The sequence below is a fragment of the Castor canadensis genome, chromosome 2 (genome assembly GCF_047511655.1).
Source record: "Castor canadensis chromosome 2, mCasCan1.hap1v2, whole genome shotgun sequence".
Lineage (NCBI taxonomy): Eukaryota > Metazoa > Chordata > Mammalia > Rodentia > Castoridae > Castor > Castor canadensis.
In genome coordinates this window covers 80,423,878-80,544,508 of record NC_133387.1, presented here as the reverse complement: position 1 = coordinate 80,544,508, position 120,631 = coordinate 80,423,878, and the positions used below count along the sequence as shown (strand labels likewise).

Sequence of the window (120,631 nt, the reverse complement as noted above, 5' to 3'; positions counted from 1 at the left end):
TGATAGAACAATAATGTCGCCATTTTGTGAATCAGCCAAAATGGCAGCTCCGCCCTTAAACAAATTCCTGTGCTCTAAAACAGCATGCGCTAACTTCCTTAACTTTCCCCTTCTATAAAAGTCACTGCTTGCCCAGACTCGGGTCTGCACCATCTTTTCCCCAGCCAGCCTGGCAGTTTGGGCCTGCCATTAAACTTTGCTCTATGGATGTGAGACTTTTTTCATGAGCTTTTTTTGTGAGTGGTGTTTTTCCTAACATTTGGTGGCCTGACTCAGATCAGGTTGAGTTTCTGGCACTGACCTTGCTCTCCCAGCCTCCCCCACCCCATCCCACTCTCTCTCTCTCTCTCAATTCCCATTCCCCTCCTCTGGGATCTGAGCTGTTTTACCAGGACCCCTGATCCTAGAAAACGCCACTCTCTCACTAGTTCACAGGGAAATTCCTCCACGTCAGCACGCCTCCAACCACCATCCACCACCAGCCAATCTTCGCTCAAGGTCTTCTCTCCCTCGGTGAGTCCTCCTCGTATGCTGAGCTGTGGTCTCTCTCTCATTTCCTTGAAAACCCTAGCACTAGGTTGCAGCTCGCTCTGTCTCTGGGAACTGGGTTCCCCACTTGGGACTGTGGACAACCCCGTGGTGAAGACGTTCCCTCTGGGCATTGTGTTCCACATTTCTCTCTCTCTCCTGAGGACCTGATATTTCAGGGATGCCTGCCATATCTCTCCTCAGGTCAGGCCTTCACCATGGGAGTTGGACCATCCCAAATCCCTTCAGACTCCCCACTGACATGTCTCCTGGCCAACCTTGGGCTCCTCTGCCTAATGCCTGATCTTAAGCCACAAAAGCTCATTTTTCTCTGCAATCAGGCCTAGAACCAATACCCATTAGACAATGTCTCCAAATGGCCATTTAATGGCACTTTCAATCCCAATATTTTAAGGAATTTATACATCTCTGTGAGCGTGCTGGTAAATGGAAGGAACTTTCCTACAGCCAATCCTTTTCCTATCTCTGCATGAAACCCTCCCTCTGTACTTTCTGTTCCTCTGTGCAGATTCTATTAGCCTGTAAACCAGTTTCTAAATCAACCACTTTCTCTTCCAAACCTCCTCCTTCCCCATGTAAACAGACTTCTTGCATTGCTTACCATACCCAACTCCTCCTATCTTCCTGAAAAACTTTCCCTGTCATGGAGTTAAGCAAACCACTCCTTGCCAACTCTGGCCTCAAGGCGATTCCAGCTCTGGAAGAGCTCATGCTCCCTTCTTGTGGGCTGAGACCAAGACCCAGATTTATTCAGGTATGCTTCATGCTACATTAGCAGAGTCCTGTTTGATTACGTCATATGATGACTGCTTCTCTTCACCCCCATCTAATGTCCATTTTTCCTGAGACAGCGACTTGAGAGTGGAGGTTTTGTTTTGCTGAAAATGTGCCAGTACCAGTCAATGGGAGTGACCTAGAGGCACAGGTGATGGCTAATCCCTTAAGCATGTGTCATGCCTCCAGGCTCTGCCTTCCCCTCCCTTACCTAAGATGTCAGCACACCTTTTCTGCTTCCTCCACTGTCTCACCACATGTCCTTTGTCTCTGTCTGCCTTCCCCTCCCTGGGCTTACTGGGACCCTGCCTCCCATGAAAAACTTGTAGCAGGGTACCTTATGACTTAAGTTGTTCCAACTAGTTTGCCAGGCTTCTCAGTCTAAAATAACTTTAAGTCAGCTGCTTTACAGAAAGCGCTTACAAAACCTGCGGCTGCCATGTTCATGCCATAACTCCGCCCCCACAAGGGGAGGAGGGAAAGCAAACAGACGTGCTCGTGTAAAGGATGCTGGCTCTTGGACACAGCAAAAACGCCTGCCATAGCTAAGAAAATCCATAGAGAGGACCCAGTACATCCTGGGCCGCCAGCCACTTGTGGCGATGGCTGCAGCCCACCACCACTTCCCCTAGAATAAATGCGCGCAGAGTACACAGGAAGGGGGGAGGGGTGATGGGCTGCAGGATCAGGCCTAGGCAGTCAGGGTCATTTGTCCCAGGTGTGTGTGGAGGAAGTGGCACCTTGCAGAAGTTCTGCTCCTAGACCCACCTCACACCTCAGGGCATCAGACCCAGCCCTTGTAAGCCAATTGTTAGCTCAAGGTTATAGATCCAGAAATGACAAAATAGACATTACTGTGGTCTCTAAACTTCTGATTTAGAATTTTCTATACCTTTGGCCCCAACATAAATTTTTCCCTCCAAATATTAACACTAGTTGTCCCATATGGTACCGTTATTGGCCTGAAATGCCCTCTGAATGTCCTTCTCTAACTTTACAAATGATTTCTTTGTTAAAAAGGTAGACTTTATTAAAGAGGCTGCCTGCTGTTATCTAAAAGACAGGATCCTAATGTTTTGTTCTTTCTAGATGGGACCTACACCTTCCAGTCTTCTGGCTGGTAGATGTTGGAAGCTTTGTACTGAGGGCTAGCCTCAGTATGACTGGGTGACCATGAGAAGTGGCCTTCACAGGGTTCCTTAAATTACAATACCATACTCCAATTAGACCTTTTCTATAAAAGGAAAAAAAAATATATATGTATATATTTGGGATAAAGATGTAGCCCGATGAAAAAATAAGTCTGCCCAGCATGTACAAAGCCCTGGGTTCAATTTCCCAGCATTACTAAATAAAAAAAATGGTAAGGAAGATAAGTGGTATTAATGTCACTTCAGCCATCTCATAGTAGAAAAACATAGCTTAACTTAGACCAGATCCCTCATTCTTCAAGTGAGGAAACAGGCCCAGAACAGTTCAGAGACCTGCTCTCCAGAGTGTCAGGTGTCAATGTAAAATAAAAACTTTGCTTTACAGCAATGCTCTAAAAAAAGAAAATCCCCCTACCTTTCTACAGCATCTTAAGGATGCTATCAGATAGCATACCATGATGGACCCAGAGTCACAGGTGAGAGAGGTTCTCCTCAAAGATAAATTTCTAACAGTCAGCCCCAGATATTCTTAAAAAGCTCAGACTGTGGCTGAAGGGAAAAGTCACTGAACCAAGTAATACAGCTAGCCATGTCTGTATTTATAGCTATGTCTGTATGTCCAGGACCTTACTAAAAGGAGAGAAAAAGATAAGAGACACCATGGCCTCATTGCTGCTCTCAGAGAGGGCCCCACCCGACTGGGGCCTGAATCCTGAACTTGCTACCGTGGTGGACAGGAGGGGCACTTCTGCAGAAAATGCTTAAGGGGGGACAGCCCAGGAGACAGCCCTGCCCCCAACTGGGACCCTGCCCTCTCTGCAAGGGTAACCACTGGAAGTCCAAGTGCCTCCACCTCCAGATGGAAGGCGAGGTGTCACCTCTTATGGATTGATGGGTCCCAGCCTCCTGTCCACACTCCACTTCTTGGTGTCAATGTTGAGGAGCCATAATGGCAGAAAAACAAAAGGTCATTTTCCTCCTAGACAGTGGTGCCTGTTTCTCTGTTTTACCTTTTTCTCCTGGTCCCTGTTCCAATGACAATAATTATCATTTGGGGCAAATCTGGCAAGCCCGTAGAGCACTAGTTTACCTGGCCTCTGGCTGCTCTTGGGGAGACCTCCTCTTCTGTCACTCTGTCCTCATAGTAACTAAAACTCCATTGTCCCTGCTGGGATGGGATTTACCATCTCAATTAAAGTCTCAAATTCTCCTCCCCCCAGGCAGCTATCTCTGCTGCCCTCTCCTTCAGGAACAAATAGATTCCACAATGTGGACAGATGAGATGAGTGTAGGGTCAGCCTGGAAGTCCCTCCCTATTCAAATAAAACTCTAAAATCCCTCACAGTTTCCACACCCAAAACAATATCCCCCAATGAGACCTTATGCCTATCATAAACTCCTTAAAACAACAAGGGTTACTAATAAGTTGCTTCAGTCCCTATAATAAATTTAAAATTCTTATAAAAGTTAATTTTAAAATACAAGTTACAAAATAAACAACTGGAAAGGATATAAATAGGTAGTAAATGTATTTTTTGAGAAGTTAAAGGAAAAAGAAATGTTTTTGGATGAGAAAGGATTTTGTAAAAAAGGGTTTATCCCAAAGATTGTTTCAAATTGGAGGGATAAAGACAAGCCATCAAAGGGTTTAGTATGTTATATAAAGGTCTAAGTAAGTTTTAAAAGTGTATAATAAAAAGCTTCGGTGTGTGATAAAGTTAAAGTTGAGTATAATCTAAGAGTTGCCTAAAAGATTTTTAGGGTCATGTCAAACTAAAATCAAATTCTCTATGTCTATAAAATAACAAAGTTATCTTAATATTGTTTTGCTCTGAGTAACATCTACAGAGAGAGAGATTTTATCAAAGAAATTATTTGTGTTTTTTGCTGATCTTGTCAAGCTTTAAGTACTACTAAATCAGAGTTCATTTACATATTTGCTTATGTGTCTTAAATGACCACCTTGTAACATTGTTATGTTATATTTTAAATATGGTACAAACATTTACAAAGTTAAAAGTGTCAATTTATATAAAATAATGAGCTAAAGCTCTCTTTTATCCAAGAGTGTTACATTTAAATACTGACAGCCCCTGCCTCCCACAGGTCACCTACCTAGGTGTGGCCTTAAAGGGACAGACTCACTCCCTGAGCCATAAATGCATCAACCCAATCTTCCATTTCCCAACCCTCATACCATAAGACAATTTACAACTTCTCTGGCAGTTATAGGATTTTGCAGAATATAGATCCCTAGGTATGCAGTCCCTGAACAGACACCTTTTTATGCTCCTCCTAATATTCCTATTTGGGTCTTAAATAATGTATGGCCACCCATTTCTCTTAGAAAACTTGCCTCCAACACACTCTGCTCCTCTGGTTGACTACCTGCCTTCTCAGGGAACTTCTCAGAGATCATGCAAACCAGATCCTGCCCCACCCTATAACAATTTCTGTTAAACCAGGGCATCTTGTTCTCCAAAAAGGATCTTCTACCCTCTCCATTGGGACTTCGATGGACTAGCCCTCATCTGGTCATTCTCATGACACCCACTGCTGTCAAGCTCAATGAGTCCCCCCAATGGTGGCACCTCTCAAGAAACAATTAGAAAAATGGAGAAGGGAATTGGAAGACTCTTGAAATTGTCTAGGGAAGAACATTTCACAGTGGTTCTCCTGGCCAATGCCCATCTTAATGCCTATGTTCTTGCTGTCTTATTCTTTTTTTTTTTTCATTTTTATTTTATTATTCATATGTGCATACAAGGCTTGGTTCATTTCTCCCCCCTGCCCCCACCCCCTCCCTTACCACCCACTCCACCCCCTCCCCCTCCCACCCCTCAATACCCAGCAGAAACTATTTTGCCCTTATCTCTAATTTTGTTGTAGAGAGAGTATCAGCAATAATAGGAAGGAACAAGGGGTTTTGGTGGTTGAGATAAGGATAGCTATACAGGGCATTGACTCACATTGATTTCCTGTGCGTGGGTGTTACCTTCTAGGTTAATTCTTTTTGATCTAACCTTTTCTCTAGTTCCTGGTCCCCTTTTCCTATTGGCCTCAGTTGCTTTAAGGTATCTGCTTTAGTTTCTCTGCATTAAAGGCAACAAATGCTAGCGAGTTTTTTAGGTGTCTTACCTATCCTCACCCCTCCCTTGTGTGCTCTCGCTTTTATCATGTGCTCATAGTCCAATCCACTTGTTGTGTTTGCCCTTGATCTAATGTCCACATATGAGGGAGAACATACAATTTTGGGTCTTTTGAGCCAGGCTAACCTCACTCAGAATGATGTTCTCCAATTCCATCCATTTACCAGCAAATGATAACATTTCGTTCTTCTTCATGGCTGCATAAAATTCCATTGTGTATAGATACCACATTTTCTTAATCCATTCGTCAGTGGTGGGGCATCTTGGCTGTTTCCATAACTTGGCTATTGTGAATAGTGCCGCAATAAACATGGATGTGCAGGTGCCTCTGGAGTAACAGTCTTTTGGGTATATCCCCAAGACTGGTATTGCTGGATCAAATGGTAGATCGATGTCCAGCTTTTTAAGTAGCCTCCAAATTTTTTTCCAGAGTGGTTGTACTAGTCTACATTCCCACCAACAGTGTAAGAGGGTTCCTTTTTCCCCGCATCCTCACCAACACCTGTTGTTGGTGGTGTTGCTGATGATGGCTATTCTAACAGGGGTGAGGTGGAATCTTAGTGTGGTTTTAATTTGCATTTCCTTTATTGCTAGAGATGGTGAGCATTTTTTCATGTGTTTTCTGGCCATTTGAATTTCTTCTTTTGAGAAAGTTCTGTTTAGTTCACTTGCCCATTTCTTTATTGGTTCATTAGTTTTGGGAGAATTTAGTTTTTTAAGTTCCCTGTATATTCTGGTTATCAGTCCTTTGTCTGATGTATAATTGGCAAATATTTTCTCCCACTCTGTGGGTGTTCTCTTCAGTTTAGAGACCATTTCTTTTGATGAACAGAAGCTTTTTAGTTTTATGAGGTCCCATTTATCTATGCTATCTCTTAGTTGCTGTGCTGCTGGGGTTTCATTGAGAAAGTTCTTACCTATATCTACTAACTCCAGAGTATTTCCTACTCTTTCTTGTATCAACTTAAGAGTTTGGGGTCTGATATTAAGATCCTTGATCCATTTTGAGTTAATATTGGTATAGGGTGATATACATGGATCTAGTTTCAGTTTTTTGCAGACTGCTAACCAGTTTTCCCAGGAGGTTTTGTTGAAGAGGCTGCTATTTCTCCATTGTATATTTTTAGCTCCTTTGTCAAAGATAAGTTGCTCATAGTTGTATGGCTTCATATCTGGATCCTCTATTCTGTTCCACTGGTCTTCACGTCTGTTTTTGTGCCAGTACCATGCTGTTTTTATTGTTATTGCTTTGTAATATAGTTTGAAGTCAGGTATTGTGATACCTCCTGCATTGTTCTTTTGACTGAGTATTGCCTTGGCTATTCGTGGCCTCTTGTGTTTCCATATAAATTTCACAGTAGATTTTTCAATCTCTTTAATGAACGTCATTGGAATTTTGATGGGAATTGCATTAAACATGTAGATTACTTTGGGGAGTATCGACATTTTCACTATGTTGATTCTACCAATCCATGAGCATGGGAGATCTCTCCACTTTCTATAGTCTTCCTCAATCTCTTTCTTCAGAAGTGTATAGTTTTCTTTGTAGAGGTCTTTCACATCTTTTGTTAGGTTTACACCTAGGTATTTGATTTTTTTTGAGGCTATTGTAAATGGAATTGTTTTCATACATTCTTTTTCCGTTTGCTCATTGTTAGTGTATAGAAATGCTAATGATTTTTCTATGTTGATTTTATATCTTGCTACCTTGCTATAGCTATTGATGATGTCTAGAAGCTTCTGAGTAGAGTTTTTTGGGTCTTTAAGGTATAGGATCATGTCGTCTGCAAATAGGGATATTTTGACAGTTTCTTTACCTATTTGTATTCCTTTTATTCCTTCTTCTTGCCTAATTGCTCTGGCTAGGAATTCCAGTACTATGTTGAATAGGAGTGGAGATAGTGGGCATCCTTGTCTGGTTCCTGATTTTAGAGGGAATGGTTTTAATTTTTCTCCGTTAAGTATAATGCTGGCTGTAGGTTTGTCATATATAGCTTTTATAATGTTGAGGAACTTTCCTTCTATTCCTAGTTTTCTTAGAGCTTTTATCATGAAATGATGTTGGATCTTATCAAAGGCTTTTTCTGCATCTATTGAGATGATCAAGTGGTTTTTGTCTTTGCTTCTGTTAATGTGGTTTATTACGTTTATTGATTTTCGTATGTTGAACCACCCCTGCATCCCTGGGATGAAGCCTACCTGGTCGTGGTGAATAATCTTTTTGATGTGTTGCTGAATTCGATTTGCCATTATTTTGTTGAGGATTTTTGCATCACTGTTCATTAAGGAGATTGGCCTATAGTTCTCCTTTTTGGAGATGTCTTTGCCTGATTTGAGGATAAGTGTAATACTGGCTTCATAAAATGTGTTAGGCAGTTTTCCTTCCCTTTCTATTTTGTGGAACAGTTTAAGGAGGGTTGGTATCAGTTCTTCTTTAAAGGTCTGATAGAATTCAGCAGAGAATCCATCAGGTCCTGGACTTTTCTTTTTGGGGAGACTCTTGATTGCTGCTTCAATTTCATTTTGTGTTATAGGTCTATTCAGGTGATTAATTTCCTCTTGGTTCAGTTTTGGATGATCATATGTATCTAGAAATCTGTCCATTTCTTTTAGATTTTCAAATTTATTTGAATATAGATTCTCAAAGTAGTCTCTGATAATTTCCTGGACTTCCATGGTGTTTGTTGTTATCTCCCCTTTTGCATTCCTAATTCTACTAATTTGGGTTTTTTCTCTCCTCATTTTAGTCAGGTTTGCCAGGGGTCTGTCGATCTTGTTCATTTTTTCAAAGAACCAACTTTTTGTTTCATTAATTCTTTGTATGGTTTTTTGGTTTCTATTTCGTTGATTTCAGCTCTTATTTTTATTATTTCTCTCCTATTTGTTTTGGGATTTGCTTGTTCTTGTTTTTCTAGGAGTTTGAGATGTATCATTAGGTCATTGATTTGGGATCTTTCAATCTTTTTAATATATGCACTCATGGCTATAAACTTTCCTCTCAAGACTGCCTTAGCTGTGTCCCATAGGTTCCGGTAGGTTGTGTTTTCATTTTCATTGACTTCTAGGAACTTTTTAATTTCCTCTTTTATTGCATCGATGATCCATTCTTCATTAAGTAATGAGTTATTTAGTTTCCAGCTGTTTGCATGTTTTTTGTCTTTACTTTTGTTGTTGAGTTCTACTTTTACTGCATTGTGGTCAGATAGTATGCATGGTATTATTTCTATTTTCTTGTATTTGCTGAGGCTTGCTTTGTGCCCTAGGATATGATCTATTTTGGAGAAGGTTCCATGGGCTGCTGAGAAGAATGTATATTGTGTAGAGGTTGGATGAAATGTTCTGTAGACATCTACTAGGTCCACTTGATCTATTGCATATTTTAGATCTTGGATTTCTTTATTGAGTTTTTGTTTGGATGACCTATCTATTGATGATAATGGAGTGTTAAAATCTCCCACAACCACTGTGTTGGCGTTTATATATGCTTTTAGGTCTTTCAGGGTATGTTTGATGAAATTGGGTGCGTTGACATTGGGTGCGTACAGATTGATGATTATTATTTCCTTTTGGTCTATTTCCCCTTTTATTAGTATGGAATGTCCTTCTTTATCTCGTTTGATCAATGTAGGTTTGAAGTCTACTTTGTCAGAGATAAGTATTGCTACTCCTGCTTGTTTTCGGGGGCCATTGGCTTGGTAAATCTTCTTCCAGCCTTTCATCCTAAGCATATGCTTATTTCTGTCGGTGAGATGAGTCTCCTGTAAGCAACAAATTGTTGGATCTTCTTTTTTAATCCATTTTGTCAAACGGTGTCTTTTGATGGGTGAATTAAGTCCATTAACATTAAGTGTTAGTACTGATAGGTATGTGGTGATTCCTGCCATTTAGTTATCTTAGTTGTTTGAAGGTTTGATTGTGTGTACCTAACTTGATGTTACTCTCTACTGTTTTGCTTTTTCTTATCCTGTGGTTTGGTGCTGCCTGCCTTTTCATGGTTAAGTTGGGTGTCACTTTCTGTGTGCAGGATCCCTTGCAGAATCTTTTGTAATGGTGGCTTTGTGGTCACATATTGTTTTAGTTTCTGCTTATCATGGAAGACTTTTATTGCTCCATCTATTTTGAATGATAGCTTTGCTGGGTAGAGTATCCTGGGGTTGCAGTTATTTTCATTCAGTGCCCGGAAGATCTCACCCCAAGCTCTTCTTGCTTTTAATGTTTCCGTTGAGAAGTCTGCTGTGATTTTGATATGTTTACCTTTGTATGTTACTTGTTTTTTCTCTCTTACAGCCTTCAATATTCTTTCCTTAGTTTCTGAACTTGTTGTTTTAATGATGATATGTCATGGAGTAGTTCTATTTTGATCTGGTCTGTTTGGTGTCCTGGAGGCCTCTTGCATTTGTATGGGAATATCTTTCTCTAGATTTGGAAAATTTTCCGTTATTATTTTGTTGAATATATTACGCATTCCCTTCGCTTGCACCTCTTCTCCTTCTTCGATGCCCATGATTCTTAAGTTTGGTCTTTTGATGGAGTCAGTGAGTTCTTGCATTTTCTTTTCACAGGTCTTGAGTTGTTTAATTAATAGTTCTTCAGTTTTTCCTTTAATTACCATTTCATCTTCAAGTTCTGAGATTCTGTCTTCTGTTTGTTCTATTCTGCTGGATTGGCCTTTCGTTTTGTTTTGCAGTTCTGTTTCGTTCTTTTTTCTGAGGTTTTCCATATCCTGGCTGTTTTCTTCTTTATTGTTGTCTATTTTTGTCCTGAGTTCATTTATCCATTTATTCATTGTGTTCTCTCTTTCACTTTGGTGTTTATACAGTGCTTCTATGGTTTCCTTTATTTCTTCTTTTGCTTTTTCAAATTCTCTATTTTTATTGTCTTGGAATTTCTTGAGTGTCTCCTGTACATTTTGGTTGACCCTATCCAGTATCATCTCTATAAAATTCTCATTGAGTACTTGTAGTATGTCTTCTTTTAAATTATTCTTGTGGGCTTCATTGGGTCTTTTGGCATAGTTTATCTTCATTTTGTTGGAGTCTGGATCTGAGTTTCTGTTCTCTTCATTCCCCTCTGGTTCCTGTACTAATTTTTTGCTGTGGGGAAACTGGTTTCCTTGTTTTTTCTGTCTTCCTGTCATTGTGCTTGGTGTTGTTACTGTCTCTGTACTGTGTGTAAGTAAGTATTTTCTAGCTTGTAATAATACCAATGGTAATATTGAGAATGGAAGAGTGAGCTGAGATGGAAAGCAAGAAGTTAAAGAAAAGTGGAAAACAAATATACAGACAAGAGGGAGAAAGCAGAACAAGGTATCAGACAAGAGAGTTTCAAAGGTATAAACAGGGAGTGTTAGTGTACTAATCGACAGTAAGCTGAACAGAAAATAGAGAGACAGAGAGAGGATTGAAAGTCAAAGATAAAAAAATAAAAAATAAGTATATGAAAGTAATATCTATTTATAAAAATGAATTAAAATAAAATGGAAAATAGAAAATTAAAAAAAAAAAAAACCAAAAAACTTCCAAGTTTATATGCAATGCAATTTCAGTCTTAATAATTTGGATGTCCATCTCAATCTCCAGTCCTGGAGTTGGTGCCTCAGATGTTGTTCTGTAGTTGTCTCATCAAAGGGGATGCATAAAGTAGAACAAAACTACACTCACACACATACAGAAGATAAAAAAAAAAAAAAAAAGCCCCACCAAGTGTCCCCAGTTCAAATGCAATACAGTTTCAGTAAGTTTTTCGGCTTGCAGGTGTAATTCTGTTGTTCTCTCATCAAAGGTAGGGAGAAAAAGAAAAAAAAGCATCTGGAGGCAGTTCTGAGAGTGGTATCTGCAACTGTGGCTTGCCTGCCTGCTGCTCTCAGCCTGTAGCTGGCGGCGTTATTTATGCAGATCTCTGGGGTGAGCTAGCGCTCACCTGGTCCCACAGGCTTTGTTTGCTCAGAGTTGTCCCACAGGCTTTGTTTGCTCAGAGTTCTCCTGTGCGGGGGGCCTCTGCTACAGGCTTTTCCCTTTCCAAGCACTGGGAAAGGTGACACTGCCCCGCGTTGTCAGGCCTATGTGTTTATTTACAGTTCACGTGGGAAGTGGGTCTTCCCTCCTCTCACAAGCTTCCCCGCTCCTGGTTGCTGGGCTCGCCCTGCTCCCGCCAGAGCCTCTCCTGCCCGCCCGGCTTGTTTATTTACAGTCCCGGGAAGGAGTCCCTTCCCCCAATCTTCAGCGCTCAGGGCACCCCACCCTCTTTCCAGCATGTCTTAACTGTTCTTATTGCTTAGTGCTCAGTTTCTCTTTTTTTCCCGGGTGGAGGTCAGTCTGTCCAGGGGGCTATGCTGCTCTGGCCCAGGCTTGTCTGTGGGGCTACCGCGGTACCGCGAAGCTCACCTGGTCCACGTCTTCCCAAGTCGTATGGGCGCCGGCCACTGGCGGCCCCGGGGGCCCTCCTCGGTTCTCCGTTTAACGTGGAGTGGAGATTCTCTGCACTGGCTGAAGATGTGGAGGGGTCAAAGTTATGCCTTTTCTCAGTGATTATGCCTGCAAAGTGTGTCTCCAGCGTCTCTCCAAGATTTCACTATAGGAGGCTCGCTTTCTGCTTCCTACCTCTAGCCGCCATCTTGGAATCTCCCATTGCTGTCTTATTCTTAAGCTTCCTCCCTTGTATCATACTACATGTCTGCTATTGCTAATCAAAAGTTTAACCATTTGTACCTCCAGGGATACCAACCTCTCCAAAACCATCAAGAGGACTACTATGAGGGCCCCCAGCAGGACACGGGAGCCTGAGGATCCTGTCCCTTACAATGCTCCCTGCCAGCAGGAAGCAGCTAAAGAGACCTATGCTTCACCCCAACTCCTGATCCTCAGCCCCTATCCTCATCATTATTAAAGAAAAAATGGGGGAATGATAGAACAATAATGTCACCATTTGTGAATCAGCCAAAATGGCAGCCCCGCCCTTAAACAAATTCCCATGCTCTAAGACAGCCCCACCCCTACCAGAGACTACTGCACCTGTACTAACTTCCTTACCCTCCCCCTTCTATAAAAGCCACTCCTTGCCCAGACTCGGGGCTGTGCCATCTTTTCCCCAGTCAGCCTGGCAGTTTGGGCCTGCCATTAAACTTTGCTCTATGGACGTGAGACTTTTCTCGTGAGCTTTCTTTGTGAGCGGTGTTTTCCCTAACAGATAGTAATATTGGAAAAATCTTTAGTTTTTTGAGATGCAAACACAATATTCACAAACAGTGCATAGCTCATTGTCTCCTCATCATGAGTGCACTCAAACCAATCCAGAGATAGAGACTAAAGTTTTGCTTTGGCATTTAAAATATAAATTTTGCTTATTGATTTGCCCTAGATTTTTTGTTGTTGTTTGGGCTATTTTGTTTGCATTTGTGCTGGGAATTGAATCCAGAGGCCTTCTAGAATTTAAGATACTTGTTTTCAAGTTGCTTTCCCAATATAGTTTTAGGATAATTAGGGCTCACTCTGTTAAAATTTGATTTCTTCCAAATTTCACAAATAGTGATTAAGTAATTTCAAATGTTCTGCAGAGAAAAATGAGATTTAAAAATTAATTCAAATATATAATCTATATAAAAACAAAATGGGAAAGTAATAATATATATTTGCTATATAGGTCAACTTATGTTGTCAAAGATTGGTTCCATTAAGAATCATCAAATTAAACTATTCCTCTACTGTCCTTGAGAATTTGAATTCTTAAGGTATGAGCTACTTGATTTAAGGGCTTATTGTCTTAAGGACACAATATCTCTTACATTTGTTTGGCAGTTGTTTTGAGGAAGAGGGGAGAAGGGAGAGAGAGAGAGAAGAGAGAAGAGATCTTTTAACAGAGAAAAATGGGGGGTATGAACAAATATATGTATATACATATGTACATGGAAATATCACAAGGAAACTCCCTATAGCTATCTTAAACAAACAAAAATGTCTTCTTTTTCAAAAATGGAGGACAAGCCCAGGTCCTGTCTTGGCTTGGTACCAGGGGAGGGGGAAGAATATAAGGAAAGGTAGAATATAGTGGAAATATGTATTCATGTATTAAAATGAAAAAAAGAGACCTGTTGAAACTATTCTAAGAATGGGAGGGGGGATAAAGAAGAATGATGGAGAGGGTGAATTTAACCAAGATATATTGTAAGCACTGTTGTAAGTGTCACAAGATACCCCCAGTACAATAATGTGATAATAAAAATAAAAATAAAAAAGGAATATATTTCTGGGCACAGCCCAGTTGTCTTCTACCTTGTTTCCCACTGTCTTCATGTCTTCCATTGGGTTTTGGCTCAAGACCTTCTAATCACAGGGATGACCTGAAAATATTCTCCAGGTCCCCTAGATCCTGCCTTTGCTTTCTTTCTCTCATTCTGAACTCACCTTTAGCTCTTCTTGGGGTTTCCACCTTTTTTCAAGACTCAGCTGCTCTGGTGACTGGCCAGGTTAGGCACATCTGAATACTCTGACAAGTTGAATGTAGAAATGTCAATATAGAAACAGTTTACTTACTACTTATACCTAGTATTTCATTTTTATTATTGTAATAAACTTTTTTTAATCTCAATTATAAGTATACCCATTGCTAGAAATTTTAGAAAATACATTTAACCTCAAAGCAAATAAACTACTGTAAATCTATATGTCATGAGAAAAACTACTGCTGAAGACAATTAAAAACATATTTTTACAGTGTAAGCATAATGTTTTAAATAGAATGGGACAACCCTATATGTATTTTTTTACTTAAAATATAATGACCTTTGCCCCATGCTACTATATTTTCCAACAACATCATTTTTCAATAGCGGAAGAACAATCCATTGTGAATGTATCTCATCAATCAACACTTTAAATAAATGTAAGTTTTAAAATTTTTTTCTATTTAAAAATATTATATGAACATCTTTTTATATGTAGATTTAATGGGCTCATGGTATTTCTTTATGATTTACTCTTAAATTTTAGTTATATCTTTTTGATGCATGCATTCACAGGTGGATACATATCTTTATAATATTTTCAAAGTGTAGTTATATTCATAGTTAAGAGTAAACTTAGGGGTTTTGAATCTTTTGGAAGAAAGACCACTTGTTTTTACAAACAAACTTTGGTTAAACAGGAATGAGCAGAAAACTCATTACATGGTTTCATTTTTAGATTAACATCCAAGTCATGGTTCTAATTTTTACAACTTTATGCTTTCTTTTTTGATTTTGTCTCTGTTTATTTTTGTTTGTTTATGGTCCAGAAAACAAAAATTCTTAAATCAGTATCTTTGCCAAAATCTGGTATAAAATTGATGATATATAAAACAAAAGATCATGTTTAATATCATGACACTCTTGTATGGAAAAGCTAGTTTGCTTCATTTGAACATTTTCCTGTGAAAAAATTTCTTAAGCGCCTCCCAAGCACATCTGAAATTGAAAACAATCACCTCAGCATGTAGAGTGAATGTGTAGACTTGTTCAAGTCTTCCTAAAGTTCCCAGATAAAATCCAGCTTATAAAGCAAGGTTACTGTTAAAATTATTCCATAGCAAATGTACTGAGCTAGCTGTTCTGTGCCAACTCATAAATATTTCCATCTGCATACAATTTCCAAAGGACAGTGTTCCAGTTGCAATTAAACTCTGAGTTGTTGCATATTTTGTGGCTTCAGTAACTTTGTCTATTCACAATTAACATTTTGAAAATGGTATCCTTAGTCTATTATGAATATACATTTTTTTCCTATAGAAATGTACTTGCAGATCTTAACTATTACAGGATAGTGTTCCAAATCTTCAGACCTGCACATAAGTGGAGGGCAGAGGATTGTGCATTCCTCCATAGATGAACCCTTATGGGAAGGCTTCAGGCACAATGGAAATAGGAAAAAAACCCAACAAATACATCGAAACTAAAGATTAGCATAATGATTTCAACCTTGACATCATAAAAGCTTAAAAAATCTACTTTAAAAAAATTTAAAGAATTGGCTCTAAAGAAATGCAAACACTTTGACTTCCCAAATTTTATGTAGCAATTAACTCCATATTATTTTATGCTTGAAACAACTAGACATTCTGTGATGATACCCTGCCAATCTTCCTTTGTAATTCAACTTGATTTTTATTGTTCTTTACTTTATAAGAACATTCACAGTGTGATAAAAGTTTTTAATTGTCGAACTGCCTTTTTTTTTTAGCATTAGTCCTAGATGATTACTTAATTTGATCCCCATCGGAACGCTATGAGGGAGTTGTTGCTATTAATGTATTACACATAAGAAAGTGGGGGGCAGAGAGGTTGAGCAGTATCCCCATGTTACACAGCTGAGAAGCAGCAGAGCCAGGGCCCAGATCTTGGTCTGGATGAAATCAGTGCAGTGAATTAGATTCCTGAGAGTGGGTTTATTGCCTCAATGAAATAAACTACAAAATGACATATAATAGATATCATTTTATATAATTTTTGCTTCCTTTTTTTGTCTACAAGACAGCTGCAAGTGGAAGCACAAACTGCAAGTGAAAATTGGCAAAACACATCATAAATATATATTGAAACAGCACTGAGGCTGCTGTTCTTATATTTTCTGTTGGTGCTAATGAAATCTAAATTTGGAAACAAGAATCAGAACTATAAAATTATGAAAAGGTTAAAGATCCTTTCTGGCGAAGCCAATAGTCATTTCAAGTAAGTATTTCACATTACTTCAACAATGTTTAATGACATACCATTCTACCCTCTGCTTCCCATTAGAAAATCATTTTAAATTAAGGGCCCCTTTAAGACTAAAAGTCAGTCTGTAGGCTATAAGAAGTTAGTAAATCAAGAAAATATTCTTTTGCATTTCACCAAGGATTTATATCCATAAAGATTAGGGCATAAATGACCCAACTTTTTCATTTCCTTCCTGTCCTCTTCCAGAGCACAACTATAACCCAGTGTGGAGAACATATTCTTTTAGCCACTTCCAAAGCACTTTTGTCTCCTGAAGCGTGTCCAAAAATAGAACATACTTTACTTGTATTTGAAGCCAAAGCAAAAGCTGCTCAGGCCAGGATGAATCAAGCACATTTAAGGAACCAGAGAGAAAGTAGCTCTCTCTGACAAAGCTCAGGTGAGTTCTTGTTGCCTGGAATGTGGTACCTGATAAACTGTTAAGTGTTGAATTTCTATCTTCATTCTATTCATTCAAATGGCATTATTGCCTGAAGAAGGCTCCAAATGACAAAACAAATTGGTGCCAATGGAAAATTCAACTAGTGAAGAGTATAAGACCCATCATCAAGGAAATGAATAGCCTGGTTTGATGCATAGGAATTTAAAAAGATAGGCAGAACTTTTGAGCTGCAGCATATTGAGCAGGTGGCATGTTGCTTTTTCTTAGCTGTAGTGTGAGAAATAAAAAGAAAATGGAATTTGGAGTGTGAAGATCAGTGTCTTTAAAAAAGGGTGTGTGCAGTGGTGGTGTGGATGTTTCTTAAGGGCTTTGTTAAGTGACAGATAGAATTAAGGGCTTTCACATTTGATCTCATCAATTCCTCACAACACTGGGGCTGGTAGATCATTAAGAGATTTGTCCTGAGTTAGAGCTAGAGAGAGGCAGACGTAGAAAAGTGTTATACTTTCATCCAAACCTAGCGCTTATGTTCTTGACACCCTGATCATTTAAACCTGATTGTAATAACATTTAGCTTATCGTGAAGGTTAAAATTCAGTTCTGTTTCTCAAATTGTCATCTGAATATCGCTGTCATCAGAATCATTTGGAAAACATTTCTATTGATCCAGAATGGTCTGGGATTCAGCAATTAAACAAGCCTATGTAATGAAGGTGTGCTTCATTACACACCTTAAAATTTAGGAGCTCCTGCTCTAAAAACATAAATTGAATACAAGGCTTATGCTATTTCATCTTTTAATGTTATTCACAATGTAGTGTGTTCTGAGAATGGGAAGCTCTGAAAATGAAGCAAGAACCCCAGCTCCATAAAAGAAGCCTGAAGAAAAACATGGATCTTCACTAGCAAACACAGAGGCCAAAAGTAGGGCAATGAATCTCTTGTCCAAGGTCAACACAATTCCTGTTTTATTCTAGAGAATAAAAAACTGTCAAGGGTATATTACCATATATACATTATTGTGCATATACATACCTATTTCAATTCTTTTTGGTAGCTAGCTAATCAATAAAAAGAAACAAATGAAGTCATGGAATGGATTTTTGAGTATTACAGACCTGGGATTGAATATTTACTGGGTATATTGCATTGGGTTCATTAAGGTTTTTATTTTAAGATTTTATATTTTTAAATGTAATAACAATGGTGATAAGAGTGATAACAATGATATTAGCAACTACTTTGCTGTGTTGCCATGAGGATTACAGATTGAGTATGTAAAGGACATGACACAGATCATGACACAAAGAAAATAAATAGCTCATCAGTGATAGTCTATATCATCCTTATCATGTGATATTCATTACATAGAAAAAATAGAAGGCATGTGCTCATTACATGTATGGCATATATTATAGTAAGCCATTGAGTAGACAGATGTACCTTTCCTTGAGAATTATTCAGAGGAAACTAAGACTTTCTATAAATAATGCTGTCCTTCATTGTATGTCTTGAAATGCTACTGAGAATTTTGAAACAGTAGCTTAATTTGTTGAATCTTAGATTTTATGGAACAAAAAGCCTAGCACTCTCCATCACTAAGGTTTCTTTCTTTCTTTCTTCTTTTTTTTTTTTCTTCAGACAGGGTCTCACACAGTATGTGGCTCAGGCTAGTCTTGAACTTGAGATCCTCCTGCCTCATCCTCTGGCTGAGGGCCACCATGGCTGGCCCATTACTGCAGTTTTTGCATCTAGCTTTTAAGCTTTGTTATAAATGTCAAAAAGATAATTAATACTCCAGAAATTTTAGTTTGGTAGCTAAAGGAGTTGTATCAATTGGATACATGATTAGTATAATTTAAGCCATTACTGTTACTCTAAAAATAGTGTTACTTGAAAGTCATGTCTATATAATCCAAACAAAATAGAGTATTTTAATTTGGCAGTATTCCTAGCTTTCTGCACGTTAGCTTTGTACAACTTTTCCTGGATGCAGCATATCATTTTTTTCCAAAGAAAAAATCTGTTTTAAGCTGGATCAGTAAAACACCTACAGCATTTACACAATTATCACCCAAAGCCCCAAGAAATAAAAATATGGTATGTTTTTGTTTGTTAAAGTTATGATGTTGTTTCCAGGGAGCCTATTAAAATAGATGTACTTAACCTTTGATTAATTTGGGAAGGGAAAGGAATACCTTAGTCAAAAAAAATCTCATAAAGCCTTGTTTTTTCAGGCTCTTCATATCTGAAAATCCTGTTGGTTGGAATGAATGTTTCTGAGAGAACAACCACAAAAATAAGAAACTCTCCAACGTTTCCTGTATAAACACATATTGGGACTTCTGCCTTTATAGGAGAAGAGTTAAGAAAGTCTAGCTTTGGGAGATATGAGGATAGGTAAGACACCCAAAAAACTAGATAGCATTTGTTGCCCTCAACACAGAGAAACTAATGCAGATACTTTAAAGTGACAGAGGCCAATAAGAGAAGGGGACCAGGAACTAGAGAAAAGGTTAGTTTGAGAAGAATTAATTTAGAAGGTAACACACATGTACAGGAAAGCAATGTGAGTCACCTCCCTGTATAGCTATCCTTATCTCAACTAGCAAAAACCCTTGGTCCTTCCTATTTTTGCTTATACTCTCTCTTCAACAAAATTAGAGATAAGGGCAAAATAGTTTCTGCCTGGAAGTGAGGGGGTAGCGGGGGAGAGGGAGGGAGTGGGGTGGTAAAGGGAGGGGGAGGGGGGAAGGGGGGAGAAATGATCCAAACATTGTATATACATACGAATAAAATAAAAAAAATATTATCTTTATTTTATGAAAAAAAAGAAAGTCTGGCTTTGTTAGCTTATTATACAAACATTCATTTATAATTTCCCAACAATATCCAGATATTTGTGTACAGATGAGTAGTTTCTTCTGCTCATCAGCCTGAAATTTCTTCTTATCCAGAGCTTTGGTATCAACACTTCCAAGTGTCTTTCAGAAACTGTAAGATTTCAGTGTACTTACATATAGAATTTATTTTATCATATTATAGATAGTATTTATACATTATCACATTTCAGATTTCTTAAAAATGGATTAAGTATATGAAAATATTTTTAAAAATTTATTTTGATTTCCTGTTTTACTTGTGTATTAGTGTCTAAATATACAGGATTAAAGATTCTTTTCATTATTAATTTCTAATTTAATTGCATTGTGGTCACATAATGGGTTTTTGTGTGACTTATTTTTGCTTTAGGGACTTATGCATGATTGATTTTGTAAATGTTTCATGTATATTTCAGAAGAGCATCTAACTGTAGTTTTGGAGCTAATTCATTTAGCATATTTTAATTATATTGAATTTTTCTGTAGTTGGCTAATTTTTTTATTTTCATAATCTATCAATAACTGAAAGAGACATGTTGAAACCTTTCATTATGATGGAGAGCGCCATATTTTGTTTATCTATTTGTCCATTGGTGAACATTTGGACTGTGAACACCTTTTAACTGTTCACAGTTAAATGTGAATAATGTTTATAACATTTGTATGCAATTTTTTGTGTGAATTTATTTTCAAATATTTTGCATATATACCTGGGAATGAAATTGTTGGGTCATACAGTAACCTTGTTTAATCATTTGAAGAACTGCAAAATTATTTTCCAACAAGGCTGTTGCTCCATTTTCCATTCCCACCATCAGAGCATCGGTGCTCTGATTTCTCCACATATTTGCTGACATTGGTGCTTGTACAACTTACTGATTCTATCCACCCTAGTGGGTATAAAGTGGTCTTACATTTTGGTTTTGTTTTTCACTTTCTTTATAATTAGTGATGTCAGCATCTTTTCTTGTGCTCATTGGTCATTTGAATTTTCCTTAGAGACATGTTTATTCAGAGGCTTGCCATTTTTAAAACTTGATTTAATAAAATTGTCTTTTTATTTTTAAGTTGTAAGAGTTTTAAAATGTATTCTAGGAACAAGTCCCTCCTCAGATATATGATCTGACAACACACACACACACACACACACACACACATACACACACACGGACTTCCCTTCTATTTTTCTTTCTATCATGAATGCCACCTATAGTATGGATAATACAGATAATCATTTTTAACTCTTTTTATACTTTTTTAAAATTATTTTTGTACTCAGGGTACATTGTGACATTTACAAAGTTTCTTACAATATATGGTAGTTGACTTCAACCCCTCCATCATGCTCCTTTATTCCTCCCTCTCCCCATTACTGGAATAGTTTCAACAGGTTGCTTTATGGTTTCATATAAATCTTTTATAGTGATAACTTTTATTTAGATGTTTGATCCATTTTTAGCTAATTTTTGTAAATGTAGGGGATAAGGGTTACACTATATTGTTTATATGTTGCTATTCAGTTGTCCCAACATCATTTGTTGAAAAGATGTTCTTTTGCCAGTGAATGGTCTTGGCACTCTTATCAACAATCAGTTGACTAGAGATATGAGTTTATTTTATTTTAGTACTGTCTAGTACTTTCCATTGACCTGTATGTCTATACTTGTGATGGTACCACACTATATTGATTATCATTGCTTTGTGGTTAAGATACAAAATTAGAAAGTGTTAGTCCTTCTGTTTTGTTTGGTGTACTTAGAATTCCTTATGCATTTTAGAATCAGTTGGTCAATTTGTACAAAGAAGTTAACTGCTGGGATTTTGACAAGGATTGTATTGAGTGTGTAGTTCACAATGCTAGAATTTATAATCCATGAATGTGGGATGTTTTTCTATTTTGTTTGCTCTTCTTTCATTTCTTTTAAAAATGTTTATAGTTTTCAGAGTATTCTTAAATCAGTTTTAGTAGTTTGTATCCTAGAAATTTGTCCATTTCATCAATGTTATCTAATTTATTATCATATAATGTTCATAATATTCTTTTGTAATCCTTTTTATCTTTATAAGCCTCTTTAGTTATTAATTCCATCCTTTTGAATATTCTCTTTTTTCATGCTTATTCAAACTTTGTCAAGATTTTTGATATTTTGTAATAACCTCCTTTGGGTTTCACTGATTTTCTATATTTTTATAAATTCTCAATTTTATTAGTTATGCTCAAATCTATATAATTTCCTTCCTTTGTCTTGCTTTAGGTTTATTTTGCTGTTGTTTTTCAGTGTCTTAGGAGGGAAGCTAAATTACGGATTTTTTAGTCTTTATCATTAATTTTCTTCTTTTTCCCTTTCTTCCTTCTTTCCTTCCTTCCTCTCTCCCTCCTTGCTTTTTTATCTTTCTTTCTTTCTTTTTTCTTTCTTCCCTCCCTCCCTTCTTCCTCTTTTTTCCCTCCCTCCCTCCCTCTCTCCCTCCCTCTTTCTCTTTCTTTCTTTCTTTCTCTCTTTTTTCTTCTCTCTCTGTCTCTCTCTCTTTCCTCCTCTCTCTTGACAGGGTCTTGTTTTGTAGCCCAGACTGGCCACAATCTCACAGTCCCCTTGTCTCAACCTCCCAAATTGGGATTACAGATGTGCACCACCACACCTAGCTTATTATTTATTACTATCAGCATTTACAGCTATATATTTCCTTCTAAGCACTTTCTTAGCTGCATTCTATAAATTTTGTGTGCAGTGTTTTCATTTTTTCCATTTCAATGTTCATCTGATTTTCTTTTTCATTTCTTTTGACTCATTGGTTATTTAGGAGTATGTTATTTAATTTTCTCATATTTGTGATTTTTCCAAATATTTTTCTGCTATTAAGTTCTAATATCATTCTATTGTAATCAGAGAGCATATTTTGTATCATTTCTACTTTTCAAAGTTAGTTGAGGTTCATTCACTTTTTGGCCCAACATATGGTCCATTCTAGAGAATATTCCATGTATACTTGAAAATAATTCATATTCTGTTGTATTAAATGTTCAATAGATGTCTCTTAGGTTTAGCTGTTTCTTGTCCATATTTTTTCTAGCTGTTTTAGTTTTCATGGTGAGGCATTGATATCTTCAGGTATAAATGTCGGTCATTTGCATCCTTCAATACTATGAATTTTGTTTTGTAATATTTTGAAGCTCTGTTATTAGGTGTATATAGAGAGAATAATAAGGGCTCTGTATAATTAGCCAACATATGACATTAAACCAATCACTGTCCAAAGGATTTCTGAAAAAAAAAGTATTAATGGAACTTCACTTATTTTATTTTAAGAGGTCATTAATTAAAAGGAAAATATAATATTAAATGTTTATGTAGATTTTTATAAGACATACAATTTCTTTTAAAAAGTCAAAATAATAGTAATATTGCTTTTACCCAATAGAATTAATTAGACTTTTAGTCAGTTAGAATGCTCATTTCTCAGTAATGATAGATGTTGGAGAATTTCCTTTGACTAGGTTGTATTTGGTGTGTACTGGACATGTTTATCAAGAAATGAGATATGTCCACTTTATTTCTGAACTCTCTTAAAACCTCAAGAAAACAATGGTGGCAGGTGAATAATGTACTTCTGGATCTTTGAAGTTAATTGAATATAATGAACCAACTTGGTCTTTGTCATCAGATATTATTAACATCTACCTATTCCATTGTGACAAATCACTCTGGTCAAATTTCTATCTTTAACAGCACTTATTTTTTTCAGACAAATATGAATAAGTCTCTGAAGGTCAAGTTCTTTTAAAAGATGTGGCTTAAATATTTTTAAACCAAGTAAAATCAGCATAATATTAATTTCTTATCTCAAAAATACTGCTCTACTATGTTTTAGTGTCATGGTTGGTAGGAAAATCCTCCATATAAAACTGTAAACAAATGAACTATCAACCTTTTTGAAAAAGCTAACTGCTCACTTGACTTCCTACCAATTTTACAATGTTCTTTCTTTTTGAAATGTGTATGGTTTGAACTGATTGTTTTTGGCATAAACAATCACAAAATTAAAATAGCTGCCAATGAGTAAGGGCCAAATCTCTCTGAGCCTGTCATCTTTTTGACAGAAATTGCAGAGAACTGCTGAACTTACTTAGGAATAATTGAAGTCAAGTCATGCTTACAGATGGTTCCCTCTTTGATCTTCATGTAGCCTCTTAACCCAGTTCAGAAGGGCCAGTCCTTTACTACAAATGCCAAAACTTCTTTGGAAATAAACAATATGGCTAAATTGTGAGTTTCTACAAGTGCCTTTTCATTTAGTGTGGTACATACAGTTAAGAAATATATAATCAATTAAATATTTTAAGAAGGAAGAGGTTAACAAAAAATGTATTGCTTTGCTCAAAACAACTAAATATGATTCAGGAAAGGAAGCATCAACTCCTTTCACATTCTGATTCTAGTATGTACATCTGTTATCTGTTTCATCACTGTCCAGAGGAGTTTTTTTTTAATGATTCCATGTTTTTCATGTTCAAAACTATAGTCCCAAACTGTATATAATACAGGATGCATGCTAATTATTCTAATAAAAGTTTAATGGTCAGATAGGTTTGTGAAATTCTGGTTTGATAGAATTAAAGTTATTTTAAAAGCTTTACTGGCAAGGATTCTCAGGGTTTTTTATATATTTGTGTAAACCATGAGTCCCTAAAGATGCAATAGTGAGTTCAACATCTTCCAAATCCATGTGATCATGGAAACCTTCTAATGAGGAGCATCTATGAAGCTAGTGCTCCAAGAGGACTGCTTTGAGAAACTTTGTGTATTCAGATATACATTGAATGTCTCATTTTGAAGGTTTACACTTTGTTTATGCTTATTGGATAGCAATAAGACCAAACTATCTCTCCTTAAGGGATGCAGATTCAAGCTTTCCCAGCTCCCCTCTCATCATTTTCTTCCCATTTTTGTTGTTTGTGGTGAGCAGTGATTGACTAAATTGTGCTTTGGAGATTCTTGCTTTAAATATAAGGTCTCTTGAGAAGCAGCCTCTGAACTTAGGAGAGCTCTGCAAATTGTGTCCTTAGCATAAGACCATACAGAACCAAGCATTGCTCTGGAATCAAGTCCCTAAGTGTGTGTAGGTCTTTCTTATGACAACAGGGTAGTGATACAAGGGATCTCTAAGTGGTAATTTCATTTTATGTTTCACATCTGACTTTAGGATACATTGATCTGGAAGAGTGCCACCTTAAGTGGATGGGTACATAGCCTAATTTCAATAACTTATATTCCTGAGTCACCTTGGAACTAGTAAAAAGGAAAAGAAGTGTCTTGGATAGGATGACTGTCTTTATTTCACAATACATTTTCCTAATCCATTTTAAAGAAAACTAAAGCCATCCCAGGAGTTGGAAGAGCATATGTTTGAAAGCACTGAGGTGTAAGATTTTAGTAAACACAGATGTATTAGTTTGCTAAGGCTTACATAAAACAGTAGCACAGACTGAATAACTTAAATAGCAGAATTCTTTTCCTCACAGTTATGGATGCTAGAAGTCTGGAATTTAAGTGTCTGCAGGGTTAGTTTCCTTTGAGGCCTTCCTTTTTAGTTTATAGATGGCTATATTCTCCTGTCTTTACTTTATCCTCTCTCTCTCTTCTTAAAGCCACCAATTATATCAGACTAGGGCCCACACAAATTAAACCTTATCTACCTCTTTAAAGACTCTATTTCCCAATGCAGTCACATCCTGTGGTATAGGAGATTAGGACTTCTAAATAAAAGTTTGGGGGATGTCACAACTCAGCCTATAGCAATGGGTAATCCTTATTCAAAAATGTTCTGCTTGTAGTCAACGAGGCATATTAGAAATGCTTCAGAGATAAGTGAATATTACAAAATTTCATGGCTCACAAGTTTGTGTAATGGCATTTAAGCCTCCCTTTACTTTTTATGAACTTATCTAAGTTTTTGCAAATCTGATGATCTTTGAACAAGGAAACTGAGCTGTGCTATAATATACTTTAAAAAAAATCAGATGTAAGAGTTGCTTATGCACATCTCATTGTGTTTCTTAACTATTTCCAGATCAAAGCATGTATAGGAAATAGTAATATTGGTCTTTCACACAAGGGCCAATGTACATGTTGCTTGTGGTTTCCCTTGGCTATGCTGAGGCCTAAGGGAATCATTGTTTCAACATGCCTGTAACTTTTCCCTCAGCAAACCATAGGTTATGACATGTGAACTTACCTGCTAATGACTTTCCCCAAACTGAGAACTTGAGGAAAGTCAGATCCATGTGATAGAATTTTGATATAAAAGGTACCTTAAGAATAATATTTCAGTCATTTGCAAATGTTATTATAATTGTTTTTTGCCTTATCACTGAAATTCAGTACTGTTGCTATTGATTAACAGCTCTTTATATTAATTACCTTATTAGAAAAACCTTTAGATGTAACTGCTTTTTAATAAAAAAATAACTTGAATTAGAATACAAAATATGTTGGAAACATACCCTGGCTCCTAAAAAATATGTACAACATTCCACACTTGCTCTCTTTTATCCCTCAACAATGGGATCCAGAGGAGACAGTGGAGAACTTTGGGAACTGGGGGAGGGTGGAGACACTAATTGGAAGAAACCTGGTTTCTGAGTGACTACAAAGGATTGTGATATGAAGATTTATTTAATCTTGTGTTAAGTCTGAGGTACTGCTACTGTTGGTTATAATAGTTACCAACAATAGCTGGTTACAATTGTTGCTGTTGGTTACTCTGACTTAGAGTCAACTTTGTAAGCCTTTCAATATTTCAGTCCTCAGTGATCTTTTCATGCATTTAAATGGTAAAACTTCTGTTCATTGTTTATTCCCCAAAGAGTTTTCCTTATGTTAGTGCTTTTATCAAGCCACTAGAATTGTTTATCAGTTGAGAATCCTATAGTAAAGATAGTATTGAAATAAGTATATTACTCAATCTCAGCTTTTTTTAGTATATTTTGTTTAATATCCCATCTACACATTTAAGTTGATTTCTTTATTCAGAAATTTATTACTTAGACGGCGAAAAGGCAAGGGTAGTCATATATATGGATAGTGTAAGTTAGAATTGCTCTTACTCTGCATAGAAATCCTAGGATTCTATTTTTGGATGAATTCTCAATACCTCAAGGCTCTCAGAGTAAATGCCTACTACCCAGAATTTTGGAATAGATAAGAATTATTCATCAAGAAGGATTTAAGCCATTTTGAGATCACTATTAGAGGGGAAAAGTACAATGCAAATGTTTACATACATATCTACATGATACAAAGGATTCATTAACTTGAAAAACCAGGTTCCTTCTATTTTTTTATTAGCAGTATTTTAAAATGGCTTTTAAATTTTAGTTTCTTTATTTGTCTTGGACTTCGGCAGTGCTATTTTGGGAAGGGGAGGGTTATGATGAGGTGGTTGTATTTGTTTCCAGGCAACATTTGTGGTGAATACCAGATATAGACACCATGGGGATGGGAAAAGCAGTAATAAATATGGACCAATATAAACAATCTAAGTTTTAAAGTAAATACAGTGATGGAATAGTAAAGTTGAAGTGGAATAGATTCATTCAATAATATTATTGGATGTCAGTGGGATAGCAGCCACCGCAGTAGGTTTCTGTGACTTAAGGGTGTGTACCAAAAAGCATCATAACCCCTCCTTCCTGGGGCCTGCAGACCGCATGGAAAAACAAACAACAGAGATAATGCACAGCTCACTCAAAGCCTGATTTTGTTAGAGCAGCCTGTGCTCCACAGGCCAGTGTGCTCCCCTCAAGAAATCACTTGTGCCTCCCTCAACACCCACAGAGAAGTTTCTCTCCAGCCAGCCTCCCTGCCTTTCCTGATTCCTAACTGCTTCAACATGACCTTACCCTACTGATCTCTCCCTTTGCCCAGAGCTGTATTTCCCTCATTTGTTGGTTCAGAGCCCCAGTGACTTCCTTAAGAGCTGAGAATCTTTACTTGCTAGGTTGTCACAATTGGCTTATCCTGAAAACTTTGTGTTAAATAAACCCTAAATGTCAGTTATAAATGCAAAGCATTTTGAAATGTGTTTTGGTGGAGGAAATCTATGTAATTCCCTAAAAAGTCTAATTAAATCAAAAATAAAAGTTTAATCAAATCAAATAGCAAAATCACACTTTATTACACAAAAGAAAAGTTAACATTAAAATATTGTAAGAATACCTACATAAAAGTCACAAAATAATAACAAACTCCAAACCAGGGTATGAAGGAGTTTTAGTGGTAGAGACAAAGATTTCAATAAGGGAAATATGTAAGTTAGAATAATGGTTTAATTATAAGCAAGTGACTCTGGAAAAAGAAAATTAACTCTAGCAAGAATTTCCAGTAGATATAAGCCGTGGATTATAAGTCACCCTAATTTATAAGTTCCTAGGAAATTTAACTCCATTTGTTAAAAAACTTTACTCAATTCTTTTTATTTTTTTGAATTAGCATGCACTAGTAATATGAGGGGATTTTATTGTGATATTTCCATGCATGTGCACAATGTACCTTGAGTGAGTTCACCCCTCCATTATGTTTCTGTCCCCTCTCTCTCCCCCACTTTTTCAGTGTTTGGTGTCTTCATGTTTATATATGTAGTATACTTCCATTGTCTTCACCCCTCAGTTTCCTTTATATTCCACCTTACCCCTCCCACTGACACTCCCAGACAGTCCTTCATACATATTTATGTTCCATTATTATTATCATCATCCTCATCACCATCATTTTAGGTTTAGATTCCACAAATGAATGAGAATATGCAATTTTTGGCTTTTTGAGCTTGACTTATCTCAGTCAGCAGATAATCTCCAGATCTATCCATTTTCCTGTAAATGACACGATTTCATTTTTCTTTATAACTGAATAATATTCTATGGTGTGTATATATAGATATTTTTGTATAACATTTTCTTTATCTATTCATCTGTAGTTGGATAACTTACTGATTCCATAGTTTGGCTATTGTGAAGAGAGCTGCAATAAACAGGGGTGTAGTGATTTACACTCCTTTGGATATATTTCCAAGAGTGGTAGGGTAATGAGGTAAGTGTATTTTTAGTTTTTTATTGTTGTGCTGGGTGGAGTACATTGTAGCATTTATAAAAATTTTTACAAATATCAAATCTATCATTCTTGAATTTATCCCCTTCACCATTCTCCTTTATCCCTCCTTCCCCATTCCTGGAATAATTTCAGCAGGTATCATTTTTCCATTTATATACATGTATATATAGTATTTGCACTATCTTCATCCTCCTACACCCTTTCCCTACCTCCTTCCCATTTTCAATGGTATCAGCCCCCTTCATCAGGCAGGACATTTTCTACCCTCCCTCAATTTTGTAAAATAAAAGAAGATGACATCTTTGCTTATTTAAGGTAGCTACAAAGGCAGTTTTCTTGGGGCATTTCCATGTATATATGAATTATAGCCAAAATTGTTTCATCTCTATTTTTCTTCTTTCTCCCTTTGTCCCTTTCTTATGGTGGTTTCAAGAAGTTTAAAAATTCTATATTCGTGCTTGTATAGAGAGTACATCAACCATATTCAACTTCTTAACTTATTTTTTTACCCTCCTCCTCTCATGTGTGAGCTCCCCTTAGTGTGACCTGTTTTTTTTAATAATATTGCTTATATGTGTATAAACTGTGTATTTCACATATGAGAGAAAACATGTGGATTTGCCCTCAACCTGGATCACTTCACTTATGATAATGCTCTCCAGTTCCATCCATTTACCTGCAAAGGACAAAATTTCATTCTTCTTTGTGGCTGAATAAAATTCCTTTGCATACAAATACCACATTTTCTTTTCTTTTTTTTTATGTTTTATTATTCATATGTGCATACAAGGCTTGGGTCATTTCTCCACCCTGCCAACACCCCCTCCCTTACCCCCGACTCTGCCCCTTCCCTCTCCCCCCCACCCCCTCAATACCAGCAGAAACTATTTTGCCCTTATTTCTAATTTTGTTGTAGAGAGAGTATAAGCAATAATAGGAAGGAACAAGGGTTTTTGCTGGTTGAGATAAGGATAGCTATACAGGGAGTTGATTCACATTCATTTCCTGTGAATGTGAGTAACCTTCTAGGTTAATTCTTTTTGATCTAACCTTTTCTCTAGTTCCTGGTCCCCTTTTCCTATTGGCCTCAATTGCTTTTAAGGTATCTGCTTTAGTTTCTCTGCGTTAAGGGCAACAAATGCTAGCTAACTTTTTAGGTGTCTTACCTATCCTCATCCCTCCCTTGTGTGCTCTTGCTTTTATCATGTGCTCAAAGTCCAATCCCCTTGTTGTGTTTGCCCTTGATCTAATGTCCACATATGAGGGAGAACATACGATTTTTGGTCTTTTGAGCCAGGCTAACCTCACTCAGAATGATGTTCTCCAATTCCATCCATTTACCTGCGAATGATAACATTTCGTTCTTCTTCATGGCTGCATAAAATTCCATTGTGTATAGATACCACATTTTCTTAATCCATTTGTCAGTGGTGGGGCATCTTGGCTGTTTCCATAACTTGGCTATTGTGAATAGTGCTGCAATAAACATGGATGTGCAGGTGCCTCTGGAGTAACCTGTGTCACAGTCTTTTGGGTATATCCCCAAGAGTGGTATTGCTGGATCAAATGGTAGATCAATGTTTAGCTTTTTAAGTAGCCTCCAAATTTTTGTACTAGTTGTTGTACTAGTTTACATTCCCACCAACAGTGTAAGAGGGTTCCTTTTTCCCCGCATCCTCACCAACACCTGTTGTTGGTGGTGTTGCTAATGATGGCTATTCTAACAGGGATGAGGTGGAATTTTAGTGTGGTTTTAATTTGCATTTCCTTTATTGATAGAGATGGTGAGCATTTTTTCATGTGTTTTTTGGCCATTTGAATTTCTTCTTTTGAGAAAGTTCTGTTTAGTTCACTTGCCCATTTCTTTATTGGTTCATTAGTTTTGGGAGAATTTAGTTTTTTAAGTTCCCTATATATTCTGGTTATCAGTCCTTTGTCTGATGTGTAGCTGGCAAATATTTTCTCCCACTCTGTGGGTGGTCTCTTCAGTTTAGAGACCATTTCTTTTGTTAAGCAGAAGCTTTATAGTTTTATGAAGTCTCATTTATCTATGCTCTCTTAGTTGCTGAGCTACTGGGGTTCCATTGAGAAAGTTCTTACCTATATCTACTAATTTCAGAGTATTTCCTACTCTTTCCTGTATCAACTTAAGAGTTTGTGGTCTGATATTAAGATCCTTAATCCATTTTGAGTTAATCTTGGTATAGGGTGATATACATGGATCTAGTTTCAGTTTTTTGCAGACTGCTAACCAGTTTCCCCAGCAGTTTTTGTTGAAGAGGCTGCTTTTTCTCCATCGTATATTTTTAGTGCCTTTGTCAAAGACAAGTTGGTTATAGTTGTGTGGCTTCATATCTGGGTCCTCTATTCTGTTCCACTGGTCTTCATGTCTGTTTTTGTGCCAGTACCATGCTGTTTTTATTGTTATTGCTTTGTAATATAGTTTGAAGTCAGGTACCGTGATACCTCCAGCATTGACCTTTGGACTGAGTATTGCCATGGCTATACATGGCCTCTTATGTTTCCATATAAATTTAACAGTAGATTTTTCAATGTCTTTATTTGAAGATAGATTCTTGAAGTACTCTCTGATGATTTCCTGGACTTCCATGGTGTTTGTTGTTATCTCCCCTTTAGCATTCCTGATTCTACAAATTTGGGCTTTTTCTCTCCTCATTTTAGTCAGGTTTGCCAGGGGTCTGTTGATCTTGTTTATTTTTACAAAGAAGCAACTTTTTGTTTCATTAATCCTTTGTATGTTTTTTCTGGTTTCTATTTCGTTGATTTCAGCTCTTATTTTTATTTTTTCTCTCCTTTTATTTGTTTTGGCATTTGCTTGTTCTTGTTTTTCTAGGAGTTTGAGATGTATCATTAGGTCATTGATTTGGGATCTTTTTAATATATGCACTCAGGCTATAAACTTTCCTCTCAGGACTGCCTTTGCTGTGTCCCATAGGTTCTGGTAGGTTGTGTTTTCATTTTCATTTACTTCCAGGAACTTTTTAATTTCCTCTTTTATTTCATCAATGACCCATTGTTCATTAAGTAATGAGTTATTTAGTTTCCAGCTGTTTGCATGTTTTTTGTCTTCACTTCTGTTGTTGAGTTCTAGTTTTATTGCATTGTGATCAGAATGTATGCACGGTATAATTTCTATTTTCTTATATTTGCTGAGGCTTGCTTTGTGCCCTAGGATATGATCTATTTTGGAGAAGGTTCCATGGGCTGCTGAGAAGAATGTATATTGTGTAGAAGTTGGATGAAATATTCTGTAGACATCAACTAGGTCCATTTAATCTATTGTATATTTTAGATCTTGGATTTCTTTATTGATTTTTTGTTTGGATGACCTATCTATTGATGATAATGGGGTGTTAAAGTCTCCCACAACCACTGTGTTGGAGTTAATATATGCTTTTAGGTCTTTCAGGGTATGTTTGATGAAATTGGGTGCATTGACATTGGTTGCATATAGGTTGGTATTTATTATTTCCTTTGGTCTATTTCCCCTTTTGTTAGCATGGATTGTCCTTCTTTATCTCGTTTGATCAATGTAGGTTTGAAGTTACTTTGTCACAGATATGTATTGCTACTCCTGCCTTTTTTCGGGGTCCATTGGCTTGGTAAATCTTTTCCAGCCTTTCATCCTAAGCCTATGTTTATTTTGTTGGTGAGATGGGTCTCCTGTAAACAACAAATTGTTGGATCTTCGTTTTTAATCCATTTCATCAAATGGTGCCTTATAATGGTTGAATTAAGTCTGTTAACTTTAAGTGTTAGTTGTGATAGGTATGTGATGATTCCTGTCATTTAGTTATCTTAGTTTGTTTGAAGGTTTGATTGTGTGTACCTAAGTTGAGGTTACTCTCTACTTTCTTGCTTTTTCTTTTCCTGTGGTTTGGTGTTGCCTGGCCTTTCATGGTTATGTTGGGTTTCATTTTCTGTGTGCAGAATCCCTTGAAGAATCTTTCATAGTGGTGGCCTGGAAGATCTAACCCCAAGCTCTTCTTGCTTTTAATGTTTCTGTTGAGAAGTCTGCTGTGATTTTGATGGGTTTACCTTTGTATGTTATTTGTTTTTTCTCTCTTACAGCCTTCAATATTCTTTCCCTAGTTTCTGAACTTGTTGTTTTAATGATAATATGTCGTGGGGTAATTCTATTTTGATCTGGTCTGCTTGGTGTTCTGGAGGCCTCTTGCATCTGTATGGGAATATCTTTCTCTAGATTTGGGAAATTTTATGTTATTATTTTGTTGAATAGATTATGCTTTCCCTTTGCTTGCACCTCTTCTCCTTCTTCGATGTCCATGATTCTCAAGTTTGGTCTTTTGATGGAGTCGGTGAGTTCTTGCATTTTGTTTTCACAGATCTTGAGTTGTTTAATTAATAGTTCTTCAGTTTTTCCTTAAATTACCAGTTCATCTTCGAGTTCTGAGATTCTGTCTTCTGTTTGCTCTTTTCTGCTGGATTGGCTTTCCGTTTTGTTTTGCAATTCTGTTTCATTCTTTTTTTCTGAGGTTTTCCATATCCTGAATCCCTTCCTCTTTAATGTTGTCTATTTTTGTCCTGAGTTCATTTATCTCTTTATTAATTGTGTTCTTTGTTTCACTTTGGTGTTTATACAGTGCTTCTATGGTTTCTTTTATTTCTTCTTGTGCTTTCTCAAATTCTCTATTTTTTTGTCTTGGAATTTCTTGAGTGTCTCCTGTACATTTTGGTTGACCATATCCAGTATCATCTCTATAAAATTCTCACTGACTACCTGTAGTATGTCTTCTTTTAAATTATTCTTGTGGGCTTCATTGGGTTCTTTGGCTTAGTTTATCTTCATTTTGTTGGAGTTTAGATCTGAGTATCTGTTTTCTTCATTTCCCTCTGGTTCCTGTATTAATATTTTGCTGTGGGGAAACTGGTTTCCCTGTTTTTTCTGTCTTCCCATCATTGCCCTGCATGTTGTTGTTGTCCCTGTACTGTGTGCAATTAAGTATTTTCTGGCTGTAATAATAGCACTAGTGATATTTAGAATGGAAAGGTGTGAGGGGATGGAAAGCAAGGAAGTTAAAGGAAAAGGGAAAAACAAATAACCAAGTAGAAAAAAAACAAAAGAGAGAAACAAACAAAAAAAGTTTCAAAGATATAAACAGGTAGAGACAGTGTACTAATCAACCATAAGCTGAAAAGGCATTAGAGAGACAGGGAGAGGATTGGAAATAAAAAATAAAAAGAATAAAGATAGGAATAAAAATAAAAAATAAGTAAATGAAAGAAAAAATATATATAAAATAAAATAACATAAAAAATAAAAAAAACTGAAATTAAAAAAAAAAAAACTCCAAGTTCAAATGCAATGAAGTTTCAGTCTTAATAATTTTGGTGTTCATCCCTCAGACTCCAATCCTGGAGATGGTGCCTCAGATGTTATTCTGTAGTTGTCTCATCAAAGAGATAACATACAATAGAACAAAACTGCAGAAAAGAAGAAAAAAAAATCATCAAAGTGTCCCAAGTTCAAATGCAATACAGTTTCAGTAAGTTTTTCAGCATGCAGGTGTAGTTCGGTTGTTTTCTCATCAAAGGTAGGGAAAGAGGAAAAAAAAGGAGTCTGGAGACAGTTCTGTGAATGGCTATCTGTAGTTGTGGCTTGCCTGCCCGCTGCCGTCAACCTGCTGTTGCTGGCGGTTATTAATGCAGATCTCTGGGGTGAACTTAGCACTCACCTGGCCCTGCAGGCTTTGTTTACTCAGAGTTCTCATGCGTGTGAGCCACTGCTACAAGCTTTCTCCTTTCCAAGCACACTGGGAGAGGTGACACTGTATCCGCTTTCTCAGGCCTGCATGTTTATTTACAGTTCATGTGGGAAGTGGGTCTTCCCCCTCTCCTGTGCAGTTCTCCTCCCACCGCCGCTTTTACAAGCTTTCCCGCTCCTGATTGCTGGGCGTGTGCTGCTGCTCCTGCCAACGGTCATATTTGTTTACAGCTCAGTGGGAGATGGGTCTTCCCCCCTCTCCTGTGGCATTTTCCTCCCTCCACCACTTACAAGCTTTCCCGCTCTTGGTTGCTGGGTGTGTGCCCCTGCTCCCACCCTCTCCGGCCAGGCCCGGCTTGTTTATTTACAGTTCTGTGAGGCATTCCCCTCCACCCCCTTTGGAGCTCAGGGCACCCCACCCTTTATGCCATGTGTCTTTATTGTTCTTATTGCTTATTACTCAATTTCTTTTTTTACCCTGGGTGGGGGTTGGTCTGTCCAGGAGGCTATGCTGATCTGGCCCAGGGTTGTCTGTGGAAGTACCGCATACCGCTGAGCTCACCTTGTGGTCCACATATTCCCAAGCCGTCTGGGCGTGGGCGACTGGCGGTGGCCTGGGGGCCCTCCTGGTTTCTTTGTTCAACGTGAAGTGGAGATTCTCTGCGCCAGCTGGAGGTGTGGAGAGGTCAAAGTTTTGCCTCTTCTTGGTGGCTTTGCCTGCAAGGTGTGTCTCCAGCATCTCTCCAAGATTTCACTATAGGAGGCATGATTTCTGCTTCCTCCCTCTAGCCGCCATTTGGAAACTCCTAAGCATTTATTAAATGTCTTGGATGTCTGTATGAATGAATCCCTACAACCTCTCCCTTCTTAAGCATTTTGAATTTCTATTTTAATTATCTTTGAAAAAGTTTACATATATTCTTATTCATTTTGTTAAGAAGATAACTATCTGAAGAAGCTCTACAAAAGTACATAGTAGTAAAAATTTTTGATTATCACAATCTCAAAGTACAACAATATAAAATAATGCTTCTTTCTGCAATAAATGTTTAATTTGCCTTCTTGATGCATTGCTGTTTTTCAACAGTGCTTAACTGTGAATGGAAAATGCATTTTGTTTACATGAAGCCCTTTGGCCATTAAAGAAATGGATTTTGAAAATTTAACTTAATGTCAAATTTCTCTTAAGGCTAGAAGCAGCCACGGCTTACAAAGAACACATTTAAAACTTAAATTGAGTACAGGATTATACATAACAGCTTCTGCAGGATGTGGCACAATTCAGTGAGATATTTTATTTTTTATTGCTTTATTTATATGCTTCTTACAAAGGGTGGCTGCAACAATTGGTTTTTATTTTATGTGAAACAATGGGTGGGGTCTAAGGAATAAAGTAGTAGATGGACAGACCACTCAGGAGCATCTCCCAAGTTATTTTTAGAAAACAGCAACTAAACACAAAAGTAAAACTTCCCATCAAGGAATTTTAACAGCTTAACTTTAGCTTGTCTCGTAGATTACTGTGCCCTCCCCTTAGTGGAAAAATGTGACGTCTTACTGAAAACCAATCACTCCACAACAATAAACATAGTCTACCCACAAAGCTCAGGAGTGGAAAGAGGCAAATATCCCCAAGAACAAACACAAAAACCTGACAACAGACCCTCTTAAATGAGGATAAAGGTTTTTCCAAAGTGCATGGACCGGAAAAGCTAGACCATAAAACAGTAAATACAACCATGCCTCCAAGACTCAGCTTGTGCTGATAGATGGGATAAGCAGGTTGTTTCACCTCGATGGCATATCCCATTTCTCTGCTGTATTTCATAACAGACAGAGCTAGCACTGCTATGTTAACAATGATAGATAGACTGCTTTGTCCTTTAAGATCTAGTTACTCCACAAGGCTGGAACCACTAAAACACATTTGTTCACTAAGTCTAAGAGTATAGCATCTATGCAAGTATGGGAAGCTGCTCACAGGCCTGCTCATGCTCACATGCACCAAGGTGACAGGCCCTTGGGAGTCAACTGCCGACTCTGCGTTCATGGTCCACCATTTCTCATCTCTCACGTGTTCTCTCAAGACTTTCCTATCATGGTAAACTCAAAACATTTGCACCTGGTTCTGGATACCCAATTAAAAAGAGAACAAAATCACAGGATAAGTACATGTTATAGAGATTAAAGAGTAGGGAACAGAAAAAAACCACGAATGTGCAGATTTCACCAGAAACCTGGGGGATCCACCTCCTGCATCTGTAGCAGAATGCTATTTGCCAGCATAAGTCCTTTCCCTCTTCACCCCGCTTCTTGGATCCCAAAGCACAACCAGTGCTTTTTACTTTTGAACCTGGTCTTCGAGATAGTGTGGAAGTCCATAAACACAACCTGGCTGAAAACAGATGATGTAACAAACCTACACTAACTGTCTGACAGTTATATTTATGTTATATATAAAAAAAACTAACTTTAAGATTTATTTTTGTAACTTTTTGAAACAAAAAACACAAAAAGGTGAGGGGTGGAGGAGCAGGCTCTGGAGAAGTGATCAAGACAAAAGGTCACAACAATGCCACACAGCACAGGGGACAGTTACTGTCTGAGACTCTGCAGACCAGTTCACACACTATGCAAAGCTGTTATAGGTCCAAGTCATAAAAGTCTTCAGCTCGTCGTGAAGCAAGTCCTACTCATCCTCAGAGTCTGTCAGCTCATTGTCCCTACCTGCAGCCAAAGAAACATCTTGCCCAACTCAAAGGTGACAACCTCCTCTTTGTCATTGTCAAAGGGGTTGCCATTCTCTCTTTCCTCAATGAGCTCCCAGAAGTGGTTCCTTCATTGGGCCCATAATCTCCTTGATGTTCCCACTTTCTGTCTGAGTGACTCCTTCTTATGGCCATCAGAGTATGCATGCTTATAAAAACAGTTCCCTCCAAATGGAACTTCCTTCCATGTCCTTTATTCAAATACCCCCATGTCTTGTTCCTCATTGCTTCCTTGTATTTCTGAAGTACTTTATGCTTTTCTTCTTTCTCCTCCACTTAGTGCTCACTTGGAATGACAAAATTAGATGTGATCTGGTATTCTGGGCAGGACTTAATGATCTTGCTTTCAAATTCCTTAGCACTCTTCTGATTGTGAATACACTTGAGACGGTAGGTGTGGTTACAGTTGGAGAGATCCTGAAGCAGCACTCACTGGGGTTGGCTTTTGTGTAGATCATCTCCATGCAGATGCCACACACCATCTTCTTCCTGCACTGCACAGCAAGAGAGTACTCCATGTTCTTCTCACAGGTCTCAATGAAAGATTTTATGTGCTGTGACCTCTGGGCCACATCCATCTGGTGTAGGACCTGCAGCCCACACGTATTACAGAGTTTCTGTGGAGATACACACAGTGAAATATTTTATAAAAGCAAAAATATTAAAACTTTACTTACATTCAACTTGAAAATTTAGAAGTATATCATAATTTCCAATATTAAAATGTGTGACTTATTATGTGCTTTTCTTCAATTTATCCCTGTGGTTACAGTTATAGAATATACTAGAAATCTTCATATAAACTGATATCTGTTCATTCTAAATATTTCCTGAACATTTTAGTCTTTTTGTAGTGTGGAGGAGGTATTTATTTGGAATAAGCATAGATGACTGAAAAGTCCAGACTTTGGAAATTTGTCTTTGCCAATTCCTAGCTATTATACCCTTGAAAAAAGTAAGTATTTTCTTGGAGCTTTTACAGTCTCTTTTGTAAAGTGGAATATGCTCACTTCATCTACTTGGTAGGATTTTTGTAGCAATTTAATAATATATCAATAAAAATAATCCACAATCTCTTATGTATTTTTTATATGCAATCTATATTGAAATTATATTGTTGCAGTTCAAATTAGTAAAAATATTGTTAGAAGTCTTTGTTCAATTATTACTGATATTTTAAAACTTACTTTTTTGAAGGCAATTGCAAAATAACTTTTATTTTCTAGATTTATTTAAGAAATGTATGTTATGCTGCTTTCATTCCCAGGTTCTCAGATTTCACTGCATAAGAGGGTGGCCATACATAATGATAATATCTATTTATTTCAAGACAGCTACAAGAAAGGATTCTTGATGTTTCACCACAAATGTTTGAGGAGATAAGATATACATATCCTAATTTGAGCATTCTACAATGTGTAGAACTCAATAAATAGGTATAATTAAAAAAAAATGTATGTTAACTATGTAAAATATGGATAAACAGCAATTCTATTAAAAGGTCCTCATAGACCCATCATTCAGAAATAACAATAACTCCTGAATATATGTACATAAGGTAATTTTTGAGGGCAACAGTTATGAAAGCAATATTTTCCAGGGTGCTGGTATGTAAACGGAGTTTTTTGTTCATTATGTGACTTTAAGGATCTCTCTTTTGAAGGCAGTAAAAAAATGTCTGCAAGATTTTACTCTAGATATTACCAACCCTGTTTCCTTAGTCTTTGTATTCGGTATCATTAGTCTGTCCTCATGGGAAGGAGCGTTTGCTGCCTGTGTTTTATAAAAGAAAAATTCTGCTTACTGCTTACCAGGCTATCCAGCTCATTGGTTGCCAACTCCCTACCACTTACCTGAGGCTGAGGTAGACTAATTTGTGCAGTAAGCAATGAGACTTTCAGTCCCTTAAAATGATTCACGGGTTGCAGTTGCAGTCCACACTTCATAATAACATGACTTTCCACTGAACCACAGGGCTTCCTCTCCTCTCAGTTTATCTTTTGATAAAATTTCAACCTTTTAGCCTTCTGGATGAGCATTTGAAAGCTAATGAAACTTATAGGCTTCAAGAAAACATTTTTCAGGGTAGATTAGATTGTGAGAAACTTAACTATTTTTAATTTTTACTTTTAGATTCACATTTAAGAAATACATACTTTTTCTCAGGAAAAACCTTTTTTAAATTTTAGAGAAATTATTCATGCCCATTATTTTTGTCTCGAATTACAACTTCCTAAATGAGTGCTATTCCAGAATTTTTGTTTAAAATAATCCAGAGTAAAATTTTATGATTTTTATGAGTATTGAGTATAATTCCCCAAATTTACCCATGTCTGTTTTTTAAACATGAAAGGAAAAAGACAATTGGTTCAAATCAAGAAATATGGGAACTAAAATACATGTTTTTATTGTATCCTTGAAGTATTTTAGTTAAAAATATGCAAAATTAAAAGAATATATCAAAATAGAACACATTAATTGCTATTATGGAATGCAAAAATATGACCAAATGAAAAATTTAACATTTCTCTGGCATAAATGTGTAAGAATATTCTCAAAGTTTATAACAAAAAGGAATTTGGTTAAATATAGTAAAGGAAATGAGGCACTGTTAATTTTAAAGAACTATAATGTGTTTATATACTATTTTCAAGAGTTACATTAATAATTTTTTGACAAGTGGTAGGTCTTAAACAAATAATGTATTTTCCTTGGTCCTAGTGGTTTTGGATGTGGTTCCCACATATGGTCTTCTCTAATGTATCAGATAAATCAACCTGACCTTTTGTTCAGAACTCACTGTTGAGTAGGGAGAGTAGAATTTCATTGGTCTGCAGCCTGACTTCTGTATTCATGCATTGTCTTCCTGTGCAGTACCTGGAGGCTAAAAAACAAAGCAAAACATTCCCCAGATGTCCTTGTGGCTAAGGTTCCAGGAGTAATTTGGACTCCTCCAACCATGTACACTTTTGGAAGATTTGAATTCTAAAGTTAAGTTAGTGGGGCAGAGACCTTAATTCTGCTGTCCTGGCAGTGGCACAGGCAGCATGGAGCTGAGACACTGGCTTCCTGACTCAGCAAGTTTCTCTAGCAGCTGATGCAACATCCCCAAACAGTAGCAGCACTTGGGCAATTCCTGGGGAGCTGGGAACTTCTTGGATATCTGCCTACAGCTTGATTTGTCTTGATCTCTAGATAATCCAGAAATTTTAAAACTCTGATGATTTTTTTTTCTGTAAGTTTCTGCAGTTAGTAATGGAACTGGAATCAATAAAGGACCTACCTCCATTATAAGATATTCAAGAGGATTTTGATTATTCATTCTGGATGATGGATACTGAAGATGACCCAACATGGCTTGATTTGTCTTTTGACCTATGATTTAGTGAGCATTACTAGTAAATAAAAAGAAGTTTCTGCACAGACTTTTGGAGACAAATATTCAGGATGTAAGTGAAAGTGTGTTTTTTTCCCAATCTTTTTTTTTTATAGGAACTAACTTTATTCAGTGAGATAAACAACTATTAAAAATACACATATTAGCTGAATTATTAGAAGTTAATGATGAAAGTAATTAAAAGGTAATCTATTTGAGCAAGGTATGAGAGTGAACTTGTATCTCTCTATCATTGCCTTTATCTGTTCAACACATAATTTATGATGTTTTAGACATCAATTCCTTTGAAAGGCCTTCTCTGCTCCTCCCATGCCTGATTCTCTATAAAGTGTGTGCACATGCATGTGCACAGACACAGAGGGTCCCTACTTAACTACTCTGTACACAATTATATTAATACTTTGGTCAAAATGCATGGGAATGATTTGATTAGTCAGTCTTACATTCTTGATCACAAGGTTGATGAGGATGGTAAGAATTGTGTTTTATTCTATATTACTTTTATTTTTTATTAACATATATAAGTTGTACAAGGGGAATTCATTGTGACATTTACATTTGTGATTACAATGTATCTAAATTAGATTCACCACCTCCATCATTCTCACTCATCCCTCTTCTTCCCTTCTTAGAACAATTTCAGCAGATTTCTTTTTCTATTTTTATAAATGTATACAAAGTACATTGATCATATTCATGCTTCTTCACTCTCTGTTTACCATCCCCCCTCTCACTGGTACCCACCCTTGGACAGGACCCATTTTACCTTCCTGTCCTTCATTTTTTTACATGTGTATTGATTGTTCAGGGAGGTTTTGCCTTGATATTTTGTACATGTATGAAATCAGAGAATTGTGTTTTTATTAACCTTTGAATAAAAAATTGTTGGTAAACTGAACAAATGAGAAGCAGGAGTAAGGAGAATGTGAGGAGGATAGCATAGTGAAGAAAAGAAACTGTTGGACAAGGAGTCTGGACACCCATTGTTGTAGTTGTCTGTTGCTACAAAATAAATTCACCCCCCTTCCTGCTGAACTAAAACAATGAGTGATCATTTTTCATTTTTCTATGGGTGGCAGGCAAGTCTTCTGTTTCCTGTGTTGTTGTTTGGCTCTCTGGGAGAGGTAGAAGAACCAAAGTGACTTTCCTCAAATGGTCAGTAGTTGGTGCTGTCTTTTATGAAGATAAGAGATAATTGTGGACACTGAAGTTCTTCAGGGTTCTGCTTTGGAAGTTCAAAAACTCAATTTTCCTGTACTTTATTGGCCAAACATGTTCTGGACAGTCTAGATTCAAGGGGAAGGCAAACAGATATCACTCCTGAAGTGTCTATAACCAAAGTTATATGGCAAAATAAAGATGGAAGTTGCTGTCCTTCTTTTGAAAGCATTCTTTACCACAGTCTAATTTTATTTCTGTTTCTCCTTAGGCTTAAAATAATTCTTCCAAGTCTTTACAATGATAGCAATTAGTAATTGACTTGATAAATTCCCTTTTAGCTACAGGGTTATATGATATAATGATATTTTTGATCAAAAGATTTGTATTGAAATTTGAGCCTGATTTGATCTTGTCTCTTTTAAAATTTGAAATTTATCAGACTCCCCCCCCCACAGGTTCCCATAAGCTTCAAGTTGGTTTTAGAGTACTAGTAGTCAGAGTAAGTGTTATCAGACCACCCACATCAGTATATTCTGGGACCTGAGAGGTTTTTTTTTTTTTTTTTTTTAGAAATACAAATTAATGGGTTCATCTGAGAACTACTGAGTCAGAATCTATGGAATGGTACCTAGGAGTCTGGGTTTCAAGAAACCCTCTGGGAAAATATGGTACATGCAGTGGTAAAGAGTATGTTGCAGGAAGCAAAAAAGCAAGCAGCAATGTACATCAAAGCAATGCTGCCTATGACCATGCAGTTAGTCAAAATTCAGGGATGATAATATGATTAAATACTAAAAATTCTCATCTCAACCCATGACGTTAGAATTCCACTACTACAGATGTATCTGTTGCATGTAATTCTGGGAATCTGGTGTTAAAATGACCCCCGTAAAGAGAGGAGAAACGTAACTGGCAATTAATTTTTGAGCAGCCAAGATTACCTCATTGTCTCTTTTGGAACCCACATAAGAAAGATGTAAAGAAACAGAACACCAGGAGATTCCAAGATGGTGGCTAGAGGGAGGAAGCAGAAAGTGTGCCTCCTACAGTGAAACTTGGAGAAACACTGGAGACACACCTGGCAGGCAAGGCCACCAAGAAGAGGCAAAACTGTGACTCCTCCACACCTGTATATATTTTATTTTCCTTCATTTACTTATTTTTTTATTTTTATTCTTATTTTTACTCTTTTTATTTTTTATTTTCAATCCTCTCTCTGTCTCTCTAATGCCTTTTCAGCTTATGGTTGATTAGTACACTGTCTCTCCCTGTTTATACCTTTGAAGCTTTTTTTGTTTGTTTCCTTCTATTTTTTTTTCTACTTGATTATTTGTTTTTCCCTTTTCCTTTAACTTCCTTGCTTTCCATCCCCTCACACCCTTCTATTCTAAATATCACTAGTGCTATTATTACAAGCCAGAAAATACTTAATTGCACAGTACAGGGACAATAACGACACTAAGGGCAATGATGGGAAGACAGAAAAAACAGGGAAACCATCTTCCCCACAGCAAAATATTAGTACAGGAGCCAGAGGGAAATGAACAAAACAGATATTCAGATCCAAACTCCAACAAAATGAAAATAAACTATGCCAAAGAACCCAATGAAGCCCACAAGAATAATTTAAAAGAAGACATACTACAGGTATTCAATGAGAATTTTATAGAGATGATACTGGATATGGTCAACCAAAATGTACAGGAGACACTCAAGAAATTCCAAGACAATAAAAATAGAGAATTTGAAAAAGCACTAGAAGAAATAAAAGAAACCATAGAAGCACTGTATAAAGACCAAAGTGAAACAAAGAACACAATTAATAAAGAGATAAATGAACTCAGGATGAAAATAGGCAACATTAAAGAGGAAATGACCCAGGATATGGAAAACCTCAGAATAAAGAACGAAACAGAATTGCAAAACAAAATGGAAGGCCAATCCAGCAGAATAGAACAAACAGAAGACAGAATCTCAGAACTCGAAGATGAACTGGTAATTCAAGGAAAAACTGAAGAACTATTAATTAAACAACTCAAGACCTGTGAAAACAAAATGCAAGAACTCACCGACTCCATCAAAAGCCCAAACTTGAGAACATGGGCATCAAAGAAGGAGAAGAGGTGCAAGCAAAGGGAATGTGTAATATATTCAACAAAATAATAACAGAAAATTTCCCAAATTTAGAGAAAGATATTCCCATACAGATGCAAGAGGCCTCCAGGACACCAAACAGACCAGATCAAAATAGAACTACCCCACGACATATCATCATTAATACAACAAGTACAGTAACTAGGGAAAGAATATTGAAGGCTGTAAGAGAGAAAAAACAAATAACATACAAAGGTGAACCATAAAAATCACAGAGAATTCTCAACAGAAACATTAAAAATAAGAAGAGCATGGGGTGAGATGTTCTGGGCACTGAATGAAAATAACTTCAACGCCAGGATATTCTATACAGCAAAACTATCATTCAAAATAGATGGAGCATTAAAAGTCTTCCATGATAAGCAGAAACTAAGACAATATGTGACCACAAAGCCCCCACTACAAAAGATTCTTCAAGGGATTCTCCACACAGAAAGTGAAACCCAACTTAACCATGAAAGGCCAGGCAGCACCAAAGTATAGGAAAAGAAAAAGCAAGAAAGTAGAGAGTAACCTCAACTTAGGTACACACAATCAAACCTTCAAACAACTAAGACAACTAAATGACAGGAATCACCACATACCTATCAGTACTAACACTTAATGTTTTCGGACTTAATTCACCCATCAAAAGGCACCGTTTGATGAAATGGATTAAAAAGGAAGATCAAACAGTTTGTTGCTTACAGGAGACCCATCTCACCGACATAAATAAGCATGGGATTAGGATGAAAGGCTGGAAAAGATTTACCAAGCCAATGGCCCCCAAAAACAGGCAGGAGTAGCAATATGTATCTCTGACAAAGTAGACTTCAAACCTACACTGATCAAACTAGACAAATAAGGACATTCCATACTAATAAAAGGGGAAATAGACCAAAGGAAATAACAATTATCAACCTATATGCACCCAATGTCAATGCACCCAATTTCATCAAACATACCCTGAAAGACCTAAAAGCATATATTAACTCCAACACAGTGGTTGTAGGAGACTTTAACACCCCATTATCATCAATAGATAGGTCATCCAAACAAAAAATCAATAAAGAAATCCAAGATCTAAAATATACAATAGATCAAATGGACCTACTTGATGTCTACAGAACATCTCATCCAACTTCTACACAATATACATTCTTCTCAGCAGCCCATGGAACCTTCTCCAAAATAGATCATATCCTAGGGTACCAAGCAAGTCTCAGCAAATATAAGAAAACAGAAATTATACTGTGCATTTTATCTGATCACAATGCAATAAAATTAGAACTCCACAACAAAAGTAAAGACAAAAAACATGCAAACAACTGGAAACCGAATAACTCATTAGTTAATGAACAATGGGTCATTGATGAAACAAAAGAGGAAATTAAAAACTTCCTGGAAATCAATGAAAATGAAATACAACCTATTGGAACCTATGGGACACAGCAAGGCAGTCCTAAGAGGAAAGTTTATAGCCATGAGTGCATATATTAAAAAGACTGAAAGATCCCAAGATAACGACCTAATGATACATCTCAAACTCCTAGAAAAACAAGAACAAGCAAATGCCAAAACAAATAGGAGAGAAATAATAAAAATAAGATCTGAAATCAACAAAATAGAAACCAGAAAAACCATACAAAGAATTAATGAAACAAAAAGTTGGTTCTTTGAAAAAATGAACAAGATTGACAGACCCCTGGCAAACCTGACTAAAATGAGGAGAGAAAAAGCCCAAATTTGTAGAATCAGGAATGCTAAAGGGGAGATAACAACAAACACCATGGAAGTCCAGGAAATCATCAGAGAGTACTTCGAGAACCTATCTTCAAATAAATTTGAAAATCTTAAAGAAATGGACAGATCTCTAGATACATATGATCATCCAAAACTGAACCAAGAGGAAATTAATCACCTGAATAGATCTATAACACAAAATGAAATTGAAGCAGCAATCAAGAGTCTCCCCAAAAAGAAAAGTCCAGGACCTGATGGATTCTCTGCTGAATTCTATCAGACCTTTAAAGAAGAACTGATACCAACCCTCCTTAAACTGTTCCCCAAAATAGAAAGGGAAGGAAAACTGCCTAACACATTTTATGAAGCCAGTATTACACTTATCCTCAAATCAGGCAAAGACATCTCCAAAAAGGAGAACTATAGGCCAATCTCCTTAATGAACATTGATGCAAAAATTCTCAACATTATAATGGCAAATTGAATTGAACAACACATCAAAAAGATCATTCACCACGACTAAGTAGGCTTCATCCCAGGAATTCAGGGGTGGTTCAACATATGAAAATCATCAACGTAATAAACCACATTAACAGAAACAAAGAAAAAAAACCACTTGATCATCTCAATAGATGCAGAAAAAGCCTTTGATAAGATCCAACACAATTTCATGATAAAAGCTCTAAGAAAACTAGGAATAGAAGGAAAGTACCTCAACATTATAAAAGCTACATATGACAAACCTACAGCCAGCATTACACTTAATGGAGAAAAACTGAAACCATCCCTCTAAAATCAGGAACTAGACAAAGATGCCCACTCTCTCCACTCCTATTCAACACAGTACTGGAATTCCTAGCCAGAGCAATTAGGCAAGAAGAAGGAATAAAAGGAATACAAATAGGTGAAGAAACTGTCAAAATTTCCTTATTTCCAGACAACATGATCCTATACCTTAAAGACCCAAAAAACTCAACTCAGAAGCTTCTAGACATCATCAATAGCTATAGCAAGGTAGCAGGATATAAAATCAACATAGAAAAATCATTAACATTTCTATACACTAATAATGAACAAACTGAAAAAGAATATATGAAAACAGTTCCATTTACAATAGCCTCAAAAAAATCAAATATCTAGGTGTAAACCTAACAAAGGATGTGAACGACCTCTACAAGGAAAACTATAAACTTCTGAAGAAAGAGATTGAGGAAGACTATAGAAAGTGGAGAGATCTCCCATGCTCATGGATTGGTAGAATCAACATAGTAAAAATGTCGATACTCCCAAAAGTAATCTACATATTTAATGCAATTCCCATCAAAATTCTAATGACATTCATTAAAGACATTGAAAAACCTACCGTTAAATTTATATGGAAACACAAGAGGCCATGAATAGCCAAGGCAATACTCAGTCAAAAGAACAATGCAGGAGGTATCACAATACCTGACTTCAAACTATATTACAAAGCAATAACAATAAAAACAGCATGGTACTGGCACAAAAACAGACATGAAGGCCAGTGGAACAGAATAGAGGACCCAGATATGAAGCCACACAACTATAACCAACTTGTCTTTGACAAAGGCGCTAAAAATATACGATGGAGAAAAAGCAGCCTCTTCAACAAAAACTGCTGGGAAAACTGGTTAGCAGTCTGCAAAAAACTGAAACTAGATCCATGTATATCACCCTATACCAATATTAACTCAAAATAGATCAAGGATCTTAATATCAGACCCCAAACTCTAAAGTTGGTACAGGAAAGAGTAGGAAATACTCTGAAATTAGTAGGTATAGGTAAGAACTTTCTCAATGGAACCCCAGCAACACAGCAACTAAGAGATAGCATAGATAAATGGTATTTCATAAAACTAAAAAGCTTCTGCTTAACAAAAGAAATGGTCTCTAAACTGAAGAGACCACCCACAGAGTGGGAGAAAATATTTGCCAGCTACACATTAGACAAAGGACTGATAACCAGAATATATAGGGAACTTAAAAAACTAAATTCTCCTAAAACTAATGAACCAATAAAGAAATGGACAAGTGAACTAAACAGAACTTTCTCAAAAGAAGAAATCCAAATGGGCAAAAAACAAATGAAAAAATGCTCACCATCTCTAGCAATAAAGGAAATGCAAATTAAAACCACACTAAGATTCTACTTCACCCCTGTTAGAATAGCCATCATTAGCCACAGCCACCAACAACAGGTGTTGGCGAGGATGCAGGGAAAAGGAACCCTCTTACACTGTTGGTGGGAATGTAAACTAGTACAACCACTCTGGAAAAAAATTTGGAGGCTACTTAAAAAGCTAAACATTGATCTACCATTTGATCCAGCAATACCACTCTTGGGGATATACCCAAAAGACTGTGATACAGGTTACTCCAGAGGCACCTGCACACCCATGTTTATTGCAGCACTATTTACAATAGCCAAGTTATGGAAACAGCTAAGATGCCCCACTACTGAAGAATGGATCAAGAAAATATGGAATTTTATGCAGCCATGAAGGAGAATGAAATGTTGTCATTAGCAGGTAAATGGATGGAATTGGAGAACATCATTCTGAGTGAGGTTAGCTTGGCCCAAAAGACCAAAAATCGTATGTTCTCCCTCATATGTGGACATTAATTAGATCAAGGGCAAACACAACAAGGGGATTGGACTTTGAGCACATGATAAAAGCAAGAGCACAAAAGGGAGATATAAGAATAGGTAAGACACTTAAAAATTTAGCTAGTATTTGTTGCCCTCAATGCAGAGAAACTAAAGCAGATACCTTAAAAGCAACTGAGGCCAATAGGAGAAGGGGTCCTGGAACTAGAGAAAAGGTTAGATCAAAAAGAATTAACCTAGAAGGTAACACCCACGCACAGGAAATCAATGTGAGTCAGCTCCCTGTATAGCTATCCTTATCTCAACTAGCAAAAACCCTTGTTCCTTCCTATTATTGCTTATACTTTCTCTTTAACAAAATTAGAGATAAGGTCAAAATAGTTTCTGCAGGGTAGCGAGGGGGTTGGGGGGAGAGGGAGAGGGCGAAGTGGGTGGTAAGCGAGGGGGTGTTGGCAGGGGGGAGAAATGACCAAGCCTTGTATTCACATATGAATAATAAAACAATAAAAATTAAAAAAAAAATAAAGTTAAAAAAAAAAGAAAGAAAGAAAGAGAATACCAGACAACAAGTGTATTTATTTTGGAATAAAAATCTTGTTTTGAAGAAAAGATTAACCTTTGTGATCTTAGTTATCCTTGAAAAAGAAGAAAAACCCATAATGGTTAGCTGGGAATGAGGAAAAAGTTTCAGGGCCATTGTGGTAGCATGAGAGGGTGGGAGGGGATGAACGAAGTGGAAGTGGAGAGACACCAGGCCTAATTTCTGGTTCTGAATCATCTATCCTGCCTGTTACCATAACAGTAGATTACAAGTTGCTCATGAATAATAGAAAAAATGAAGAAAAGAAATGATGGGAGTGTAATAGGAGGGGAAAGTGAGAGGAATATTGGGACTATTTGCAGTAGCTGAGATGTGAAGACAGAAGCAAGTCTTCCCAAAACGCGACCTGTTATCTACAGTAGTCTCTACCAGTGACTTAAATAATAATATAGAAGCAAGAAAACAAGTGATTCACAACTGCAAACATTCCCATAGTCCTTATTTTGAGACCCAGTTACTTGTCCCCTTCATTGCCAGTTACAAGGGAGGCTGGGAAATGTCTTCTGGCAGCTGTGTGCCTAGAAGAAAAGAAAAAGTCATGATTTAGTATACAGCTGTCTCTGCCACACAGATACAAATAACATTTCGTTAAAAATGACTTATCCCAAGTCTATCTTTTGATAGCAAACATGAACATGAAAAAAATAAATTAAAGAATAGTTAATGTTTATCTGTGGTCACACTGATATAAAATAAATGCATTGGTTTTTTTTTTTTTTTTTAGAAGATTGCTTAATTTCAGGCTTAGCAGCATTTACTTTTCCAGATGGAATATTATCTCCTCTTGACAGAGCAAATAATTTAGGCCTATGACTTGCAACATGTTATTTTTCCGTAGCTGTTTTATATTAAATGTTTAAATATTATTGCCATCTAGAAATCCTAAAAAAACAAAAAACAAAAAACAAGAATACTAATGGAAAAAGTTAGGAATGGCACATGCGTATAACTGCAGCACTTGGGAGGTTGAGCAACAGGGGGATGAGTTTAAGACCAGCCTGGAGCTATTACATAATGAGACCCTGCCTCAAAACACCAGCTCAAAACAAAACAAATATTGTTGATGGAAGCAAAATTCACTTAACAAAATACAATTTGATTTTAAATTAAAAAATAATTAAAGTTCTAAATGAGAGAAAGATCACAGAACTGCAGCTATCAAGAACATATTGAATGTTGAAGAGAAAGGTGAGATGTTCAGGTCAAGTTCCACCTTGGACAGTTACCAGATTTTTTAGCATTGAATAAATTACTTAGCATTCTGGGAGGACTTGGTTTCTATGTCTGTGAAATATACAAAGTTGAGAAGTTGAGAATTAGGATTAACTAATCCTGAAAGTCCATTCTACTTCTAAAGGCTTAAAAGAGAAATTGTGGTATTTAGACACAATGGAATTTTATTCAACCATAAAGAAGAATGAAATTTTGTTGTTTGCAGGTAAATGGATGGAACTGGAAGACATCATCTTAAGAGAAGTTAGCCAGGTTCAGAAAGCCAAAAGCCACATGTTTTCTCTTATATATGAAATTTAGACCTAATACAAATATAGCAGTACTATGAAAAACAGTCTCACAAAGGGGAGGTCACATACAAGAAGGGGAGGGTACAAATAGGAAGCTAAGAAAGTGAATATGATTGATGTACTTCCTATACAAGAATGAATATAGAATTTTTTAAGCCTATTGAAATCACCATAAGAAGGGGACTAAAGTAGAAAGGAGAAAAATAATGGAGATGAACCAATTCAGTTTATATACACATGGAAATGTCACAAAGAAAATCCCTGTATAGCTATCTTAAACAAAAATGTCATTTTTTTTTCTCTCACAAAATCAGAGAACAGGAGGGAAGAACAGGTCCTGTCTGGGAGGCTGGTACCAGTGGGAGGGAGGAGGATGTGGGGAAAGGGTGTAGTAGGGTAAATATGGTATAAATACCTTGAACACATGTATGTAAATGGAAAAATGAGACTTGTTGAAACTATTCCAGGAATGAGATGGGGGGGGGGGATAAAAGAGAATGGTGAAGGGGGTGAATTCAAGTATAATATATAATATATTTGATATATTGTAAGAACTTTTGTAAGTGCCACATGTACCCCCAGCACAACAATAAAAAATACAGCTTAATAGACACATCAATCACAAAAGCAGTGTCTTGAGCACCTGCAACTATAGTAGATAAACCTCCTTAAGTAGGACTAAAACTGAGAACATTTCAGGCACATTGGTATGTGTGGAATTTCCTTTGTTGGAATAGAAATACAGTTGTTGGAAGCATAATGAGATAATTAATATTCATATCTGCAAAGTTCTTAACATAGTGCCTTGCAGAGCTCAGTAAGTTAGCTAATTTTAGCCATAAGAGAATCATTTCAGAACACTTTACAACCCTCAAAATTCAAAACATTTTTTTCTTCTTATTGTGCTATTATCTAAAAAACCCTCCAGATCTTTTATGGCTTGACTATGTCCCAAAATGTTCATATGTTAGAACAACGCAATGATAATGAGAGGTTATGTGGCCTTTAAAAAGAGATACCTTTCTTATGGGACTGGGTTAATTCTCCTGATTGCTGCTGTGACAGTGGGTTGGGTTGGTAAGATTCCAGTGAAATAGGGAGGAAATAGGGAGAGGAAGTCTCTCTCTCTCTCTTTTTTTTTTTTTTTCCATGCTTGGATTCACCCCATCCACTGCTCTCTTTCATCCCTGATGAAAGAGACCCTGATTTCTTGACCAGTTTCAACAGGTATCATTTTTGCTTTTATATATATGTGTATACATTATTCCCAATGTATTCATCCTCCTACCCCTTTCCCTACCTCCTCTCCCCTCCCACTGGTACCAACTGGCCCCCTCCCCTGGGCAGAGCCTATTCCGCTCTCTTGTTCTCAGATTTTGTAGAAGAAAAAAACATAAAAGATAAAAAGGGAAACATAGTGCTTTCTTGTTTGATATAAAGATAGCTGCACAGGGAGACTCTTTATGTTGTTCCCATGTTCATATGTATTACAGCCCAAATTGATCCATCTCTACCAGTGGCGAAGAAGTCTCTTGATCACCATCTTTTAACCAGTCTCAGATCTCCTGTCAGGACCTCCTATTGGTGAAACCTAATGAGAAAATGGAGGGCAAGAAGCCTGGGCAATTCGGTCTGCAGGAGCATCCTGAAGGAGAACATCCTGGGCAGATGCCCTGAAGAAGAATGAATAAAACCTTAATGACCAAATTCTCGACATGACCTGCTAGATCCTGGAGGAGCTGGCACTTTTCTACTTCATGGTCACTTGTCTCCTATTTCACTGAGTATAGACCACATTTGGGCTTTTCATTTTTATTCCAGTCTTGGTGCCTTTACACATGCTGCTCCCTCTGTCTGATAAGTTCCTGTCCAGTTCTTCACCTTGTTAAATTTTAATCATCCCCTAAAGCTCAGCTTAAAAGACACTTCCTCAAGGAAATCTTACCTGACTCTCCAGACTAGGTCAGATCATGGTGGAATTTTCTCCATTGTAGGACCTATTGCTGTAATTAAATATGTACTTTTTTCTTACTTAAAAGAATCTTTGGATTCTTGGCTATGAACACAATTTTGCCTATTTTGTTCACTACTGATTTCTGAAATGTTGTGAATACAAACACTGAAACCCAATAAACATTGCTGGGTTGGATGAATGATCAAATGAATGAATAAATAATTTGTCATGGTTTATCCAAAAAATGCAAAACTCTTGCATATGCCTATTTAACTTATATCAAATTACATATGAAATACTGTGAGGGAAGATTTGTCTTGATCTGGTTTTCTTCTCTTGTGTCTATTTCCATTGTGTTCTATTTAGGTAGGAGAATAAAAGAAAAAGATTTGCATATCTCACATTTAAATTATTACTTTCTGTAAAACTAAAGTGCCACAGGGACCTTGTGAGGTCAGTATTTAAAAGGGCAGAGTTGTGATCCAATGTACTACAGCTGCCAGTTTCTCCTTATTGTATTATGTGCTTCCCCTTCTCAGTGGGTGGTAGAAACCTCTGAGGGAATAAAAAGCCATTGTGATTCATCCCTTACCTCCAATTTTCTCTGTGTTTCATTTTTCCCTGAAGGATATTTCTCCCTGGAAATTAGATGAAGTAAAGGAGGGCTTCATGTGGTAGAGATATTCTGAAAATGAGTTATTTTCAACACAGGACATGTCCATCAAAGGATTTTAGTATTTTAGGTGATGTGCAAGCATTGTTATTATTAGTTCTTCTGCTAGATACAGTGTAGATAATGATTTTCTTTACTTGATAGTTATATAAAGTATGGTACTGAATTGCTTCTCTCCATGGCTCTACAAAGTCAGTGTGTTAATATACTGAACATGAAACAGCCAACAGATGAACAGGAGTCTGCCTAACCTTAGTGATTGTGTCAAACGAGAAGAGAAGAGGTCAAGAGAAGTCTGAGCAGTCCCAATATTAAAAGGATTGGACAGATATCAGTTCATCCTTTGGTATTTTGTATGCAGTCTATCCCTTGAAAGTTGGGGCTGTTCAGAGTTCCTCTCTTGACCTGTTTTCTTTCTTCTTCTTTGATGTAATTACTAGAGTTAGCCTCACCAACTCCATGGCTTGGATTAAACACACACACACACACACACACACACACACACACACACACACACACACCCTTCTAAGATTTTATCAATAACCCAAGTCCGCTCATTGGGTCCAGATCTGCATTTCCAAGTGACTTTTTCTACTCTCTTATAAATCTACAACCAATTATCTTCTCATGCTTGAATTCTTTCTCTCTTCATACCTAATCATCCACCATATCTTTTCAATTCTGCTTTCAAAATTTTTCATTAACCGACCTTCACTATTTTCTCTCCATTGCTATTTTATTGGGTCAGTTTCTCAATATCTTAATAAAATAATCTGTGGTTTTCCTTTTTCATCATGGTTTTTATGGACTGTGTCTCAATGTTCTCCAAAAGCTCATAGGCTAAAGGCTTGATCACTAGCCTGAGGTGTTATCAGTAGGTGGCAGAACATTTAGAAGGTGGGGTCCAGTGAATGGAAATTGGGACATTGGGGGCATGCCCTTGAAGAGGATATTGGGAATCCCCCCCCCTTCCTATAGGATCAGAAACAATGGTTTCAACCAATCATGGGCTGAAAGTTCTGAAAATTTGAGTTGAATAAATTTTTCTTCCTTTAAATTTAAAGAAAGTTTGCTTATGTCAGGTATTTTGTCACAGAGAAAAACATCTAACTAACACATCTGTCTTCTGGGCAAATGGCCACTTCTTAAGAAATAAACAATGTAAGAATTACACTAAAAGTACTTGTACTTTTGCTTCCTTAATTTATAAGGAGATTTGTTGTGATAGTAAGGTTTACATCACTGTGACCAACTACCTGAGAAAAGTTTTAAAAGGAGGAAAAGATTTATTTTGGCTCATGGTTGTTTGGCTCCATCATTTTGGGCCTATGCTAAGGCAGAACATCATGGCAAAAGTGTGTGGTACAGCAAAGATGCTCACCTCATGATAGCTAGGAAGGAGGGGGAAGGGCAGAGAGAGAGAATCCCAGGAGCTCAGGACAGAATATACTATTTAAAGTTTGCCCCCAGTTACCTACTTCCTCCAACTAGGCCCTACATCCTAGAGTTTCCATACCTCCCAATGACCCAACAGTACTACCCATTGGGACCAAGTCTTGAGCACATGGCAGTTGAAGGACACTTCAGATCCAAACCATAACCTTTATTTAATCATTTATTTAATTATTCAGTAAGCCTTTATTGAATGCCTACTATGTGTCAGTTACTGAATCTAGACCTACAGTCCTTTCCAAACAAGGACATAGTCTCGTGGTAGATATCTATATGTATGTGTGTGTATAGACATATATATGTAGATAAATGTAGGGATTAATGGTATCTTACCTAAAGTCTAAGATATAATTGTATTTGTTCATGTCTAGCAAATGAAGAGGGCAGGGTAGCCTCTTATAAGAAAAACAAAATGAAGACTACTTATAGTTTTCCAGTTTCTCTTACTATTGTTAATTGAAGAAAAGATTATTTCAAGAGTTTCTTTTTGGTCAAAGCCATTACATTTCAAAATGGCTCTTTTCCATTTCATATATTGTCATAATGGAATAGGGAAGATGGTGGATTAGAGACACCTAGCACTTTCCTGAGTCTCCACTGTCTGAAACAAATGCCAGGTCCATGGCTGTAGGAAATGGGTGACACAGAAAGGCACAGACTTACAACAGTAAACAGTGGACAGTTAGAGACTAGGTGAAGCCTAGAAATATTGACCTTAATAATTAGAAAAGGGACAATGGATTCTAAAATTGGATTCTAGTCAAAATAGTAGGGAAGTAGGAGAATCCTCCCCTTCCCCAGTGGGTTTAAGCAGAAGAACAAAAAGCCTCAGTCACCTCCTCAGGTACACAATCTAGCACTCTGCAAAAATCGAGTTTAATTTGGGAGATCTGTGCAACAAGCAGGTACTGGAGAAGGGCCCCGGAACTTCCTAGGTTTGTCACTGGTACTGTGGTAAGGAATAATTTTATGAGTGGTCTTGTAGTCAAACCTTTGGCTACGGAGACCAGAAGCCCCTTCCATTTTATGTCTCTGAACACCAAAGGCTTTCCCATCTCTATTGGCTCAGTGAGTGACTATGCTGAGAATCAGTGTGGGTCCAGGACTTGGAAGCAGATCCCCGGACCTGGGTCTATTTGGGTGGGAAGTACAGGCTATGTTTAAGGATAGGCAGAATTAATGTTGTTAAAATGGCTATGTCATCAAAAGCAATCTGAAGATTGAATGCAATTCCCATCAGAATCCTAATGACATTCTTCACAGAACTAGAATCAACAATTCATATGGAAGCACAAAAAATGCCTGGTAGGCAAAGCAATCCTAAGCAGAAAGAGTAGTGCTGGAGGTATCACAAACCTGACCTCAAATTGTATTACAAGGCCATCATAACAAAAACAGGCACATAGAGCAATGGAACAGAGTAGAAGACATAAAAAGCTAACTCAGCTACACTATCTGACTCTTAACCAAAGGTGCCAAAAACAAATATTGGAAAAAGACAGCCTCTTTACTAAGTGGTGTGGGGAAAACTGGATATCCACATGTAGAAGACTGAAACTAGATTGTAACTCTCCCTGTACACAAATCAACTCAGAATGGATCAAAGACCTTAATGTAAGATGTGGAATTTTGAAACTACTAGAGAAAAACATAGGGAAAAACACATCAAGATCTAAGTATAGTTAATGACTTTCTGCACAGGGCTCTAATAGTTCTGGAAATAATAGCAAGATTTGACAAATGAGATCGCATTCAGTTAAAAAGCTCCTGCAAAGTAAAAGGAAAAGAGTGAAGAGATAGCCCACAAAATGGGAGAAAAATCTTTGTGATTTATTCCAACAGGGGGTTAATATCCAGAATATATAAAGAACTAAAAGAATTAAACATTGAGGGCCAGGTGTGGTGGCTCATGCCTGTAATCCCAGTCACTCAGGAGGAGCACAGTTCAAGTCTAGCCCAGGCAAAAAGTTAGAGAAACCCCTATCAGTCAATAAGCAGAGTGTGGTGGTATATGATTGTGATGCCAGCTGTGGGGGAGGCATAAGTAGGAGGATCATGGTCTGAGGTCGACCCTGGTAAAAAGACATGAGACTACCTAAAAAATAACTAAAACACAAAAATGATCTGGGGAGCATGGCTCAAGTGGTATAGTGCCTACCTAGAAAGTGTGAGTCCCTGAGTTCAAACACCAATATTACAAAAATAAATGAACGAATAAGTAAATAAATATAACACCAAAAGAACAAAAAAGCCAATCAATAAAGATCATCATATTGAGTGAAATAAGCCAAGTTAAAAAAGAAAAGCCCTCGTGTTTGCTCCTATGTGGAATCTAGCTCTAAAATGATAAAAATAACAGTAATAATGGGATTTGAGTGCAAAAGGGACAAAGTGGTGGAGGTTTAAGGGGAGGGAAAATGGAGAGGATATTGGGAGTGAAAGGATCAAAGTATGTTACATATATATATATATATACACACATTTATATGTATATGTATATGTATATATGTGTGTGTGGCTGTATGAATTGAGATAACATAAAGAAACCCACCAAAAACTGTTCTTAATATGGAAGGAGGGGAGAGAGGATTAATTTGCATCCCCACCAATAGTGTGGAAAGGTTCTTTTTCCCTTTGTCCTTTCTAACATTTGTTTTTTTTTTTTTCTTGATGACAGCCATTCTGTCTGGGTGAGATGGAATATCACTGTAGGTTTGATTTGTCCTTTCTCCACATTAAAGATGTGGCACTTTTTTCATGTATTTTTTGGCCATTTGTCCTTCTTCACTTGCAAGTATATGTAAAGTTCATCTGCCCATTAACTGATCAGATTCTTTTTTTTTAAATTTAGCATTCACTAATAATACAAGAGGGTTTCAGGTGAGAATCCCATATATGCATACAGTGTATTCTGAGCAAGTTTACCTCCTGCCTTTATATATAGAATTTAGAAAAAATAGACTGGAAAATAAAAGGGAGACTCTTACGTATGTAGAAGGGGAAAAGAGGGAAGGAGAGGGGAATAAGAAAGAGTCATAGAAGGGGTCAGTGCAAAAAGTACATTGTATGCATGTATGGAAATGTCATAATAAACCCATTACTTTTTTTTTTTTTCAGGTGATTCTGGGGTCTGAACTCAGGGCTTTGTGCTTGCCAGGCAGGTGCTCTCCACTTGAGCCACACTCTCAGCCCTTTTTGTTTTAGGTAGTTTTTGAATAGGGCCTCACACATCTATGCCTGAGCTGGCCTGGACACAATCCTCCTATTTATGCATCTGTACCTGGGGATAACAGGTGTGCAGCCACCATGCCCAGCTTTTAATTGTTTGAGATGGGGTCTTATAAACTTTTTGCCTGGGCTGATTTCAAAATGTTATCCTCCCAATCTCCATCTCCTAAATGTCTAGTGTTACAGGTTTGAGCAACCACTGTGCCCAGCTTAAACCCATTATTATTATTTTTTTTACAATTAATTTACACTAACAAAAAAAAACAAATTTCACATATTGCGTTCATATATAAGCTTCTAAATTCTCAAAACTATTTTAAAATCATAAGTGAGATGTAATGAATATGAGTTTTATAGGTTTTACTTTTTTCCTACTTGTTCTCTGGCATAGGTACCACTGAACAATTAAAATGTTGACTAAAACAAAAGGATAAAAAGCAACAATTTTTTTCCCTGAGCTACAAGTTGAGAAATCTCTCCTTTAGTACCAAGACAGACTTATAAATAGCATGTATAATTAACTATACATGCAAGTGTGTATGTACAAGATGTCCTGGTATGTTTATAGAAATGACTAACTTATGTTGTTTAAGAACAACGTAATTCTCTCTTTTGCAGTCTGTGTCTAAAAATACTGGCAAATTTTTTCTATCATCATTTGCTTTTCACACCACAAACTCATTTTTACACTATTATAACTTAGATAGGCAGTTTGGGGGCTAAATGTACCCATATATATTTTTCTCCTACTGAGCATTTTATAAATGATTTTTTTGGATACTTCTGTTAGCCAGAGCCATGATTTCAATTAAAGTCCAATAAAAAAATGTACACGTACTTTCTAGTTTTGGTTATAATTTTTCAATATTTAGTTTGAGATTTCAAATTGACACTGTGCATAAATTATAAATCAAAGAGTTGGAAGGGAATGGCATAAGTTCATTTGATTAACCTCTTGCCATAGGCATCTCAAAGTTTAACTTATCTAAATCCTCTCTCTCATTTGGGTCTCTCTGAATAGAGAAGGGCCACACATTTGCCTGAGAAGTGCTTGTCACCCTTACCATGGACAAGTAGTTCTTTCTTAGGGGTGTTCAACCTTCTTGGCCCCATTTACTGCATATTAAGATCTACTCCTTTTCAGTTTTTGACAGGTGTTCATTGGTCACTATTTGTCAACTTGAAGGTATTCATGCAGTTCTGTCATCTTCTCTGTGCAAGGATTAAAAAAAAACAGGAAACAAGCAAAACCAGAGACTTCTTTAGCTTATTTTCCTTTTCCTTGATACCTTATAAATTTCTCCCTAATTGAAAATGCTAAGAGAGAGTCTGAAAATGCTTTTAAACAAGGTCAAGAAGAGATTTCTTTCTTTTAGTTTACTTGACAAAACTCTATTGAGCATGCATTCCATTCTGAGTTTGGACATTGGATATCAAAGAGTCAGATATGAATGGTAGAAAGCCGGTAGCTTATAGGAGCTGAATTTCCTATCAAGATGGCAAAGAAGGAAGCAGGCAGTACAGAAAGAGATCAATGTATTTTAAAATTTCACAACATATATTTTTCTTGCTATCTTTTTACTATGATTTCTGACTTTATTGCTTTTTTTTTTCGAGACAGGTTCTCACGATGTATCCTAACGCTGGCCTCTAACTTGTAATCCTCCTTCCTTGGCCTTTTGAGTGCTGGATGTATTGCATTTTGTTAATATGATGTCAATCTTTAAAATTTGTCAGAAAGCTGTATTAGTCTTTTCTGTTGCTAATAACACAGCCACAGATTGGGTAAGTTATGAAGGAAAGAGTTTTATTTTGGTTCCTGGTTTTGGTTCAACGGTAAGGGACCACAAGTGGTGATAACCTTACTGGCACGGTTCTGAGATGTTGCAAGGCATCACATGGCAGGAAGCAGGGAGTATGCATGCATATGGGTCTGTCTGGTGTCTCCCTCTCTTCTTACACATGATTCAACCATGGGGATTCCCCCCTAAGGATTTTATCTAATTCTTCCTCCCCAAGTCACTTTCCAATGTTGCCATCTACAACAACCATACAACTCTGTAGTCGGATTAAGTTACTGCCTTCCTAATGCCTTACAATGGAGATTAAATTTCAATACATGAAGCCTTGTGGAACTTTGACACCATGTCCAAATCATAGCAAAAGCTTTAGAAATATTTTGTATAAACTTGGTATGTGTTTAAAGAGATATGTATTCTTTATTTGTTGAGTGTAATAGTTGATATGATCCACTAGGTCAACTTCATTAATTTTGTTTTCAAGTCTCTATATATCCTTCCAATGTTTTTGTCTGGTTTATATACAGTTTGAGAGAGACATGTTTAAAATCATACAATTAAGGTGAATTTGCCAATTTCTTCTTATACTTCTGACATTTTTTCTTTATTTTAAAGTTATTATGTATACATAATAACTTTATGTATTATGTGCATACAAGAATTATTACATTTTCAAATGGGACTGTTAAACTATTACATTTTCTTTTTCAAATTCAATGTTTAATTTTGTAGGGATCATTTTGTATTTAATATTTGTGCTTTTATTTTTATTTTCTCTGGTTTTGATATAGTTATTCTAGTTTCCCTTTGCTTTGTGGTTGGCGGGTACATCTTTTATATTCTTTTGTCTTTTAATCTTTGGTTTTTTAAAATGATAATATGAATCTCTTACAAGAAAAATTCAACAGTATTTTAAAAATTAACTTGCTGTGATGGACTTCATTTTTATTGAAGACTTAGTTTATGTTTGTAATGGTCACTGATTGCTTTTGTTTGGTTCTATCATTTTATTCTGTTCTTTTGCTTTAGTCCACATTTTCCATTTCTCCTTAACTTCTTTTCTTGCTAGCTTATTGTTTCTTCACTTTGTCTTTTTTTGACTTGTCCATCAGAAATTTAAAAGCTTTATTGGCTAGATTTACTAATTTTGGGGAATTATCACTGGATTTTGAATTCAGAGTTGCCATTCTTCATTCTCATGATTAGTATTTCATAATTTCTGGGAGGTTTTTAACTTTTTTCTCTTATAATTTTGCTTCATCCCATTTCTCTATATTACTCCTTTTGAAGCTCTGATTTGACAAGTGTGGCCTTAATGTCTCATTATTATTTTTCATAGTTTTCTTTTTTTAGGATATACTCTGGATTAATTCTCTGAATTTATCCTCAGTTTATTAATATTCTTTTGACAATCATCTTGGCATTTAAATTGAACACTTTCAAATTTATTCTGTACCAGAGATTTTGCAGACAACAGATGGAAAAATCCATGTGAGGTTGTAAAAACTCCATATGCATAGTTTTCAAACTGTAAATCTGTGTGTGGTTGGCATTGTGGTTATGAATTCTCACAAGAGGCTCCTCCCCTTACGAACTCTCCTACCCATTCGCATGTGTGACCAGGCCTTGCTTTCTCTTCCTAGACTTCAGCCTTTATTTCTTCTTACGTTATGCTGTTGTGGAAAATTCTACTAGATTTCCCGCTTTGAGCAAGTGCTAAGCATTGTCACTTACTGCCCCTTTCCTCTAATGCCGGGCAGTCATGAGGAAACTCAGATGTGCAGGGTTGGGCAGAAATCCTCAGAGGGAAAAGTGCCTTTGGCATTTTTGTCTCCCCAATTTCCTGTAAAGTCATGTGGAGGCTCCACAAATGCTCATTGATTTTTGTCTCTTTTTTAACCTCAGCAATATATTTGCAATTAAAACCGTGGATATATTTATTTAATATCTCAGTTGTAGTTCAAATTGTCTGGTGCTGCTGAAAAAGAAAGTTCGGACCTAATCTCTTACATCCATAGTTTCACTTCCTCTGCAAAGTCATCATTCCTTACTAATTTGTGTGTTTAGTGGGTAGCTCTGTTACACACTGATGTCATCACCCCCTCCTGAGTTGAGTCAGCTAGTCAGAGGTGAAAAGGAGAACTATTTTTCCATCTGCTTGCCACCTAGCTTTAAAAGCAGATAATCTCCTCACTTCAAAAATCAATTTCTAATCCATTCGTCAGTGCTGGGGCATCTTGGCTGTTTCCATTTGAGCCACTCCATACACAATGGAATTTTATGCAGCCATGAAGAAGAATGAAATGTTATCATTCGCTGGTAAATGGATGGAATTGGAGAACATCATTCTGAGTGAGGTTAGCCTGGCCCAAAAGACCAAAAATCGTATGTTCTCCCTCATATGTGGACATTAGATCAAGGGCAAACATAACAAGGGGATTGGACTATGAGCACATGATAAAAGCGAGAGCACACAAGGGAGGGGTGAGGATAGGTAAGATACCTAAAAAACTAGCTAGCATTTGTTGCCCTTAATGCAGAGAAACTAAAGCAGATACCTTAAAGCAACTGAGGCCAATAGGAAAAGGGGACCAGGAACTAGAGAAAAGGTTAGATCAAAAAGAATTAACCTAGAAGGTAACACCCACGCACAGGAAATCAATGTGAGTCAATGCCCTGTATAGCTATCCTTATCTCAACCAGCAAAACCCCTTGTTCCTTCCTATTATTGCTTATACTCTCTCTACAACAAAATTAGAGACAAGGGCAAAATTGTTTCTGCTGGGTATTGAGGGGGGGGAGCGGGAGGGGGTGGAGTGGGTGGTAAGGGAGGGGGTGGGGGCAGGGGGGAGAAATGAACCAAGCCTTGTATGCACATATGAATAATAAAAGAAAAAAAAATCAATTTCTATATTTTACAAGCAGATTTTTAGCTGTGCTAGGATTCTGTTTCTTTTTTCTCTTTAAAAAATTTTCATGTATGTCTATATTTATATCACTATGTTATATCATTTTTGTTTTGTTTCTATTTCTGTTTATAGTTTGTATTTTGAAAATATCACCATTTTGCCTGGGGAGGTTATCAGACCTCTTGGATGTCAGATCTAGCACCCTGATTTCCAGTGCTAACAATGTCACTGGAGTCACTGAATCAACACAAATATATAGTAAATAAAGGATAACGAGCCTTAAATACTTCATCAATTTCTGAGTTTTCCCTCCAGCAGGTTTTCCATTTCTTATTTAGTTTAATACAGCCCTCCATTTCTAGTAATGAATGTTGTCAATTTTGGAACTGATTTTTTTCTCTGAGCCAAATATTAGCAATTTAATTTTCTTGACTTGGTCACACTTAACAAAATTTTGATTGGACAATTTCAAAATGAATTTACTACTGTGTTGGTGTTCCCTAGACCGTACCTGAAGGATAGTCCTAAGACCGCTCGGTTCACATATTTTGGTCCATGAGAAACCTGGTTTAATGTGTGTGGGTGAGGAGGGAGCTCTGCTGACCTATAAGTCTTCTGGTGGCCTTAGCACTTCCTGCAAATCTCACTTTTGCATCAGTTTCTTTGCTTAAGTAAGTTATGATTTTCATCTTGATACACTCTCTCCTGAATGATTTCTTCCACTTTTGGGGAACCAAATTTCAGCGAAGAGGAGAGCACTGGATCTGGCCACCATGTGGAAGGGAGAGGTTCTATGGGAAGCCATCCCCAGCCACATAGAGTGACAGATCAAATTCCTTCTCAACAATCTCTGACATCTACTGCTCAGCTTTTATTTTGTTCAATCTTGCTTATGACCCTGGTGATATTCAAGTTTAAAATGAAAGGAAGAAGCCCATCCCTGGTGGCTCACACCTGTAATCCTAGCTACTCAGGAGGCAGAGATCAGGAGGATCACAGTTCGAAGTCAATCAGGGCAAATAGTTTGCAAGACCCTATCTCAAGAAAACACTTCACAGAAAAGGGCTGATGGAGTGGCTCAAGGTGTAAGCCCTGAGTTCAAGCTCCAGTACCGCCAAAAAAAAAAAAAAAAAAAAAAAACGGAAAGAAAGGAAGGGACAAGGAAAACAAAGAAGGAAAGGAAAAAGGAAAAAAATCCTATTTTTGATTTTACTTAATAACTAATTATATACTGGTTATTTAAAAAGCAGCCACATAAAGACTTCTGTAGAACTCACTTATCATTAGCTTGAAATATTCCCCTCTTGTACCTACTCTCCTAATCTACCCAAATAAAATAGCCATCATGTGTAGATGGTGAAATCATTCTTTTTCCTTTCCCCTCTCCTCCCCTCCCCTCCCTTCCCCTGCTTTCCTTTCCTTTCTTTTATTTAGTTATCTTAAAACTTGAAGACTTAGCACTTAAAAGGTCCACAATTAAATTAGAATTCAAGTTCCAATTTTAATGTTGCCTACTTTGGTTGTATTGTCCATGGAATAGTTTACCCTAAATATTATACTTTAGGATAAGTATAAGTTGCCTATAATTAAAACCTTAGGGGGAATAAATTAGTCAAGGAGTTGCTTATTTTAAATAGACTGTCTTAAGGTTAGTTAATATAATTAAAATAAAGTTATTGGTGAAACTGAAATGAGTAACATTTAGGTTATGAGTTGGTTGGGGTGGTGAGACAATCCTGAATGGATAAGCACAGAATACCAAGAAGACATGCCCTAGCCAGGCTGTGGGTGTGAGTGGGGCAGAACCAGATAGCAGTCTGTTGCTTCTGCAGTTTCCCTTCCTCTAGAGGATGGAGCTCAGACTAAAAGAGCTGATTTTGAGTCCTTTTTGAAGTGGACATCCTATAGAAAGAGCTGCTGTCTATCTTAGGTCAAAAGGATGGATTCTGCCACTCCAGAGAGATCATGCCTTCTTGTGAATAAATGCTTCTGTGTTTGCACAGGTGGACTGAGGTTTCTGTCACTGGAATAGATTATGTGAAAGTGAGGTACAGGCTAGGGTCTATAGACTCCCTCCCACCTCTACCTGTTAGAGGATTGTGATATCTGCCAAACAGAACTTTACATGTGTTAAGAAGCCAGACCAAAACAATGCTTCGGTTTTATAGTTATGTGCATTCCTGTTTGCTTCCCTAAGTGTCAGAAATTCTCTGAGAGCCATACTCTGGAGGACGCCATGAGCAGCTGGGGTATCAGGGTTTCTGCTTTGACACAACATATGGTAAACCTGCAAAAAATCCAGAAGAGTCTTTTGAACTCTGTAAAAGAGGGTGATAGCTCTTTTCTAGTAAGAAAGAAATGAAAAATAAAACAAGAAAGAGTGCATTACTTTTCCTTCTGTCCCAGGTATTCAGTCCTTGTCATAGACTTTGGCACTTTAAGAGGATCAAAAGATAATTATTATATGTCCATGTTCACATTCTAAATAGTGATGTATTTGTTTGGTATTTTATAAAACTGAAAACCCGTATATGGCCCATTGTTCTTTAGGAATTAAATATGGATTATATTATAATCAGCACTGCCACTATGTGTGTTTTATACATAAGTCACCATCTTATTAATTTTTCTGTGTAGGCATCCTCTTCAACTGTTGCATTTCATTCTCTCAAATCTTGCTCTACTTTGAGCTAATATGTTAAAAAAAAGAAAACCCCCTTTGTTCTGAGAAAAGCCACCCATTGAGTAGGAGTGTGAATTCAAATGTTAAGGTCACCATGGAATCCCACAGTTATTCAGTTATTCAGATCTGTGTGACATCACACTTTTATTAAATATCTTAGGGGAAAAAAGGCCAACATTTGTGCCTCTAAGTGCTGAATGAACTGTTGTTTCCTTCTGTGTAAATTCTCCCTCTCCCCCACCAACAAAAGCAAAGGAGCATTCACTGGCATATTAAACTTATGTTATGTAAAACTGGGTCTGATTAACCAATCTCTGCAGTGTAAATCACTGAATTTTTGACCATGGAGTGACTTTTCTTTCCTCTACTTTAATGTGCTTTTTCTTGAACATATTCAGCCCATAATATTCTGTTCAGCTTCCCCCAATTTTTCTCCTTCTTGCATGAAAAACACATGCATTTTGTGTCAGTCCTAAAAGTACTAACTCATTTCAGCGTGAACTCCAAAGCGTAAAGTCCAAATACTAGATACATTAGATGTAGTCTGTATTTAAGGTATTTTTCATTCATGCAGAGAGGCAAACATTACTTCCAGTTCTAAACCTATGAAGCCAGAGGAAGATAAGTACTTCCAAAATACAATGGTGGGACAGTCATAGGATAGACATACCCATTCTCAAAAGGAAAAATAGGAGAGAAGGAAGTTCAAAAAAAAGCAAGGCAATTTCTATGAAATTTTATGGCCATAGAATAATTATTTCTCTTTGTTTAAATGCCCTGTCTTCTGAACCCACTGGGGTGGAGGTGGCATTTCTGCAGCTGTGCTTGGCAAGGACATAGATCCACTCCCAAGGCTCTGCAACAAATGTCCCACCCTCAAAATTCTGGGTGAAGGCTGTCTGACCTGTTGGAACCAAGGTGGTAGCTCCATAGTCATTTTTCCCTCATCTTGAAGAATAAGTCTCATTTTCAGTCAAATAGTTTGGTTGTCTCATTTTGTTAAAGAAGTCAGACAGTCTTTCTTCATTTTGTCTTGTCTTTCCATCCCCTTTAAACTGGTAGCATCTCTGCCAGTGTAATCTCATCTCTATCCCTGACTTTGACTGAGATGGCTGATTAAATACATTGGTTTCCTTGATGCCATTATCAAATGTTCTGCTACATCCCAAGTGTTCTCTTCAGAGCAAACTTTTCATTGGATAGGCTGAGAAATTTTCAAATGTCCAAGTTCTGGTCCATTTTTGCTTAACAACTCCACCAATTCATCTCTTTCATCTCACATTTTATTATAAGTAGTCAAGAGGAACCAAAGTGGGTTTTTAATAATTTGCTTTGAAATTGCTTACAAGGTCTACCTTCCACAAAACACTAGAATCTCATCAGCCAAACTCTTTGCCACTTTCACTCCAGTTTCCAATAAATGGTTTTCATTTCCTTCTGTAGACTTCACCAGAAGGACCCCAACACCCATGTTTTTTGCATGTTACTCAAAACTCTCCGAATCTCTATCCATTACCCAGTTCCAAAGTCACTCCTACATATTTAAGTATTTTTTTACAGTAGCATCCCACTCCTAGTACCAAAATATGTATTAGTCAGGATTCTTCATAGAAACAGAATAAATAGTGTATATATAGAGATAGATAGATAGATAGATGTATATGTACATTTACATCTATATCTATATACAATATATCTATGTCTCTATATCTATCTTTATATCATGAAATTGACTCAGATACAAAAAGATTTGTTAAAAGAATGACTTAGGTGATTTTGGAAGTAGAGAAGTTCTAAGATCTGCAGTTAGAAAACTGGAATCCCAGGAATGCCAGTGTGTAGTTTTGGTTAAAGTCTAAAGGCCCAATGAACCAAGAGAGTTGATACTATAAATTCTAGTCTGAAAGCTTGCAGTGTAGAGACCCAAGAAGAGCTGAGTTTTCATTTGGAGTACAAAGGCAGGAAAAGACCAAGATCCAAGCTCAAAATGTCAGGCAGGAGAAGTTCTCTCTTACTCAGCCTTTTTGCTCTGTTCAGGTCTTCAACTGACTGGATCAGGTCCACCCATATTAAGTAGGGAAATCTGCATTACTCAGTCTATGGACTCAAATGTTAATCCCGTTAAGAAGTACCAGAATAATGTTTGGTCAGATACCTAGGCATCATGCCCATAAAATTAATCATTTGTGAAAAGTTAATTGACCATTATGTGAGGGTTATTTTGGGAATCTCTATTCTATTCCACTGAAATATATGTCTGATGTCTTGCATTTTAACCATCATTACTATAAATTTCAGTGACTAACTATCCATTGGCTGAATAAAGGGATGAAAGTTTACTTGAAATTAAAAAAAAAAGGTAAATAAATACCATGAAAATTTCTGGTAGCTTGTTCAATTTCAAAGTTATTTTCTTGGTAACATTGCAGTAAATTTTGGACTTCTTAGAAATGCCTGTAACTACACAATAAATTCTGCTTTATCAAGTATATTCTTAGATTAATTTATTCAAGCATTGTAACTGTAGTGTTCTAGCACAATATTCACACTGACCTGGTACTTTTGTGCTAGTCTTTTTCCTACATACTAGGGAAGTACATTAGAGATTTTAAAAATTAGATTTATCTAAGTTTTAAGAATTTCCTTAGATAGTACTTTCTTTTTTTTGTTACTGAAATGGGTTTTATTTATTTATTTTTATATTTTAATTATTCCTTTATTCATATGTGCATACATTGTTTGGGTTATTTCTCCTCCCTGTTTCCATCTCCCCCCTTGCTCCTCTTCCTCCCCTCGCTTCCAGGCAGAACCTGTTCTGCCCTTATCTCTAATTTTGTTGAAGAGAAGACATAAGCATAAAAAGAAAGACAAAGCGTTTTTGCTAGTTGAGTGAAGGATAGCTATACAGAGAGATTCCTAGCACTGCTTTCATGTACAAATGTGTTACAACCCAAGTGATTCATCTCTAACTAATCTTTTTTCCTGATCCCCTTTGCATGTTGACCTCTGTTGCTTTAAGTTTTCTTTATTAGTTCCTCTAGAGTGGGGACATCAAACGATTTCATGTTTTGGGTTTTCTACCTATTCCCATATCTCCCGTATGTGCTCTCCCCTTGTCATGTGATCCAAGTCCAACCACATTGCTGTATTTGTCCAAGATCTAAAGTCTGCCTATGAGGGAGAACATATGAATTTTACTTTCATATTTTTCATTTTTATACCCACAGCTTGCAAACTGTCATTGCTTTCTTCCAACCATCTAGAACAGAACTGTACAAACTCAAAATAGACACAGGCCAAGTTGTACAGTAGCAGGGTGTGAAATTGCAGTGGGTCCTTTGTCTTGTAGCTACCTGATATATTTTGCATAATCATATAAACATCAAAATAGAAAGGGCAGAACAATTGTGGGAGTGAAGGAAAGAAGATAGAAGAGACTGCTCTGAAGGAAATCTCTGCTTGTAAGCTACAGGCTATAAATTGATGGTGTACAAGTTCAAATTTTCTTTGTGATTCCTTATAAAGAGAAAAATCTTCCCATGTCATCAATTGATATTAACAAGTGTAACCAGCAAAATACTGGCTTCATTGTAGAAACAAAATATCTTTCCAAAAATTATAGTTTATAATTTTAGCTATTAAATAGATGTACAATGAAATCATATTTAGAAGTTGACTTTACAACTGAGGCCAATAGGAAAAGAGGAACAGGTACTAGAGAAAAGGTTAGATCAAAAAGAATTAACCTAGAAGGTAACATACACGCACAGGAAATCAATGTGAGTCAATGCCCTGTATAGCTATCCTTATCTCAACCAGCAAAAACCCTTGTCCCTTCCTATTATTGCTTATACTCTCTCTACAACAAAATTAGAAATAAGGGCAAAATAGTTTCTGCTGGGTATTGAGGGGGGGGGCGAGGGAGGGGGCAGAGTGGGTGGTAAGGGAGGGGGTGGGGGCAGGGGGGAGAAATGAACCAAGCCTTGTATGCACATATGAATAATAAAAGAAAAATGAAAAAAAAAATAGAAGTTGACTTTAATCATGACTGATTAATTTTTCCTGCCTCTGTGCCTTCATTCATACTCTTTCTTGAGAGATTTCTTGGCTGAGCACAGCAGAAACAACACAGGTTTGGGAAGCCACCTAGACCAGGATTCGAATCCTTGTCTGTCACTTGCATGATGTGGTACCCTAGATAAATTTGCTAATCTCTCTGAGCCTCTGTTTCCTTGCCTATTTGCAACCTTGTAACAAAGAAATAATTATATAAAAGCATTTACCAAACAATAGTAAGGAAGAGTGGATAGCTTTTATGGCTTATGCAAAAATCTAAAAGTATATTTATACAAAATAATAGAGCATATCACTGAGTGGTATCTAGCCTGAATCTTTGGTCTGTGAGTTTTAACAATAGTCAAGCTCCTTTCAAAATTCATGTTCTTGATATATTTAAGCTCACAGTGAATTAGATTTCTATAAAAGCTGGTTTAATTATGCAGAGGCAAACCCAATTTGCCTAGAGTTCTAGCCTATTGCTAAGCATCCTTCCTTTAATATATCTTAATTATTTCTAGCCTCTGAATTGCTTGTCCGGATGGTAAAATTTGAAGATGTATTACAGAACTGCATAAGTTTGGAGACAATTGTGAGTGTTAGTACTTACTGCGATTGTGATATCTGGTGACTATTTTTGTCCCAAACAGATTCTGAGCTCAAGAGATCCTTTGGGCATTTGCCTGGTGATTTGCTTTAGTGACTATATTCATCAGGTTTGAGTTACTGCAATGAAATACCTGAGGCAAGTAACTATGAAGTAAAGAGAAGTTTATTGAGCCCAAAGCATTAGAGGTTTGAGGGCACTGGCTCAGTTCCCAGGTGGATGACATTGTGGTAGGTAGCTAATGAGGGAAGCATGTGTTATACCTAGCAAGTGATTATATCTTGAGCCAGGAGTGGTAAGAAGAGGATGTGTGAAGTCCCACATCCCATTAAGGATGTCCCATGTCTCCTAATGACCTACCAGACCCCAGCTCTCAAAGGTTCCCACAACCAACCAATAGTGCTATGTGGAGATCAAGCCCTTACCAAGGTATACCAAGTATATGGACACTACTCATATTCAAACAATAGAAGTGACTTTGGGGAGGGTGGACAGAAAGAGTAATATAAGAGAAAATTCTGCATAGTAATCCAAATCATAGGAGATTCCTGAGTGTTGGATGTAACTTGGAGCATAAAATATAAAATAATAATATCCAATGAAACTATAGCTTGTCCAAATTTCAGTTGTTTTCTGCTAATGGAAGAATCAAGTTAGGAAAAATTTTTTAGGACTTGTTTTACAAGTATACTTCTATTTTTATTTTATATAATTTCATGAATAAGCATAAAGGGACAGAAGAGCTGAATTTATTCAATTGATTCTCAGTGAAGAGAAAGAGAATCATTCCTTTTAAAGTTTCTTTGGTTTATCAACTAAAGTTCGATATAAATGTTAGTGATCTCAAATTATAGTAATTTAAGAATATTGAAGGTAGACTATTGAACACACATAAGCTTCTAAGTTGTGTCTATTATATAGAAAATAAATTTCAAAATGAAACTGGATTCTTGACACTTTTGTGTGTGAGTGTTGGGGGGCAGAAAATAAAGTATGTGTGTCCATAGCTGAAAAGATAATCAACTCTCTATTCCTTCATTGTGTCCTTGAAATTTTTCAGTATCTTCCAAGAAAATTATGAGAAAGGAGTAACATCGGAGGTTGGCCATTTGCTGTTTCCGTAGATGCCAATAATTTAATTTTACTCAGGCATGAGTGATCTAAAAAGTGAAAATCAAAATCAAGTCTTGTTTACTAGTTCATTGTTCCTTTCAGGGACAACTGTCGTTTCTTACAGAGATTTGCACTGCACTCTGAAAATAAAAGAAGATCTGGTAAGACTTCATTTACTCATTTAGAGAAGGACACATACCCTGGGTTATTTTTCCAGTCATGCCCATAGATTTCTGCTGATCCATGCACAGACTCTTGCCCTCTTCTCATTATGAAACAATGGCTTTTACTTGTGATATGACCCACCAGGCAATGAAGCCATTGGCCTAAACATGTACTGAACTTCTGACCGTGACCTCATTAGTACTTCCAGTAATGTGGGAACCTACCAGAAGCTTGAACTTAGAATTCTCTTGAATCATATGATTGATCAATAACACTTGTCATCATGACTAACATGCCTCTGCCCATGAAAAATGCATAGGAAAACAGCATATTGTTAATTCAGTATTGGTGCCTCAGTGCCTTTTGGAATTATTAACTATTTAACTATTCTTATAATGACAATTAAATAACCACAACAGCAGCAACACTAGCAGCTGACATTTATTGTTTTCTTCCAGTTAGTTTTATGGGACAAATTGTGTCTCCTTCCCCAGTTCGTATGTTGGTGCTTTAACCCCTAGTACCTCAGAATGTGTTTGAGTCTTGGAGAGAGTCTATTAGTTAAACAAGTCCTTAGGGTGGGCTCCAGTTTAATATGAGCACTGTCCTAAGCAGGAGAGATGGGGATAAACCATTCAGACACTGAGGGAAGACCATGTGAAGACACAGGGGGCAGGTGTCCATCTACTAGCCAAGGAGAGAGACTTAAGAAGGAGCCAACCCTGTTAGCCCTTTAATTTTGAACTTAGAGCCTCCATAACTGTGAGAAAATAAATTTCTGTTCTTTAAGCCACCCAGTCTGTGATATTTTATTATGGCCAGGTGCTGTGTTAAATAATTATCTCCTTTGCTTTTTATAAAAAATTATAGAATGCATACCACTATTATATTTACTATGTCAATGAGAGATTTTTAGGTCTAGATATTTTTTTAAGGGATAAAGAGTGAGAAAGCCGCAGACTTATCTTGCCCTTCAATTACCTTTTTTTATGTGACCCAGTTGTAACTCTACTCTCAAGAAGATACTGTTATTATTCCACATGTGTTCTTTTTATTGTACAGATAAGGACTTGGGGATGTATTAGTGTCCTGCCTAAAACTGTTCTGCTATCAAGTACTGAGCCAGGGTACCTAGTCTTGTTTGACCCCACAACCAGGAATCAGAAGCTATACTTGCCTATCCTGCCTTTGTCTCCTTTTGTCTGGAGGAAAGGAATGATCTCTTCTTTTATTTTTGGACCTTTAGATCCTGGATTATTGCTTGAGTGAATTGAAACTTTTTCCTGCTTACTTTAAAGAAGTATTTGAAATTAAAACATTTATTCATTATTGCTTAGAACTAACTAAGGGGAAGAAAAAGGCCTAAGAGGAAGTTACAAAGAGCACAGTCACTTCCTTCTGATAAAAGTGATAGCTATGGCATTGACTAGTTTATATTTTAGTGGCACAAAGGATCAGGCTGCTATACAGTAGAACACAGTAAATGACTTTTCTTGAGCTATTGGTCAATTTATCTACTGTCTAATTAGGCTCTTATTTTTTTACATCTACAAAAAGGCAGTAACATTTTCTTTTAATTTACTCGGTAAAGATTTCATGGAAATTACTGACTGAAATAGGGATAGGAAAGCAATCAGAAAACAATTTTAATTTAACTGAGGAAGCATAAAATGGGGAAAAAATTCAAATGATATGGAAGGGGTTCTATTAGATAACCCATTCACATTTACACAACATATTCTTAAGAGCATCATTTAAAAAAAAAATTCAGTCATATTTTTAAACCCATTATTATAAGCAACAATAATACTAACTCATGAAAATTCTAAGGGGAAGTAGAAAGATATAAATATGGATGGAAATAATTCAGTTATCTGAAATTTGCTTTTCTGATACAATCAATTCTTTAGAACTTGTCTGAAAACCATAAGGTTTGCAAATACAGGACATATACTTAAAAAAAAAGACTTTAAATAGTGTCTACTTATTAAAATTCCTCCTCTCATGGAACAGGTAGGTACATCAGGACTTTGGCCAGGGTGTATTTTCCTCTAACACAATTGTTAATTTGTTTTTCCTAACTTAGTACTTGTTAGGAGCTGTGAATTTATAAGGAAAGCTTAGGCTATAACTAAAGCAAATACATTACTAACAGCAACCAAGACTTCAACATAAGGAAGAGATAAAAAGTAAATTTATAAATGTTTTACTTCTTTTTGTAATTTTTAAATTGATGGTCATAGTCTCCCTACAACCTCTGTAATCTTTTTTTTTTCCTGAATAATTTCTTTTTTTAAATTATTGTGCTGGGGGTACATTGTGCAATTTATAAAAGTTCTTACAATTTACCAAATGTATCATACTTGAATTCAATCCTCCATCATTTTCCTTTATCCCTTTACCCCCTTTTCCTGGAGTAGTTTCATTTTTCCATTTACATACTTGGGTACACAGTATTTGTACCATATTCACCTTCCTACACACTTTCTTCACATCCTCCCCCCTCCCATTGGTACCAGTTTCCCAGGTAGGACCTGTTCTGCCCTCCTATTCTCCGATTATGTAAAATAAAAAACACAACATTTTTGTTTGTTTAAGATAGCTATACAGGGAGTTTCCCTGTGACATTTCCATATGTATATGTATTATAACCCAAATTGGTTTATCTCCTCTGTTTTTCTCCTTTTTACTTATTCCCCATCTTATGGTGATTTCAACAGGTTTAAAAATTCTATATTCATTCTTGTCTAGAGAGTAGATCAAGCATAGTCACCTTCTTAACTTTCTTCTATTAGCCTTCTTCTCTCATATGTGACCTCCCCTTAGCATGACTTGTTTTTCACAATATTGCTTATATTTGCATTGGGCCTTTATTCAACATATGAGAAAAAAACATGTGACCTTTGACTTTCTAAACCTGGCTAACTTCACTTAATGTGATTTAAAAGTGTTGTTTAATTCAAACATTAGGGAAGTGGCAGTACATAAAAGGTGTGGCTTCTGCAGACAAACAATCCTGTGCAAAAAATGTACTTCCATCACTGGTTTAGCTATATAACCCTAAGCAAGTTGTCAAAATCTCAGAGTATGAGTCTATAACACAATAAAACTGGAAGAGCAGTTGCGAGGATTTAATGAAAAAAAAAACCTGCAAAATGTCTGGCCAATTTTCATATCATTATCAGGCATCAAATTCTTCATGTATATATTTATAGCTTTCATGACTTGTTGGTGCTAAGGAAGTTCATACTCAGAATAATAACTGATTCCCGACCATTGAGAAAAACACTGAAGCTGTATCCAAGATATTCTACTTGACATCTTATGACAATATGTAATTCATGTTAGAAAAGCACATAAAATGGCTTTCATTTAAGTCATCCCTGGAATGAACTATCAGTCCATTCTTCCTTTTGCTTCTTGGCTATGGGGCCCTGTGCACTACACTGTTCTCCTTCCAGGACCCATGACAAACCAGCTGTGTCTTAAATATCATAGATATCATCATTAGGGAAATGGGAGTTCTGGTAAGTTGTATACTAGCAATTAAATGCTCTATTCCAAAGATGATCCATTGTTTCCATCCATGAATACATCTTTGTTATATGGCCTGGTCCAATGTCCAGTCCTATTGTAAGCTTAGTAGATGGTTGACTGAAAATATTTGGGAATAGCCATAGTGGCTAAATTGAAAAGAGATTGATGTATAAACCCACTTGATAACAGTTTTACTTGTAAAAGGAAGACTCAGGCTTGATCAGATTAGAGACTAACATTTATTTCTGAAACAAGAGTTTCTCTTTACTGTCTTATCATTTAAAATGGGGAATAGATATTACTAGGGGTTGTTGGTACTGGCTTTCATGATAAGCTATAATTAGAAAGTTTCCTGGTGGATGCAGGATCAAAGCAGAGAAGATTTGATAATTCAGGGAAAAGTTCATTATAGTTTGGTAATGTCTAATGATATATCCTTGGCCTATAATGAAGAACCCTTAGAATGTCATCTGAGAGTCAATGTCTCTACTTTCTAGATCAAGGGGACAGATTCCAAGATGGTGACTAGAGGAAGGAAGCAGAAAGCATGCTTCCTAAAGTAAAATCTTGGAGAGATGCTGGAGATACACCTTACAGGAAAAACCACCAAGGAGAGGCAAATCTTTGCCTCTTCCACACTCCCAGCCCAAGCTTAGCACTTCCACTCCATGTTAAATGGAGAGACCAGGAGGGCTCCTGCTCTGCCAGACACCAGCACCCAGACTGCTTGGGAAGAAGCAGACCACAAGGTGAGCTAAGTGGCATAGCCCCCTGGACAGACCAACCCCCACCCAGGGAAAAAAGAAAAAACTGAATAATAAGCAAAAACAACAAAAAGACACACTGAAGGGGGGGAGGGGTAATCCCTCACAGAACTGTAAATAAACAAGCTGGTGGAGAAGGCAGGAGTGGTGGTGGCACCCGCCCAGCAACCAGGAGCAGGAAAGCTTGTAAAAGTGGCAGTGGGAGGAAAACTCCAAAGGAGAGGGGAGAAGGCCCACTTCCCACATGAACTGTTAATAAACAAGCCAGCCTGAGAAAGCGGGAGTAGTGTCACCTCCCCCAGTGTGCTTGGAAAGCGGAAAGCTTGTAGCAGTGGTGGTCACTCCAGGAGAACTCTAAATAAACATAGCCTGTGGGGCTAGGTGAGTGTTAAGCTCACTCCTGAGATCTGCATAAATAAAGCCTCCAGCAACAGCAGGCTGACAGCAGCAGGCAGGCAAGCCACAGCCTCAGATAGTCATTCACAAATTTGTCTCCAGTCTCTTTTTTTTGTTTGTTTGTTTCTCTCTTTCTTTGATGAGACAACAACTGAACTACACCTGCATGCTGAAAAACTTACTGAAACTGTATTGCATTCGAACTTGGGACACTTTGTGGGTTTTTTTGTTTGTTTGTTTGCTTGTTTTGCTTTGTTTTTTCCCCTTTGATGAGACAACAACAGAACTACATCTGAGCCACATCATCTCCAGGATTGGAGGCTGAGGGACTAACATAAAAATTATTAATTCTGAAACTTTATTGCATTTGAACTTGGAGATTTTTTAAAATTTTATTTTATTTTTCAATCCTCTCTCTGTCTCTCTAATACCTGTTTAGCTTACTGTTGATTAGTACACTATCTCTATTTATACCTTTGAAAGTTTTTCTTGTTTGTTTTGGTTTTTTTACCTGCTTGTTTGTTTTTCCCTTTTTCTTTACCATCTTTGCTTTCCCTCTCCTCTCACCCTTCCATTCTAAATATCACCAATATTATTATTACAAGCTAGAAAATACTTAATTGCACACAGAACAGGGACAATAACAACACCAAGGGCAATGATGGGAAGACAGGAAAAAACAGGGAAACCAGTTTCCTCACAGCAAAAAATTAGTACAGGAACCAGAGGGAAATGAAGAAAACAGATACTCAGATCCAGATTCCAACAAAATGAAGATAAACTATGCCAAAGAACCCAATGAAGCCCACAAGAATAATCTAAAAGAAGAAATCCTATAGGTAATCAATGAGAATTTTATAGAGATGATACTGGATATGGTCAACCAAAATGTACAGGAGACACTCAAGAAATTCCAAGACAACAAAAATAGAGAATTTGAGAAGGCACAAGAAGAAATAAAAGAAACCATAGAAGCACTGTATAAACACCAAAGTGAAACAAAGAACACGATTAATAAAGAGATAAATGAACTCAGGACGAAAATGGATCAAGGGGAATAATCATTGAGAAATTTTTTATCTCTGACTTCTGTTTTATCCTCTTTAACATGCTTCATCTTTTTAGACAGTTTTCTCTTGTCTATCACTATCTTAACGTGGATTATATTCAAGCCCTGATATTCTTGCTTCTGTATTTTTATTTCTTGGTTGTTTTGTGCCAACCAAGGTGTATTTTACTCAAAAGATGACTTTGTGTATCTTTGATCTCACAGCTAAACCAGCTTTATTTTAAAGTTTTGTGGTGATTCTAGTGGAAAGAAATAGAAATGTTAAATAAAATTTATATCATATGCTTGATCTTTTCACTAGGCAATGGGTAACAGAGGCCATAATTATAGAGGATTTGGGAATGTGATTTAGGTTCTGATCTAAGTTCAGTGGGCAAGGAGGATAAAATGTAGTGAGGCCATGGGTTCAGGAAGTGGTGATGACTAAACATGAGCCTCATTTTGCCCAAAGAACTGAAGCAATCATAGGGACACAGTAACCATGTGCATGGATCACATTTCCAGGTAACGGTGGCATTCAAGTAATAATGTCCCTGATTTAATGGAAGGATTGATACTAGTCATCAAAGTTGTTATCCCAGGAGGAGAGAAGATAATATAATCTTAAAGCAGAAAGGCTCTTATTAGCATCACTCAGTATTATCCTGAACGTTTTTATGTTCATGGCTATAATCAATAAAAGCAAAATGATAGTAATTAAATCCACTTTCCTTAGAAAAATAAATCATACTTAACTTACCACATTTAATCATATGCTTGTTGAAAAGTATAGAAAGAATGTTCTTTCTTTTATAATTACACAGGCAAAATCAGAGCCAAAAAGGAACTCAGTACTTACAAGGTCAATACTAGTTGATATATTTCCAAAAAATCTCTACAAGAAAATAGTTTCAACATTTCATTGAGCAAAAATATATAAACTACTCTCTTGGGATTTGATTGTCCTTGACTAGAGAAAAAAATTCCATGGTGGAAGGATCTGTACTGCTTTCTTGCCAACACAAAGTCTTGAGATTTGGAATATTACAGAATACTGCCAGCAGCAGTGCCGTATTTGTGGACCAGACCACAAGCTGGGGCATGTTATAGAGGGCAAGCCTGTGTTTCTATCCTGGAAATGCCATGGAGTAGGTGTTCAGGACAGTTGACTTACTCTTTGCTAAAGATCCCACCATGAGTAGTTACAAGAAAAGTTATTGTGTAGTGAGAACTAAAACAGTGTCAATGCTAGCTCATATGTTTCCAAAAAACCTTCTCAGTTATTGGAATATGAGAAGAAAGCTGTAATGTTTTATTGAGCAAAAATATATGTAATTATTTAGCTACCCATCAACCTTGACTAGGAAAAAAAGTTCTAGAGAATTGTTTATTTATTCTGCGAGTTTCTGGTTTCCACCAATTCTGCAACAGACTTAATGTGAAATTGAACAGATACAGGATCAAATTAATCATTGGCCAAAAGCCCCACCTTCAGGCATCTCGAGTTCATTACTCTGCTGAGTCTTATGGTCATAGGAAATGAGTAGGAAAAGTAACTTCTGGGATTTCCCTGCAATTGCTTATCTGAATGGATACTTATCTCAAAATTACATTCTCAGTAGTTAGCATTTGTGAACTGGCTTGCTTCTATTCTGATGAGGCTCTCTGAGGAGAAATAGCCTAAGGTTTTAATATAAATGACAGAACTCAAGTATGTTACCATTGTTCATAATTCCTATGCCCATGTGCTCTTGGCTTTGGAATTACCTTGGGGTATAGAGAACTTCACTGAGACATTGACCCTATTCTAACATTAGTGTCAGAATATTGGGAGTATTTATTTAACTAACATTTGTTCAACAACCACTTTGTGTTGGGTCCTACCTGGAGTGTTATATAGAATTGAAAAGACACCAGAAAATATACTATCATCTTGGCAATGGGGAACAGAAGACAGTGATTTAAGAAAACAATTATGATACAAATCCATAAGAAACAAGCAGAGGAACCATCCAACTAACTCAGTTATGAAAAATCAAAGATTTTTGTTGCTTTCAGCCACTGTATTTGAGGAGTTTTATTAGGAAGAGATAATAGAAACAATGAAAAATAATAGAGTTGGCATTGAAAAATGATTTCTGGATCACTGGTATCAGTAGCAGGTTAACTTGAGGAAGACAAAATTCAGATTTGCTCCTGCCTGGAGAGTCTTGGGCCACTCCAGTTTGGGGAAAAATTTGGTTAGTATTCTTTGGGATTATCCTTCAGAGAGCAGAATTAATGGAACTTTTTTTTTTCCCTTTAAAAACTTGAAAAACAAGGGCTAGGTGTGGGTGGTTTACATCTATAATCTCAGCTACTCGGGAAGTGGATGTAGGAAGATCCTGGCTTATGGCCTCTGGGCGAAAGCTCAAGACCTTACCTGAAAAAATAAAACTAAAGCGAAAGGACTGGAGGAGTGGCTCAAGTGGTAGAGTGCTTGCCTAGCAAGTGCAAGGCTCTGAGTTCAAACTCCAGTACTGGAAAAAAAAAAACCTTTGAAAAAACTATAAACCTCAATGAGCTAGCTAATTAATTTGAATGAATTTTTATTAAAGAGATATCACCAATTATTCATTATGTAGCTATACTTATTCATGTTTTCTTTGGGGATGTTTTGATGGAAACAATAGACAAGGATGCCCAGGGAAAGTAAGATCTTTAGCTTTGTTAACTCTTGTTCATTTGTACAAAGGCAGCTGACTGTGAAACAATGTCTATCAGCCAGTGAGCTTTTTGGTAATTGAGGAAGCTTGTGTGTGTGTGTGTGTGTGTGTGTGACTGGGGTTTGAACTCAGGGCTTCATGCTTGGAAAGCAGGTACACTACCACTTGAACCACATCTTTAGTCCATTTTGTTCTGGTTATTTTGAAGATGGGTTCTCTCACACTATCAGCCCAGGCTGGTCTTTCACAGTTTCAGCCTCACAAGTAACTGATTTAAAGGCATGAGGCACTGGTACCCCATTAATTGATGAGGATGAGGCTTTTAAAAAAAGAAATGGCTGAATTATCATAAGATAGCCTTTATTCTTAAGAATCAAATTAATCTTTCAGTTACTATCATTCATTTTATTTTACTTTCATTTGCATTTCTTTACCTTTAATTTATTCTTATGCTATAATATTTTGCTTTCTCGGTTTCTTCTGGGCTACCTTTTTCTTTTGTTTAACCTTCTCTTCTGGTTAACCAACAATTTGTTCCTTTTCAGTAAGGACCATCTCCATTTGGCAGGGGGTGCTCATGTCCAAGTTAATCTGACCTTGAGCTCTGTAAGTATAGTGGTACATCTTGGGTGATGTGATCAGTGAGCAGAAAATCTTCACCTAAATCCTTAAATTCAGCATTACTCTCTGCATTTTAAAGCCTATGCAGCAAAAATTCAGCCCTCCTTTTGGGCTACTGGCCAGCCCCATTGTTTAGCCTACCCACTCAAACCAACTCTACCATTATAAGATGGATGGGCACATGTTGCTTCTTTAAGGTGTCAATGATCAGGAACTTGGTGGCTTTTCGGATGTGTGTACCTTATGGCCTGGGCAGTTTCATGAATGTACTTAAAGTGAACATGAAAATTTGAACCTGTGATTTGCATGTCTTTGTGGGGTTTTTCTAGGTGAAGAGAATAGCAAGCTGTCTTCACAGATCATCTCAGGCTCCTAATAGGAAAACGAAGAGCATACTATTAATTTTTTTTAAATGAAAAGAACCTGTATGGTTTTCTGAGTTACAGTATAACATATTGAGTCATAAGTAAATGAAAAGTCTTAAGTATATGTTTTAGAAATTTTAACCTTGTGTATTAATATTTTTAGCTACAACTTACAGTCATTCACTTTATATAAAATAAGGATATTTTTCTTTTTTTGTCCACAAAAGTCACAGATATGAGGGATGAATAACATCCTCATTGGCTCCCATTAGGCTGAATATTGCTTCCTGCTGCTCTTGTCATTTGTGCCCTGTCAAACTCCATGAGATTCAGAGAAGAAAAAAGAACATCACTCATGGATGATACAACTCTATTATGAATAGACAATTCAAATTTTCAAAGTTTAGTTTTCTCTTTTAAAATTAATGTATATTAATTGTACAAAGGGGTTACATCACAATGAAACATGCACACAATGTACTTTGATCAAATCCACCCCCTCTATTACTCTTTTTTTATCCCCCTCCCACCTTTTAAACAATTTTTAGCAGGTTTTATTATTCTATTTTCACACACGCATATGAAGCACTTCAGTTTTAAGATGAGAAAAAATAAAGTTTTTTATTCACTCATTTTATGCAAAATACACATGTAGCTTGGCTTGGATATTAACTTTAATGTTCAAAATGTAATTTGACCACGTGACCTAAGAAATAAAATTCATGATAAACCAGAGCTTTTATATATCCTCCTTCTTCCAAGCTAAATTTGTACATAAAAGCCTCCAAAGACAAGACAATGATGAAAAGAGAGGGAATATAATGAAATAACTGAATTAATATATTTATTAGATTTTTACATAGGAGGAAAAAATGGCATGACCTTAATTTTCCTTCAATTGCCTTAAACATTTACTTTTAGACTATGAAATACTCAGTTGTGAAATTATTGAACCTGTGAGAAGAGTGACTATCATGTGTTGAATGGTTCCTAAAAGGAACACTAGCTTCCATCTTCCTCTCCTGATGTGAAGAAGGAGCTGCATCACTTGCTACAAGCAGACATGGTAGTGTGCATTAGAACCTTACTAGAATTGGAGTTACCTGATATTATGACCCTCTGTGTTTTCTTTATTAAATCATAAGCCCTTTAAAGGTAAGAAGTATATTTTTCCTGTCATTATATGCCTAACATTACCTAGTACAGTCGTACATAGAACAAGATCTGTATATGTCAATTGAGGTCACACATTTTGTTTCTCAGGTCTTGGCTATTAATAACTATAAGGGTTGCAATTATTATATTAAGTTCAAGTATTGCTCTTTAGTGTCAACCTCCTCCTCCAAAGGAATCAGAGCTTTCTTTGGACACTGAGCATTTATGTAGATGCTGGAGTATGGTGATCATCTAGTATTTCCAGCATTATGGAATGTATGAATGAATAAAGAAACACTGAGAGTGCACCACCTCTTTCAGAGAAGGGAGGATATAGGAAGTCCTTCTCTCTCTCTGTGGACACTAAATATCATCCTACAACCTTTCTTTCACAATGAAATTATCATTGACCACATTATTCTGTTTGTAATTCAACATCTGAGTTCTTGAAAAATCTGAAAATTCTATTGTGCCTGGACCTTTAAAGGGTGTGAAGTGTGGTTGCCCAACAATACACAAGACACTCAATTAAATATGAATTTCAGATGAATAGTGAACAAGAATACTAAGAAATATAGGCAACAATTGCTTGTTTGTCAGAAATTTAAATTTCATTGGACTTTCTGAATTTTTATTTGCTTACCCTGGCAACCATAATTTAAAGCCATTTCCTGATCTAGGTAGACTTTCTGTTTACACCAGGAAGTTATCTTTAAGTTCAGGGTCCTGTTCCTACTTAGAGGACTCCTTTGAGTTCTGCTTGCCATACAGGGTGATGACGATGTGGAATCATGGAGCAGAAGTTGACTATTACAATCCCTGAGTCCCGTTATGTAGCTTTTCCTCTTGTAGGGGCCATGCAGAGATTTCATTTGCATCCCTTTCTTTCCTAGCCATATTTAGTCTCATAAAACATTACATCATAAAATCATTGAGATATGCATAGCTAATAAGGTTAATGTATTACCATGCACGGCAGATAAGATTAATGTGTTTCCTTAACAGAGATGTTTGTACTATAAACATAAGAAATAAATAATTTATAATTATGGTATTTGAGAATTTCTCTGGGTTGCATTTGGAGGTAATTTTAAGGATAAAATTATTTTGCACTCATGAAATTAAGCATTTAGTGTGCAGCCACTCATTTGTGTGCATGTAAAGCTAGGCTTTAGGCCCCAGAATTCTGTGGGATTGTTAGGGGAAAGGTGTTACTCTAAATTGTTCAATAATCTTTACCATATGTCCGGAGAAAAAAAACAAAGCTCTGTCAAATATAAAAATAAACACATTCAAGGAGTACCTTATCTTTGTTAGTGGTCCTTTTGCTAAGTATTCTCACGTCATTTCTGGAAAAATCAAGTGAATTGGGTCATGTTATGTCCAGATTTTAGATGAAGTCATTGAAAGTCAGAGCTGTTAAGTGACTTGCCCCAAGCCAGGGAGATTGTAAATGGCAGAGCTATGATTCAAACTCAGGGTTTTTTGACTTGAAGGCCAGTGATCTTTTTGTCACACCGTGGTGGCCAGCCACTCCACAACTCCTTTCTTGGGAAGCCCCAGGTTCCCCTTGAAGCTGTTGTGTGTAGGCTTATGGTGTAGTTGTTGAATAGTAAATACTCCGTGGTTAAATGACTTTTGATTGCAAAGTTTTGGGAAAAAGCAATAATGCCAGATTACTTCAGTGACACAGATGGAAAAATGATTCACAATCATATGCTATTGGGCAACTGAATTTGCAAGTTTCTTTTTTTAAGAACTTGATTGTTCTTGATCCTTGAATAAAGCAATGGCAATAAAAGAGATCATGAATACTATCAATGAGATCCATTACCAAGGCTGTGTTATGGGGCAGTTAAAAGGGAAGTGAAGCAAATTTGTGATATAAGGGAACTTTGTCTTTAGTGCCCTTTCACTGACCTTTGTGACAACTTCTATCTCCTTTCTTTTCGAAGGGCCTGGTTAATAGTTTATAAAGAATCTAGAAGCATGTTCTACTGTTTTGCTGACTTATGAGTGCCGATAATGGGATCTGTGCTTGCTATATGAAAATCTGTACAGGGGGTCTACAAAAAAGGAACAATGAGATGAATTTCTAAATGGTGGTATACTTGATACTAAGTTGAATCAATAAGTGGGGTCTATTAGGTAGGAAACTATTCTAGTAAAGAGGATTGACTATGTAGTAGAATTAAATATTTTATGTTAAGTGTTGATTAATATTATTTAATTAGGAAGTTGGAGTCAGGATGCTATGATTTAAAGGTTGTAAGAATATGGTTAAAATCCATAAGCAGTGCTGGGCGTGGTGGTACACACCTGTAGTCCCAGCACTTAGGGGGACTAAGGCAGTAGGATTTCAAGTTTGAGGCCAACCTGGGCTACGTGGCAAGACCCCATATAAAAAAATCAATGAGGAAAATTTAAAATATGGACTTCAAGGTTATATAAGGTTGATAAATATTGAGGTCAATATTTGGTCTGTTGGAAAGAAAAGTAAGATGTAATTAGTCCATATGTAAAATAGGAATTCAGGGATTGTAGTTTGATAACCATCAGCTTTAGGATACAAATAACTAAAAAACCACAAAAATTATACAGAATTTGTTGCAGAAAGTGTGACTGGGGCATTTTCTTGAAGGAAAATTGTCAGGAAGTACTGTAATTTGCTATTATGGAATGTCATTTTGAAAAGGATATGCTGTGATATACCTATTTACCCTAGTGTTGCTGTCACACAGGGCTGACTCTTGTTCTGACATTGTGTCAGAACTTCAATTTTTTTCTGCTCTGTAAAATGCAAAGACTAATATATAACTGAGTTTTTCTAAGAATATTCTAATAACTAAATTGTGTTGATATTTTTAAAATACCTAGTAAATGGTTGCAAAGCCTTTAATGATATTCTTAATACTTCTCTTTTCTTTTGTCATTTTTATTAGTATATATTAATTGTACAAAGGGGTTTCATTGTGGTATTTCCATACATACCTGCAATGTACTTTGATCTGATTCACCCCATCATACTCTACTCTCCTTTCACCCTCTCCTTTCTCATTTTAATAAAAAATTATTAAGCAATCCTGCCTAAATATAATAATGCAATTTTAGTTCCCAGATCAAAACCATGATTCCTAGGAGTGAAATAGCAGTGAAAAGTATTAAAAGCTAAGGAAAAGTGCATATAAAGTTACAAAGAGAGAGCTCTGTTGATACTGAACAGTTTTTATCCTAATTTGGTCATGCTGTGCTTTCACACTGAGTTAGGAAACAGGCATATCAATCTGGAATACTTAGAAGACATAAATTCCATGGACCAAAAATGAATAACAAATAGACAGAGATGTTTATATTCCACATTGAAGACATAATGTGGATTTTAATTTCTCAAGGTTAACATATATATATGTATATGTAATTACATATATGATAATGCAGTGCACATCATATACATTATTATACTATACTAGTATGTAATATGTTAATATACAAATATAAGCTAAAATATTATATTGAATTATATAACTTGTTCGCAAATCAAATATATGAAGCAAATAATGTATAAAGCAAATAAAGCTCGTGAAGCATGCTTTTACTGGCAGCAGAGATTCATGAGGTGTTGATAGCAATAATGGTAACCATTTCCTGAGGGAGGAAATACTTTGGGCGCTTCACCACGGCCTGATACTTAAAATTCTTCAATGGTAAGTGGCAGGGGAAGAGCCTGCATTTGACAGATAGAATTAATTGTATATAGCAAATTATTACACTTAATGAAATATGTGCCATGGTGATAAGGGCCACTCACCATAAACTCTCTTCTTAGGCAGTTTCTAGCTCTTTACATCTCCTGTTTCAGAAAAAAGAGCAAAAGCCTAGGAAAGAATGTCAGCAATTTTAGGCCAGATCATGTGGCAGGAATCTTGAAACTGTTTTGAAGGCTCTACCTTCTACTTGGAGTGAGATGGATAATTATTGCAGTGTTTGAGTACAATGACTTGTTCTGACATAATAGATCAGAGAGAACAAGATCTGATACAGCCAATAGGAGGGACAGCCAATAATCAAGGAGAAATTATGGGTCCTTGGACCAGACTGGTGGCACTCATTCAGATCCTAAATTTGTTTTAAAGACAGAGTCAATGGGATTTTTTATTGGACTTAGTATAAGGGTAAAAGAGAAATTGAGGACAAGCACAAGATTTCTTCCCTGAGTAACTTGATGAAGTATGCTAACACTGACTGAGAGAGGGAAACCTTTAGAGGAACAGGATTTTGGGAAAGAGTTTAAGGAATAAGAAATTTGGTATTAGTCACATTAAGTTTGAGATGCTTTTGAAAGTTAAAAAGTCAAGAGGCAATGAAAAGAAAAAATACGGGTTTCAAGACTAGAGATACGAATTTAAAATCATCAATGAAACAAGCAACAAAACTGAATAAGATCTCTCAAAGAATGAGAGAAGATCTTAAGACAGGCTTTGGGCCCTGCTGCATTTAAGAATATTAGGAGGGGCCCCTTGGAGAATAAGGGGCCCACTGGGGAAGGAGAAGAATCAAGTGAGGGTTTCATCCTAGAAACCAAGTGATGAAAGTGTTTCAAGAGGTAGGGAGATATCAACTCTATCAAATGTGGCTCGTCAGAGAAAATAGGGACTAAAATTACTCCATTAGGCAATTGGTGGTTGTGACAAGTTGTGTTAGTGAAGGGGCAGAGACAAACAGGATCGTCCTTAATCCAGAACAAGAGAACAATTTGTGATCCATATATTGTCTATCTAACTTTTAGGTATTACAAATCAAGATAGCAAATAGCACAGGCAATAATCATGAGAAAAAAAGTGAAGAAAATAGTAGAAACATTGGCCCTAAAGTAGCCTCACCACTGAACCAATGGCAACAACCTCACCTCCCCTCAAACCTTGGTGAGAGAGAAGGAACAGTTCTGCTTCTCATCACTGCACTGGGACACGTGCCACAATGTCCCAAAGATGCAGCAGCCCACATTGCTTTTTCTCTAGTGTGTGTGTATCCAGAGCTATCCAGGCTGCTTAGTTTTGGGGATGCTGGGGCTTGCAGGAGTTTTCTGGGAAGAGAGATACTCTGGGGTCCATAAGATGGAGGAAGCCATGAAACCAGCAAGAGGTGAGCTTAGCCCACCCTTAGAGAGAAAATGGTTTGGGGTGTTTTAGATATTTCATTGTCTGGAGCGAGCTCCCAGTCAATTTTGGGCATCCTAATTTCATAGTGTAAGGTTCTCTGTTATTACAATTGAATGAATTCTAACTAATTCATAGATATTCAATAAGTGCTCATTACATGTCTGTGTGAAGAAAATGTTATGATAGGATATGACATGACAGAGTGTCACTACTAATGGTATATCAGAGCTAATAATGATGTATTTGGCATAATTTAATGTATGCATGTATGCTTATATGAATACATGTGTAATATATTTAACATATATCAGAATATATGTGCAAACATACTTAAAGAAATGTCTGAAACATAGTCTACAAATAAAAATTATGGTAATCTCTGATTTGTATAATTTTTTTAGATGACTATTTTTCTGTTCATCATTTTTGGTTTGATTTTTTTTAAATAGCCATGATTTTTAGGACTAGGAAAAAATAGAAGTTTTAGGAAAGAAAATAAATGGTACATGAATGTTCATTATTAATGTACAATCTCATCACCTATGATCTTTCCATTTATGAAAATCAAATTAATAGTTTCTCTATAGTTTTGTGGGAAAAATCTTTGGGAATACATGTTTGTAATTTTATGTTTCTCAACTAAATCTGAACTATTGATTTTTAACATAAGGCAATATTTCTCAATCTTTTTCTTCATTATTGCTCTCAAAGATATTTTCTTCCCTTAATTTAAACCCCTACCAGACAATTTTAATACTTGACCTATTCTATATCTTCTTTTGTATTTTTGCCCTTTGCAAAGCCTTACACTATGGTAATATATAAGAATTTTGTGCCCAAAGAGCCTGCTTTTGGCCTCTTTGGAGGTGATGTTGACCCTAGAAAGAAGGCATGATATCAGCCATGAGCAACCCAGTGCTTTGCCATTAAAAAATGTGCTCAATAAAGCACATTTTATTCCTTTTTCCTCACAGGAGTATTGATAACTTTTCATCCAGAATAATACTTCACTCCTAGCAAATGCTTGAATCTTTATTGAATGATTGAACACCAAAATATTTCAAAATATTAATCTAAGAAGCAGGGAGGTTTAGTCCCCAGATCACCACCACCTACTACAAATTTCAGCTTCTTCAGTCTGCAAAACCACCCTTCTCTTTAGGCTCCAACTCTTGCTCCAAGGCCTCTTTCCAAATTGCAGCTCAAAACTCATCTTACTACTATTCTTCCTACGAGTTTTGAGAGAATGCTTCAGGAAGTTCTTACTCATTCCACAAATCCATGGAGACTTGTATTTGCCAGGGCCATCTCTTGATAGGTCTTGACTGCTGGCCTCTCTGCATCCTGCTGCTCTCTAACAGCCTTGCTATGCTGTTGCTTCTTCCCATCTCCAGACCTTAATCCCCATATCCAACTCACTCCAGGTTGTGGTCACCCCACAACCCCAGGAATTACAATGCAGACAGGAACTTATAGCTTCCATAGTCCACGGAGGACAGGCTTCTGCAGAGAGACCCCCTGCTGACTGTGACTCTCCTAGGCTCTGCATATTGCCAGGGGTCAACATCAATTCCCCAAACCAGGGACTCCTTCAGATATCCTCTTCTTTCTCTTCCTTTTTGGGTCATACCAGGACCCAAACTATTCTGTCTTCAGCCAAATCAGAAGAACATCAATATCAACATAACATAAAAATGACTATAAATAGATAAACATCAAGATAAATAGATAAACAAATAAACCAGAACAAACAATCCCATATGACTGTCCTTGGGTCATTAGGCCTCAAATGAATGCTGCCTTTTTTATATCATGGTACAGATGGATTAAGGGTTCAGTCTAAAACATCTCCATTTAGATACCTCATTGTTATTAAGCTTTCTTGAAAATAAGTCTTTTTCATTTTTTCTATCCTTTGTTTACTGAGCAAATATTTATTGACTATTAACCATGTGCTAGACACCCTGCCAAGTATTTGGGGTACAGTGGTGGATAACACAGATATGCTCACTGTTCTCACAGATTTTCTACTCTTAAACTAGTTTGTCCCTTTCAAGCAAATTAGAGTCTGTTCTACTAACCAAGTCCAGCTTTTACTCAGAAAATGCAGAAACTACTTACCACCAGGTTAATAACAATTTCCCAGCTCTACTGTTCACATCAAAGTACTTTCTCTGGCAATAGAAAATGCTTCTTTGTTACATTATTAGTGAAGACTGCTTGTGGGGTTAATCTCTAATGTATAAGTAAAAAATAATTTAGTCTAATTGAAGTGTTTTTCCAATCCAAGTGTCAAAGGACAGATTGCATAAGAAACATTTGGGAGCTTAAACACACAATATCATACATACACATAAACATACAGCCAACACCATGAATGTGCAATGTACACATAACATCATAGATACATATACCTCATGCGCACACACACACAGATATTCCACAATCCTCCATGACACACACCCCTGAGACACATGGCCATAGATCCAGAGAGGGTTTTGGCATAGGATGAGGGTAACAAGGAATCTATCATTTATAAAACATAATAAGAAATTCTAATCATTTGTCAGAATTGAACACTAATCCAGTGGAAAGATCAGGAGAATGGAAATCTGGAGAACCTGGGTAGAGGGATGGTGACCATGCATGATAGTTAAGAGAACACAGGGGACCCACTCTCCCTTGGGACCTTATTTCTCTATAATTATACTGCTGTTTCACCCCGGCCATGGTTCAAATATAATTGCTGCTGCTTTCCTATGTGCAAAACCTTTCCTGTCTTCGCCCAGACCTTATGTCATGGACCATAGTAGAGTAAATGTCCTTCTTTCACAGAAGGCCCAGAAAAATCCTGTGTACAGTACAGCATAAGAATCCCAGAAACTCTGATTATATGTAACCTGCTTATTCCTACATTTACTAGACTGCAAGCCCTTATAGACCCATCCTTCAAATCTTCAGTTGCTATTACTCCACCATCTTTGGGAAAGGCCAACTCTGGGCACTGGAAGAAAAAGTTCCATCCCTGGATACTTTCTCTTTGTCAAGCAAATTCCTAGGATATGGAATTTGTCTGGATTCTAATTAGACTTGCTTCCACCCAGGCTCCAGTCCCATATGCACAAGAAATGGCTGGATTCAGTCTCCAGTTCAATCTCCAGCAAGAGATTTGCTTTTTAGCAAATACTCATTGCCAAAACTGGGCCTCAATTTTTTGCCCCAGAGACAACATATTAAGAAAGAGCTGTCCTCTTGTATACATATCTTGGACAGAATTCCTGATCTAAAAATAACCTTGGCATGACTGGGCTGTGGAGCATCTGATTCCTTTTTGGGCCTGGCTTATTTCAGCAATCACCTCATTAGCTTTGCATGGCTCCATCTCAACCAGTCCAATAATGGCACCAGCTGTGCTTAGATTACTTTTATACTTTTCTAATTAAAATGTTTTAATTGCAAAATATTTCAATATAAGATGATAACATAACAGATTGTTACTTTTCTATCACCCTAACTTAACAATTTTTTCTGTTTGTCCTTTTTTTTAAATGATAAATTACAGACATCACTACAGAAACCTCCATCCCCAATCCTTTCTGCCCTGTCAATCCCAGCAATGACCACCATCCCAAATACGTTGTGCACATTTAGTTTGTTATGGTAACTACATGTATTATATACCCACACAAATCATATAAATTTGTTTCACATTTTAAACATTATAAAGTAAAATGAATCAAAGTAAAATTTAATTAGCTTTCCATGAATTGTGATAGATATATATTCAAAGCATAAAAATCTGTCCTTATTAGAAGAAGCAAAGGAAAATGATCCTATTTTTTCCCAGCACATAGCATACTACTGTGCATCCAGTTAAGTGGAATCAGACTACGTTTTGAAAATAAATGAAAACACACATGAGATCAAATTTGTTTGTGAATTAAAAAAAATTGAATGTGAGGGGAAAAAAAACCTATCATCAAGAAACAGTATAAAAAAGAAATGCACTTTTTCCTTTCTATCAAAGGACTCATGACATGGTTAAAACACAATGACAGTTGTAAACATTGTGGAAACTGCCTCGTAAGTTAACAACTATGGATTTGAGCTTAGGAAATTCAAAGTACACATTTAGAAAAACCCATCATGTGTACCAGTTCAGAGTTGACTCACAACCTTAATGGGTTGCAAAACATGAAGTAGAATAAATTAGCACATGAAGTCTTCACTTTGCATTGGGAAATTTTAGTACTGTTAGACATGTGAGCATTTGGTAACATAAAATATAGAAAAAATGATGTTGAAATAAGTTGGAAGTCTCTTTATGAAGAGTAAAAAAGGCATGACCAGTGGTTTGAGGTGATTTTGTTTCCTTTTCATTGTTTTTTTTTTCTGATTTTAAAATCTGTATGTATTTTTTTATATAAAGTAAGGAAGATACAAAAAAAAATCACAAAGAGGAAAAGAAGTTGCTCACAATTCTTTTATCCTAAAACAACCACAATTGACAGTTTTTCAGTTGTGTGTTATGGATGTTTTCTTGTACAATTCTTCTACAACCTCATTTTCTTTCATAGTTTTTAAATTATAAAATAGATCTTTATTATTAAAAATTCAAGCATCAGGCACATGCACCCATATAAGAAAGTTTCATCTTATAGGCTGGAGGTGGTAAAAAACTTACCTAAATGTGTGAGGGCCTGAGTTTGACCCTTAGCACTATCAAAAAAATAAAAAAGAAAGGAAAAGTCTCCATTTTTTATTATCACTTTTCATAAAATTTTACTGTTTCAAAGAGTGGTTCGAATACATTCTTCCAGATATTTTCTACACAAATACTTTTAAACAATGACTGTCCTATTTCATTTGTTCACTTGATAATTATAGTAGAATGTTTCATTGGTGACCCCCAATGAATCATGCCTATAGTAAATTATAGCCTTGAGATGTCCTCTTTCACACTGTCTGGGCCTGGTCATGTGTTTAGCTTTGGTTAGTGGACAGTAATTACCTTGATGCAAGCAGAGGTTCCATATGAATTTGCAATTGGGACTTGTCATTTTGGTTTACTCCCTCTTGGAAGTCACCTATCATCCCAGAAGTCAGCTAGTCTAGACTTCTGGATGAAGAGAATATACATGGACAGGAATTGATGATGTCCTGGTGATAGCCAATGGATAGGTGTGAGTGAGATTTTCTTGGATATTCCAGGGTCAGCTGCCAACTGAATGAATCATGAGTCATCCCAGTCAGCACCATCAGATGCAGAGCACCTCTAGTCAATCACAGAATCCTGAGACATAATAAAGAATAACTATAAACATGAGTGGTTAGCTATATAGCAATCAAATAACTAAAGAAGTTCATTTTTATCCATATCATTCTTTTAAGTTTCTGTACACTGTTCAATTATATAACTATGTAACTACTTCCTACCTAATGGACAATTTGCTTCCTCTTACCAATAGCATTACAGTTACATTTAACAGGAACACAATTAAATATCTTAACATACAAATCTTCATGCATACCTCTGAATGTTTTCTTAAATTTTTAGGTGTATTTGAATCAAAGTCTAGGCAGTTTTTATAGCTACTAATAGATATTTCCAAATTACCACCAAAAAAGAAAGAGATCTTTGTTTTTCAGAATGGGCATACTGAAGATTAGAAAGGCCACATTTAATTACTGCTAATCAGCTTGGAGTTTGGCCTGATTATTACTTAGGTTGAGAATATGGAACACAATTGTAGAGAAAAGAGCAAACAAATTTTTAAAAAGTTTGCTGGGATGATGATCCATCTAGAATTAGGCATTATTGAAGTTGAAATTTATCTTTGATAATATCTACTACAAATTTTTGAAGGAGAGAGAGATTGTGAGTTTACACAATCTCTTTTGAAGGTGAATTTTCATTATCTCCTTATATTGAAGGTGCATATACCTCTTGACCTAGAAATATCACTACTAAGAGTAATGTAGAAAAACTCTCACATGTGGACATAGGTAGAAAAACATTTAGAACATTGTTTCTTGCAATGATCAAGTGATCATGTCAATGGAAAATGGTCATATATTGACAGAACAGCACAGTGGTGATGTTAATACAAGCATCATGCTGGGGGATAAAAGGGAGAAAAGAGAAAACACCAAAAAAGTAGGTTGCCAAAGAGTGTGTGAACTCACTTATACTTAGTTTTGGAAAGATGAAAATCCTATGACATATGTTTTCTGGAAATGCATACAAGATGGAGTAAAAGTATAAAAAACACACACAAATAAGCATGGAATTCATTATAGTGGATATGCTGTGACAGTGAGGGGATATGATCCGGGATCTGCTCTCAGAGATTTCCAAATCATTTGATATTGTGGTATTTCTTAAGTTAGGAGTTGGATGCTTACTGTTTATTATATTTTATAAACATTTTTATGTGCTTTAAATATTTGTATGCATTTTTGAGACTGTGTTGGGGAATGTCAGCTAATGGGACAGTGATCGTGTCTCTTCTCTGGTGTGATAGTATTTCCTGGTGCTGAGATGGGGAAAGTAAAGATGGTGTCTGGGGAATCCCCTGCCATATGTACAATCAATTTTTTGGTGTTTGGTTCCTGCTGACTGGTTGTGGAATCCCCAGTATTTTGGAAATATTTGGAACATCAAGAAAGTTTTCCAGTGGATAGGGCCTTTTCTCACTTCCTTTAAGATACTTCTTAATGTCTTATAATACATTTATGGATTGTTTGGAAAATTAATACCAGCTAAAGGGTCAATCCTTCATCTTCTGTAGGAGGCAGAATGGTGTAATGGAGAAACATGAGTTATGAAGCCAGATCATCTTGGAATCTGATCTTGGCTTATTTTATAAGTTGTACCAAGTTGGGCAAGGAATAAGTAATTCATCTTTACTGATTTGTATAAAGTGCCTGGCACATAGGGGCTCAGTCATATCCTATTTTTTTCTATAATTTCTATGTGATTTTTATTCATTTACATATTTATTTTTGTTTTTTATTGTTATGCTGGGAGTATATTGTGGCATTTACAAAATTTCTTACACTATATCGCATATACCATAGTTGAATATATCCCCTCCATCATTCTCCTTTATCCCTCCCTTTTCCCCATTCCTGGAATAGTTTCAACATGTGTCATTTTTTCATTTACATACATGTGTACACAGTATTTGCACCATATTTACCCTCTTATGCCCTTTTCCCACAACCTCCCCACTCCCACTGATGATTTTAATAATATCTGTAATTATAGAATTGAGTGATTGCATTTAAAAACCAGATTGAAAGTCATGCATTGAAACAAAACCAAGTATTGGCAGGATCCTTGTCTTTTTCCTGGCTAAACATTAAAATGGTACCCTGAAGAGCCAATGAGGCCACTCTTGGATCTTACCATTGAGTGAGCTGTTACTTATCAAGTCTCAAGACTTCTCCCTCTTATAGAACTAAAACATTAGAGGAGTTCTTCATTTATATTGGAACAAACAACAAGTACATGGTTTGATATTTGTGCCTTTTATTTGCAAACTACTATTTATGATGAAGATTTTCTCTTAACTAGAAAACTGAGAGCATTTAAATCCAGCGTATGTTTAGAGTTGAAGTGGTCTTTAGAGACCATTTCTAAGCCTGTCACTGCTACTGTTCCTTGGCCCCACTCTGCAGTATTTCAAGACCTACTAGTGAGAGGGTGAACCCTGGGGTCTGTTCCACAAAGAAACTTGACTGTTTCTTTGCCAACAACCTCCTTTTCCTGTCTTCCTTCTCCTAACGGCAGGGCCCATAGAGACTTCATCCTCTAGTCATCTCATTGCCCATCAGTCTTCTTCAATTCACAATGCTCTTAGTCTTTAGGAAAGAAAACTTAGGAACTGAGACCCTCCTTGCCTCATCTGAGCCCCTTCAGCTTCTGCATTATGGTTTGGTGCCTTGTTTCACCCTTCTTGATGCTGTTCTGCTTTTATCCCCGTTATGAACTTGTTTGATTTTAATTAATTGGCTCTTAATGGAAGTACTAGATAAATAGAAGTTTAATAGAACCTAACAATGGTTAAGCTTCTTTTGTCTTGACAAATCTGAATGGTAATAGAGTTGAATTAATTAGCTTTTTGCATTTTCAGGGCATTTACTCCAAGAAAACCATTGCAGCACAAAAGCACTAAAGCCAAATGAGGCAGGACAGAGAACAGAAGCAAAAGTACTGGTGAACAAGACATCAATTAGTTAACACAATTTCACTAATCTGAGTTTCTTTCCAAATATTCTGGAAGGCTTGCCCCATCTTACTTGACTTATAAACAAAGGAAATGTATGTTAACATTGCATAGCAGATATTTTTTTCCGTTTCTGTATCTTTTTGCAAGAATACCATTTTGATCTAGGTGTTTCACTATTTCTTGTTATTTATTCTTTATATTTTATTTGATTAGCTTATGCTGTGCCTCCCATTATGGTAAAAATTCCAAAAAAAAAGAAAGTAATCATCACGGGAAACGGAGAGGATAAACAACAGGTTAAGTACATCAGTGGAAATGCTAGTTAAATATATCTTGAGAAAATACATCTTATTCACAGAGTAAACTTCCAGGAAGTGTTTTCTAGGTAAGTGCAGGGAGTATTTATGATCTAAGTTTCTCTTCATAGATTTCTGTAGAGATGCATGTATACTGAATGGGCCAAGATGCCTAGGGTTTTAGAACTCAGGTCTATGGTTCATCTACTTCCTCTTTCTCCTTAATTTCTACATGTAAGCCTGACTATGCACATGCCACCCAGATTTAACAACCTTACCCAGTATTAATAAACATTTCACTATTTGCAGAAACTAAAATGAGACGTGTGGCATGTCTGGTAAATGGGCCTGGTACATTGAATGAATTCAGTAAATGTTAATTGCTGAGAAAGTTGTTTATAATTAGTTGTATTGTAAAGGTTGGAAGGTTAATCTGAAAAGCTCTTGCATGTTTTATACATGGACTTTTGAATATCTTTTTGCTTCTTTTTTTCTTGCTTTTTCAGTTAGTGATTGGTTGAAGTGTAGGGAATATACTTCTATAGAGAATCAAAACAAGATTTTCAGAGTAGACTTTTCTAAATTCTATAAGGCTCAATGTCAATGCAAAGTTTGTACTGTGCCATTGAAAAACTCACTGCCACAGTTATTCACTATTAATTTAAAAAGTACATAGTTCTGATTGAGCAGCCACAAATTGATATGCTTCCTATGGTTTAAGGAAAAAGGACAAATTCATTGCTGATTAATGGGAGACTTAAACTTGGGAGTCTAGTAATTAGATTTATGCAATTTTTTGTTTTAGGTTGCTTTTACAGTGAAATTCCACTTATCTTAATTATTTGTGGGACAGAAGTTAAACATCTCACAGAAAATGAGAAATAGTCCAAATATCCACAGAGAAAGAATGAGTAAATAATGTATGATACATAAGTACAATGGAATATTATATAGTCCTTAAAATAGACTAATATTTGCTAAATAGAAAATGCTCATGATGAAATAAAATATGAAAAAGTGATATATAGTATATGGGCATAAATATCAATTTAGGAAAAGAAATGTGTGTACACACATAGATAATACTTGGTGGTATTTTTTAATAGTTACTTTACTCCCATTTTCATTTCATCTCCTTATTTTTCTAATACATGCATTGCATATCTATTATGTTTAACATATCTCCTAATATGCATATATTTAATATTTAATATATATTGTATGCACTACATATTGCTGAAGGGTTACATGAAGAAATAGGCAGCTGTCATATGCAGACTACTATTACTGTCACTACCACTCAGAATTATTACTCCTCTTAGCACTTTGCATATGCTATCACATGCAGCATGCCCAACAACCTGTTGGAGAGAGTCTTCCTGGGATTCTTGTATTCATACCCATTTTGTGGTATATGCGAAAAATGTAATGATCTCATTGTTTTCTACCAGGGCCACTTTTTAGGGTTGTATTTGTAGTGACAACTTGGGAGATGAGGTGATGTCTCCCTTGGCACAGGAGTGGGCTTGCTTTCAGGCTGCAATAACTTCCCACACTCAATTCACTACTTCTGTAATGTGACACATCATATGCAGGAATCAATGTAAGAAAATTTGCAGTGCTATGTTCTCTTGGTTTAAGAGTCCCTAGAATTGTACCACAACCAGGCTGATGTATTGTAATCATTCATGTTATTGTTCAATTTAAATGATCTTTCTTTCTGAAGACTTCTCCTGAAAGTTGTGGAAAAAATAAATAGTATAAAACTTTGCCATCTTAGCCACTTCTAAGCATACAGTTCAGTAGTGTTAAATATATTCATATTGCTATGCAAACAATCTCCAGCTTTCATCTTGCAAAACTGAAACCCATTAAACAAATCCTCATTTCCCCCTCCCCAGAGTCCTGAGCAAGCACCATTTTATTGTCTGTTTGTATGAATTTGACTGCTCTAGATATCTCATGTAAGAAGAATCATACAGTGTTTTTATTTCTGGAGTGGTTTAGTACACTTAGCATAGTGTTTTTAAGGTTCTTCCATGTTGAAGCTTATGTCAGAGTTCTAAGGCTGAAAAATATTCCATTCTGTATGGAAACGACATTTTCTTATCCATTAGTTCATTTCCATGCACTTGAGTTGCTTTTACCTCTTGGCTATTGTGAGTAATGCTGATATAACGTGGGTGTGTGAGAGGCCTCTTTAATCCCTCCTCCTTCTTCATCTGACTCTAAGGAGTTACTTTCTGCCATTCCTGCAGGAATGAGGGTTCTTTTCCATCTGTCTCACTCTACTCATGCTACTCTACCTTCCATGACACACTGATAACTTTAAAGGTGAGACATGTATAGATTTGAACATTATTTGAATTGCAATTAAATATGCATTCATGTTCATTATTATGCATGACTAATTAGTTACAAGATTCTGGAAAAGAGTATTGTCCAAACCACATAAAGGCTGGTTTCAATTTTTCCTGTTCATTGAAAATTTAAACACTAATTTTCATCAGAAAAATAGAATTGAACCATTGAAAATTATGAGGCAGGTAATTAAACCAAATTGTTTTCTAAGGAAGACAAATATTTGGAATACCTGCTACAATTGCTGCTTTCCCATGCTGCATGTGAAGGTAGAACAGCTGACGTGTGAAGCTGTGTGTGTGTGTCTGTTTAAAGTCCCTGGTTAATAAATTTCATGTTTCTATTCAGGTTAGTTGCCATAACTGATGTTTTGAAGAAAATGTATGGGTAATCTACATCATCTTTAGTTAACAAACTAATTCCTAAAAGTATATTGTTAGAGAAGTACAAACCCTGAGCAGCAACTATAATGGGAGCTAATGATTTGGGGATTTTTTTTCATCCTAATGTATCAATCTGTAAGATTTGTCAACTATTTGAAATTGGATATGTTTGTTTGTACTCCAGCCATGCCAGACTTCTTGAAGTCCTGCAGTCTCCTGAAACATAGGATCTATTGCCCCTTTTTAATTTGTTGGCTTCTGCTCTCCTTTCAACTTTCGGATGGAAAATCACTTTCTCAAGGAGGTGCCTCTCACCTCCATAACTAGGCCAGTTTCCAGCTAGAAGCTGTGATAACTTCCAGTGATATGTAATTGTCAATGGTGTGATTTCACTTTTGTCCATGTGACTCCTTGATAAATTTATGTAATCTTTGTGGGATTTTTCCTCCTTCTCTTATCATATTTCCCTTGCCTGACACCATGCCTGGCACAGAGAAGACATTCAAGTATATTTTAAATAAAGAAGTGAATGAAGAATGAATGAAGCTGGAGCTCCAGTAGACTGGGTACTGGGGTTGCTTTTGGTTATGGCCATACAGAATCACTCTCATAGAGACATTTTAATGTTATTCTGTTATCAAAGGATAATGTAGAAACAGTCCTAGGCAATCTGTTAGCTATGTTTCCTGTGGGACTTTTGGTGAGAAGTTTTTTCCATTATATTACTCTGTTTTCTTTATACCAAGTAATGAAAAATAATTTACCTTTCATCCTGTTTTGCAATAACTTTGCTTTCCCAGAGTAACCTGCTTTCTGTTTTGTAGTGGATGCTAGGGTAGCTACTCAAATCCACAATCCACAACCTTCAAGACCAAAGCATGTATAAGCCAGCTCCTGGGAGAATAGACAGTTGGTGACTTGAAGGTAAGGTCTCCTTGCCCTATGCTTAAGAGAGCCACCTGTCCTAATATCTTTCCATTTCCTGGAACAGACTGCATCCCCTGATGGTCAATCAGAGTTTGGGGTATAGGGTAGGCTTGTGTTATCCAATTGGAATAACTCTGCAGAACCACATAACTTCACCACCACTGTGGGGAACATTTGTTTTCTGATCTCACAACCCAACTTCTCTGTACTCAGCTGGATTTCCTCATTTCTCCAAAGTGCCAATCCTAAGAACCTTCACTGGGAAATCTTCCCAGTATGCATCTCTGCCAATATGTGTTCTTCTCCAAGATGAGAATTATATGATCATATCCCTCTTTTACTTCACCTGGAAACTAAGAACTCTAACTAAAGAAGCTGGAATTGCTTACATGATCTGCATATTAATAGATTGTTCATTCACATGCTTGTCTGTTCCAAAGCTCTCCTTTTTTACATTATTACATTATCTTATTGTTCATATTCTGACTTTAATGTGTCTCAACTTCTTCGCAAAAGAAGGTGGGATTTCAATGAGTAAATAAACCAAATAAACAGGAATATAATCTATTTGGAAGACAATATAAACCACTAAACAAAGAGATTTAAGATTGCTTAGGGTATGCTAATATGCTTAGGGTATGCTCTAATATTGAGCATCCCAACTATCCCTCCTCCACTGGGGTACTGTTAAGTACCTCAGTTTGAAGTAAGAGCCTGACTGAAAAAAGGAGATGAGTGAACATGCCTTTCCTTTCAATTTACTCCCCTGACTAAGAAGCAAGTCAGGAAAAGGCAAATCTAGCTATGTAACGGGAAATTCAGGAGGCAGATGGTTGATGGATTAGTCAATCTTCCACATCTTCCCCTTCTTAGACAATTTTCTGTAAATTACCTTCATCATGATGGCTTGATTCTCTACCACTCTAAGCTATTCATCTCCGGAGAAATGAAGCAGAGTGCAGTGGTAAATCACTCTTATAAAGTGGGTATGACTCTTCTTCTCACTTCCTCGTTTTTCAAACTCTTGTTATAACCAGAGTTACCAGCAGAGGATTTGATATCAGAACATGTCAGTTGTTTAACCTGTTTCCATGAATCTCATAGGTTTATTACTTTTGGCAAACACAAAACAAAGTTTTGACATTATGTTTTGTCTGGCCTAAGAATAATGTGGTCGGCTCACATTGCTGATAAACTGCTCCTTGATTCCCTATCAAAGACATTTGCATTTTATGTTTCTGTTTCCTCATTTGAAATTTCATTTTGAAAAATAAAATCGGAAACATGAGTTTGATAATGGTTGGGAAATGCCAGGATCTCTTCTTTTCTTTGTAATTAACCTCTTTTTTGAGAACACTAAATCCCTTGATAAGAGTACACTTTACACAACCAAAGGCATAATTAATCTTGCACGTTTCCCATCAGCAGAGAAGTGCAGCTAGCAGTCCTTTTCAGATATTTAATGCAGACTTCAGGGAGCATAAAAACCAGCATATTTACCTGGGTAAGGTCTGAATGCCCTAGCAGAGAAAAGAGATCTAGTGATTCTAGAGATTCATTAGACTATTTCCTAACTTGTTTATTACTTTCTACTATGAATATAAATTAAGATTTCTTTAAGAAATAGAAAATATAGTCAAAAACTTATTTTAACGGTTAGTCAACGACATATATATCCAAAGCATTTCTTCTTAAAGTAGAACTAATTTAAAAATATAAATTACTAAAAGAAAGCTGAATTATTTAAAAATGCTTTTTAAATCAGTTTATTCTGATAATCATCCTAAGGAATGTGGCTTCTTTTAGAAGTAAAGGATTTCTTTTTAAATAAACATGGAGTTGCTTAGCAAAGTTAGGTGTGGTGTGGAGGAACAAGATCTACAAAAATGAATTCTGATACAAGAACACCCTACACCTCAGGTATTAGGAAAATGATAGCTATAAACCTAATGTCTTTAAAAAGACACTATCTCAACCTTTCAGCTTGCCAATAAAATCATTAATAGACTCAATAACAGAGGATGGAAATCAAAAAAAAAAGGCTTAGAAAAACACAGAAGAATGTCATTGTTAAATATATGACTTTCATTAAAAAGCATGTGATGGATTTTGATATAATTAGGCCAGAATTCACAGATTAAGGATAGAGTCCTTCATAAGCTATTCTCATTTTAGCATGAGCTTTAAGTTCAGGGGACTCTAGCCTACTCCCACTAATGACCAGCCACTTATAAATGCAGGGGTTTTTCACTGCATTTATTTTCATCCATGAGGTGTGAAAATTTGCTAGAATGACTCCCAGAAGTCAGGAAAACAGGGAAAGATGCAGAGGGCAAGTTCTGGAAGGGTCCCAAACATAAAGTTTTGAGTATCCTTACCAGCTGGAGTCAGAATATGTTACCCTTCAGCACATCAGCGTGTGACAGTACACATTGCTAACCAGAGAAGCTCAAACTTTGCTCTTCAGTTTTTCTGCAGTTTCATTACATAGGCCTGATTGGTCAAATTATTGGCCATGTTCTTGAGTTCAATATCCAGTCCCTCTCTGTTCCCCAGAGATTTGCTACAACCCTCTGGTCACATGGTTGGTTTTTCTGTCTGGCTAGACCACTCCATCATCTCATTAGCATATGGTTTCAAAGGCCTTACCCTGAGTCACCTCATTAGTATAAACTCAGGTCTGGTCTCAAGGATCCACCAACAATAATAAAGACTCTGGAAATTTCAAAGCTTTAGGAGACACCTCCAAGTCACCAGGAACTAAGGCCAGCCAAATTCTTCATTACATAAAAGGGCACCAAAATATAATAGAATTGATTCATAAATAGAAGAATATAAAAGTTTGAAACAGCATTTGAATTTTAGATTATTTTTGTAATTATAACTACATAAATTATTTTACAACACAATGCTGTTTGTATTTAATGAGCCAAACTTCAATGTAAAAGAATTACTAAGCATTTATTATAGTTACTGTCCGCAAAAATGCATTTTGAAAGAGCTTTGGTGTTTCTGAAAGTTTCAAGTATTCAACACCCATTTTCATTAGATGAATGACCAGGAGAACACAAAATATGGAAGGTGTTAGATGACTTTTTGTGATAGGGGATAGACAATCTTTTAAATAAAATGCAAAAGGCTTTCATTTTGATTCAAAATGTGCCTCATTGTATAAATTAATCTGATTTTTCAAAGGAAATAAAGTTTAAAATTCTGATTTATTTTGTATTAACCTCTTTTGGAAGAAATATCTCATTGAAAACATTCAAAAATTAATATTTTCTGATCTATGATTAAGATAGTGATATTTATTTATGCAGTGAGTTTTTTTTTTTTTTTTTTGTCGTTGTTTGCTTGCTTTTGTTTTTTGATTTTTTAGACAGGGTCTCACTCCAGTCTTGAACTTGTGATCCTCAACTTCCCAAGTGTTGGGATTACAGGTTACTCTACCACGCTTGACTGAGTTTTGTATTTAAGTGTTTATAATTAGATATTTGTGTAATACTAACTAATTTTTTTTTCTAATAATTCATTTTACAATATTTGGAATTTTATGTAGTTGACTGTGCTGAATAAGAAAATCCCAGATTGAGCCGTGGTGCACACCTGTAATTCTTGCTCTCAGGAGGCTGAGGCAAGAACATGGTGAGTTCCTGGCCAGCCTTGACGACATAGTGAGACTTTGTTTCGGAGACAGAGACAGAGATAGAGAGACAGAGAAGGAGGGAGGGAGGGAGAGAAAGAGAGCGAGAGCGAGAGAGAGAGAGAGATAGAGAGAGAGAGAGAGAGAGAGAGAGAGAGAGAGACTCCAGATGGGGTTCACTTGGTTCCAGTTAAGAAATAATGTACTTCTAATTTTGTATTTTAGGATGTCTTATTTTCTGTGTCAAGATTTCCAAAATATTAGATAGTCTTAACCTTATCTACTAAAAAAAGATAATAATGAAAGCTATTTGTGACTAATTTTATAAACTGTTAATTCCTTGACTCTGAAAGCAAGTTTTTTGTTGGTTTTTTTTTTTTTTTGAGAGTTTAATGTCACTTATTGTCATATCAAGCTTGTGAGGTAGGTAAAGCAAACAACTTCCTAAGTGGGAAGTTGTGGCTCAGAAGTTAAGAGACTTTGTCATGGTCTAAAAAGTAGTATGGGAGCCAGGTTTCAGCTCTGCCATGTAAAAGCTAGTACAGACCAGAGCAGCTTCAAATTGACCTTGAAAGTTATTTTGCTGTCCCCACATTGTCCCCCATCCTCCCGGAATCCTCATGCAGTCTTCAGACAATGCTGTGCCAGGGCTGCTAATTCAGGGTTGAAGAGGTGAGCAGAAATTCAGATCAGTAACTGCCCATTGTGGAATGAAGGTCAGCATTCTCCTTCCATTCTCACCTAGAAGACTGACCTCTGGATGCACCATTCCAGAGCAGATGGTTGAATCCAGCCATGGATAGTACACAGTATCATAAAGATTTTCATATCATATCATACACAAACTCAGACAGATCAACATGCCAGACACATTCCATGGATGCTTGATAAGTAAGTTAGTTCACATTGTTCAAGCCGGGGATTTCTGGATCTGCCACACCTCAAGGCTTCCCAGGGAGCCTGGGCTCCTCTGTCAAGCTGCTTAGAGGATAAAGACTCAGTCTTCACATAGAAAAAGGGGTGAGCATCAATAGCTTTTCCTGGTAAATGGAGAAGAAGCCATAGGACAAGGGGTAAGGAAGACTTCATGGCAAATTCCATGAAGGAATTTCATGGAATTCCTCCACCCAGGATCATCAGATACACTAAGAGGTCTCAGCATACAGAAAGATTTTGCTTCTGGCCACTTAACTACTAATGATGACATAAAGATCTTCTAGTGAGAACAACACTATGGCCTTTTAGAGAGGTCCTGGACTCAATCCTGGGGTCAGACTACCAGGACAGGAATGGGCCTAAGGGTGCTGAGGGCTCCTCAGCAGGTCTGATTGAACGGGATCCTGACCTTGTCTCAGTGGGAAAAGTCTTTGTTCTTGGGAGGGTGGAAAGCTGTGGGTTGGTTTCACTGGGGCTTCTGGCAGCCCAGGAAGATTGGTATTGAGCCCTCTCACTTTGGGGGTGAAGCTGCCTCTACTCCCTGTTCTCCTTCGTCTGGTTTAGCAGCTCCCTCTGGTCCCTGCACCCCATTGACTGGGGCTTGTGCAGGTGAAAGTAGAGGAGGAGGAATGACTCCTTCTCTTTAGGATCCCCAGCAGCCAGCAGGCTTCTGGGTTTCCAGCTGCAGATAAAGCTGCTGGGGCCTGGCCATCCAATTCAGTACCAGGCACAGGAGCTCCAGGTAGAAAACTCTGCCTTGGGAGGCAGGCCCAGGCTTCAGACCCCATGCCTCCCACCACCTCTACTTCTTCCACACCTGCCTCTAGCTCAACTTTTGCCTAAGTGGACTACTTTTCTGCTGCAAAATGGGGTGCTCCACATTGAGGCTTGTTCAGTGACTTCAGAGAGCAGAGCTATTCAGACAGCCCTGCTGTTCCAGTGCCTGCACCAGCTAACAGCAGTCCAGCAGCCAGCCTCATTGGGTAGCGGGCTCAGGGTATTGCCTTGGGCTCAAAGTTCAGAGAATCCTGAGATAATCCTGGTAAAGTGGCCAGGGGACTGTCCCCAACCACCATCTCAACTCCTTAGTCCTGGAAGTCCAGTTTGAGAATTAGCATCTGTCTGCTGAGACTTCTCCTCTTGTCTAGTCCCTTCTGGGAGTTGGATGAACACCCATGAGCTAAGTCTGTGATCTGTTTGTAGGTGCTGGTGGCTCCAAGCACTACACAGTCACATACCAGGTCTTTGCTGGCTCCATCTCACTGGGGTCCTGGGAAGCTGGGGGATGGCTGGGTCTTCAGAGTCTAGTCAACAGGTGAGCCAGCAGCCTGGAGCCATCTGGAGGCTAGCAGAAGTGTCAGTGCTTTCCTGGCCCCATACTACCCCTCTCTTGACCTCTGGGATTCTACCCCAAACTCAATCCCCATTCTAAAAGTAGCCCAGCCAGTTGCTGAAGGTGAGTGAGCCAAGTGACCAAATAGAGGATGATGGCTTCTAAGACAGAAAGCAAAGTTTTGAGCTATAGCCTAATTACTTTAATAATTTTATCAGCCTTTTCTGGATTTCAGAAAGGACTTTTCATCTAAAGATGAAAACAAATTTTCTTTAAAGATCTTCAGGAAGATGGCTTATAGAAGGGCAATACTTTGTTTGTTTGTGGTACTGAGGTTTGAACTCAGGGTTTCGCTCTTGCAAAGTACACACTTTATCACTTGAGCCATACCTTCAGTCCCAGAAAGGCAATACTGATAAAAGAAAATAAAAAGTAAAATATGGATGTGAGAATTAGATGCAATTGGAAAAATCACTTAAAGGAATTGCTGTTTAACAGCTTCTTCCACTTTCCCCTTTTCTGTCTTACCTTTCTTTTGCTGTTCCTTCCTTTTGGGTGTTAGGTGTAGATAGTAGAAAATTTTTTCCTTTTTTTTGGTGGCACTCACATTTGAACTCAGGGCCTCATACTTGCTAGGCAGACACTCTACTACTTGAGTCACTTTTTTTGTGATGGGTTTTTTCTTTCTTTTTTTTTAATTTTATTTTTTTTATTTTTCATATGTGCATACAATGCTTGGGTCATTTCTCCCCCCTGCCCCCACCCCCTCCCTTATCACCCACTCTGCCCCCTCCCTTTCCTCCCCACCCCCTCGCTTCCAGGCAGAAACTATTTTGCCCTTATCTCTAATTTTGTTGAAGAGAGAGTATAAGCAATAATAGGAAGGAACAAGGGTTTTTGCTGGTTGAGATAAGGATAGCTATACAGGGAGTTGACTCACATTAATTTCCTGTGCATGTGTGTTACCTTCTAGGTTAATTCTTTTTGATCTCACCTTTTCTCTAGTTCCTGGTCCCCTTTTCCTATTGGACTCAGTTGATTTTAAGGTATCTGCTTTAGTTTCTCTGCGTTGAGGGCAACAAATGGTAGCTAATTTTTTAGGTGTCTTACCTATCCTCATATCTCCCTTGTGTGGTCTCACTTTATCATGTGATCAAAGTCCAATCCCCTTGTTGTGTTTGCCCTTGATGTAATGTCCGCATATGAGGGAGAACATACGATTTTTGGTCTTTTGGACCAGGCTAACCTCACTCAGAATGATGTTCTCCTGTGATGGGTTTTTTCAAGACAGGGTCTCGCTAACCATTTGCCCAGGGTTGACTTTGAACCTTGGGCCTCCTGATCTCTGCCTCCAGAGTAGCTAGGATTACAGGGGTGAGCCACTATAATCACAGATGTCCACCTGATAGTAGACAATCTTCTGATTTTTATTTACAATTATTTAAAATGTTGCTAGTATTCTATTTAAAGTCATCTCCTTGTTCTGCTAGATTTCAACACTTTTTGAAAAAAACATTCAGTATCTGACTCCACTGGACTAAAAAGTAATGAAGCCCTTTATTTAGTCTGTGGTGTCCCACAAACTTCAATGCTTCATAATCTAAAAAGTAATGAAGCCCTTTATTTAGTCTATGGTGTCCCAGAAACTTCAATGCTTCATAATCCAGTTGTGCAATAATCAAATACAGAATATTCTACTAGTCCTATCTCCTGCATGCAGTTCTGGGTGGTTCAGGAAATGTGTGAGTATTGGGCCAAGCTCCTTGTAAAAGCATTTCTCACTTGGTTCTCTCTTGTCATCAAGGCAGAATGGAAGCAGTAGCCAGATCAAGACTTGGGACAGGGCCAGCTTGACAAGGGGAAAGGTCTCTGGAGGTCAGGGTCTTGCCTAATCATCACTGGACAAAGAGAACACTTTTCTTTGGCATTTTCCCTGCCAAGCATAACAGCTTTGTTCACATCTTACCTTCATAGACCTAGAAACAATGCTCAGCCTTTTCTTTCTCAAAGTAATTCTCTCCTCTCCCTACTAAATCATTATCTTAATTTAATATCCTTCTAGAAAAGACCTGATGGGTGAATTTGCACTAATAAGCTAAGAATAACTGATAAAAGCCAAATATGTCCTTAACCTCTCTTCTGCCCTTCCTAAAGAATATATTTTACTTTAGAGACAATATTTTGGTTCAAAGGAGTAAATGCTTAATGATAGAATTTTATGAAGGTAAAAAGACAATTATCATTTTGTGGATGATATGATCATAGCCTAGCCAGTACAAGAAAAGAAGAGAAAGTTTAGATTTAAAAAGTAGATTGGATATAACAAGAGACATTTATAAAAATCCATTACTTCCTTAAATCCAATTCATATCTAGCTAGAAGATATGACAAGAAGAGGTGGAGATATTCTTTGTTGAACAGCAAAAAGGAGAGTTTATAATATACCCAGAAATAATTTTCCAAAATATGAGCATGGCTTATGAATAACTCTATATTGCATTAAGGGCTGGAAAAGAGAAAGAGGGCTGAGTATGCAGTAGAACATAGATTTATTCAGGAACACCACTTTTGCTTTTAAAGAAATCAGTATTTAACACAATATTTCTTGGATTAATTACCAATAGATTCTTTTTAAAGGTAGGTATTAGACTTGATGAAAAAAAAAAAAAAACCCTGAATTTCATCTGGAAGAATGAGGCTAGCTAAAAACATTCTTAAGAAAATGTAAAAAAGAAGATTTGTCCTAAAATATTTAGTACCATGACTAAAATACAGCAGTTCACTGGGCTCCCGTGGCTCATGTCACTAATTCTAACTACTTAGAGGCTGAGCTCATGAGGATTGAGGTTCGAGGTCAGCCAGGACAAATAGTTCATCCCCTCATTTCCAAAATAACCAGAGCAAAATAGACTGGAAGTGTGGCTCAAGTGGTAGAGCCCTTGCTTTGCAAGCGTGAAGCCCTGAGTTCAGATGCCATCTCATCAAAAAAAAGAAAAAAAATTAGGTACTGCTTTGAGAGTAGACCAACAGAGTGATAAATCAGAATATTCACCATGGAAAAGATAGGATAGATAGAGCAAAACAGACAGATCACTGTGGCAAGTATTTATGCTTTACACATAGCAATCATTCCTGAAAACTTTCCACAATTCAGCAATTCTTTCAAGATGATCCCCAAGGGCATTTCTGTTTATCAATTGGAGCATATACTGTCAGTCCCCACCCAAGAACCTAGGACCTCACTGTTACAGTAAGCACCTCCCATCCTGCCTCTGATGGGTGTTGCTACATAAAATCTCCAACTCCCTCCTCCTTCTGGCAGGCAACTCTGACAACTCTGAGGAGCCAGGTCCACCCTGACTCCCAGAGCTCCCAGCAGGCTGAAGCTCCTTATCCCAGAGGTAAGAGGGTGGTAGTGCACTCTTCCTGTTCTCTGTTTTTACTCTTTTAGTTCCCCACCTCCCCCATCAGTGCTTTCTAAGATCAACTCCTCTCCAATAAACTACTTCCACATGAGGTTCTGATGTGAGCAGCTTCTGGGGGAGCTCAAACTAACACACCAGATAGTTATGGCTGCTAGTTTCAGGGTTAAGGATACATAAACCCCCGTTAAAACTTCCCACATAGCTGGGATGATGGGTGCTCACAACCTGCTCAGCTTTTTATTGGTTGAAATGAGGTCTTCAGAACTTTTTTCCCAGGCTAGCCTTGAACTGCAATCCTCCCAATCTCCACCTCCCAAATAGCTAGGATTATAGCTGTGAACCACTGTGCCTGGCTTAACATTATTTATTTATTTTTAAAGTTGGACATATCATAGAGAAATCAAAAAGGGTACAACATTTCACAAATGAAGAGATTTAGATGAATACGGTCAAGGTATTTATTTTAAGTACCTTATATGCAATTATAATTTTAAGCCTCTCAATAACTTTATGAGACAGGTATTATCATATTATCATTTTTGTGGACTGCAGAAACTGAGATATAGAGAATTTAAGGAATTTACCCATAGTTGCACAACTAACTGCAATATTTATTTCTCAAGGAATTTTGGTGAGTATAAAAAAGTATAGTTTGAAAATTCCTTTTCATGTTGCAAAGTATCAAAAACATTTAAACTACTTTTATGATTACTTTATTCTTAATAATAAAATACTAAAGTATATTTTGATGAAAATTGATTACTTTTCTGCTCATCCTTACCAGACTTGGGAATAATATAAAAATTAAATTTGGTTGAGTGAATTGAGTCATTCTATTTTACTAATTTGTCCTGATACATACAAAACTAAAAAGATATGGTGCTTGTGGAGAAAGGAACTGGGTGACTGGGGACAGGAGTGGGAGAAAGACTTTTAGGAACTCAAAAACATCTTTCCACTAATCATCTAAAATAGAAGAATCATTTATGGCAAAAGTAGTAAAATGGCAGTAAATAAACAAGCTTTTAGAGTCAGGAATACACGTTTATTTCATAAGATATAATCACCTATTAATTTATTTATACAAAAGGGAAAAAATCCCTTTATGAAGTTTATAAAGTTCTACTATTTAGGTCAGGAGAAATTCCATGTATTCCATTTCTAATGTCCATTACTAGCAAATCTACTGGATCTGAAATTATAAATCCAGCATACAGGTGTTATGTCAACTCCAAAAGAAGAAAATATCTTCTCAACTGAATCATATATGGAAATATTAAGTATGTAAGAATAACTTTCTGGTCAGAGCTTTTCTTTGTTGGGTACATGGTGAACTACTTAAATATAGCAGGTGACACTGATTAAAATATGGAGCAAAAAAAAGTTCTGCACCTAATCAGGCACGGTGGCTCATGCCTGTAATCCTAGCAATTGGGAGGGTCATGGGTCCAGACCAGCCCCAACAACAAAAAAAAGTTTGCAAGATCCCATCTCAACCAATTGCTGGGCACAGCGGTGTGCACTTGTTATCCCAACTATGTGAGGAAGCACAGACAAGAGGACTGCAGTACAGACCAACCCAGGCATAAAGTGAAACCCTATCTTCAAAATAACTAACACAAAAAAGAGTGGTGGAGTGTCTCAAGTTCTAAAGTCCCTACCTAAAAAGCACAAGACCCTGAGTTCAAAGACCAGTACTGCTCCCCCCGCAAAAAAAACAAATGTGCACTCTGTCATATTTGTTTATCACAGGGCTAACAACTTCCTTAATTCCATTAATAGTTTGGGCTTCATAATGGTAAAAAAAAAAAAAAAACCAAAGTAAGTAAACAAATAAGCAGGCATAAACAAGATAATAAATTGGAAAGCTAGCAATGTGAAAACCATCAATGCCTGGGAAACTGTGTAAGGAAAATTAGTCTCATATATGTGTGAAGAGTATTAGTCAGTTTTCCAGTACTGTGACAACATATCTGAGAGAAATCAACTGGAATGAGGTAAGTTTATTTTGACTCACAATTTCAGAGGTTTAAGTCCATGGCTGCTTGACCCTGTTAATTTGAGCCCGTGGTATAACAAAACTTCTCATCTCATGGTGGCCAGAAAGCAAAAAAGAGCTAAGGACAAAATATGTCCTTCAAGAGCATGCCACCAATAGCTTACTTCCTCTAAGTAGGCCCTACTTCCTAAAATTTCCACAATATCCTCATAGTCCACTAAGCTATGAATCCTTTCATGAACCAATCCATCCATCAGGTAAGAGCCCTCATAATTCAGTCACTTTCCAAGGGCTCCACCTCTGAGCACTGCTGCATTGGGGGCGAAGCCTTCAGCACATGAGCTTTTGGGGGAGACATTTCAGACCCAACTCATAACAGGAAGACACTTTTTTATGGTTTAAGCTTAGAGAAAGTGAGCAGTCATAAGTATGGGGAGCTTAACAGCATCATCTGGAGTCTGTAGAATCCTCAGATATCTGTCATTGCTCTGCCCCAACTATGGCAGCAAGGCTGAGTCAACATGAGAGATGATAAGCAGGTTGTTATATGGAAGTGACCTTGATGCAATGGAAGCCTCCAAGTATACAACCAGGCAAGCTATCCCACAGGTCACAGAACAGAAGCACTCAGAGATTAAACTAAAATCATCCAAAATCATGGATGATTGAGTTACTTTAAAGTAGAGTAAGAAACAAGAGAAAGAGATGTAGTAGGTTAACACACTTAAGACAGTATGGAAGGCTACGAGGACCATAATACATAATTTCTCTTTACACGATGTTTCTATGTGTTATCTTTCTCACCACTTTTCTGGAGTCAATAAAAGTTGGTGCTGCATAAGAGGCACAGGGCCAGGCCTCATCAGTAGCTTTCCTATTAATTTACTGAGCAGGTATGGATTCTACCTGGCTGTCTCAGACAGAGGACACGTCTGTGGGCCAGAATGGGTGTCACTCATGGATAGGGCAGTTTAATATCGCATAAATATTCAGTTTTTCATGAATACTATATTTGGCATCTCTTTTGCCTCATTGGCATTTAGCAGAGCATATACTTTTGGTGTCTTTTGGTCTTTCCATCTGTACTCATGTTTCACACACTCATGCTTCTTCCTGTACTTTTGTCTGATGTATCTCACAGATCACTAATACACTATCTATGCTTAACTCTTATGAGTTCCTCCTATGCCTTTTCTACTTTTGTAGTTTTATACTAATGCTCCTTAGGAAGTTCTTCAATTTGCTCTTTTTGTTTTCTGTAGGTGAATTGAATCTTCCTAAACAACCTAGCAAACACACCTTGCAGGGAGGAGGATATGAACAGAGACAGAGGGTCAGGGAGAGGGTAACCTTCTGTGTGTTTGTGGAGATTAGCTCCACAGTGTAGTGTGGCTATGCAGATGCAGCAAGAGTGGGCAAGGTATTCTTCTTCTGGGTTCTGCCTATGTTTTCTCCTGGCTTTTTTGTCCATACTGGTTTTCACAAGTAGGTACTAAAGAAGACTGCACATAGCTGTGTGCTTTAAAAACATTCCTGGTTAATGGAGTGGCTTAAGTGGTAGAGCACCTGAGTAGCAAATGTGAGGCCCTGAGTTCAAAAACCCAGTACTACAAAAAAAAAAAAAGAAAGACAGAAAACCCAAAAAATAACAATAAAAAAATTCCTCCTATAAGCTGCATTATGATGTTTGTTCTTCCAGGATTACATGTTCCCTAGAACTAATAAATTATTTACTTAAGGTTGACAAGGATAAACTAGAAAAACACGCCAAAAATCAGACACTTAGAGGATTGAGGAAAGGGGAATGCACAGACTTTCTCAGGCAGATGGTTCCTGAAATGTTCAAAGTAGGATTAAGACTTGCACACAGCATTGATTGTGGATAACATAAAACCAGTATTCATCACCTTATAATTTCTCTGGAAACTGACTCATTGTTTTCTGCTCAAGCTATACATTTGATTCTGGCCATACAGTGCTGTAAATTTCAACTGAACTTTAATTAGCTAAGTTCTAATATAAGGGAGAAAAATCCCCACTATTACTTATAGTCTAAGACTTTCTTCTTTGTTTTTCATCTTGGATCATGGAAATCACCAAAGTTTCACTGTTCTGTCTTGCAATTCTGATCTGACCGTGGAAGTGATGCTAATCCAACATTTGGTAATTTTTGTATTCCCAGGCAGTCACTCTAAGACAAATGATTTTAAAGAGAAATATTTAGTAATTTGAAGTTCCTTTCCCAGGTAATTTAATAATCATCTGAAGATTGTTATTAAGGCCAAGGCTAAAGATGTCCAAAAGCATAGGTGGCAAAACACTTCCAATGAAAGAGGTGCCAGCTTTAGCACAGGAATTTTTGACAGTGCCAAGTCCAGCCTTGTTCAAGCTCCATATTACTTTAATTCTCAAAGCTGGTTTAACTAAGGCACTTTTTATTTCTAATTTTTAATAAAAAACAGGTTGCTATATTTTAACTGGATTTTCTATTCAAAGATTATGAGAAAACATTTGAAATCATTTTTTAATTAAAGATTGTATCTCATGATTCTGAATGAAACTTGTGTAAAACTATGACAAATAGTACTAAATTGATGTTAATGTGTTTATGTGATCAAATATTTTAGAATTTGTAAATTGAATAGTAATGTCTATGGGTAGAAGGATGCTAAGTATGTTTTGAGAGTGGGAGACTACAAAGGAGTAGTAATTTCAACACAAAGAATAAGTATATGCAGAAAATTATGTATAACCAATTCAAAGATATCAAATAGATTTTACTTTTATGTCCTATGTAAAACCTAACAAAGCATCTTATCCAAGGTGCTGCTGAGCATTTTTTCAATAAATAAATATAACATTTTATCTTATTCTTGAATTCATAGATATACAAAGGATTTGAGAAGAACGGTAGGTTCTTTTTATCCCTACAGTTCCATGAAAGGAAAAAAAAAATGATTACAGTCTTTTAGAATTACTCCAAGAGCAGGAAGGGTGGGAGGAGACTTATCTATGACCATAAATAACATTACTGGAATCTCCCCACAACTAAAACAAGCAATCCCCTGTATTATACCAGCTGAAAAAGTCCATTGTGATACTCAAATATTCTACCCTGACTCCCTAGTCCTCTCTCCACTGACTCTTGTCTTCATTCTCACCCTCCAACAATCTCCCCCTCTTCCTGGATTAATTTCTTGCAAATAAAGACTGGATTGGTAACCGTTTTGTATCAAAATGGAGATGAGAGTTTAAGTAACTGGATAAACTTCCTGGAGGAGGTGGGAATAAAACCAAATCATGAAGGGAAACAGAAATTTGTAGAGGTGAAGGGATAAGAGCTTTGCAGATCCAACTATAAGCACCAGTGAAGGAGAAGAGTGCAGATCTACAGTTCATTCTACAAAATATGCTTGAAAATGTAAATCCAAGTCATTTCCATGGAGGGTCTTTAAAAGTAGGTGGGTTGGTTCAACATTCCAAAAATTTAATAAGTGTAAATCATCATATCGACAAGGTAAAAAAGCAGTAAGAATATGATTATCACTACATGCAGTAAAGACATTTGACAGAATTCAACATCTGTCACTGAAGAACTTTCAGCAAATTAGAAACAGAAGGGAATTTCCACAATTTGACACAGAGAATATATAAAAAGCCTACAGCTAGTAACTTAATTAATGATGAAATGTCAAATGCCTTCATCCTAAGTCAAAGAGAATGGAAAGATGTTAGCTGGCATCATTCCTGTTCAATGTTGTCTTTGAGGTTTGGGCCACAGATGACTTGATTGTCTACATAGAAAATGCCAAGAAATATACAAGACAGCTACTAAAACTAATACCTGAACTTAGTAACATCACATGAAAGAAAGATTAATATACAAATATTAATTGTATTTTTGTATGCTGACAGTGAAAATTTAAAAATTTGAAATTAAAAAAGTATCATTAAAAATCTACAAATATTAATTGTATTTCTATATGCTGTCAGTGACAATTTAAAAATTTGAAATTAGTAAAAAAGTATCATTAAAATAGCACTAAAATACAAAATTCTTAGAGCTAATTCTAACAACATATGTGTTAAATCTGTATGTTTATATAATTAATGACAGAAATCAAATAACACGAAGTAAATGAAGAAATATGTTTTGTTCGTGGACAAGAATCAATATTAGGATGTTAATTCTCCTCATATTGATCTAGTCAATTGACAGACTATCAATTAAAACCTCAGGTGGTAGAACACCTGCCCAACAAGTATGAGACCCTGAGTTCAACTCTCACTACTGCCAGAAACATAGTCATACAGATCAAGTGGAATTGAGCAGAGTCTAAAAATAGTACAGTATAGTCAATTAATGTTCTCTGAAATAGGGTTTCAAGTATCCTTGGTTGCCTTTAAACTCACAATTCTCCTGCCTCCCTCTTTGGAGTGCTGGGATTACAGAGGTGACCCACCACACCAAACTAGAGTCAGCTAATGTTTTATTTTTGTTGTTACTTGTGGTTGAACTAAGGGTCTTGGTCTTGCTAGACAGGGTGCTACCACTTGGTCCACTTTGCTAGCCCTGGTCAATTAATTTTTGACCAAGGTGGCAAAATTATTAAAATGGAACAAGACAGATCATAAGCAAGATGGTGGCTGAGTGACATCACGCAGCATCTCTTTTCATGGACGTACCTTGGTTAAAAAGCTATTCTCACACCAAACTCCCCGATAAGTGTTAAGGAAGTCAGTGCTGGTGGCACAGTAGTTTTTATTACATTAGCATTCCATGAGCTTGCCAACAAGCACCAATGAATGTGCAATTAAAGACAACACAATATGGACACAGGACAGACACCAAAGGCTGTAGGAAAAGAGACAGGTGAGAGAAGCTGCAGGTGACAGAGAACTCTGGTCCACTAAGGCCAACTTACGATGGACTGATCAGACCACACCAACTGCATCACAGAAATCCCTGTGAGATAAAAAACAGAGAACTGAGGACCAGCACAGCCCTGTGCTGATACAGCTAGTTACAGCTTCATCTATGTTTTCCACTGCAGAAAACACTGTGCTAGTTACAGCTTCATCTAGGAAATCTCAGTGGCAAGTACCTAAGTGGCATGACCAGGGAGAGTGCCAGTAAACCCTGAAACAAATGTTACCTGTCTAGAGAACAACAGATTGTAGGTTGGCAAGGGCCTTGGCAAGAGAGGATACCATTTGTTAAGTGGGGACTACAGGATTGAGAGCCCAGACCCCAGAAGCTATCATGGGAACTTGTAATCACACCTCTAAGTTTACTTTTCTGCACTGGGGAACCAGTCAGTACAGGGCTTTGTGAGCTATTCTCCACTGAACTAAGCCTTGAATCCAGGTTGCTCTTACTGGGCTAACTAGATAAGACTTTTTTATTTTTTTTAAGGCAAAACAACTGTGCTGGAGATCAAAGAAGAAAATACTGTTTTTTAAAAATTTTTGAAAATTTAAATTTGTTTGTTTTGCGTATATATTTGTGCTTTCTTTTTAATTCTGCTTTTTCTCACTTCCTTTGTTTTGCAGTCATTATACGTGAGCTATTGTGTGGCCCACCTTTCAATACTCAGTCTTTAACCATAACTTCTCCTTTCTTACTCTTTTTCTAGCGATCTCAATAATAACAGAAAACTTCCCAAATCTTGAGAAAGAAAGGGTCATCCACGTACAGGAGGCTTTTAGAACACCAAACAGGCAGAACAAGGAAAGAAAACACCCCCCAGTTAAAACACTAAATATGCAGAACAAAGCAAGAATATTGAAATCTGTAAGAGAGAAATGACAAGTCACATATAAAAAGCAAACCCATTAAAATAATAGCAGATTTCTCAACAGAAACTCTAAAAACAAGGAGGGCATAGAATGATATATTCTAAGCTGTGAAAAAGAATAACTGTCAACTTAGATTACTGTATCCAACAAAGCAATTTTTCATCATTGAAGGAGAAACAAAAACTTTCCACAATAAACAAAAACAAAAGCAATTCATGACCACTAAGCTAGCACTGAATAAGATACATAAAGGAATACTATACACAGGAGAGGCAGATAAATGAAATCAGGAAAATACAGGAAAAAATAAGTCCGGTAGATTAGTACATTAGTAAATGAAGATTAGGAAAAGATCAAACATGACAAGAACAACAAAATGACAGGGAATACTACACATCATTCAATAACACTGAATGTGAATGGAGTTGCAAGCTGACCATTTGTTACTCAAGAAACATATATCATTGATAAAGATAAACATTGGTTAGGGTGAAAGGATGGATAAATATTTTCCAAACACATGAACTCCCAAAGCAAGTAGGAGTAGCCACACTCATATCTGATAAAACAGACTGCTAACCAAAATTACTCAGAAGAGACAAAGAAGATCACTTCATATTAATAAGGGATCAGGTCAGCAAGAGTTCATAACAATGTTAACATAAATGCACCAAAATGTTGGCACATCTGATTTCATAAAACAAACACTACCAGACATACCAGCACAGCCAGATCCCAGCACAATGATAGTGGGAGACTTCATTCTGCACTCCAACCAATACATAGGCAATCTAGATAAAAAAATAAAAAAGGAACCTTCAGAACTAAATGACACTATAGACCAAATCGATTTAACAGACATCTGCAGAATATTTTATCCATCAGATGCTGGCCATTCTTCTCAGCAGCCCATGAAACTTTTTCCAAAATAGATCATATTATAGAACATAAACAAGTCTAAAAGAATACAAGAAAATCGAAACAATTCCTTGTCTTTGTCAGACCATAATAAAACTAGAAATAAACAGCAAAAGAAGCAACAAATTATTTTAACACTTGGAAACTGAACAATACACTATATAATGACCAGTGGGTCATCAAAGAAATAAAGGAGGAAATTAAAAAAAGAAGTCTTAGAATCTGCTGGGTGCTGGTGGCTAACTACTTGGGAGGATAAGATTGGGAGGATTGTGGTTGGAGACCAGCCTGGGCAAACAGTGCCTGCTTTTCAAGTGCAAATCCCTGAGTTCAAATCCCAGCCCCACCACCCCCCAAATTTTTAGAATGTAGTGAAAATGAAAACATAACTCACCAGAACCTTGGGGATACAGCAAAATCAATGCCAAGATTAAAGTTTGTAACTATATAAGCCTACATCAAAACAGCAGAGAGCTCACAAATAACCTAATAATGCACCTCAAGATCCTAGAAAAACAAGAATGAACCAAATCTAAAATTGGTAGGTGGAAGGAAATAATTACAAATTAGGTCAGAAATTAATGAATTGGAACTAAAAAAAAAATACCAAGAAGGAATGAAACAAAAAGTTGCTTCTTTGAAAATATAAATAAGATGATAAACCCTTAGCCAAATTAAACAAAAGGAGAAGACCTACATTAATAAAATTAGAGATATTACAATAAACACCAATAAAATTCAGAGTATCATTAACGAATACTTTGAAAACTTATGTTCTAGTAAACTGGAAAATGTAGAAGAAATGGCTAAATTTTTATAAAACTTCTAAAGGAAAATATTGGAAAAAATCTGTGACCTTTTATTAGGAAAAGATTCCTCAGATAGGGCATCAAAGCATGACTCAGCAAAGAAAAAACAGTCTAATAAGTTTTTTTCAAAATATAAAACTTCTGTTTTATCAAGATGCTGTTAAGAAAATAAAAGACAAAAAAAAAAAGAAAAGAAAAGACAAAAATTTAAAAGGTTGAAAATTGGGAGAACATATTTACAAAGCACTCATCTTACAGGACTTATTAAGAATACTTTAACTTAAGTAACAAGAAGGTAAGTAACCTAATTTAAAAAAGCAGACTGAAGTTTTGAGCAGACATTTTTTCCAAAGAGAATATATGAATGGTGCATAAGTTACCTGTCACCACACAGCAATTTAGCTACAGTTCATAGTGGCATAACAAGATGATAAGTACTTACTAGCTCACAATCTTTGTATCTCAGGATCTAAGATGAGCTTAGCTGAGTTGTTCTGGTTTCCATTGAAGCTGTGATCAGAATGTTGGCCAGGGATGCTGTATATGAACCTTTAGTGAGTGCCTGAGGATCTGCTTTCAAAACTGCTTGCTCACGTGGCTGGCAAGCTGGTGCTGGCTAATGTCAGGAGTCCTGTGCTCTTCATCCCTGGATCTCTCCACAGCATTTTTGAATGTCCTCATAACATGGCAGCTGGCTTGCCTCAAAGCAAGTGAGCCAAAAGAGATAAGGAGGAAGGAGCAATGACTCTTAATGACTTAGCCTCAGAGGTCACACACCATCATTTCTGTGACATCCCATCAATTACAGTTTAGGAGAAAACCACATAGGGGTGTGAATACGAGAATCTGGGGATCATTTTGGGCTTCATTTTGGAGGCTGGCAACTGCAGGTAACAAAAAAGTGCATGAAAAGAAACTCAGCATCTTTAGTCATTAGGGAAGCACAAATTAAAACCAGAAAAATAGAGCAGTATGCACCTACTGTGGCTCTTAAAACCCAAACACTATGAAGTCCTAACAGAGATGCCAAGCAACTAGAACACATATATTGCAGCTAGGAATGTAAAATGGCACAGCCTCTTTGCAAAAACAATTGGGTAGCTTCTGATAAAGTTAACCATAGTCTTACCTTTCAACTTAATAATCCTACTCCTGAGTATTTAAACAAGAGACATAAAATCACATGTCTGCACAAAGACCTGTATGAAAATGCTCATAGCAGCTTTACTCATAATCCCTCAAAATTGAAAATACTCCAAAATGCCCATTAACCAGAAAATAGGTACAATTTGTGGTTTATTACAAAGGTGAATTTATAACTTATATAGAATAGATTATAGTTATAGGCTGTATTTTATAGTTCAGCAATAATAAGGGACTGCTTATATGGGCAAATATGATTAAATATCTAAGACATTATGCTTTGTAAAAGAAAGCAAACACAAAGGTTATAATTGGACAGTGGTTTCTAGGTGCTGAGAAAAGGAAGAGAGGATTGACTAGCAAGGACTTTAGAGATATTTGGGGTTGATGATCATAGAGTAGTGCTTTTACTACTACAGAGTGTGTTTGTCATAATGTATCTAAATATAAGCCTCAAAGAATGAAATTCTGTAAATTGTATTGTAATAAACTTGACTTCAAAAAAGCAAATATAATTTCTATACTTTAGTGTTACTATGAGAAGCTTAGGTTGAAATGTCAGGTGAGGGACTCTTGTTTTAAGGGAAATGACAGAAAGAAAGCTATTTGGCTATGGTAAGAGAAATCAGGTATTACATGGAAGAACAGGTGCATCAGTCAGGTTCTCCAGAGACGAAACCAATGGAGTATGGACCTATAAAAAGAAATACATTTTAAGGAATTAGTTCACATGGTTGTGGAGGCTTGGCAAATCCAAATTACTATGGGGGAGGCTGTCAGACTGGAGGCTCAGGATAAGTTGCAGTTCAAGTTCAAAGGCAGCTGGCTGCAGAACCAGAAAGAATGGACAGTGTAGAAGAAAGCTGAAGGTAGGGTGCTGGAGAGTTCCCTCACTAGGACAGATTCCCTCTGGCTCTGAAGATCCACCTTTTGTCTACTTAGACCATGTCACTGCATGTGGCCCACCATGGGACAAACTACTTTTCTCTAGGTCCACAGATTCAAATGTGAATCTCATCCCAAAACACCCTCAACAGAAATATCCAGAGTAGTTTTTGAACAAATACTTGGGTGATGGTGTCCAGTCAAACTGATACATAAAATTAACCCCCATTGGAGGGAGTAGATTGGAAAGAGGCATGAGGAAACTTCTACAGGAACAGAAATTTCTTTATCTTAGTGGTGCTTACCTGGGCATCCACATTTCCTTAAACTCATCCACTTGTAAGCATAGTATCTGTGCATTGTGTTATATGTAAATTATGTATAATTTAGAAATATGAAAGAAACCCTGGGCAGCTGTGTTATGATTGGTGTAATGAGAGAGATTGAGATAGGAAGTGAGAGGAGAGAGAGAGAGAAGAGAGAAAGAAGGGGGTGGGGGGGTGGGGCAAGGCTGGTAGATAAGTGATGGAGATTTTTCTGCTTTACCATTTTTTCTCCATTTGTCTTCCTTCTTCCTGAACCACCCACACCAATCATGAAAACTCTGCTGCCTTCTCTCACATTTTTAAGTCTGCCTTTTCTCTCTTCTTTGTTCTTTGGAAGTGTGTGGGTTTCCTTTTCTATTCTGCTCTTTTTCAAGATTATTGACAAATTA

General features: G+C 36.8%; 1 long non-coding RNA gene and 1 pseudogene across 1 annotated transcript; both read right to left on the bottom strand.

The window, feature by feature from the left end:
* Positions 1-35,515: 35,515 nt before the first annotated feature.
* LOC141420699 (E3 ubiquitin-protein ligase makorin-1-like) lies at positions 35,516-43,453 on the bottom strand (annotated as a pseudogene).
* A 5,415-nt stretch (positions 43,454-48,868) lies between these two features.
* LOC141417361 (uncharacterized) lies at positions 48,869-118,698 on the bottom strand. The gene is made up of 5 exons (XR_012441898.1): positions 118,331-118,698; positions 116,882-116,952; positions 115,288-115,328; positions 52,983-53,028; positions 48,869-49,431 (listed from the first exon to the last, which is right to left on the bottom strand). It is a non-coding gene; the product is annotated as an uncharacterized lncRNA (long non-coding RNA).
* Positions 118,699-120,631: the final 1,933 nt, after the last annotated feature.